Below are 111338 nucleotides of genomic sequence, written 5' to 3'. Positions count from 1 at the left end.
AATCTGGATCCATGGATTTGTTAAAGATTTCTGTATCATTGTGAGATAGCGGCATGGCATCACTGTAACCATAACAACAAGTGAACACTGATGATCACATGATTGCGATCCTACTACAAATCCACCGCTGCAGACTTATCGGGACTTATCTGTCAGGAATGAGACAAGGAACAATTGATTAAATTATGGGGGTGTTTCTGAGTCCCATCAATTCCCGCCGCCTGCTACATGTTTAGGTCACGCAATTCGGTACCCGAACATAACGTACTCATGCATAACACACACCTGTGCTCAGCACAAGGTCATTGTGTTTGTGGGTACATCTATATTAAATGGACACATTCTATGTTATTGTGATTTCTGATCATCAGTAACTACAAAACAAATGCTGCATTTCTACACAAAGCTGCATTTTTCTGACAATGCCAAATGGGGGAATGAGCAGTCTTGGTGCAGTACTGCGCTGTCTGAGTGCTTTTCTTGTTATTTTGGGGAAAAATATGTAATCTATGACTGATGATGTAGTTTTTTTTAAAAAGCTTTTCTTTTCAATTAATTTGCGCAACTTACCATAGTTCTAAAATATCAGCTAAATTATCATATTCGAAGTGATTAAATGTTAATTAAATAACTGCACTGTACTTAACGTAATTTCAATCACCAGTCTCGTTGCTAATACTGTAGATAACAGTTCGGTACTCGCTTCAAAGTTGTCAAAGGCGTGCGATTTATTTTGAAATCACATTCCCAGAGCTTCCGGCGCTTCCTTCTTCGCGGCCGCTAGCTTGACGGCGCCATGTTGCAGAGGAGGGTGAGTTTAGGGAAAGACGGAGCCACCCTGTCAATCACAATTAAGGAACCATGGGAGTAAACTGGTAGGGGAAGCTCGGCGAAACCACCGTGTTTATGGTTTTTTTTTAAAATTTGCGCACAGACGACAACTATGCACCGGTTCCCTGTGGGACGTTTACCTCCGAGCTCGCTTTACGGTTGGGAATCGCTCCACTTTGACGGGAATTAGCATGAGACGTTACATGTAACAACAAAAACTTAGCGACTTTCAGTTGCCTGTTTTTTTTTTTTCTTTTTTTTCTTTTGCCCCCACAGAAGCTCCAACTTTGAACAAAAAAAAAATTTTAAAATACACAATTCACGGTTGATATTTGTTCCAACAGCTGACTTCAGGCTCAGGATACTGTGGTTTGTTTTTGACTCCAACTCGTGGAAATCTGGTCACACAGAGCTGCCTGGTCGGTGAGTCGACTTTCGAAAGAGGGACGGTGTCTGTCGCTGTCTGCAACAACACATTTGAACTTTTTCTATCACCGTCTGAGGTTCGTGTTTTTTTCTATTTTTAATTTTTTTTATTCAGGTAGAAGAAGAAGAAGACACTCCCAAAAGAGAGAGCAAGGAAAGCAGCAGAGATGAGTGGGGGAGAGGTGGTGTGTTCAGGGTGGCTCAGAAAGTCTCCTCCTGAAAAAAAGTTGAGACGTTACGTAAGTGCACTTTATAATCTTTGTTGCGTCGTAATAAAGTCACCTGTCGGTCAGAATGTGCCAGTTTCCTCCCTGCATGTGTGTAGGCCTCATCTTGTACCACCTTTGTCATTTTTTCTGTTATGTGAACCTGAAAGTTCACTTTGCCTTTTCGACCCTTAAGATAAGAGTAACTCAGCCAGAAGTTAGCAGGTAGGAAGCCATTGTTGTGCTCAAAGGCGCCTCAGTGGACACACGTTTGTTGTTTTGGAGTCAATCATGACACCTCTGAGGCCAATAACACACTACATTGATTTCCTTTGGAAGTAGTGCATCCGCATCTACTACTCCCAGTGTCAAAGGTGATCGACGGTCAGGTCGGGGGTTGAATGATTTACAAAACAACCGCCGAACTATAAGTGTTCATACATTTTTTAAAATACATTGTTTATATAAAGTCATACACTACCGTTACAAAAGTTTGGGGTAACTTAGAAATGTCCTTATTTTTGAAAGAAAATCAATCAAGATAGCATTAAATGAATCAGAAATTCAGTCTAGACGTTGTTAATGTGGTGAATGACTATTCTAGCTGGAAACAGCTGATTTTTAATGGAATATCACCATAGGGGTACAGAGGAACATTTCCAGCAACCATCACTCCTGTGTTCTAATGCTACATTGTGTTAGCTAATGGTGTTGAAAGGCTAATTGATGATTAGAAAACCCTTGTGCAATTATGTTAGCACATGAATAAAAGTGTGAGTTTTCATGGAAAACATGAAATTGTCTGGGTGACCCCAAACTTTTAAACACTATTAATATTATTTTTTTGTGAAGACACTTTGTAGATTTTTCACACAAGCAGTTTAACTGTACAATCTGCTCTCTCTTGGAAAAAAACATTTCCTAGCAAGCGAATAGCTTCAGATGCACATGTTCGCTCTTTCATACTTGAATTACAAGGGTGAAGTTTTTAAATGGCTGGCTCACATTCATACCACAATACTGTCTGATTTGATGAGAAGGAAATCAGAGTCCCTGTTCATGACCTAATTGTGAGCATTTTCTTTCGGTTGCGTACTCATTTATTAGTGGTAATCACTGACAGCTTCATAAGGCAGACCAGTGATGACACTTTTGCCATTTACCATTAACCATTAGTCTCACTTCGAGTGTAATGTACACATGATGTAAATACATTTGTTTCTCACCAGAGAAACAAATGCTGGTGGGCTTTTTAAGTAGAGATGGTAGCTGGCTTGCTTTTTTAACTGGTTTCTAGACACAGTAGTATGTTTTGAGGACCCTGCTACTCCCCTGATGCTGAATTTCTGAAGTACAGTGTTAGCTGTTTACAGACACTAAACAAGAAAAGCACTCAGAGCACAGTACTCCACCAAGGCTGCTCAGTCTTCATATGATTTCCGATGGATAAGTCCAAAGCGGTCAGTTTGTAGTCCCTTCGTCCATTTTTTAGTAATGTTAACAGACAGACAGACAGACGGCGATCGTCACATAACTCATTCCTTGGTGGAGTAATAATCGCTGTCCAGACAAGGATTTTAGCACCATTCCAAAAATAATCTGCTTTCATTGGAGCCTCGTCTACCAGCATTGATGTTTTCTGCAGGAAAAGGGTCATGATCATGATCAATCAAGAAAAGGACATGTATTAGCTGATAATTCCCAATTAACTATCAAACATGGACGTTTCTGTCATTATTTCCAAAAGTCTTAATTTCTTTCCCATGGATTAAAATGAAAATGGGGTCAGTAACGTTTCCAGAAGTCCACTGTAACGGTCCTAAAACACTTAGTATTGTCAACATTAGGCATGAAATTAGCAGAAATGACACACTTCAAAACCAAACTGTGTATGTGTGGATGAAGGCTAACTTTTTAGGGCAAGATATTCTGTATATTATATGTTTTGTATAATGGACCCAGGTAACTATCTTTTTCTTTTTTTAATGAAATCTGCGGCTATATTCTGTGTGTCACGATCGTACCGTTTAGCCATATAAATACTTATCATTTGTCTATTTTGCTATTGTGTATTTTAAGCAGTAGTTATAAGTTGGTCACGTGAGGCTGTGTTACTGCTGACTAATCGGTCAAATGTTACCAGTCTGGTAACCCACCTCCAGCTGCTTGCGTTGATGTCCAAAAAATAAAAAGAGAAGTTGATTTTTGTCTAAAATAGAAACCCTTTGACTGGAAGTGAACCCTGGAAGTTTTAGATGGGTGAGGACTAGTAGAAAAACTTTAAGGCTGAACCCTGGGATTGTTTTAGTGTTTGAATAATTGGTAGTTTTTTTCTTGTTGTTGTTAGATGAATCTATTTTCCTAGTTTTCATTAAAAAGAACACTATGAAGAGGAAATAGTAGCTGTAAGACAACTTATTTTAACTTTACTTCCTTGGATGACGCAGCATGTTGTGTAATTAGCACAATGGTCAGCACGCATCGTAGCGGTCCTGCTAATAGCACACAGCTAAAGTCCATCCATCCATTATCTACACTCCGCTTAACCTTCAATAGGATCGTGGGGTTGCTGGAGTCTATCCCAGCTGACTTAGGATGAAGGAAGGTGACACTCTGGACAGGTCACCAGTCTATCACAGGACTACATATAGAGACAAACAATCACACTCGCATTCACACCTACGGACAATTTAGAATCACCAATTAACCTCAGCATGTTTTTGGACTGTGGGAGGAAGCCGGAGAACCCAGAGAGAAAACCCATGTATGCACGAGGAGAACATGCAAACTCCATGCAGAAAGATCCCGGGAAGCGAACCGGGGATCTTCTAGCTGCAAGACGACAGTTATTTATGCTACAGTGATAACAGTAGTTTAAGTAATGCTGAAATATGGATGTTGTTACTTGTCCCGTATACCTGCAGATTTAATTCTCCAAATGAGTGTGCATAATCCATTTCAAATTGAAATTGCAATCTGAAATATTGCAATTAACAAATCGCTTCACTTTAAGACAGAGGTGTCAAATATGTGCACCACCAGCCAAAATCGGCCCGCCAGAGCATCCAATCTGGCCCGCAGGATGACTTTGCAAAGTGTAAAAATTACAGAGAAGACATTAAGTGCAAATTGTAAATATGTGAAACTACAAGAGTTCTAGATACACTGACACACTAAGTTGTAATGTTTAAACGATAAAATGAGGCATGATGTTGTTGAAATTTGACTTATTTTTCTTCAGAAATTTCAGGTTGTTCACAATGTTTTGTAAGAAGATAATTCCTTAAATGTGAACATTTTCAGAATGTACTTTTTTGCACTAAAACAAAGGGGTAATTTGGAGTGGTTTGTTTTATTTTTAGGTTTTTATGCTTTGATTTTACTGGTCCGGCCCACTTGAGATCAAATTGGGCTGTATGTGGCCCTTGAACTAAAACGAGTTTGACACCACTGCTTTCGGATATATTAGGTGCGGCTTTTACATAGTGAGACTGATGCTGTAGTTCAGTTTTATTTAATGTAAGGAGATTGAAACTTTCAGTCATTGCTTTTGCCCATTGATTAGTGTGTTGTATGTGATTCAGGCATGCACCCTGTGGTTCGACTGATCTAAGACCAAAACCATCACTTAAAGGCCACACCTTGTAGGTTTTGCAGTAGAATGGGTTGGTGAACTCTTGTGCCAGCGCTGTTACGGATTCCTGGCATCCTTGCTGTGTGACAGCCGTGCTTTTGATGATGATGTCATGCGGTAATGCTCCATCACATTTTGTTTTTATTTTACAGTAAATACTGAATTGAAGTGTGACTGTAAAAATTAATAGCACAAAAGCTTCACCAATATCTGTCAGAGAAAGTGCAAGTGTTTTCCCCAAAATGCTCAGCCTTAATGTGAAGTTGGGTTTAAATGTGTGAGTGTTGTGTTTGGTCATAATCATATGATGTGGTCTTCTTGAATATTTTAGAATGGCTTGTGACTACAACTCTGAATGTTATGCATCAGAAGCTCTTGTGGTTCTGTCAGATGATGTTGTAATTATTCACAGTTTTGTAGATTAAATCAGTGGCTCACAGCAATGCTCCTTGAGACCAAAATCACATTAGTTTTCTATCCTACAAGTTCCTTAACTGCATTAATCCGGTATCATATAGAGTTTTGTGCAAAATAGAGCCTGAAGCATTACGATAAAATAAATACAAACCCTTAAGCTTTGTCTTTCTCAGGGAGGAGAATGTAGAGATCGCAAGTTTCTGTTACACAGGGACACTGTCACTCTTTTTTCGCCACCATTAGAGTGAATTTTAGAGAAATGTCGTGCAAGTTAAAACTAAACTAATTTCACGATTTGCCAGCAAAAGAGAGGGTGAATTTAATTCAGTCAGATTACCAGGTGTTCCGATATTTCCATTGCTGGTTCTTTGTCTCAACCAGTTGCTCCACTTTCCTTTTAAAAGAAATGCAAGGAACATTTTGTTAGTAATGTTGAACATAACTGATTTATTGTAAAAATTAGCGCATGTAGCACAATCCGTAGGTCAATGACATCGTAAACTGAGGACCCCCTGTAACTTGAAATATATTTCGTTAATCTTGGGAAAAGGATGTCTCAAATCAGGCCAAATAATAAATGTATGACATGGTGTAGATATTAGTTGAAGTCAGTTCCCTTTTGTTATAATGTTATCTTGAATTTTTATAGTAAAAGATGGAGTCACTCAGACAATTTCATGTTTTCCATGAAAACTCTCACTTTTATTCATGTGCTAACATAATTGCACAATGGTTTTCTAATCATCAATTAGCCTTTCAATACCATTAGCTAACACAATGTAGCATTAGAACACAGGAGTGATGGTTGCTAGAAATGTTCCTCTGTACCCCTATGGAGATATTCCATTAAAAATCAATCATTTCCAGCTAGAATAGTCATTTAGCACATTAACAATGTCTAGACTGTATTTCTGATTCATCTGATCTTGTCTTCATTGAAAAAAAAATGATTTTCTTTCAAAAATAAGGACATTTCTAAGTGACCCCACACTTTTGAAATGTAGTGTATATGTGTGTGTGTGTGTGTGTGTGTGTGTGTGTGTGTAGGTGTGTGTGTGTGTGTGTGTGTACATATGTACATATTTATGTGTATATATGTGTGTGTGTGTGTATATATGTGTATATATATATATATATATATATATATATGTGTGTGTGTGTGTATATATGTATATATATATATATATATATATATATATATCTATATCGCATAGGCTGTGCTCTGTTATATGTTTTTAGAAGCTGATGTCAAATAGTTTTGTGTTGTAGATTATGCTCCATATCCAAGTCAGTTCACACACTTGTGAGTGGACGTAAAAAATTTTGGGCTTACGTGATACGACACGCAACGATTACAACATTTTGCATGCAAAGATGTCAACAAGTAAGCAGTGCTGATTCAAAGTCATCATTCGCTGAAGAGAAATAACCATCAACTCCACTTGAGTATTGCACAGCAAACGTAATCATTTCAGACAAGGAAAACCCGTATTTGTGAAATAAGCAAAAACATTTTGATACAAAGATACTGACTGTTGTTTTTGTTTTCTTATTCCTGGGACTTGCATTACTATGCAAGAGGGCCACCATGACATACAAAAGCTGTCAAAGACAACCACACAGACATAATGTTAGGAGGAAGATGCAATGGTTTAAAACACAGAACATTTGCAACATTGACGTGCTTGGGTTCTGTGATTTTATTGTGCATGGGTGGTTGTTGATGTAATATTGCTTGTATTCTATATTCTAAGATCATACCTTGATGTTCAAATAAATTTCCTAAATATTGAGACACCACGTTTTGTGGGGGTGCAAAAAAGTACAGTAAATAAAATCTGCACACCTCCTCATCCTAGCGGAAACACTGTATTTACTGAAACAAGCTGTAGAACCTCAGAATAGGATGGGAGAACAGGATTGAAATGGAAGGCTGTATTTTTTTTAAAGCATTTGTTTTGAGAGAAACAGCCGTAAAAAGGATTTTTGTTCTGTTCTACGTTCTTTCCGATTTAATCAGGTAATTTGCTTTTTTGTCTGAAATAACTTGGTTAGTATTTAATAAATACAAAATAGGCAGTGTATTCAGTGCAACCTTAGGGTTGGATTAATTTTTGCAGACAGCATTGGATAAGAAAGAGTCAACACTTCATGTCCATTAATGGCTTATTCACGGACAGCAAGAAGGTATCCAACCACAATTGCTTTTGTAGGTCTTTTCCCAGCCAGAGTTTGTCATAACTGTATCCTCTGTGGTTTTCCATTTCATTGACACTGCATTTTCCATCTGGTTCTTCTTTTTCTCTTTCATTTCTCTTACCTTTCAGTCTGTATTTTTCTGTCGAGGTCCTCTAGTAAAACCGTCTTCGAACAAATTGTTTGACAAGTAGCGTCTTCAGGACCTCTGCAGTGTGTTATCACAGGGACCTGAGGAGATGCAAGGATGGAGTTGTTTTCAGCACCACTTTGTTAAAAGACAACATGCTTGTGACAACACATTGTCTCATCATATCATGAGATAAAAAGGGACAATATGCCATTTACACTATCATTCAAAAGTTTGGGGTCATTTAGAAATGTCCTTATTTTTTAAAGAAATGCAGTTTTTTTTTCAATGGAGATAACATTAAATGAATCAGAAATCCAGTCTAGACATTGTTAATGTGGTAAATGACTATTCTAGCTGGAAACGGCTGATTTTTAATGGAATATCTACATAGGGGTACAGAGGAACATTTCCAGCAACCATCACTCCTATGTTCTAATCCTACATTGTGTTAGCTAATGGTGTTGAAAGGCTAATTGCTGATAGGAAAACCCTTGTGCAATTTTGTTAGCACATGCATAAAAGTGAGAGTTTTCAAGAAAAACATGAAATTGTCTGGGTGACCCCAAACTTTTGAATGGTAGTATATATGAAAACTGTAAGGCAATGAACATTTGCTGCGGTCATGACTATGTTTAAACAGATTAATGTGTATTCATGAAAATTTCCTGCTTCATTAAAAACACATAGGTGCTACTGTTCATATTACAGTAATATACCTGGTTATGAACTGCACATTTTCTGATGTTGATATTCAAGTTGGTTGCTTTGAAACACTGCAGCCGTCAGTTGTTTCAGGGTCACATGCTTTGAAATTGTCGTACATTAATTCTCTATATTTATTCATCGGTAAATGTAAAAATCTGATTAGGAAGCCTCCATTTTATTTCAGCTTATAGAATTGGCAGCAAATCGATCACTATGTAAAATTAGGGATTCATTTTTATTTGATTGTATCGTCCAGTCCTATTTTTGTCAGTTATTTCCTTCTACTGCACATAGCTACACAGACCATTGTAATCCTTGCAGTTCATTGGCATGTACCCACTGGAAACAGATTAGGATTTTGCTCTATGCTTTGTCCAGCCCTTAAAAGGGCCTCAGTGCTGGAGCACAAGGCTACAGGGTAGACCGGATGAAGGAAAATATTGAACCCTGAAGGTCCCCCTCTGATGGCTGTAAAGGGAGACTGAGAACATGCTCCATACTGGTCTCGAGGCCTCTCAGCTGGGAGAAAATGCATTTGCAGCATACACCAGTGTCCATTAGCCATTCCTTCTATCTGTATCTGGCTTGAAACATTTGTCATGTACAGGCTGTTGAAGAGAAATATGTACAACAAATGTGACAGCACGGTCAAACGAAAACAAAGGCACAGCTCTTCGATTAAGCAGAGAATTCATTAAATCTGCTTAGCAAGTGGAACAGAGAACAAACACTCACTTTCTGTCAAGCCCCCCCCCCACCACACACACACACACACACACACACACACACACATACATACACATGCTTGACGAAACAAACAAACAAGCAACCCAACCAGGATGCAACAGAGGGGTGCTTGTGCAGCATTAGCCTCTTAGGCTAACAAAGAGAAATTACTGGACCATGTCCTCACCATCGTAGTAGCACAGCGCTCCATTTCAAGTAAGCAGGCTACTGTTGTGTGATCTGCCACAGCTTGAAAATGGATTGAATATGCCATTAATTATTTAATGTCCATTTCAAACAAATAACCATTAAATATTAATATCTGGGCTACTACAATAGTTATCCTTACCGGCCCACTTTTATCCCCGAGACAGACTGTTGTCATTGTGTTATACATAGGCATATCAGTTTCATCATGGTAACCATAGAGCTTCAAATGTTTACACTGTAAGAATACAACAGATAAAACAGTAAAAATCATCATCTGTGCAACTGTTGATCCTCAAAGTAATCATTATAACATCAGGATTGGCTGTGTGAGAGTCAACACATTTTTTAAAATTTCTCAGTTGAAGTCTTTTGTGTTCAGAACTGGTGTTTGTGTCTTTGTTGCAAAACACAATAGAAGCAAACATGACTGTGGTCCATCTCCATTTTCTTCTGGGTATTTATAGAGAGTAGTAAGCCTGAAGTCACTGCCTCACAAAGAAAAACACAGCCATGAAAACAAAACATTCAGTTAGAACAGACCCATCTGAAAGGTGGCAGCACAGAGCATTTTTGTGGCGGATTGTAAATTTCTCATCAGTCTTTTGCCGAACTACAAATGTAATAATTTAAGAATGTGTATTGAACCTTGTCTGATTTTTACACTGCACTCTCATTACGTACAGTTGCAAGAAAAATTATGTATACCTTTTGGAATTTCCTGTTTTTTTTGCAGTAATTTGTCATAAAAGGTGACATGATCTTCATCTAAGTCAAAGGTATAGACAAATATGATGTTCCTAAAATAATAACACTAAAGAAATTCTGATCTTTCACATTATCCTGAAGAATTTTTTGATACACTTGGGAATTTATGTTCCCCTCATGATGTTTTCTCCACCACACTTTATGGTTGGGATGATGTTTTTATGCAGTGCCCTTTTTATACCAGCTGTAGTGTAGTGCTATGTGTTCTTTCCAAATAGTCAGTCCACAAAACTTTTTGCCAATGATTCAGGTGTGCAGCAATGTTCTTTTTAGTAAGCAGTGGCTTCCTTCGTGGTGTCCTGCCATAGACATCCTGCTTGTTCAATGTTTTACGTACTGTAGACTCACAAACACAGATGTTAGCCAGTTCCAGTGACGCCTTCAAATCTTTGGCTGCCACTCAGTGTTGTTTCTCTACCTCACTGACGAGTCTTTGTTCTGCTCTTGGGGTCATTTGGACTCGGCACCCACTTCTTGATACCCGCAGTCCCAAGGTGTCTCCATTTGTAGAACATTTGCCTAACTGTAGACTGGTGAATTTCTAAAGTCTTTGAAATCACTTTGTAACCCTTTACAGCTTTGTGTAAATGAGCAATTCTTGATGGTAGCTCTAGTCCACACCTCCAAACTGATTTTCTTAACAAGACTCCAGGTATGATGACACCTGACTCCAATTAGCTTTTTGGAGTTCATTAACTCAGAACTCAGACTTTATTCAGAATTTATTTTGTGTTATTATTTTACGCACATTAGATTTGTCAGTACCCTTGACTTTGATGAGGATCAGATCACCTTTTATGACAAATCAATGGACATGCATTGTATGCTGTCCATCAGTGTTTTCTGTGTCAGAGTTTTGAAAATCTGGAAAACCCGACAGTGCACACACTGGTCTTTTTTCACCGAAGCATGTTCAGCTCTGCGTAACAATTAGATCTATTTCTGATGTTGCATCGTCTCAAGCCAGAACAGCAGCATTTTGTGCTGTTGATCTTGAACATTTAAATTTGATCTTGACATAGTAAGGCTCTCATCTCTTCTAGGCGGGCATTTGCAAATAGCATCAGGTATCATCAGAACACACCTGATGCTTTGAAAGCAACAAAAGTACCTGAACTAACCTCAAGTCAGTTGTCTTAACTTTCACTCATGTATGCAGTTTATTTCTCAGTAAATCATGTCTTGTTATGTAAACTACACACTTGCATGCATAACCTTCCAATCAGATTCTTGAACAATACAATCTACTTTTCAAAGTGTGTTTTAAGTGGTAAGCTTTAGTTATATTATTGGCTGAAAATGCAGTAATTTTTAGAAGGTAAAAATGCTGTTTCAGTACAACAAGGGAATCAACTGATGTGCTGTTATAAGTCTATGTTTAGGTACTGTTATGCCCATAGGTGGCGCTGTCTGCAGATTATGCATAATTCAGTCCAAAATGTATGTTATTGTGATACTTGCATTCTGCTATTTTGTCTTTAAAGTGTTACCTAAGTGGAGCTTGGACGTTGTTGATAAAATTGGTAGGTTAAGGCTAACATGGAGCTTTTTGTAAACAAACATCTTTCCCTTTGCCTGGTGCAGCTGTTTACTGTCCTTTGTGCCAAGTCCACAAAGCAGCTCATGGACTGACTGTCAAGAAGTGGTTTTCATGCACAGTTGGTGTTTGATTCTTGGAAATGGATTCTGACTTTGGATTTCTGTGGAATTCAGTTCAGTTGTAAAATGATTCTTTTGTGCTATTTGTCACCATGCCAGGTTGAACAGTTTAAAGTGCAGCTATTATTAAATGCAGATGACGGAACCCTTAGAACTATAATGCAAGACTAATCACACACATCATCACGTTGTTTCATTTTGTGTGATTGATCAGGACAGTTCTCACACATACAGCAAAGTGACCTAGATTGGATTTAAAGAAAGTATTTTCTCAGATCAAAAGTCTCATTCTTGGTTTACATTGTTTCAAGTTTCAGCTTGTCAGCATGACACCAGGCAGTAAAAATAGTACATGTCATAGGGCTGCTTTCTATTTCCAGAGTGTAGTTGTAGTCTGGTGTGGACATTGAACAGGACTAGCAGGAGAACACAGATGGCCAAAATGGTTTACATTAAACAGAGAAAAAGGCTGTAGGGGTCCCTGTTCCCACCAGATTGGTGTTCATGTCATTTTTTTAGGGGGTGTGGGGAAGAAAAAATAGTAGTTGGGCCAAATTTATGATTATGTGCATTCCCTGAATTCTTACAAGGCAAAGGAAATGTCTTCAGGACTAATGGTAAAGGGCTATAAATATGTATGCAGGGAAGTACAGGCTGAAATATACCACAATGGCAATCAATAACGTTGTCATCATTGTTGAGGGGAGCGAAGAGAAAGCAATCAGGATAAAAAGGATGGAGTGCCTCTCAAAGCAGCACCATTAGGCAGCCTCCAATGAGAGCAGCTCTCTGTTCTCTCCCTCTTTCTTTCTGTTCCCAGTGCTTCTTGGCAGGCTCAGACAGCAGGAATGTGAGGTTGCTCCTCTTTGCTGGTGTGCTGGGGTGTGAGTGCCTGGTCCCTTGCTGCTGCTGGCTGTTGAGCTCAGGCTAGGATGGGCTGGACTGCACTGCACTGTTCTGCAATGCAATGCACTGGCCGACTGTTGTTCCTCCAACACCAAGAGGGAAGAGGAGCCGCTCCCTGGCGCCCCAGAAAGGCATGGCCGCCCCTTCCTGTGTGAGGCGCTGATGGCTACCAGATGGCGGGTGAAGAGAGAGGAGGAGGGGTCCTGTACTCTCTCGTTATTCTTTCTGCCTTTGTATTATTATTTCTCTGCTTGTGATTTGTCTCTCCTTCATTTTGATCTTTCGTAGCCAATTTTGCTCCAACACCCTGTCATTCTGTTTATAACATACCCTGTATCCCCAAGAGATACATTCCCTAAGACACGAAAGATGCCGCTATGACTCACCTGTGACCTGTGAGTCATTGAACATTCGTATACTTTGAAAACCTTTCCCTGACACTGTTTCAAAGCCCCTGCGTAACATTTTCACATTAAGCTTTATTATTACTGTAGGTGCACTCAGCACTGCAGTTTGCACCTGTTAAGCAGCGGCTGTGGTGTACTTATGGTCACTCAGGAGAGCTGAGTCCCTGCAGTCAGTTCACCTAGAAAGTCTGTATCTCACCAACAGGAGGCTCTCTGAGCTACAGCATCTTCAGCAAAGCCTCGAGATCAGGAGTGTCAAACTCATTTTAGTTCAGGGGCCACACTCAATCCAATTTTATCTCCAGTGACCAGTAAAATCAGAGTATAATAACCCATAAATAATCACAACTCCAAATTTTTGTTTTGTTTTATTGCATAAAGTACATTCTGAAAATATTTACATTTAATGAACTATGTTTTTACAAAACATTATGAACAAACTGAAATTTCTTAAGAAAATAAATTCAATTTCAACAACATTATGCCTCAGTTTATCATTTACACATTACAACTTACAGAACACAGAGTGTCTCTAAAGGCACAAAACATAGAGTCACAGGTATCTGGAACTAAATGATATATTTTACTTTAAAAACAACAACAAGACAAAATATTACAAAAATGAGACACAAACCAATAACAATGAGAAACAAAATGCCAAAAAATGAGACAAACAACACAAAACAAAATGAAAGAAAAAATTTGACAAAAAAGTTACAAAGGACAAAAAAATGACAAAAGCATGAAACAAAACGACAATGAATAAAGCCAAATGCAAAATGACAGACATGAGATAAAAAAAACACAAGCGAGACAAAAAGGAAAGACAAAATGACAAAAATGGGAGACAAACGACAAAAGTCAGACAAAAAAACAACAAATACAAGACAAAATATTACAAAAACGAGGCACAAAAAAGAATGAGCAATCTAGTAGTTTACTTCATGCTCAGAACATCTTGTCATGGTCTAGAAATTATTAGAAATTTATAGTTTTACAGATGTACAATTTGCAATTAATGTCTTCTCTGTAATTTTTACACTTTATCGTATTGTCACAAGGGCCGGATTGGACCCTCTGGAGGGCTGGTTTTTGCCCACGGGCCGCACGTTTGACACCCCTGCTCACAAATATTTTAAGACAACTGCTTAGTGAAATTATCTCCCACACCCTTGTCTGAAAGTTGACCAGTAAAAATTGCAATTTTCTTGAAATGTGGAGATGAAAAAATTATAATTAATGGGATTGCTGTGTATAATAAGCTGGACTTATTTCCATGTAAATTTTCTCAGATTTTATTGACTGTGGTGACAAAGACGTCAGAAAAGAATGTCCCACGTCGGACGTTACCCTAGTGTCTTGGTGGTTAGTACTGTTGCCTTGCAGCTAAAAGATCCCCGGTTCGCGTCCCGGCCTTCCTGGGATCTTTCTGCATGGAGTTTGCATGTTCTCACTGTACATGCATGGGTTTTCTCCGGGTTCTCCGGCTTCCTCCCACAGTCCAAAAACATTTTGAGGTTAATTGATAATTCTAAATTGTCCATAGGTGTGAATGTGAGTGTGATTGTTTGTCTGTATATGTAGCCCTGTGATAGACTGCTACCTGTCCAGGTGTCCCCTGCCTTCACCCTAAGTCAGCTGGGATAGACTCCAGCCTATGACATAATAAGTAGTAAGCGGTGTATAGATGATGGATGGACGTTGATCATATTTTGCGCAAATGCCAATGTGACATTGTTAACTGTCCTGTTCCAGTCCCAAACAAAAGATAAATGCTTTATTATCTTACATATGAATATCAAGAAATGCATTTAGGGCCAAAATAGAAGCTGTTGCCAACGGAAGTAGGGCATTTTATTTAAAAATGATTGGAGCGTCCTGTTAATTGACTACTTGATTAATTAAGTGGTGGTTTTAGAAATACAGGTAGCTTCATGCAGTGTCAGTCAGTTTGAAAGTGATAGCAAGTTCTGAATCTGGTGTTTTGAGATTTGCTGGTTGTTCTTACCCCACAACCCTAATGAGGATTAAGTGGTGTATAGATTATGGATGGATGGATGGATGCATGGATGGTTGTACTTAGGTTACATGTGGTTTACTGACTGCATCTGTAAATCCTTTTTGATTTGTTAAGAATTTTAAATCAGTTAAAGTTCACATTGGCAGCTATCTGTGCAACCTTGGCTGAGGGTCACAAATATACAGGAAACAATATCTGCTAATGTGATGTTTATGATGAAGTTAGTCTAAGAAAGAGAAGCTGTTGCCGCTAGAGTCTTGTGACCTATGCCTTTAAAAAAAACTTCCTCTTTGTGGAGTGGTTGGTTTTTAGAATGGGATTGCTCAAAATTTCAACATATGTTCTGTTCCATTAAAGCTTTCCGTTGTGCACCTAATAATGCAATAGTTTGTGTAAGTTGAAGAATAATTCCCAGAGGTTAGCACAGATAAGTGGTCATGTGTTGCTTATTTGTAGAGATGTTTTTAAAGGACTTTTCCTAGGGAGTATTTGTTGTATTTCTCTGCTCAATTTGATCCTTTGGATGAGTTGACAATGTTGGATGATTTGAGTGATGAGGTTTGCGGGTGGCTTTTGAAGGTAGAAATATGTGTGACTGTATCTGTTCACATTTAATGGTTCACCTGTCATTTCACACACACACACACACACACACACACACACACACACACACACACACACACACACACACACACACACACACACACACACACACACACACACACACACACACACACACACACACACACACACACACACACACACACACACACACACACACACAGCTGGCACTCTAGTTATGTGGTGCTCTGTGATCTGACTAGCCGCTGTGTCTGCAGCCCCTTAATATAGCCCACTGCTGTCATAGTACTTTTTGCCGCCCTTTTGCTGCTCTGTGCTATGAGCACCAATACGTGTGCATGTTTGTCCCAGCCTGAGTTAGACAGGGGGGTGCTGGGGTGTCAGCCTTGAGACTAGATGTGAAATATTGCTACTGACCTGTGTAATTTCCCAAGGTACTGTGACTCAGACAGGCCTTCGATAAAACGAATGTTATGTCTATGTAGTGAACATTCATTTTTGGCTTCATATGGGTTTCAAACGTCTGCTCAATTCAGTTTTTAAATCACATCAATTTTGTCGGTGTGTTTTATAATAGGATTTTGTAGAAACAGAAATGGACATGTAAAGTGAAGGCTCTTTGCTGTTCACCACTGGTCCCATTTTGGCCACTGTCCCTGATTGCATTAGAGTTACTATGGTGCTGCCCGATATCTTTGGCCTGGCCTCAAGCCAGAGGACATGGTTAAACTTACACACACACACACACACACACACACACACACACACACACACACTGAGACAGAGAGATGCAGCAGAGACCCTCACTCTCAGAGAGGATTCATTTGTAGACTGACTGGAAGCAGAGTTTGAAGGACCTACTCCTCTGTTCTACCTACTTTCTTGGCATTCTGAGCACTTTCTCCTGGCAGTCCGCTCTCCTTTTTACGCTTGTTGTTGGCGGGTTTTAGTAACCTGTGGAATACCTTGACCCCGTTTCTGTCTCGGCTCTGAACCAATGGCCTTTGGATTACCCGCTATTGTTTAAAATTCAAGGTTGGTAATTTTATTTTTTTTGGTACTCGACATTGAATAAGATGGAAATTTCCTGCTTTTGGTTTGAAATGCAGCCTGCTGGGAAATGTCAAAGGCAAGTGAAAATGACAATGTTAAAATCCATAACTACAGAAAGCTTTATGCCCCGTTGCTGCTCTACTTTAAACTGTGTGAAGTTGCAAAGGGCGTTTTCCAGCACAAGCCTTTTAGGATCAGCAGGTTGAGTTACAGGTGTTAAGTGTAACAGGCATATTTGTAGATCTTGACATTTAAATGACAGTTTTGCTGTAGGGTTAAAGCCTCCTCATCTTTGTTGCAAATGCTAACTTACTAATCACTTCTCAGCAGTGTTGCTGAAACGCTTAAATGTGCTTCTATGTCAAGTCTTTTGAGTCTTTGAAATGTTATAAATCAGATTTCTTGGCCAGTCTATATGATAATGACTTGGGGTTTGTTGTATACTTAATATTTGCCTCAGTTTGTGCTCTACTGTAACTGTTTTTGTCTTACCTGTTATATACACGTTTGGCTGTTTGTCTTGAAGCCAACAGTGGCTGAAAGGAGAATTGTTTGAGCCTGTCTCCTCAGCGGTCAAAGAACGGCGTGATCATGTGAACCAAGTCTGCCATGCCAAAGGAATGTGTTGAATTCTAACGATGCAGCTTTGACAAGTGCATGTGACTCTGCACAGGAGCTCAGATTGGCTAGGTTTGGACAAGCAAAGGCAGATAGGATGAAAACGGGAGCTGAGGGTACGCAGGTAATCAAAAGAAAGAATGCCGTGGATAGAAGTGTCACAGTTGTGGAGTAGCCAAACATGCATCCTTTTAACCTTCGGCTTATCTAGAAAAAAATATAATAACTGAAAAAACTCACAAGGACATACTGTGAGAATGTGATAAACTTGTGTTTTGTTTTCCTTAAGTCAGATGAGCTAGTCTTTATCTCTAGTACAGCTTTAGTTCTCATGACTGAGAGTAGGCAGCCATCTGCGCTCACAAGCCATCCTCAGAGTATTCAGATTGAATAGAACACTGTATGAACATCGGTAATTGAGACCGTGGAGTCTGGGAAACATTTTCAGCAATGATTCCCTTTGGTTATAGAAAGTGGCAATAGTAATTGTGGTGTTAATGTATTAGTCAGGGAGTTGCGCAGATTTTTTTTTATTAGAGGAACAATCAAACAGAAAGACAATCAGATACTCCTTGCCCTAAGCAGCTGATGGCTTTTGATGAAGAAATCGATAAAATCATTGTGAGTGTTTTGTCATTTTCTGGCTGCAGAGTGACAGGCATTTCCTTCGGTCCAACTGCAGAGTGAGGAAGAAAACAGTTTTAAATGTACTGGTAATGAAACATAAATGCTCTCTGTTACTGTCAGTCACATTTCTTTTACAAAATTAACAAAAAAAAAATCAGGCCAGAGGGTTTAAACACAGGGAACATAATGGATGTACAATCTCTGTTTCTCCATGTCCTAAGTTTAATGTTGTTTCCTACTCAGTGGGGTAATAGGTATTGATTGCTGACCTGAATTTTGCCCTTGCCACCACAAGCCACTGTGAGTGCATTTTAACATGCTGGAGGAGCAATACTATTACAAGAAAGTGAGAAGGATACTTAAGTAATAGAGCAAATGTTGGTGATCTCATTCCACATGCACCGACATGCACCTACTGCTGGCTTTATTAGATGTACAAGGTGGTGACCAATCAAAGGAAAAACCTGAAGCTTTGAATCTTACAGTGAGGGGACCTTATGTTGTGGACATTTTGCTGGAATGATTAGGGTCCCTGTAGAGTGAAGGGTCACTGCAGATCAATGCAGATTTGTTTTGGAGAATCACCTTTATGCAGCGGTAAAACAGTTCTATCCTTATGAAAGTGGTCTCTTCCAGGATGACAATGACCTTATCCATAGAGCACAAGAGCTCATTGAATGGTCTTAATACAGTTGAATACCTATGACAGATTTTAGACTGATGTGTTAGACAGATGTGTTAGACAGCGGTCTCCACCACCATCATAGTAGCATCAAATGAGGGAATATCTTTTCGAATAAGGAAGTTGTTTCTTTACTGCGAAAACAAGTGTGCCATTTTAGGATGACCCAAACCTTTGAGTCTGTTTTACTGCAAGAACTACACTACCGTTCAAAAGTTTGGGGTCACCAGGCAATTTCTTGTTTTCCATGAAAACTCACACTTTTATTCATGTGCTAACATAATTGCACAGGGATTTTCTAATCATCAGTTAGCCTTTCAACACCATTAGCTAACACAATGTAGCATTAGAACACAGGAGTGATGGTTGCAGGAAATGTTCCTCTGTACCTCTATGTAGATATTCCATTAAAAATCAGCTGTTTCCAGCTAGAACAGTCATTTACCACATTAACAATGTCTAGACTGAATTACTGATTCATTTAATGTTATCTCTATTGAAAAATACTGCTTTTCTTTCAAAAGTAAGGACATTTCTGAGTGACCCCAAACTTTTGAACGTTAATGTACATCTGTAGAACTTCTTTCAAGGCTGTCTTTGGGGAAGAGAAAAATGTACACCACTTCTCTCTTCGATGTGCAGCCCTGGAAAAGCTTGTGTGTGTGGGGCCCGACCGTGATTGGTTAAACTTGGCACGGCCAACAAGTGCCATATTTCCTGTCTTCTTCTCTTAAACATTGACAACTTAAAATTCACCATGCAAGCTACAATAATAAGTTCTTTGCTGTCCTGTTTCTTATATGTGAATTGAGCCGGAACTTGTTCTTTGATGCACTCATGAATTAATGTCAGGGTCGAAGCTGTCAGGCCCTTTATTGCAGTGGAAATGGAAAAGCTGGTAGAGCCAATTTGGGGTCATTTCTGTAAAGGATTGCGCCACTGAGCTCCTATAGTGGAATGCTGCCAATAGATCTCCATCTCTTGTAGGGACTTGTAGGATCAATGCCAAAGTACAATCAAGCTGTTGTGGCTGCATATGGTGGCCCAACACCTTACTAAGACTCCTTATGTTGGTTTTCCATTTATTCTGCCACCCATCTGTATATTAACTGTGTATTTTCAGTTCTTATAATTAGCATAAGATTAATAGGGAATAATATGGTGAGATTAAAAGCTAAATCAGAACTGGACTACATCATGACTATTGTGTAGGAAGGGGAAAAACTTTTTTTCAGCTGACTAAAGTTTTAAGATTGTATAGTCTCTCTTTGCATGATTGCACCCTTTGGCTACACTGGGCACTACCTTTTTAGGACCATGTGCTTTTTACCACAAGTTGCTGCTTAGTGGCGTATCTTGTTTGAGGGATGTGTTGTATTGTCATAGTTTTGCTAACCATGGAACCTTCTACCATGCTATTCAGCAGAAGTAGAATTTTCTAGTAAAAACACAGCAGTAAACCAATACTGTCGGTCCTCGGTTTACGATGTCCTTGACCTACGGCGTTTCGTGGTTACGTTGCCATCTTCCATAAACTTACTGAGAAAATCTTGTTCCATCATTCCAGCGTATGACGTTTGCAATGTTAAAACAAATTTCGCATGTGAACTAGTTGGTGAGTGGAGTATACAAATACGTTATCGCATGATGCTATACGAAGAGGACAGTTTTGTTTACATTTGCCGGTTGTATGTCACATATGTAAATTTCGACTTACAGTGAAAATTGAGTTATGTTGCGCTGTAGGAACAGAATTCTGATGAAAGTGGAGGACCCCCTGTACTAGTGTTCATTGCAGGTTATTTTTTATAGATGTGGTGTTTAAAAAGAAACAAAAAAACTTGCCAATATAAGAGTCTGACTTTCTGATTGCATACTTGGAAACCTGTGAACAGAGCACCTTATCTAACCATTTTGAAGGATAATTTAGTCATATCACCAGGTGGATTAATATACTGTATTTCGAATACTATGGCCCAACTGTGGTTGCACATGGTTACAATTTTTTTATCCCACAGTACATGATTTTATTTTTGTCCTATTGAGAAAATGTGAATGAACCAGTCTAGCAATAGCTTCAATGCCATTTTGTCTTCATCACCAAAAATTTTGCTATAGCTCCAATTTTTGGGATTGTTGTTGTTTGGAAAGCTTTGCGAGTACATGCTCAGTCAAGTGGCTTTAATGATATAAAACTAGGGGAACTCTGTGGTCTGGACTAAGTACTTTAGGTGGATGAACAATTGTGGTCAAATAGATCAGGAAATTTTTTTTAGTGGAAATGGATTTTTAAAAGCACTTAATTGTAGTGTTCATGGTGGGTCAAAACTTGTCTTTTTGGCCTTTCTGCAAGTAGCAGTGCAGGCATTAGATTACTGTTAATGTCTTGAGTGTACAAAAAGTTGTGTGCAAGTGATGGTGAGCGCAGGTGACCTGAGTATGAATAAACGCAAGCAGTTAGAGCAAACCTACAGGCATACAAGCACACACCCACAGAAGTCAACTCACAGCTAAAAAGAGGATTTTTTTTAAAAGGAGAAAACGCTGACATAGTTTAGGGCCGTTTTCGTAATAGTTAGCTGGAAAAATACTTAGCATTGTTACCTTTGCTGCCAACAATGTGGACAAGAAATTCCACGCATTCTTGACTAAATGTGAATCAGTGTACGGGAAACACGAGTGCACATGCAGCACACAACCGCCGAGGTATGCATTCACACTATGCACTTTCGCTTGAGGTGAAATAGTATCATCTGAATGTGACAACAGAGTGGAGGTGTGTACCAGTTTCAGGGGACTGGCTGAGAAAGGAGGTGTGTCCTGAACTGGCTGAGAAACAAGCCAAGGCGTGCTCATTACACAGGGTTAATGCAAGCACTAAGAAGCAGCATTTTGCATTTCTGATTTGTGAAAGACAGCTTATTGAAGTATAATTTGAAGCAGTACATGGATAGATAATTTGAGTTTCATGGTAATTAAATAATTTAACATTTTCATAGGCTCGTATAACTGAATTATACTAAATTATACTTGAATCTCATTTCATCTTATGTTCTGCTAAGTCAGCAGGCACCACTTTTTTGAATGCAACACCACTAGCCACACCGAAGTATATATCAGAGTCCATTTCCTTATCTCTGTGTTCGGCATCTCAAGCCATTTCCTCGTGGACAGACTAGCCAGAGAGTGGCTAATTAGATCATGTCTAAGGCAACCTCTCACTAGCCGCTAAATGTGATTAGGAATAATTTTCATTGGGCTGATTGGATTAGACTGCTGCTGCTCACTGCATGGATAAGGATTGGGTTAGATGACACGCAGTGGACTAACAGCCTTAAAAAGGTACCTGTTATCCAGCTTTTTTATAATATTGAACAGGAATAAAACAAAAAGCCCTAACATATGAATACACTTCCTGTGAATTCACTGGCGTGTACTACTATATGACAAAAAAATATTAACATGTAATAAATAAGCCAAACTCTTACACATACATCCACCCACTCACTCACCCACAGATGCTTTTTAGGCCTGACTGTGGAAAAGTCATCCATCTCACCATGCACCAGTCCCCATGCAATGCAAAAAGCAGTGGGACCACCAAGAGTCTGCCACTCAACCCACAGCCTGCTGTAGTGTGAAATTACTGTAGCACATAGTCCTTCGCTGTGAACTTCAAGGCTTTTGAAACAAATACAAAAATAAATGTCCATGATACTCATCCATAAAATTATAAAGGGACTTCTTTGTACGGTCTTGATCATGTGCAGTGAATAAAAAGCCATGCCGGGGATTCAAAGTGGGACAGTGCACTTTCTGGCATGTGGGCACAGCTTGTTGAGTAGTGGCTGATATTTTTGGTGCTACCCACCTATCTTGAGCCGGCCTGTTGTAGGTAGGTGTTCTGTAACGTAGAAGCGGTGTGCAGTAGGGGTTGTGGTGGGCAGTCGCTGCCAGGGGAGGTGGTGTGTTATTTTCAGTCCATTGTGTCTACTTCCTGTGGGTCAGGGGTTATTGGAGCAGGGTGTTGCAGACTTTACGGAGTAAGAGGAGGGGAGGGAAGTCAGCAGGGTAGGCAGGAAAGTGGCCAGACTCACTCGACAACAGAGGCTGGTCAGCAGCTCGCTTACCTTGCGTCTTTTGCACTGTTGCTATCCGAGCTAAGCTTGGAACTCTTCAGAACCAGGTAAAGAGACACAAATTGCATTTTGCTAACCAATCAGCTTCTCATTCAGGACTTTGCTTTTCTTCTGGCAATCATAATTCTGCTGTTTCCCTCATTTGATGAATATTGTTGACTTTGTAATTCTTATTGGAAGGCCACAGATGGAGTTAAGTGCCAATCAGACGTCTGTATGAAGATGCTTTTTTTTGGGGCGATAGCAAACCAAAAACATGGAAAAAGTGAACGGAAGTTTGATGAGTCTTACATAACCTCATGAGAACTCTATTAGTGTTGTTATTTGGAGTGTCGGTTTGCTACAACATGCTTTTATTCATTGATATTGCAGAATACAGACAGACAGATGTATGTATATTTTTTATAGGTAGCGCCCAAAGTTTTAAAAATGGCCACAGTTTTGTAGGAAATCCTTTAAAAATAAATGAGAGCCTTGCCAAAGGAAATGGCCATCATGACTGCATTCCCTTCCAGCGAGTGTTGTGACAGCACTTGTGTAAGAGGAGACTTTGTCTTTAGGAGCAATTTTGCATTTCAACAAAACTCTACGGGCCACAGAAACCTGCAAGGAAAGTGAGGAATCCCCACCTTGTTTCAACACAACACATATCTTTAACTACAAAACTAGTGATCTCTCTAATTATTTCCTTGTTTCTTTTACTTCCTTCGATAAAAGCTACAAACAAGACATTTTGATGGTTGTAGTAGTTGAGTTGGAGTATTGCCGGTTTATGCATACTGAATACATGCAGTAGGGTTCTTGGTATCATTTCACATCAAAGAGGATAAATCCAAATCCAAAAAGTAAAAAAAAAACCTGCAAAATGTCTGCAGAACAATTTGCAGTATTATGAGAACAAACCTTGGTTATTGAGCTTCCAGTGCAGATGCAATTTCTTCCCTGCTTTCTCATCTCATCTCAGCACAGATGGTAACAGTATTTCAGCACAGCATTTCAGCATGTGTATGAGTCCCTTAAGCAAGTCATAAACTTCCAAAGAAAAGACAGACATTGTCTCGTCAAACCAATTGGGTGTTTAAATCCAATCCTCAGTTTTCTAGACCACCTACGAGACATTAGCCGTTACAGTGTTGGGTAAAAGTTAATACAGAAAAGGTTCTATAGTTAGCACTGTACAAACCCCCAAATACAACCACAGTGACAAAAGGAGGCAAAACAGGAAATCTTTTTGCCCAGAGTGTGTGTTGGGAACAGATGACCAGGAAGATAAAAAGCGCTAACAAAGTGGAAACTTCCACTAAAGGGATGTTATTTTGCTTTGTGTGTGTTTTTCTCTCCTTTTCACCGCTTCACAAAGCTTCTCGGAAAACTTAATAAGAGGTACTTGGTTTAGTTTCGATGAAAAAGCTAATATTCCAAGCATTTCCTACATTGAACAGTTTCCTGACGCTTCTGTGCTCCCTCAGTCATACATGATGTGAAGCTTTGTTAATGTTTAAACCTGCTCAAATGGAGTTAATGCTTTACCTTGTGAGTATGAAGTAAGTCTGAGCCTGTCTGAAAGCTGTGTTGTGAGGTTGGGGTGACCCACCACCCTTAGCTGCAGCACAAAACCACTGATCAGTCCCTTATTTACTCGGGCTCTCCTCTGTTACATCTTCCCCACCTTCTCCTCCTCAGTCGCTCTCTTTCCCTCCCTCTGTCTGTGAATGCTAATGAATGACATGGAATGATTACTTGACTGAGAGTTCCTGTCCCCGCCCTGCAAGAAAGAGGTAGTGCAGCAACAACAGCAATTACATAGTTGCCTATCCAAGCCAATGGAGTAACAGCGGCATCGTGGTCCTGAGCTAGGTGCCACACAGTTGGTTGAGGACCCTACCACAACAAAACTTCAGAAGATATAGTACCTGCGGTTGAAAAGCTTGGTAAGCGTCACTATTGCATTTGCAGATATTGTTTTGTTAGTTTTGTGGATACAGCTGAAGCTAACAGTGACAGTTTTAGGTTAACATGTTGTTCACTTGTTCAAGAATATGTCCATGTGTATTAGACCTAACAGCCATATGGTTGTCAGACACAATATTTAGTTTTTAATGTAAAACAGAATCATGCCATTGTCTTGTTATTAGGTCACCTGTGAAAGCCTTTAAATTCAGAACACCTGTTTGCCCTTCAGACGCTCTTTCATGAGAATGTTGCTCTTTGTGTGCGCTGTTTGCAAAGATAGCAGTGTGTCTACTAGCGTCTGTGTTCTTTGGACGGTTACTGTAGATTGTTGGGGCTGAGGTCAGATGACGCCTGGCTGGGTGAGAATTTCACAGCTGCACATGAAAGCAGAGTGACCGTGGGATGGTAGAATGAGGGAGGGAATGACTGATTGTGCAGACGATGAAGGAAGCAAACTGTGTTGTTTTGCTCATACAGCAGGTGCTCTTACGGATCAATACGCTGTTGATGAGCATGCATATAGGATTCTGTTTAACTGATTATCATGCACTCACAAGAAGAGCTGTTTACTTAGATGCAGCTGCTAAAAGTGGGGTCTGAAGCGTTTAGTAACTTCTGTCAACAGAAGTGGGCACAAACACATGGCTGCTGTCTTTACATTACGCAGCAGATGTCGGATAGCCAGTTTATTCCTGGCGAAGTAGGAATGCACAAATGTTACCTCCATAGTATATGCCCAGCTGCATAAAACAACTGCCCTGTTTTATTTTTTCTCTTTTGGTACGGAGCCAGCTTCTTTGGCCTTATAACCTGCACAGAGGCTGCTGCTGGCTCTGATCACTGCACTAGTTTCTACACAGAGGCCCATTAACTTGCTATCTGGTTATACAATAATGTAATGTTGTTATTTGTAATTCAGTAAGATAAAACTGTATCTTGAGGAAATTCTGACATTGATTGTTGTGGTTCACAACTGTTGTGGCTAAATGAATAATAACAAGTGGAGTGTGTGCACAGTCTGTTCCGGTATGAAATCCTAAGTACTTCTTGGTCTGTTTTTGAAAAAAAACAAAACCATAGAATAATTTTCTTGTACAGGACAGAAACCCATGGCTGAACATGATATAATCTGATGTCTGAATCAAGATACCGCTGTTAATTTTCTCTATATTTATTGTGCCATGTTGTACAGGCCTATTCTGGTCTTTTATTCAAGTGATGTGTCATACTTTGACCATTGTAATTTACATTTTGCAGGACAGAAATTTCCAGACTGTCACAATGTGCAGCCACAGAATGAGCAAGCATCGAAATCATCTGAATGACCTTTCAATATTGTTAGTTATGTGTTTGCCGTTACTCATCATAAAACCTTGTTACAATGCATTGCAAGAAATAAATAAGAGTACACGGAGAATGTAAGGCTTTTATTTTGTTCTGCAAGGTTAGTCCATTAACAGTGGACGGCTATTTTCCGAAGAATTCTTCTTCTTCTTGTGCTTTGGTTCTTCTGGAAGAATTGAGACTTGAGATTCACACTGTTGTGTTTCTGACCTGTGTGGGAAGACGGGGCACTCGCATACAAAGAAATGATGTGATGTTTCAGTTTAACAAAGATTTGTTCTTGTTTTCTCTTGGAGAGGAGAGAAATGAAGAGGTTGATTCTGCGATGGGAGCGCTGCTACGGCGTGGACAGGGATCAGATTTGACAAGTTGGGAGTTACAATTTTTTGTTGTGGGTGTTTCCAAGATGGACATGCAAGAGTTCAGTAGGACACACAGGCACACATAAGCTAGTGTTGTGGTTACTTCAGTTTGTTAGCCTGGGTGGTCCTATCTTTAGCTCTGTTCTCACTCTATTTCTCCCTGCCTGTTAATTTCCTCTCTGTCTTTGGCTTCACCAGTATATTGCGGTTGTTAGGAAAAGGTTTTATTTATATGTCCTATGGAATAGTTTATGTGGACAGTTTATCTCCAACATTATTTTCCTAAATTTAGTATATTCAGTTCAGTTCAATTCAGTTTTATTTATATAGCGCCAATTACAATTCAGATTATCTCAAGACTCTTTACAGAACCCATATGCCTGAACTCACAGAGCAAGCCCTAAGGTGACAGTGGCAAGAAAAAACTCCCTTTGAACATGAAGAAACCTTGAGCAGAACCTGGCTCATATGGAGGGACCCATCTGCTGCTGGCCTGCGGGTTGAGAGGGACAGAAGAGGTAGAGGACGTGGGGGACAAGGAAATGTATGACACACAATGGGATACATTTGGGATACATGCATGATAAGAGTAACATAGATGATACATACAAAGTACAAGCTAACATTGAAACTGATTCATAAGTTTACTGTTATGGTGTACGGCTCTGGCATTAAATATACTACATGTATAGCTGGTAGTAAGATGCAAACAGTGTGCAGATGAGCATATCATGAGCACATCATATAGTGAGGCTGATGCAGAGTAGATTGGTGGAAATGGGCAGCTGGAAGCAGTGGGCTGGAGGAAAGACAGCAGCAGCATCCCACAGTGGACATGATGGAGACTAGGCCAGTCAGTGGGTGATATATGAGGTAATATATTTAAATTGGATGTTCAAAGAAATGTGGTTGTTTCAATTATTTTGCTAATTATTGATTTTTTTTCCATACCAAAACAGTCAAACATTCTCTGGTTTGCTGCTTTTCAACTGTTGCGTGCTTGTCTTGACATTATGTGATGGAAAATTACATAGGATTCAGGGCTGCTGCTGGATATTTTTATTTTATTTTTTTGCTTGGAGAAATTTTTGGAGCCCACCAATGAATGAAAATGATAAGATATGAGAATAGAGAAAGAGCTCAATTTGTTTTAGCCAGTTTTGTTAGTTGGAATTTTGTTTACTCAAGCATGTATACTGCTGTTCAAAAGTTTGTGGTCACTTAGAAATGTCCTTATTTTTTGAAAGAAAAGCATTTTTTTCAATGAAGATAACATTAAATGAATGATAAATACAGCCTAGACATTGTTAATGTGGTAAATGACTATTCTAGCTGGAAACAGCTGATTTTTAATGGAATATCTACATAGGGGTACAGAGGAACATTTCCAGTAACCATCACTCCTGTGTTCTAATGCTACATTGTGTTAGCTAATGGTGTTGAAAGGCTAATTAATGATTAGAAAACCCTTGTGCAACGATGTTAGCACATGAATCAAAGTGTGAGTTTTCACGGAAAACATGAAATTGTCTGGGTGACCCCAAACTTTTGGATGGTAGTGTAATAGACATTAATAATCGTTCTTCTGTTGCTACAGTCTTAACAAAATGATAAAACTGCAGTGGTTAATGGAGCTGACCGATTTAAGAAAACTATACAATTACAATTTTTCTGACAGATATTGTCGCTGTGATTTGATTTGCAGTATAAATGTTTAAATACTCTTTCAGTTCAGTATTCAACATGAAAATAGGTTTTAGGACTTGCGATAGAGTATTGCTACTTAAGATGCCTTACAGAGTGACTGTTTTACATGCCGGATGGCATGAATTTATAAAACCACTAACGCAGCGGTTAAAACCCCGGGTAAGATGCATTGCATAGCATGTATCCATAATTGCAGCCTATGCAATTTGCTAACTGCATTGCTTAAAATTTTGATTTGAAATCAGGTGTTTGTTCAACCCCAGTGGGTAGTTTTGTGCAGAGAATTACTTTGGTGGTTGTGTAAATAGTCTGCAAAGCTCTCGTGCATGAATGAGCTTCTTTATGACTGTATAACGGGGTGCCAAACTCATTTCAGTTCAGGGGCACATACAGCCCAATTTGATCTCAAGTAGGCCAAATCAGTAAAATCGGAGTATAATAACCTATAAATAAAGACATCTCCAAATATTTCCCTTTATTTTAGAGCAGAAAAATGCATTATGAAAATGTTAATAAGCTATCTTTTTGCAAAACATTATCAACAAGCTGAAATGTTTTAAGAAAAATAAGCTAAATTTCAACACTATTATGCCTCAGTTTATCATTTACACATTAAAACTTCCAGATCACAGTGTCTACAAAGGCACAACACATTTAGTCCAGGTATCTGGAACTGAACAATCTAGTATTTTACTATATGATCAAAACAACTTGTCAAGATGTAGAAATTATTTTAAATTCCCATTCACTTCCACATCTGTGTAGTAATCCTGAGCACCACACCACACAAACTAAAGTGGGAACTATAAAGAAAGAAGGTTAATTTATCTCTCTGCCTTATAAATTCACTAAATTTATACATAAAAAATACATAAAAGTTGTGGCAGTACAGCTGACGAATTTAAAATAGCAGTTACTTTTATTAAAAAATTGCAGTTATTGTCGTCTCTGTTATTTTTACACTTTACAAAGTCACCTTGCGGGCCGGATTTCACCCTCTGGCAGGCTGGTTCTGGCTCATGGGCCGCATGTTTGACACCCCTGCTGTATGGCATCACATTGTGCTCAAGTTTGTTATTACAGCACAACAGAAGAAGAAGCACATTACCTCAGACATCTAGTTCACATGTTTGTAAAAATGTTTATTACATCACAGCAACCAGCTAAGTAGAATACCAAGTGGAGGACTAAACTGCAAATCAATGAGGTTAACAACAGACGTCCACAAGGTGGTAAATTATGCAGCATTTCATCAAGCATTCCTCTCTTGTTAACTTCTGTCCCCATCTTCACTCTCACTGCAGCCAAACAGCTTCACTTCTTCTCTGCTGCTTGTATGATTGTGCTGTGAATTTCAAAAACAAGAACAGAAACAGAAAAGAATTGGAGATTGTTCACCACCTCCTCTCAAACAGCTGGACAATTTTTGCATTTTGAAATTCAGTCCGACACAAATATGTGCTGTAATTCGAGAACATGTGTATTGACTCTGAGTTTGGGTCTGACTGCACCATAAGAGCTTTGTAACTTTTTAACACACCCCTTATTATCTCTTGACTTTAAAGGATCTCCAGTCTCTGACGAGGCATGTTTGTAGCCCTGGGAGAAGTGTTTGAGGTCAGTGCTCTGATGAGGTAGAGCTTTTGTGAAAGAGGCGAGCAGAGGAAGCTGTCCATGCTGTGGCATCTCTGACCTCTTTTTACTGAGAGTGCAAATGGGAAACAGAATCATAAAGTCTCCACAGGAAGCAGATGAAGGCTCGAATGCAGGGAAGAGGATGCAGCCTTCAGATTCTGCTCTAAAAAGACAAATGCAAAGAAGACAATTTGGCTATAATTATCAGCCATGCACAGACGTTTGATTAGCAATGGAAATGAAGAAATTAATATTTCACTGCTGTAATCTGAGGACTGATTCCATTTGGAAGAGTAACCTAAGTAGTGAGACAAGGCATGTTTTAAAGCCCCATAAAATGCTGCCTTTGCTTCTTTAATGTATTTCCTCTTCCAGCAGGATGCTGGTTATGACACACCATAGTGAAACATCATTCTAAATCAACGTCGTATATGCAGAGGAGTACAGTGAGACAGTCTGGCCTAATCATTTATGTTTACCTTCATTTTCACTTCTATGTAAATTTCTCTGCTTTCTCTGTAAAAGCAGTGCAATATCAGGATCTGCACAGCAGTGAAGCTACAAAATATAATTTAACAGAGCAACAATTAGTAGCAGTGATAGCCAAAATGAATTTAAAACTATCTTAAATTGTGTTAACTGTCCATTAAACTGTACTTTCTCCTTAAAAAACAGTTTTCAGCTGGAATGAAGATTTCTATAACTACGAGGCTTTTGAAACAAACAAACACACAAAAAAACAACAAAAATAGTCACATTTTGCAGTAATACAGTATGAAACCCTTCAAATCAAATTACCTTCTTCTTTTGTTCCTCACACAGCTTTAAATTCTGCATGTACGGCACTGTGAAGTCCGAGATCCAGTGTCAATGCATCTATTTTATCAATTAATAATAAATTATTTAGCTTAAAATGCCAATCAGAATCTTTTTTTGGCTCCAAAGCGATGCTCAAACTAATTTCTTGGTCAGATCATCAATTTAAAACCATAAGCTGCACCTAAGAAATACAGCAAATCATCACATCTGATGAGAAAAATGAGACAGAGTTTGGCAATTTGCTTGATAAATTAGTTAAACTATCCAAAATGGCTGATCAGAAGTCTCTCTGGGTCTAATTTAAGCAATAATTAATAGCAGTGATGGCCAAAATTAGAAAAAACAAAGGTCCAAATCATGACAAAGGTGGAATATACCCCACCGCTATCTGTTGAGGTCTGCTTCCACTTAACTTTTGTTAGTGCACACTCTGTCCCACCCCATCTGATTTAGCAGTGGCAGTTAAGATGGTCTGGGACAACCTGATTACACAGACCAGGAAGTCAGAGGAGGGAGGGGTTTCAAACTGCAGACACCTCCAGACCACACTGCAGCACATGATAAAGTCAGAAGACGCAAACAACAACAAAACACACTTTTCTACTCCCCATCAACAACGGCTACTACAAAATGAAAACCGCTACTATGGATGTGCAGATTGTGAGGTAGGCACGCTGTTTTCCACTCGGGTTATAAAAAAATAAATGGTTGTAATGTTAAACAGCTCCTTTTTTTTGTCATCTGGAGCTTTATGGTGCATTCTCCGGGCTTGCTGATGAAGGGTGGTGTTTACCTTCATAGATCGTACTGCTGGATCAAATCAAAGCTTTTATTAGAGGCATAAAAAAATCTCACAACAATAACCTTAGTCTGAGTGTTTTCATTTTTAATTCATGCCAAGTGTGTGAATGAATAACTGAAATGCTTTACTTAGAGATTATTATTGGTATCACTGGGATTTAACGAGTCCTGAAACAGACAGCAGGTGTTGCTATCAAATAGCTTTAAATGATAAAACAGTTCTGAAAATAGTTCCATATGTTCTTTGTTGGCCTCCTTTGTGCTCATGATGGTCATTCAATCTACAACAGCAGAAAAGGTTTTAAAATCTGGCAGTGATGCAGCTCTGACGGCAAACGGTCTTCTTAGTTTCATTAAAGACTTTTTTTTGACTCCTCACTTTTTCAGTTAAGAAACATTGTTACAGTGTCTCTGACTTAAACAAAGCAGTTATTTTAACAGATTGATGAAGTCTGGTCAGCTTTATCAGGTCAAAGCTGGAGTATTTAGAGGTATCATCGTTATATTCTTATGTCCTCTTCAATAATCTCTGACTCGAGGCTTCCTTTAATCCACTACATACTAGACCCCAGGTCACCCAGACTTCATCCTATACGGACCCAGACCTATAATCAGTAAATTATGAGGGGATTTTAAATTTGACAGGATGCTTCTATTTTAACCGGCGCAGCTTTTCTAGTGTTTATGGCGTTTAGCAGATCAGACGACTGAACTATGAAGCCAGTTTGACATCGTCAGACTTTCTTTGTGTGAGTCGACAAAAACTAAAACCCCAGTCAGAGTTAACAGGTGTCAAGGTGGTTTTTCAACTTTTTTTTGTTAACTCGGACTTTCTGCTTCAAACTCGTCCACACAAAAAGGGCATTTAACGCATCATTTGAGTCGTTTTCTGCAGTAAATGAACCGATGGTGTTCAGCTGCTTCAGTCAACAGGTTGTTTTAATGGAGAACAATGAGGAACATAAAAATTTCTGATTGTTAAACACTGCGACAGGAATGCTGGTAGAAAACTGTTACACGTGCATTAATGTATTTTATCGATCAACACAGCTGAATATGGATAACAGACAACTGCACAGTAAAACTATCAGATTTCATATATTCAAACATGATACTGTATTGAAGTGCATGTAGGTCTGACACTGTCTCATAATGAAGGAAATCACTTTAACTTGCGGCCAAAAACAAAGTGGAACTAAAGTTACTGACTGAATATTCTCTGCAGTAAATACTAATAAACTGATCAGCTTTGTGTTCTATCAGCTGCAGTAGCAGCAGTTTAAAAAAACCAAACATAAAAACATATTTATGGGATTTCTGCATCACCAACTAACTACATGAGGGGTTTCCATGGCTTTGAGTTTTAGTTGAATACCTCTGTACTATGCTATATATGTACTATACCCCTGTACTGTACTATATATGCATTATACCCCTGTACTATACTATATATGTACAATACCCCTGTACTATATATGTACAACACACCTGTACTATACTATTTATGTACAGTACACTACAGATGTCCGTCCGTGTTCCACCAGGACAGTTATTTCTGTTGCACAGCACGCTCACTTCCACTTTTGATGCTGTAACACCAAGCACGGAATCCAGTTGCTCGATTAATCGTCAGAATAGTCGATTACTAAACTCATCAATAGCTGCAGCCCTAAATTTTAGCATTGCTGTCGAAGACGTAACCTTTCTGCTTAGTACAGGAATTGTTTTTTTAAAGCACAGAAATACTTTATAGAAGGTTTTCTCCTTTTTGAGTGGTAATCAAAGCTGTGTGGGCCTTCTTTACACTCTCGCCACAGGTAAACGTGAAACATCTTGAATTGTCAATATGTGCACAAACAGTTCTTTACTTTGTTCAGTAGGACCAGGAAATTGCGCTTCCTACATGTTCTGGCAGCTGTAGTTCAATTCAGGTCGAGTGTGCGTTGGATTTATCTTACAAGACCTCCATTGTGTACGACTGTGATCTCACGAGAACAATCACCAGTGTGTACCTTGAGGAAATAGACTAGAGGTAGCATGGCTGGCTATTAACCATTATGCAGTGATGCTGGACCACAGGCATGCACATCTTTCATGGAAGTCCCCTCTTCTTCCAGCAGGCAGAGAGCTGATGACGTTGACTGAACAGTAAGCCAAAGGCCATGCACTCTTACTTGTACGTTAACTGCCCTCTCTGGCGCTTGAGGATGTAAAAATAGCTGTTTAGCAAGAATCCCAGTCATGTCTCGCTAACAAAGACCAATTTATACAAGTTGCAGCACTAAGCATAGAGAAGCTTTTGTCCCTCCCCTCCTTCTCCCTCTGCAGACCTCGTCACCAAGGCTATGAGTGCCAAAATCTGTGACTCCTCTCTTAGAACGGCCTTTGTTCGGAAGAGCCTTAAGGACCTGATAGTGGGCTAAGGGAAGCACTGTGGTCTCCAAAATTGCGTATTTGTTTACTGCATTTGAGTCAGATCGCAGCGTCATGGTAATATTTAGTAGGGTTCTGTGGCATTTTTGCGTCAGCATGTGTAATTTTTTAACATTCAGGTATGTCACATGCACTCTTTAAACAACTCTTTATCTGGCAAAGTCATACAAAATCCACAGTGCATATTTTGAAAGCACAAATTAACAACAGAAAGGGAACATTTTGTATTCTTTTGGTGTTACTGTAGGGTACACTTTAGCTGACTCATCCCATACTAATCGTGAGACATTTCCAAATCCTTTTTCCATATTGACAGTAGAAGAACTGCTTGCTAAGATATATGAGAAACGTAAACGTTTACACCAGAAGTCTATTTAATATCATGGACTAAAGCTGTTGCAAGAAACCCAGTTAGATTAAAATGTACTCTAATATTGAATGAATTTCAAGTACATTTCTCCACACAAACACTGAGTAAGATTACAGCACCTGATGTATTTAAAAAAAAAAAAAAACATTTCTCACCTCCCTCCAGTTATCCTTTTTCCCTTCAATGAGACTGCTCTGAAGAGTGCACAGATCAATACTGACACACTGGTTGTTGCTGTATGTTTAATTTCCTGCTTGCAAAATACACTATTGTTCAAAAGTTTGGGGTCAGCCAGGCAACTTCATGTTTTCCATGAAAACTCACACTTCTATTCATAATTGCACAAGGGTTTTCTAATCATCAATCAGCCTTTCAGCACCATTAGCTAACACAATGTAGCATTAGAACACAGGAGTGATGGTTGCTGGAAATGTTCCTCTGTACCCCTATATAGATATTCCATTAAAAATCAATCATTTCCAGCTAGAATAGTCATTTACCACATTAACAATGTCTAGACTGGATTTCAGATTGATTTAATGTTATCTTCATTGGAAAAAAACACTGCTTTTCTTTGAAAAATAAGGACATTTCTAAGTGACCCTAAAGTTTTGAACAGTAGTGTATGTACTGTGTGAATGTAAAACTAATACAAGAGAGGATATTTTTTATGTCATGTAAAATGACCATAAAGGGTGTGTTTTCTGTGTGGCCATAAAATGGAGTTTGGTGTAACTATTTCTCTTTGCCCCTGTCATCACTCAAATCCCAAATCTTGACCTTTTCTCTCGACTTTGCCCCATGCTCATCTTGCGCCCCTTCTCTTCTTTGCTCCGTCCTTTGCACTGTGTTTTTCTGAGGAACAAACAGAGAAGCTGTCCTAGTCGGGATGAGTCAGTGCAGCTGGGGTGCAGGTCATTTACCCACAGCCCACTCAGAAGGGACAGATGGCTCAGACACTCACATGCTGTTATGTGCTAACTATGCATCCAGAGCTAAGCTAATGCTAATGTTTGTAGTTTAAGCTCAGCTAATCACAAGTCCATGTAAAGGTGAATAATGCACAAACGGTGCAAAATAAGTTAAATCAGTGAGATCAACATCCACCCAGAGAGTGGGATGCTTGGCTTCTGTAATTTTTAGGTGTGTATACTGTGTATACACTTGGCTCATTTAAAAAAAAAAGTTTAAAATAAGAAATAGGACAGAAAATGATCTGTTCTATTCTCACACAACAGATCACAGCTGTCCTCACTGTACACCAATCTTCAGTGGTTTACAAGTGTCATTGCTGGGAATGAACAATAATAATAATACTTGACGGTTGTTTAAACATTTTGTTTGCTGTGACTGTAAGTACTTACGGCTTTTTAGATAAATAACCAAAAAAATAAAGCACGTACTAACACTGATAGTTAACTGTGACTTACACAGAGTCACTCTACTTATGGTTATGTGATCATGAGATAGTGATTCTTCATCAACTCAGCTTGCTTTTATTTCAGGAACAAGATGAGTATTATTGATACTGGGATGTATCGGGGATATTGAATAAAATTCTGATATTACTAGCACATGTAGACTATTTTCAGCTGTATTTGTCTTGTTTTTTTTTGTTTATTTAATTGGCTGTGTCCTCTCTGGTGTGATTTTGACAGTGTGATGAAAGTCAAAGTTTCAGCTTTGTTTCGTGATGTTGGAGGTTAAAGGATAATTTGAGTTTATTTCGACAGTGAACTTGGTCCGCACAAACCTCTCTCCGGTCAGTAGAGTGGTATTCATGTAAGACCATTCCTTGCAACAAAACACAAATAATGACATCACCATTGACAAATAAATTCTAATGCTAATTTGTTCATCAATTTTTTGTCGACAATGTGAGTTATTTGTTGCACCACTAATGCAGATGTCTTGACTGTGTGTATATGCATCACATATACAGAACTTTGGTAATCTTTGAATTTCGAGGTAACTGTTCTCATGTAACAAAGCTGAAACACTAAAGCTTTTCTGTTTCACAGTGAGACTGATCTGAGAGTGTGACCCTCAACACAGAGTGCTGGTGATCTATTCCGCGTTCTTATTACCACCCCACAGTTATCTTGGGTCCATTGAATTTAATGTGCAAAGGAGGAACAGGTTGTGCCTCCATTAACACTGGTTGGCACACATGAAGCAGTTGAAACAGGAATCACTTTGATGTCACGTTTCACATATTGTCCAACAGAAGTGTTGTAAAGACAGCACACCTGTCCGTGTCCTGGAGAAACAGTCTTTTGTGATGTCCCAAATTTGGCAGAAATACAAAAATATGTCTCAGAAGTATGGCCTGTCTCATTATCATTAGAGACATGGAGGATGAGTTTAAGTATGCAGTTTAACAGCCTGTGATGACAATACGTTCGCATTTGCAACAAGAAAAACACTCAGAGAGCGCGCTCCCCGTGATCCTCATTCGGGTCGCAGGGAGTGCTGGAGCCTATCCCAGCTGACTTGGGGTGAAGGCAGGGAACACCCTGGAGATGTCACCAGTCTGTCACAGGGCTACATATGGAGACAAACAATCACACTCACACCTACAGGCAATTTAGTGTTACCACTTAACCTCAGCATATTTTTGGACTGTGGGAGGAAGCCGGAGTACCCGGAGAAAACCCACGCATGCACAGGGAGAACATGCAAACTCCATGCAGAAAGATCCCGGGAAAGCTGGGACGCGAACCGGGAATCTTCTAGCTGCAATGCGAAAGTGCTAACCACTACAGCCCGTCCAAAATGCAGCATTTGTTTATTAGTTATTGATGATCAGAGATCATGGCAACCTCCAATGTGCCACTATCTCTCAATGATGCAGAAATCTTTAACAAATCCATGGATCCAGACTATAAGCTGCATCACTGCCAAAATCTAATCACTTGGTCCTTGTGTCATTTCTGACCTTCCCTGAAAATTTCATCCAAATCAGTTTGTTTGTTTTTGAGTGATGTTGCTCACATAACTCCGCCGCGTTCCTTGGCAGAGTAATTGGTACACTTAAAGCGCTTTTAGGAAGCATTATGCTATGTAAACCATGAAGGCCAATTAGCCCTTGAAGCACAGTAAAAGTGGAGTTGGTGGAGCTTGAGTGTCACATTGCCAGGATGGTTCCCTTGCAACTAGTTTCACATATTCAGACTAATAAATTAGATCATTAACTGATTTGGCCACACAGTCACTTCATTTTAAGCAGCTGCTGGCTCAAAAACAGAGTTCAATAGCAGTGTCTATTTATTTAAATTATACTGCATTTGGGAGTCTTGACATGTCTTGAGTCAACACACTCTTGCATCATATTGTCTTCGTTAATTCTTTATTGTACTTACTGTGGACTTTGGCATGGTAACTAGCAGTACTGTCCCCAAGTCACACATGGGAGCATTAGAGCTTATTTCATGCTCTCTGGCTGGTAAAGGATTATGATGTTGAAAGGTTGCACGAGCCTAAACTAAGGAGCTGTAATAAGGGGCTAATGTCTCTAGTGATGCCAGTCAATGTCTAACAGGAGTAGTTTGTCACATACTGCTTCACAACACTTCTTTTCTTTCTTGGCTGAGAGCCAGAGAAGACTGATACAACAGCAACTGACAAAACTGACTGTTTTCTTGGGGGTTGGTTGAAGGACTATTTCATGGCTGGCTACTGGCTTAAACTTCATATTTGTGGCAGAAACCAGGGTTTTCCCTAGGTTTCTGGAGGGCTTAGGTGCTGTGATGGCATTTGCAAAAGAGAAACTGTAATAAAACTCCTTGGCTACTTACCAGAAATTCAGTTTGGTCGAATGCCTGCAGGCAGTTCTCTTTCTCACTGGATTAAGCTACTGTCTGACAGTTAACATTTCCTTAAAGTTGTTATTGAAAACATTTGCCAACCTTGTAACAATAAGGCTACAGCGAACGTATAATGTAAGACAATCTTTAAAGTGCTGTAGTTACACTCTCCACTCAGAATATCTCATGAATTGAGAGAACTCTGAGCATATTTTTTTTTTTCATTCACTCAACTTCAGTGCTGTACTAAAATCTTTTAATGATAGAAAAATCCCTCCAGATTCAGTAGTGGCATCACTTTGCTCATTAAACTTTTATCAAGACAGAGAGTAAGCACATTTACCAAGAAGTCAAACTATACCTCTCAGAGATGTTTTGAAGTTGCTATTCTTTCCTGTCATCCTCTGTTGTAATAAAAGCTTGCGTGGCTGACTTGACCTTAAAAGTCCTTTTTTCCCCATTACCCTGCAGATTGGTAGTGCCATTAGGGACTAGTGTTCCGCACTGGGACTTCTGGCACACTCTTGTATAAGGAGTCTGGGCCTACTGGATTGTTATCAGTAATATTATAAGTTTTTGTTTTCAATTTTCTATTAAGGGAGCTTGAATTATCTAAATCATCTGGTTAAAGTTATAACATAAAATGAAGCCAGCTAATATGAGACGTCATCCAATTAAACGAGTAGAATTCCACTACAACTGGACAACTGACTAAAGCAAGCAGGAGCAGAATTTGAAGCCCAAATACTAGAAACTTGAGCAAAAGCAAGTACATGTAACAAAGATCACTGTCCCCAAGTGGTTGGACTTGACAAATACACTGCATGTCCAAAAAAAAAGTCACCAGTTGGATTTAACTAAGTAAATAGATAAGAGCCTTCCATTGGATAATTACTGCAGTGATGAATACGTTTCAGCTGCAACAACTTATTTAACCCTAGCTGATGCAGTGAGGAGCTTCTCATTTGTCTGTCTTCTGACAACCATGTCAGAAGACATATCCTGTGGTCGTAGAAAAAATGTCAGTCTGTCTCAGAAGGGTCAAATTAGTGGCCTGCATCAAGAAAAGAAAATAACTAAGGAGACTGCTAAAACTACTGAAATCGGGTTAAGAACCACTCCAAGGATTGGGACTAAGCCGTGTAGCTCTAAGAAAACCACTGATCAGTGAGACTAATCAGAAAAAAAGGCTTCAACTTGCTACAGAGCACAAAGATTGGACTCTGTAGCAATGAAAGAAGGTCATGTGGTCTGACGAGTCCAGATTTACACTGTTCCAAAGTGATGGGCAAAATCTTGGTAGAAAATTAATGCAACTCTGAACAGAAATAAATGCTGTGACATTGCAGATGCTTATGGAAACAATGCCACAGTGGGTGTGTGCCATACTCAAAGCTAAAGGCAGTCCAACAAAGTATTAGAGTGTGCGACTTTTTTTTTGGATGAGCAGTCTATTTAGCACATATTGAATATCATACTATCCAATACAACGTCTCTTACTACAAAACTAAAATTACCACGAGTTCAATCAACACCCCTCCAGCAGTATCCAAACAAATTTCCCACAATAAAGTTCTTGTTTACTGCAGGGATTTTCTGTTGGATTGCATTAGATTGTGCACTGTTTCGTAATATTGTGTTTCCCTCCTGTAGAGGTTGGTGCTGATCTCTCTTCTCTGTCTTTCCCTCTTGCTGTTTTTCTCTCTTGGGGCATCGTACTCTCCCTTCTGCATATCTTCTCCCTCTTTACCTACTTCTGCCCCCACTGTTGCCTTTGTCATGCTCCAGTGATGTTGGGTCAGGAGGCTTCTGACGGCAGCGTGACTCCACTCACTTGGCATCTCCTCTCTGGCATCAGCATCTCTTTTTTCCCCTCCCACCCTCCCCTTCCTCTGTCATCATCTTAGTGAGCCCCTCAATGCCCTCTCTGTCTGCCCCCATAGGCTGTAGGACCTGGGTGGGCAAATCGAGGGTGCCTTCCTGTGTCTCATCCTATCAGAAGACATGCTTAGAGAGGAGGGGGTGGTGGATAAAGAGGGGTTGGCAGCCCTCCCCATCCCAGTCCAGTATCGTCCCATGCCGTCCCATTCCCAGCCCTGGGGCTGCAAACACTGGGCTCGTACAAACTGAAGTGGAGTCTGTGGTTGTTGAGTGAACTGAGTCTGTATTAAGGAGCGCTGGAATAGACATGTATGTATCCTGCAGTCACTGATCACTGCGATATGCTGTTGATTCAACACAACACTGACTACAATGGAATTTGCAAAAAACACAACAGGACTACAAAAATCATCATATTCTTCATGAAAATTGACAAAAGGTATGTAATGATGAGCAATGACTTAGAGTTTGGCCAAAATGCTCTGGTCATACTCCTTTGCATTGTGTTGTGGTATGGGGTTCAAAGCATGTGATTTGGGTTCTGACATGTTGTCTCTTCATGTTTACTTGCTTTTAAAGCAACTATGTGGAGAATTTTTATGTGATTCTAACAAATGTCATATTTGGTTTGGAAACGTTTTTAGTCGTAGACCTAGACAGTTCTGGTGAAAATTGATGCAGTTGATTCTCTCAGCCCAGTTGTTAGAGAGTTGTGTGACAATCAGTGTTGGTTTGTCTGTCTGTTCGCACCATTACTCAAAAACGGCATAACAGATTTGGATGAGATTTTCAGGGAAGGTCAGAAATGACAAAAGGACCAAGTGATTAGATTTTGGCAGTGATGCAGCTTATAGTCTGGATCCACAGATTTGTTAAAGATTTCTGTATCATTGTGAGATAGCAGCAAGTGAACGCTACATCAGCTGCCTGCTGATGATCACATTATTGCGATCCTTCTACAAATCCACCACTGCGGACTTATCGGGACTTATCCATCGGAAATGGTACAAGGAACAATTGATTAAATTGTGGGGGTTTTCCGAGTCCCATCAATTCCAGCCGGCCGCTACATAGTTAGGTCATGCGATTTGGTATTCGTACATAATGTACACATGCAGAACACACGCCTGTGCTCAACGCAACGTCATTTTGTTTGTGGGTACATCTATATTAAATGGTCACATTCTATGTTGCCATGATATCTGATCACCAATAACTAATGAACAAATGCTGCATTTCTAAACAATATGCTGCATATCTGACAGTGTCATATGGGGGAATGAACAACCTTGGTGGAGTACTGTGCCCTTTGAGTGCTTTTCTTGTTTTTAATAATTTTGGGATCTTATTTAGCTATGTAAACAAATAACTTCGATTACTTAATGTAGGTAAGAGACATCTTGGTATTTTCTGCTTTAGAAACCTAGTTTCAGAGAGCATGTTCATATCATGTGCAAGAGTACTTGACAAATTCTTCAGATTGAAAGTATTGCTGCAGGAATTTAGATAGAGGAAAGTTGAAGTGAATCATTATATCCATTTTTAGTTAATAAGAAATTTTAGTACAAGTGAAAGACATGCTAAAAGAAATGAGTCTATATATATATGTCAGTTTTCTTGACTGTGGTGTGAACTCAGTCATACATTGTGAAAAAACCTGCATTGTGTCTGTTCTCCCACAGCACTGTCGGTCAGAATGCATTCATAGAAATAAAAAAAAATCTCTAATATACTTAATTTTCCTGCATTGGTTAAAAATGTGGCAGGACATAGAGGAAAAAATCTGATTACTGACCACAACTGAGTTTTAACTGCGATATTGTAGTGCATGCAAATGTGTTCTCCAATGTCTCGCCATGATCTGATTTCTACAGCTTTTATGGTGTCTTTTGTGCATATAAATACAGTTAATGTATGTATCCATGGCAATGAAACACACCACTTCTGCCAAGTAAGAGTGGCTCTCTGTGCATTTAGCTGTGTGAGGGCCACCAGGGAGAAAAAGAACTGTTGTGCTGCTTCTTACCTTTCATGTTTGTTTGTAACTGCATGCCTGGTGCTGAATGGGTGCTGCAAATCACTGGTAAAAGACAGCACAATAATTGTGCATGAGAAGAAGTGTGTGAAAGCCCACAGATGGAGGAGAGATGCTCCAGTTACCATACAGCTTGTCATCCCGGAACCACTGCAGCCTCTAACCATGCTAATGTGGCAGTGCAAAAACACTGGGTGGAGGTTCTCTCTCCACTGCTTTTAACTGTGATTGTCATTCAACACAGCAGTACATGTAGGTTTCAAATTCAAATTTGACCTTGAAGCTTATTTGTCTTTTACAATGGTTACATTTACATGTTTATGTACGCTTTTTGTTTGTAGTGCTGTCTCTGATGCATGCTTCCTATTGGAAAATGAGTGAGTACTTGACTACACTGTTGTGATTGACTGGACTGAGTGTGTCTGTCATAGACTTTTTTTCCTGTAAAACCACAGTTGGGCAATTTAGCCAAAAAATATCACATGACACATCGAATCTCAATCCATAATCTAAATCACGTCTCCTCACAGAAACACAGATCGACATATTTGTTGTGCGTATGGCTGCCTGGATACAAAGCTTGTCACTTCAACTCAAAGCTGAATTCCGAAAAAGCAAATGTTTTCACTCTGATTTTATTTAAGTTTGGACTAGAAGCATGTGAGAAGTGTTTTTTATCTCCACTTCTTGCATTCTCACCCTATAAAGCTCTCTTAGTAACCAATAATGAACACTACACAACTCCTATCACAGAGCACAGTCACCAAAGGGGACATTAACACGACTCCAGATAGTCGTTTGGTGCACTGATTAGTATTATTTGCTTCTGAAATTAAAACACACAAAAAGGAAACATTAGAATTGCCTCCTCTTAAGTTGCAGCATACACTACCGTTCAAAAGTTTAGGGGCACTTAGAAATGTCCTTATTTTTGAAAGAAAATCGTTTTTTTTTTCAATGAAGATAACATTAAACTGACATGACACCAGAGACGGCGCTTTCATTTTTACCTTTCACAGCTGGCATAAACAGTATCTACCTACATTCACAGTCGGCACAATGCCTTATAAAAATTCACAACAGCTCGTCTCTTAGGGTTATGGTCTGCTCAGCCCTATTACTTGTCCACCATGCTGTATTCTCTTTAAAAAAAAACAAAAAACAAGCTATACTTCAAAGTTACAGTGTGCCTCCAATGAGCGTCTTCATTACTGTGTCACAGTCCATCACACCTTTGCTTAGTTTTGGTGGAGTAGGAAAGTTTGGACAGCATGCTATTTTTTTAGTGATACAGTCTGGACCATTCCTCTCAAAAGCAGATCATTAGATTGCCCAGACTTAGTTACAGCCTCTTTTGATGATTTTTTTGTCATCTTAAGGTGTCCATGACATCACGTGCTGTTTTTTTTTTTTTTTTATATTCAGTAAAATTTTTAATTGAAAAGAAATTGCAGATGATTGCCACCCATGTGATGTTTTTGTTTATGAATACAGCATATATGAGCGGGTCTGCACTTTGATATTAACCCTTTAACACTGATGGTTGTGAATTCACATTATACCGCTTGCGTTCAGACTGCAGCCGAGACAGTGTATGCATTCCCCCAGTGCCAGTTTGTTCATATTCAATACGTACCTTGGAGCCTTTTGCTGTCACTGGTTTGTCTTAGGACCGATCGGAGTGGGACCTACATTATTATATACCGGTATCTGTTATTATATATCTGTTCTATGTGCTATAGACAAATTAAGAATCTCCACTTAGTTTAGCATCAGCTTGAAAGCAAAAACACAAATAATAAATTCTTTATATAATTGTAAATAAATTCAGGCATCACAGGGCTAAAGTGGCAAAATCTAATGAAGATTAACCGTGATATTACGTTTATTTGATTCAGCAGCTGTAAAAGTTTGTATTTAATAGTTACTCTCTGCTCTCTATAACTACTTATGTGACAATTGACATACGTTTGTCTGTCTGTCTGTTAGCAGCATTACTCAAAAACAGACTAATGGATTTGGATTAAATTTTCAGGGAAGGTCAGAAATTACACAAGTGATTAGATTTTGGCAGTGGTGCAGCTTATAGTCTGGATCCACAGATTTGTTAAAGATTTCTGTATCATTGTGAGATAGCGGCACAGCGTCACTGTAACTATGACAACTAAACACTACGTCAGCTGCCTGCTGATGATCACATGATTGCGATCCTACTACAAATCCACCTCTGTGGACTTATCGTGATTTAACCGTTGGAAATGATACATGGAAGAATTGATTCAATTGTGGGGGTGTTTCTGAGTCCCATCAATTCCCGCTGCCCGCTACGTATTTAGGTCACCCGATTCGGTATTCGAACATAACATACACATGCATAACACACTTCTCTACTCAGCGCAAGGTCCTTTTGTTTTTGGGTACATCTATATCGAATGAAAACATTCTATGGTGCCGTGATTTCTGATCTTCAATAACTAATAAATGCTGCGTTTCTAAAAAAAAAATAATGCTGCATTTCTGACAATGCTATATAGGGGAATGAACAGCCTTGGTGGAGTGCTGCGCTCTGAGTGCTTTTCTAATCTTTTAACTGTAACTGACCTATTGGTTTCTCTTGAATTTTAAAAAGAACTTCAATACAGTAAAGCAAATTTGTAGAGCAGGTCTCACTTGTCTCCCTCTTGAATGCGAATGACTTACCCAGTTGCCAACAGTCTTCACATTCGGCGGGCCTGGCCTCGCTGTAACCCAAGCTCTCGGTCCTTCTGTTCCCCACAGGGTAACTTGACCCAAGATTACTTTGTCATAAGCAGGAGAGAGAGGTTCCCTCTCCACACCCACCATCTTTGTCCAAACAACACAACGCAGACACATCAGTGTTGTTTTTGCACATTCTCTTCAGCTTTGGCAGTTAAATCTGATATTTAAGTGGGCCTGCTGTAAAGAAAGTAGGTTTAATAGGTTTAAGCCTCATTTGGACTCTGTGGGTGTGCTGGAGTTATATAATGCAGGCCTTTTGAAATAGAGTCTGTGAAACGTGCTGCATGTGTGATGTCACTGTAATGTCAATCTTCTTTTGATGTTTCTTGTATGTTTATTAAATGTTTTAGTGTTTCTATCAATGCGATGGCTGGTGCAGTTAAAAATCTAAGAACTTTGCAGGTCTGCTTATTTCCCCATCCTGTTTGTGGAGGGAAGGGTCTGGTGCTCTTCATGGTCTCAGTGTGGGGCTTGGCCCTCTAACAAAGGACACCCTGTGGATGGAAAAACAGCTGAAGAATTAAAAAAAAAAAACCAAAGCCAGAGCATTGTTAATACGGTCAAGATCTTACCCCAAAACAACAACAAGCTTTAGTTTGCATTCCTCCCACTCTGGTGTTATGTTTCCTGATCTGTCTGATCCCAGTGGTAGTTGTTTGTCTACTGGATCTTGTCTATCATTTCAAAACAGCACTTAGAAAGTTTCTGGTATTCAGTTGACCGTCTCATTCTGGTGCTCACGTTCTGTTACACAGTTCAGGTGATGAATCTTCTGCAAAGTTTCCATTCTTGCTCTGCTTTAAGCAGCAAAAGGAGATGAAACATTTCTGGATAAGTCCCCTATCTTTTGCCAAGATCCTCTCTTCCCTCTTAGACAGCTCTTGATAGCATGTTGTGGAGCACTTATTTTGAGCTGTAAAACAGCGCTGTCAGCCCAACTGCCATGACTCAACAAAATCAAGAGTTCATGACCTCTTTGTGTCTGCATTTAAGTGAATTCCTATTGGATGCATTTTCTAAGTAAAACTACAAACAGGAATGAATCTTGCCGAGGCTTTGTGTTTTAAAAGCTTGAAGTTGCCTTTCACTCTTAGCAGCATTTATCTTTTTAAGAATTCATGATTTGACAACTATGCTTGATATGTAAACAAGTTCTCAAGCTGTGTAGTTGGAAGGTGATGATGATGATAAATAAAACTGAATTGTAAGTAGAATTACAGTGGCACAGGGGGATATTCATCATATTTTTTTTTTCAATAATCTATTACTAATTGTGTTCAGTTATACCAGATAGGAATGAATGCACGTCACTGTCTCATTAATGCTCTTAATGCAGTTAAGGATAAGGATTGTATTACTAAACTGTCTTCTAGTGCTTTTATTTACGTCCAGAAAACAAAATAACAGACCTAATCTGCTTCCATTTCTTTTTCCTCTGTCTGCCATGTGGTGCCATTTTCTCACAGACAATAAATTGGATTTGAAAGAAAGGACTTAATTGCCTGTTTCTCTTTATAGATTTGGTTATTCACTCCAGTCAGGGTGCTAGACCAGACTATGTGGCTTTTGTTCTGGTTATCCCAGACACATATTTCTGGTTGCGGGCCTCTTCCCTCTGGCTCTCACCATTCTTTAGTGAGGGCAGTGCAGCTGGTGGAGAATGTACACAGAGACACAAGCTAAGCTAGGACACACTGGCTAAACTGGAAAAATAAAGCATTTGGCCAGGCTGTGGTCATCTGGGAATGGAGCAGTCATTGTGAGAACACACATATAACCTTTGGCCTCATTTCTGTGCTCACCCTGCAGGCATGGAAGAAGCGGTGGTTTGTTCTTCGCAGTGGCCGTCTGACAGGCGACCCAGACGTGTTGGAGTACTACAAGAATGACCATACCAAGAAGCCCATTCGTGTGATTGATCTCAACTTGTGTGAGCAGGTATGGTTCCTTGTTGATACCTGCCTGCAAACTGAAGAACCTAGTTCCCGATTTCTGTTTAAATAATGAATTCTTGAATAAGTTAAATTTTAAGCTGTGTGTCCTACAAATTTAAATGAAATGAATTCTTTAACTCATTATTTCAACTCTTACGCCAATACATGAATTCATAAATGAGTTCATCTCACAGCTTGTCAGTAGTCAGTCATTGTTTTTTCCTTGGCTGATGCCATATTAACCCTTGTGTTGTCTTAGGGTCAAAAATGACCCAGCCACTATGTTTAATAGCAGAGAAAAACCCCTAAATGACCTCTTTTCAACTTGAAATTTGATGACTTTTCCTAAAGTGACCCCAACATTAGAAAAAGTGGAACGTTTTCTACACAGATGGTACCACCACTTCTCTCTCAGCTGAAGCCATGAGTGCAGTTTTTAGTTTTCAGTGACCAGTAGGTCATAGATCAGATTTTTTCGGACATCCAGGAGGTAAAATTGCAAAACAAATACTTGTGCTGCACACACACTTGCATACTGTCCTACATGTACTAATTAAATTTTAATATGTTCTTCATATTTTTGCTTGGCATCTATTATTTTATTCTTATTATTGTTGTAGGTTATACACCTCATGGGTGGGAGCAATGATTCAAACGATGTGAGAAGACTAGTATTTTGTAATTGAATTCCATTGTACAGTATACAGTACTCTGTTGTTTCCCTTCAAAAATGCATTTAAAGCCACTTTCTGCACATTTCTAGTACTTTCTTAGGATATACAAGTACTATCTCTTGCTAAATAAATAATGTTTACACCTTTACAGTACCTTTAGCAGCAATAATAGTGATAATAAACCTCTACTCTAGTAAAGAAAACAGTTATAATGTGTGATGTAATAAAATGAGTGGCGTCCACTGATTAAATACAGTCTTTCTGCCCTCTGTAAAGGGAAAACCCAGACATTTACACAATGTGTAATGCATGACAGGTTGGTTCTTCATGTAAAATAGATTTTGGGTTGACAATTCCATGAAGCTGCTTTATTTTAGAGGCTCAATGAAGGCGGGTCATTTCTGACCCTTAGGACGAGGGGAGTGTTCAGGATGTTAAGACCACACAAGGGTTAAACTAAGCCCTGCTGGTTGCTTCCTTAAGGTGGATGCTGGACTGACATTCAGCAAGAAAGAGTTGGAGCACAGCTTCATATTCGACATCAAGACCATTGATCGTGTCTTCTACCTGGTGGCTGATTCTGAGGACGAGATGAACAAGTGGGTTCGCCACATCTGCGACATATGTGGTTTTAACCCCACTGAAGAAGGTAAGGATTGCCGTTGCATAGTTCACCACACATCAGTGCTGTTGATCATTTGATTTGGACTTCACTATGTCAGGTTTCACACAAAGTGAAAGTTAAAAACACATGTCACAGTTTTCTCTGTCTTATTTGATCAGCAATCTGAAGTCTGTTCTGAATTGCTTCATAGCATATTTTAAAAGTGATGTCCAACTTTGAAATGTTTTTCTCTTTGCTTAGTCTCCTGGTCTGTGATTGCATTTCTAAGAACGCTATAGCTAAATCAAGACCAGCAGAATATTTTGTAGGTTGACAAATGTAATGTTAAAGGAAAAGTTTAGCTGTGTAACTTGACTCTGAAGTTAACAACCACAACACTGGCATACACTGATGCAGAAGGAGGTGATGTCCATCCTCTGATTATCTGAAGTCTGTACACAGATACTATACAGTTATACTATGTTTTGGACAATAGATGAATGGATGGAAACTTGATTTACAGCTGACCATGCTTGTCTTTCTAAAGTGTCAGTGCACAGACACCAGCAGTAAAAACTTGTTTAGTAGCTTTAGTGATAAATGGTAAAGAGAATGTTAGCTTGTTGGCAGAGTACATTTGATTGGTCTCTCTTTTGATGTCACTGTTGTGCCTCTCAAATTCTGCGTCATTCTCTGTGAAGGAGTTTGGCAGACCAGCCGAATGTGCCAGAAAGCCTCTATTCAGCATAGTTCTCAGCCAAGGACTAATGATCCATGTGTTGATCCATGTGTTGTATTGAGGCTCACGTTACCCTTGTTCCCAGCACTGGATAATCAAAGCATTGTGTGCCTGTCTGTCTCACTGCCCTTCTTTCGTTCTTTGCCTCTTATCTGCTTTTCGTTCCCTCTTGTTTGCATACTCTTGTTTCCCTCTCTGTCTCTGTCTTTGAGTCTAGTTGCAACCAAAGCTATTTGCACCTCAGTCTCAGTCTTCTAGAGTTTCTTTTCCTCTTCCTAAGCTACACATGTAAATGTTTTAGTGTAAAAAGAATTGGCATTGAAGTCACACTAGTTCAATGTCTGACTTATCATGCCACTATGATTCTTTCTGGAGAAGGTACTTTTCAAAGTTGGCAACTGAGTCACTGATTATGCTGCTCCAAGGTCGTCCTTTCCACTGTATTGTGACTGTGCCTTCACCTCTGTTACATAGCTAGTGTTACAGGGTAACCCTGGTAACAACATTCATGACATCTCTTCAGCAGAATTATTGTAACTGGCTCTTAAAACTCTGATGTGCAAACTTCACGGTAAGACTGTTCAAAAAGAGGCTAGGCATACAGAGAGATATCCTTGCAGATAGCCTTTCTTGCAGTTCTTATTACAAAATAATGTCCTTCGCTCTGTGTTTTGTGCTCGCTTGCACTTCTCTGCGTGTGGGGTACAACTCCCACTCCACTGTTGTGCATGGCCACACTAGAGTGCTTTATAGCTGGATAGATATTAGAGTAAGGAGCATGAGGAGGCCTGGGCATTGAGGGCTCTCACAGACCATGTAGGAGGTAGGAAGTGTCCTGTGCTAGAGTAGTACATGCAGAGGGGATTTTCCCTTTTCCTGTATGAATCAGCACTTAAAGCTTTAACTAAGAAATGGCAAAATGACGACCAGGTAGAGAGGAGTGATGTACTTTATAAGAGAGGAACTGACTTTTACAAGAAGAAAACTCAAGAACCTTACTTGAACCACATCAGTAATAGAAAAGAGTAGAAGGAGAACTGTGAAAAGGGTAGAGGACTGTGGGATGAAAACAGATTTCACCCAACGTACACATCAGCCATCTTGGCTCTCAATGCAGTACAGTAATCAGGGCAAGCTGAAGGGTTTGAAAAGCATTCTGACATTCAATAAATCACAGTGTGGCAAAGAAGAGACCTTAATCTCTAAGAAGACAATTTTTAAAAAAAAAAAAGTATTCAGACTGTTCATGGGCAAATAAAGCTTTTAATTGGGCTTTCTATATATTGGACATAAAATGGTGGGGATTTTGTCTTTGAATTCAGAGTAATGACTGCAGTGTCTTTCCTTTTGATACCAGCTGTTTGTACCAGTGTTCCTCACCTCAGGCAGGACAATGTTCTGTATTCCACACACATTTATTTCCTGCAGGATTTCTGCTTAAAAAGGAAGCTAGGTTATAGGTCATTGTGGCTTGCTGGATCAGTTAAGAGTGTTTCAGCTGGAGGCAACACGGCTTTGATTTGGGGTTGATTTCTTGCTTTGTATGGAGACACGACATCATATCCGAGAGCTGTCCTCAAGCTGCTCTTTCATTAGAGTGAGCTGACATGCAGCAGTCGCTCAAGTTTGCACATTAGAGATCTAAAGTTGTTGTAGTGTTGCTCAAGCTGCTGCAAGACATGGTAGACCGTTACATTGGAATTGGGTTGCTAGGAAACAGCCTGGGTTTACGTTTACTCTGCCAGAGTTGATGTTGTCAAACACAGCTTAGTGTTTACTTTGTGCCTAATGTCATCAGCCACCAGTATCACCTGTACTGTCTCAGTGGGCTTTACTGGTCCACTGTAGGAGCAGTGCCTGGTCTACCTTCAGTGACTTCAAGAAGGCATTGGTTACCAAACATTTGGAACAGTTAGAGATACTAAAATACAACAGGGTGGTTATAATCCAAAATGAAATAGGCCCAGCGTGATGAGTTCATTATATCTACTTGATCCAATGGACCTGGGACCTGGCAGATCTCAATTGCATTTGAGTTTACGTGACCAATTTAGTCACTAGATTTGTCTAAAAAATGAACTTCACTCATTCACTGTATTGCCTGTGTTGAGCAGAATGACATCTGCTTTTTCATACAAAAGCTAAAACTTTATTACAGTGTATTGTTTTGTTTCTCTGTTAGTGAATGTGACAGTGGCCCACCTCCTCCATGGTCAGCTAAGAAAAATCCTCTATCCTAATTTATTCTTTTGTGTTTCGAAGCACACATAACTGCATATAGTAAATGAGATCACGCATACTTCCATTCAAAATTTTGGGGTCACCCCGCCAATTTCATGTTTTCCATGAAAGCTCACACTTTTATTCATGTGCTAGCATAACTGCACAAGGGTTTTCTAATCATCAATTAGCCTTTCAACACCATTAGCTAACACAATGTAGCATTAGAACACAGGAGTGATGGTTGCTGGAAATGTTCCTCTGTACCTCTATGTAGATATTCCATTAAAAAACAGCTTTTTCCAGCTAGAACAGTCATTTACCACATTAACAATGTCTAGACTGTATTTCTGATTCATTTATTGTAATCTTCACTGAAAAAAGCTGCTTTTCTTTCAGATATAAGCACATTTCTAAGTGACTCCAACCTTTTGAACTGTAGTGTATACACATGACATTTTTGCCAGGAGTCAGCACCAGTGCTCTTATTTTCCTCCTCAGACCCAGCAAAAGCAGCTCACCAGGCAGCCACCACGGGGCTGGTGGTGGATACGCCCCCACACCCGGCTCTGGGTAATATTGTTGGTCCAGCAGCCGCAGTGTTGTCCACCGTGCCACCTCCATACCAGCCGGTCAGTGTGCGACACCTGGACTCTCAGTCCAGTTCAGAAGAGCCCCAGGATTACCTGTGGTTGGCAAACTGTGAGAGCAAAAAGCCTGAACCCAACAGGTGAGACTGTGTGAATGTGTGCTTTTGCTGTATGTATGACTCTTTATTCACTGTGTTGGAATGTGGCACTGTGATGTCAGCTTGTCTCTGTACAGTTTTCAGACCATTTATTCTTTTTGTACATTTCAACTGTGCTGCCACTCTTGTCCTTGTCTCTGCTGTATGCTGTGTATAGCTCAGTTGAGCTTCACTCTCTATTGGAGGGGGACCAGGAGTATTTGCTCCTGGAGGAGTGTGAGAGCAAGACACTTCCTCCACAGGCTAGTCTGTGAGTGGCCAGCCATCCAGCTGGAACTGCCTGCTTGTGTGGAGTGCTACACTTGTATACAAGACAGACCAACAGAGAGATACAAATACTTACTGCACCGCTCTGCTGTACATGTACATGACTGTTAATAATGATTATTAATGCTGGATTTAAGGTGTTTGAATCTTTAACAACTATCCACCTTCTAGATCAAAAAAGACTTAGATGTGCTTTACCTAATCCTGTATTGATTTGTTTTTAGCTGCATGTTTAAAAATGACCCAACAGCAACAAAGTGCCTCAGTCCTAATCCTTATGCACAAGGAACTGCTAATATGGCAAGAGTTGCCAAAGATTACTGATAAGAGGTGTCTGAGTTGTTACTATGGTTTGCAGACAGTGGTTTGAAGGCTAACTGTGACTTGTTCTTTAAGCCAGCATGTTTGTTGTTGGTGTTAATTCTCTGGTTTGTATGTGTGTCGTGTCCTTAGAGCCCATGCTGAGTGTTCCAAGTCTACCTCTTCAGAGACAGACCTGAATGACAACCTCCCATCTCACCGGACGCCCACCTCCTCCACTTCCTCCGCTAAACACACCTCGCACAATGGCTTCTTCCCGCAGCACTCGACTCCCACCTCCGCCCCTTCCACTATCTATGACTCGCCTCCGTCACGTGGTGCCTCACTCTCAACTGACAGCGGCCTTTATCACCTCCCTCGGAGCTACTCCCAGGACACTGTGCTGCTCCCCAAGTCAGCTTCCTCCCCTCCGGCTCATCCAGACGGCGGGGACGGCGACCTTTATGTCTTTAACACGCCGTCACGGAAGCCCTCAATGGAGACACAGATGCGCAACCTTTCTATCAGTTATGACATCCCACCCACACCTGGTGCAAACTGTACCTACCAGGTGCCCCGTACGTTGTCATCATCGACAGGGGTGGGGGGATCGGAGGGTGGGGGAGATGTAGTACCCCCACCCAGACCACCCAAGCCTTCACTCAGTTCCACCTCAGGACCCCCGCCACCCCCTGCTGAGCGCTCACCTACGGACACCTATTGTGTGCCTCGCTCAGCCTCAGAGACAGATGGAAACTACTGTGTGCCTACTAGCGCTGGGAGTAAGGCTTTGCGCAGCAACACTATTGGCACTGTGGACTGTTCACGACTCCGCAAAGGTTTGTGTTGGAGAAATTTTTGTTTTCTTTTTACTTTCTTTTGACAGATGCTTTCTTCCAGATGCAGTTTCTGTTTTCACCTTTACTCATCTGTTCACAATCCATTCAGTGTGTCAAGGCTTATACTCAGCTACAGCGTCACTAACTTCAGGAGCATCCTTTAAATCTTACAACACATGACGCCTGAGTAGTATCTTATCAAGAGGAGGTTCTACTAAAATCAGACAAAAGCACAAGAAGATGTTTTGAATTGACAAGAGATGCCTTTCATAATAACAGTTCTTGAATGTATTATCCTTTTTTTTTTTTACAAGGGCTTAAAATAGACAGAACACAGCTGTCAAGAAAAGAGAAATTTGTGGAATAAGAATGAACAGCATAATTAGTCTTCCACTTACTCCTCTCTCCCTCTGGTGGTGACAGATGTCATTGCAGAAGCTTCAGTGGCAAGATCATTTTTCAGTGTCTTGGGTCTTTGAAACAGCTCACTTGTCGGTCTTCACTGTGCTATCCGCTTGTGACAGCTGTCAAACAAGCACTCACTGTGAAAACAGAGACTATACCAGGTTCACCTGATAATTTGTATATATTGAAATTGAATGTATTTGGGGATTTTGTCAATATTTAGCCCTACAAGAGACTAGAGAGGGCTAAAGATTTGCTTTGCATCTTGTTGACAGAGCAGGTCAGTGGACCCATAGATGTAAGTGAGAAACAAAATAAAGAGATACTGTGCAGAATCACTAAACAAAAATATCTTGGCTCAAGCGACTGATATGTACTGTAAAAAAATGGGGGGATTTTATCTGACCCATTTAAAATGTATCTATTAATTTGAATGTAGTCACAATATTTTAGAGAAAGGACGTGCCCCATTATAATTCTGTCCTCCCTACTTAGTCTTCCCCAGCTGACGCTCTCGTTTGTCTTCTGAGCTTTTTCTTGCACGGTTGTGGTTCTTGTGGTCGTAAATGAAATGCATTAGCAACTGCATCATTACCTACTGACAATGCAAAAAAAACAGTAATTATATGCGCTACTCAGTAGAGCATCTTACATAGAGCTGCTGAGCACTGTCCTGCTGAATAGCTAAATACGCACAGTCATGAAAACTCATATTTTATTTAGACCTCTGTAGTGTATATTACTTGGATTGTGCTATAGCATAAATGGGCCTTAGTAAGGAACATAATGGGGAGTGAAAATTGCTACTATGTGCTGTGCACATCATTTACGGGTAATGATTTAAGGAAATAAAGGAATTGAGTGTTTTCCCAGTACAGTTACAGTATTTGTGTATTGCAATTATGTGTTTGTTTTTTGCAGATTTTGGATCCCAGGACTGCTATGACATTCCTAGATCATTCCCCTCTGACAAAAGCTGCTCGTTTGACTTCAATGAAAGCATGAACAGCTACTTTGTAAGTGTTGTTTTAAAGGTCACTGGTGTATAATAATATTAAAGAGCTGTTAAGTAGTGTGTGACAGCATTTTCAGAGAAATGTTTTCTACTATGATGGTGATGCTTTGACAAATGGTGTTAATATTAGAAACAACGTTTTTCAAAAAAACCCAAATTGGCAAAAAAAATGCTGTTGTTTCACAGCAAAGCTCTAAATATACATGCAGTACCAAGTGTTCACTGAAAATGTATTTCGAGTAGAGGTAAAAATATTTAAAGGATGACAGGGAAAGCCATCTTTGTATATAAAGGTATTCTATTTTGCTTTAATGCTACCAGAAGGATATTGCACATAAACAGGCCTTCTGCATGCAACGTTTCTGAGTCACTCTTCATAATGACAGTCAGCATTCACACATTACTTGTAGCATGCTAATTTTTTTAAATGAGCACAATATTTCGTACTTTCAAGCTCTTTAAGTTTTCAGTCTGAACAATTAATCAATGTAAAACTTAAATCAACAGAGGCATTTCAAAGAAGTTCTGTGTTGGAGTTGACAAGCTTTTTACTATTACTGTAAATCTGTATCTGTTTCAATTATAAGTGTCCTTGGTTACTCATAATGAGTCTGAAAAACTTTAACTCACGTTTTATTACTTTTTGATGCTTATTTTATACATTTTGACTGAAAAATGTTAACATGATTTTTCAGAGCTGTTTTGTCCAACCAACAGTCCAACAGTGGGAACAGTCAGAAAAATTTTGATTTCATTTCACTAATCATGTTTCACATTAACCCTTTGATGCGTAGACACATCAGGAGATACCCATTTTCCATTGGATTTGGGTCACTTTTGACCCCAGTTATGCATCAAAGGGTTAAGCTAGTAGTGCTGCTGGTTCATTGCTAGCCAATGTTACCTTCTGATGCTCAGAGTCTGTCTGCAATTTTCCATTTTCTTGGTGGTGAAATGTATTGTGGCTAGTATCAAAAACTGCCTATCTGTATGTGTTAGTATTGGCAGTGTATTGGCAGTTGGTACTTTGTCTTTCCTCTGTTCTTTTGCCAAAAACAACATCCCAAAAATTGATTGAAAATAAGTGTTGGCCATCAACTATTTCACAAAGACACCATTGAAAATGAATTCTGTACTCCTGTGAGGCTATCTTGTACCTGCTGTGTCTCTAATTAACAGTACCTTTGAATGCCTTGTCACCCTCAGAAAAACAAAGGAATGATGCCAGTGGGTAGTCAGTCAATGGAAGAGGTCGACCAGAACTACGTACCTATGAGTGCCAACTCCCCGTCACATCACCACTCAGGCAGTTTGTCAGAGCCCATGCACGAACCCAACTATGTGCCCATGACCCCAAGCACTGAGTTCTCCTCCCTTGGAAAACAGGTTCCCCCACCCGCCCACATGGGATTTCGCTCAAGCCCAAAGACCCCTCCTCGCAGGCCACTGCTCAGTGACTGCCAGCCCCCACCTGTTGACCGAAATCTTAAACCTGATCGCAAAGGTGAGAGGACAATAGATGTCTCTGCATGTATAGCTGTGACTTGGTTCATAACTGTTCAGTGTGTTTGTGGAGTTCCTGCTTCGGGGTTGATCTGTGCTGGATTTTATTGTCGCTCTTAACTTTCGTCAGTATGCTCACTAATGCAACAACTGACCATGCTGTGTCTCACACCGAGCTGCTATTCCCACAGTGCTGGCTCATGGTCATAAAGCCATCTGTAGAAAATTTCGTTTGAAAGCAGTGCCATTTTTCATTCTACTTTAGTTGTCAGTATTAATGTGGAAAAATGCTTGTCTCAGTTTGTCTCCCTTGGTTTGTCTGGTGTATTAAATACCACCGTCTTCCTCTGCGCCTGTCCTTGACCAGCTTATTTTACCTTGTGATAAATTAGTTTAGTGCCTGCTACATCGTCTGACATCCAACACATTTAGCTCCTTGTCAGAAGCATGTTTGCCTCGAGCTCCTGTGAGGCTCTGTCGACTGTTTTGGTCCCTGTGCCATGGAGCGACTGAAGCCCGGAGTGGTCACCTCCATCCCCTTTGTTCCATCATCTGAATGGAGCCCTTTGATAAAAGACTTAACAGGGGGATTTACAATTTGGGTAGACCGAAAAATTGAGTAATGAACAGAAAGAGAGTTGAAGAATGACAGGGAATCATCACAAACCAAAAGCCAGAGCTGTTTTTGTCATTGTAGAAAATAAGGCAGTTTTACGTTTCCCAGTTGGGAGTTCTCCTTTTCTCGTGACCTTTGTACCAATTGGCTCCAAATTTGGCATGGATCATTGCTGGACTACCATGAGTAGAAGTTATTAAAACTATTATTATTTCTTCAGATCATCTGGCTATTGAACAACAGTCCAACCCCTTTTAGCACAGTATTGTATTTCACAAAATGAGCCATAACTTAGTGTCTCCAGTGCTCATGAAACTTGGAATTACAGTTTGGCAATGGAAACTTGTTAAATAGTTAGTGGTAATAAATGCATTGGGCAAAGTCCCCATCAGGACTTAGAAATGCACATTTAGCACTATTGTGTATGCCCAATGCTACTTATTGGTACATCATATGTAAGCCTATTACTCTTAATCCATTGGATACAAGCTTGTTTTACCACATTTAACAAAAAATTCAGGACTGCTGTTGTTTTGGCCCTTAACTTCCTTTTTCTCACTGATGTTGTCGAGCAACTCAGAATTCCGCTTTTTTTTTAGTCGCTTCAAGTCTACTTTATCACAGCATCTTATTTGAATGTCTTTTAATGTTTTTCGAGGATGCTTCATAAGAAGTCTCTTAGCTGTTTGTTAGAACCAAGAAAAGGTGCCTCGTCTTTCTCTCTTGGTGGCATTTTGTTGCAATGTTTTTGTTTTAAGTTACGATTGGAAAAGTGCTGTGCAAATATGATATTATCGTAGCCTATCTCTAACCCTCCACCGCTCCTGGCACATAATTTGCTCTACTTGGATCTGCTTGTAGCTGCATTTTCTATTAGAAATGGCACCTAGACCGGTATGAAACATTTCAGAATATGGCTAAAAATCGGTTTGGCTGACGTCCTTGAATATTTTCAGTCTGATATTCAGTGAATCTGAAGAAAAGTGAACATTAGTGAGTGGCATATCTATTCAGCAGCATTGATATGAGGTATTGATTCTTTGAAAAGTACTTTTTTTAAAATAGAGAGAGTGAGTGAGTTCATTCACACTACCATTCAAAAGTTTGGTGTACACTTAGAAATGTCCTTATTTTTGAAAGAAAAGCATTTTTTAAATGAGGATAACATTAAATGAATCAGAAAAACAATCCAGACATTGTGAATGTGGTAAATGACTATTCTAGCTGGAAACGGCTGATTTTTAATAGAATATCTCCTTAGGGGTACAGAGGAACATTTCCAGCAACCATCACTCCTGTGTTCTAATGCTACATTGTGTTAGCTAATGGTGTTGAAAGACTAACTGATGATTAGAAAACCCTTGTGCAATTATGTTAGCACATGAATAAAAGTGTGAGTTTTCATGGAAAACATGAAATTGTCTGGGTGACCCCAAACTTTTGACTGGTAGTGTATAAAAATAAATTAAATATCACATGACCCTTGGAGTTTCCCCTGGATGTTCTTCATGTCTTTTTTTTTTTATACCATGAGCCATGCAATATTCTTCTGTTCTCTGAACTAATATGAATTTCTACCAGCCATGTTCATCTTCTGTGTTCTTTTCTTTCTGCTTTGGATATCTCAGCTGCATGTTGTGAAGTCTTTGACATGTGTATTCAAGGCCAGCATCATTTTACTTACACAAAAGGTGATTCTCTCGAAATAAAGTGTCTCAGCTTGGAACTGTGGTACATATAGGTTTGCTGCTCTTGCCAGCACTGCGGCAAAATGTTGTCATCACAGTGTTAATGTGGAAGAAGCAATGTGTCTCGTCAACAAGTTCACTCGGCAGATTGATATGTGCGCTTCTCAACGTGATTTCTCAGCGTACTCTGGGTGCTTATACACAGCTCGTCATGCATGCACAGCTGTGATGTCAGTCTTTGTGTGGGAAGCCGTGGTGCATGGAGTGAGGTGCATGTTGGGTAGTATGGGTCTGCTGTTGTCATGACAATCATTCTCTTGAAGTGTGCTGCACAAAAAAAGGTTGATTGGGTGGACGTGAGGGTGTAGTTTTGCTGTTCAGCACAGTCTCGTCTTTCGCTTTGCATGGCGGAGCAATTGTTACAATAGGGCTTAACTGTTGTGATCACCAGAAATTTTATAATAAGCAAAGTCTTCTTTCACCAATCAGGTCAGAGTCCTAAAATAATAAGAGCAAAAGGTGTCTGTTTAGAGCGAACCGACTCTCAAACCGTAGGTGAATTCCCGAGGCGACGCAAGGGTAGGTACACCACACCGAACTGCTACTGTGTATCTGAATATTTGCCATTCTTTGACCTCTGCACTTTATTTTGATTGTTTGCATGTTGTAAGTAATCTACAGAGGGATTTCTCTTGTTTCTCAGGGCTGTGGGTTCTAAAAATATGAAATGGATGTGAGAGCTATTGCATTAATCCAGTCTAATCATTTTAAATCCCAGCAGGAGGTGGATGACCTGACACTTCATGCATGCACAATTGCACTCACAGTTTTGAAGCTCATGAACAGTCATAACATGTCTTTCAAAATAAACCGTTACTACCACCTTACCTAAATACCCTCCACACTTTAATGTGATTTCTTACATGCCGTCAAACCAAATACCTGACTAACATTTCTTTTTCCAAACATTTCTTTTTGTGTTTGCACTTCCCCGTATTGTGCTTCTAAAACCCACAGTAAGATGTAGCAGCCACAGCAGGGTTGTTGTCACTTAAACACTCACAAGGCTCAGGGAAGCAGTAGATGGCTCCTCAGTAGGAAATTGAACATCGATATCATCTAATAAAAGAGAACCTCGCATAAACAACCATATCCGATCTCCTGTCTGTGCACATATATACTGGCTGCCTTCTCCTGAAAGTATGTATTCCAGCTTCCCTTAACAGAGGCTGTGGGTGATGATCCCTCCATGGTGTCCAGACTGTATATGGGTCATTAGAGTTTTTGAAGAATAGACCTTCTCTTTTACAATTTTCTGCTCCATATTCATCAGTAATAGGTAATAAACTATCAAGGCTTGATTGGCTCAGCTTAGACATTAATGGTACTATTTTTATTCCATGTTTTATTTGTTGTTTGCTAACCCTACTCTGATCACAGTAACAGGGTTGCTAATCCATGCTAATGTTAGCTTTTTCTCAGCAGTAGAAGCTAGATATTTAGCTGTTACTGCTGACCAAGAGGACAAACTGACTGATGGAAAACAGTCCAAAAAAATTAGTCTGATCCTGATAATATGAGGTAGAGTGAAACATTCAATCAAGGCTGAGAATGTTATGAAAATCTGAAAAATAAGAGAAGACATAGCTTTGCTCTATCCATTCTTTTTGGAAAACAGTTTGATGATGTTAATTCCAGCGTTTCATGTGATTCACTGTTTTCTTCTTCTGCCAGCTAAAAAGGTTATGCTAACAGGGTTGTTGTGGGACACATGCATAACAATTGTTATTTAAAATATTGTGTTGATTAAAAAATTGCAAGAGACATCAATGAAAAAATATTACAGAAAAAAAGAAGATTTAAATTTCATTTTAACTGTTTTATTTTAGATTCAGTTTGGTCATCAGGGGGGTGGGACAAGAGAAAAATGGCATTTTAGGGGGAACTCCAGACTTATTTCTCATTTTTAAAAATATTTTCAAACATTCATTTCTCCTAGTTTTTTTAGATCTGGTCTCAGGACAAGTACATTTACACGACAACTGCATGTTTTAGTATTTTGTGCATGGATTATTTGAAATTTGAGAGGTAAAATGTCCTCCAATTCTGGAATGACCCTGTTATTGAGTGACCATATTAGACTTATGTTCCACACAGATTTGCATGAAACATAGGGCTCAGCTTTTCTCTGTTTTTTCCAAACCTTATATGAAAGAAGATTGATCACTCATATTATACATCCCCACAAATCCATAGCTGTTGTATGTTTCATTTAAACAAGACCAGCAGATGAGGGATAAGGACTTTGAAAACATCTAGTATTAGAGGTTTAAGGGCAAAAGTACAGCAACTTACCTATATTTTGTCATTTTTATATATAACATTTCCTAAATATACAAAAGAAGCACTGTTGCATTAATCATTATCATTTTTTGTTGTTGGCCTTGTGATTTATTACCCAACATGAATACACACTAGAATATAAACGCACAGGTCGATCATCTCTGCAGTATACCATTTTTATGCTTATGACAGCCTAAAAACAATTTTTCTCAAGCAGTGACTGACTAGTATGTGTACCTTACTTCAGGAAAACCTGCTCCACTGGAGATCAAACCTCTGCCAGAATGGGAGGAGCCCTGTACACCTGTACGCTCACCTGTCACACGGTCATTTGCTCGGGAGTAAGTATCTAAAATCTTCTACAGCATTTTTCGTAGTCCTACATTTTGCTCACAACCAAGGTCGTGTTTGCACAGTCTGCTTTCCTGTGAACCTTATTTTTATTTTTAGGTTAAAATCAGATGCTCTGTTTTATTACTTGTTAACCTTTAGATGCATAAGTGGGTCAAAAATGGCCCAGTGAGGTCGTTTTCTTGCAATATCTTTGTAATGAATAGTTATTATCATTTCATTTTTCAACTATTGATATCATTCCATTTAGATTTTTAAGTTACCTTTTATTGTTTTTAAAGAAATTGTAATATTTGTATTACTACCCAAAGCTCTTTATCACTGATAATGTCATACAAGAGGTGATGAAGTGCACAAACTTGGAGGGACAGAGTGGAAAAATGGCAACAAAATGGATGTTGACATTCTTCTATTGCTGCTCTGTGTAATAATCTTCTTTTTCAATTATCAAAATGTTTAAAATCTGTTATAAAGTGAAAAATAAACATATTTCAAACATGAAATCATTCCTGTGTTGGTGAAAATGTAATGCAAACAATAATACAAATGATTATTCTTAAACAAAATGACAAAAATGAAAAAGAAACAAACCCACGCTGATTCTCATACGGGTCATTTTTGACCCACTTGTGGCAGAGTGTAGGGTCCAATCACTCGTGCATCTAAAGGTCAAGAAGAATAGAAATGACAAAATGTTACTTTATAAAGAAAAATATGCCATGCACTACCTTCTGGTTGAACTACATACAGTGGAGATTTTCTTTTTTTGTCTGGAAAAGAGGACTTTGGTGTGAACATGACCTTCTGTAGAGGATGCAATTAACTGAAGAAGTAGGAACTAACATTTCATGCATTACTGTAGCCTCTGAGCGACCAAAGTAGCACTGCTCATACAAACAGGTCTGGGATCTGCCTAACACTGAAGGCAGCTTGTTGGCTAATCTGAGATGAGGTCTATTTCTGTGCTTAGCGCTGCCGGGACTCTTCCGGCTGCAGTGGTTTATAGCTGTGGCTGTTATGTCTGTATTATATTTTGTGCTCACCAGAGACTGCAATTTCTTGGAAGTTGGTGTGTAAACATTATGAATGCTGCTCAGTTTCTCTAGGTTCCCAATGCCAGCGAGACCCCCGTCAGTGCATAGCACGGCCTCCAGCACTGACTCCGAGGACTCTGCTGAGAATTATGTAGCGATGGTCTCTAATATGCCCACAGATGAACCAGTATGTAACACACAACTATCCTCTGATAAAAAGAAGTCACACAATTACTTCCTTCTTTACTTCTCAAATCGCAGCTAATCAAAACTACAGAGAAAAATGTGCCAAATGTCTGATTGACTTGTGCCTTTTTGTGGTTTCATTAATCTTTTTCATCTTATTTAAATGGAATCTAAAAGGACAGTTTTCAGAACATATGCATCATAAATACAGCAAAAGATTTAGCATGAGGCAGAAAAAGTTTTTTCAGGATTGAACACCATGTACAACACTTGGAATGTTAAGCCGTAGCTGTTTACAGAAGCTATTAGGAATTCCCGTGTCCAGTCTGTGCTGTTCTTCATATGTTAGTGTGCACTAGTTAGTGGTTGCTGCAGATGGACTCCTCCCCACTTCAGTTCTTTTCTTTGCAGTTTCCTCTTGCCCTGCTACTCACCTTTCTTTATTCTCAGTTTTTGTTCATTTGATTTTCAGGTATTGTGTTCTTTTATCTGAGCCTTGGGTCATATGAAATGAAATCAAGTTGAGATTTGTTTTAGTCATTTAGAAATCACTGCTCAAACAGGAACTATTGGCTTACACTGCATTCTCCTTTCTGAAGAATAACACTGGATATATCAGCCAAAAACACTGAGGGATAATATTTCTATCCGCAGGGGTACTTTCTTCTACAGTTTGGTATTGGATTCACGATTTTCTTATTTTTCTTGCTGTTAACAGTTTGTTTACTTTTTCCCTAACATTTGCTTTCATATCATCTGCTGACTTCCTGTTCTTTCATCACAAATGTTAATTTCTTTCTCCTAAGTTTCTCATTTGTCTGGCTTCCTCAAGCTCTGCCTTCATCCATTTCCCTTTTCTTGCGTTTTGTTCATCTGCTGTTCTCTTGTTTTTCTTTTGCAACTGCTTCCTTCTCGCTCTGTTTAGAGAGGAGTCCTTCTACTGCACAGTCCCCATCACCCCTGTAAAGAGGGAGGTGGAGGAACTTGACACCATAGAGGAGGTGAGCAGGGTTGCTAGGTTAGACATGCATGGCCTTGCCCTGTCAGAACACCAGAGGTTGCTGTTTTCAGGTGCTATAATTAGATGAGAAATTACATAGAACAGCTTTGTTGTGCCAATATCAGTAGCCAGTACCACCTACAAGCCGGATGCACGGGTTGCAGTGATTCTTAGAAGTGACAAACCATCACTGTCCTTCCAGTTAGAGTGTCCTAGTCACCATTCTAGTTCTAATAACTTCACCTTATTTGTAGTTCACAATTAACACGTATAGGCCCTACATGTACCATAGTGTTGTCACAATATCAAAAATCTTCTAGACTACAAAAGATCTTTGATTTGATATTTAAATATCATGACAAAAGGAAAGTAAACCACAAAGCTATGTCTATGAGCTTCCTTTAATACAGATGTATGGAGAGCATTGTGAACTCAAAACAACCTGAATATTTAACTATGCAAACCAAAGTACCCAAAGCCTCTCATGAAAATCACTGTTGAGAGACATCTTTGTTGCAACATGTTGGTTTGGTGCCCACTTTTGTTGGCTGTATTAGCAGAGTAGTGCATTCACACTTCAGTAAATCCTGCCAGTCTTGTCTAGTGACTGTCAATAATGGGCCTAACTAAAAGAAAAGATGGGCATTGAAAATGAATATCTGAAAATGCAGCAATAATCCACTTCATCTAAATCAGGGGTGTCAAACTCATCTTAGTTCCTGGGCCAGCATAGTAACCTATAAATAACCACACCAAATATTTCCTTTGTTTTAGTGCAAAAAAGTTCACGTTTAAGGAATTATCTTTTTACAAAACATTATAAACAACTTGAAATTTGTTAAGAAAAATAAATTCAATTTCAACAACATTTTCCCTCAGTTTATCATTTACACATTATGACTCCCAGATCACAGAGTGTCTATAAAGGCACAGAACATTTAGTCACAGGAATCTGGAACTGGACAATTTAGTATTTTACACTATGATTAAAATGACAAAAGCCAGACAACAGAAGACAAAACACTACAAAAATAAGACAAGATATTACAAAAATGAGACAAAACGAAACAAACGACACATAACAAAACAAAAAAAAAAAACAGACAAATAAATTAGACAAAAAAGTTACAAAGCGACAAAAAAATTGACAGACAACAAAAACGAGACAAAAAATTGCACAAATGACACGAGACAAAAAATGACAAACCCGAGAAACAAAATGACAAAAAAATAGTCTAACAACACAAGAGAGACAAAAAAAACACAAAACAACAAATAGAGCAAAGCACAACATAACAAAAATAAGACAAAAAACACAAGCGAGACAAAATGGAAACACAAAATGACAAAAACGAGAAAAAAACGACAAAAAAATGAGAAAAAATGACAGAAGTCAGACAAAAAACTACAAAAACAAGATGAAATATTACAGAAATGAGACACAAAATGACAAAAAGAACGATGAACAATCTAGTATTTTCCTTTATGATAAAAACTTGCTATGGTCTAGGAATTATTTTAAATTTACAGTTTTACAAATTTACAATTTGCAGTTAATGTCTTCTCTTTAATTTTTACACTTTACAAAGTCGTCCCACCGGCCAGATTGGACCCTTCTGGCGGACCGATTTTGGCCCGTGGGCCGCAAGTTTGACACCCCTGATCTAAAAACTACTAGTACAATTAACTTTTTGGTCCAGGTTTGACAACCACTTTACATGGACTATGATTTCATTTAATTTCTCTACATGTGAATTTTGCATGAACTGTCAGTTGCAGTCATCTGTTAAATTTTCCAATCCACCAACTGTACCTGTAAGAACACACTCTACAGATGATGTTGATCGTTGATTATAGAACATGCTTTGTGAAACTACCAGTCTTGTGGTAAATCAGATCTCTTGCAATCTCTGCAAAGAAATGTTGGTTATTGTGACAACACACGAGCATATCTGAACATGAGCTGTGGGCAACTGCGCCGCTGCTATCGATAAAAGCGTCTTTTTCCGGCTCACGCAGATCATGAAGCTCGCTGCGCCCATGACTGCGGATGGTGGGAGTAGCCCTATGGTGAAGCCGAAGGGAGACAAACAGGTGGAGTACCTGGATTTGGATCTTGAATCCGGCAAGTCTACCCCACCTCGGAAGGTAGGAGTGCCACATTCTGAACCACATTTTCTCCTTTACAGGCAATTTTAAAGAATTTTTAGACCAATGTTGTGTTTCTTTAGATGAAAAGCAATGGAACTGGCATCACAGCATCAGATGAGCGTGTAGACTATGTGGTTGTGGACCAGCAACGGACACAGGCCCTTAAGAGCACCCGGGAGGCCTGGAGCGACGGCCGCCAATCCACAGAGACAGATACCCCCACCAAAGGACCCAAGTGACCCTGTTGTCCCAACCACCAACCCACTTTCCAAGCCCCCAAACTACCAGAACTTTTACACCAGTGCAGGTTCTGGTTTGTGCTTTGGGACGGTCCAACTATCACGTTCCACCTCAACAATATCCTTAGTGTCTAAGAGCCAGTGGAGCAACTCAACTGTCTTTAGTTTACACTGCTGTCGGGCCTAGCAGAGCACTGTCGTACAGAGGGGTGTGGGCCAGGAATAAGCTTTATGCAGTATGAAAGCAGGTGGAATGACTGGACTAGTCTTTGGGGTTTGACTTATGCAGATTCATGAACTTTGAACATTCACTGCCTCCGAAAAGGATTAGAGGTTTCTTGATCAACTTTCAACGGCCTGCGGGCTGATCCAGAATTAACATTTCCTTAAATTGTAATGCCGTTTGATGTTGTTTTGGAGTGAAATCACTTGATAATATGATCACAGTAGCTTGTCAGTGCAGCACTACTAGTTAGCATAGCAGGTTAACACTTCAGTTTGGAGCGCGGTGAAGTTTCATTGGACACAGTTCACAGGTTGTTTCTTCCTCAAGTTATGGTGGGTGGTTTTAACTGACCCTGATCTGTATCCAAGGCAAACTTCAAACCCAAATCCCAGTACAACAGAATTTCAGAGATGTTAGTTTTCCTTTCAAAACAAAGGCAGTTGAACTTGTTCATTTTTTAATGTAACCAAGTGCTAAATTCAAGCTTCTGATTCACTCAAGGTTTAATCCACTGAACATGATTTGATTTCCATTTATTTTCTAAGTGGTGATGCTTCGATTTGTTACAGTGGAAGTGCAAAGACTGTACAAAAGTGTTATGTATATATACAGGAAGCGTCCTTTATTTGTATGGAATATCCAACGTGTTTGACTCGACGGTATACGGATTCTGCAGGGTAGAATCCTGTACCTGTATTAGATGGTATCAGGACTTGTGATTAATGAATGAATTACTGTGAGTTTTTAAACGAACGTGACAGGTTTTCTATAAGTTATGCAAAGGTATCAAACTTAGGCTAGAGAGAGAGAAAATCAGGTACTCTTTATAAATGCATACTAATACAGCTTTCCATTTCTAATTTATTTCTCAAGCTATTTCATCAGGTGGATGTCATGTCCATTTTTAGCTCAGTATTCTTGATTCATATGGAGGAACATTTGCTAGAGTCTGTTTAAATGGTCAGTTAGTTTCACAAGTTCATTCCCCCTTTCCCTTCCTCATTTCTCTCTCCTTTAGGTTTAATTTATTTTAAATTGAACTGGCATACAGTTTTGGGTAATTGGCTGCCTCATGTAGTCAACTTGATGCATCTTTTTTAGACAGTTAAAAAGTCTTTGTCTACATAGATTTGTGCTTTTACTAACCTGTCTACTCTCTTGCAGAAATCCCAAGCATGTGCTACCACAAGACAAAAACCATTGCTGTACATATTTTGCCATCGATTAGATTAACATGTATCTTTTAAAAGACGTGCCTACTAAGTCATCTTCACTCTACTTTGCTCTTTCCTTATTGCAGTCTCTTCGTGATACGGACTGCAAAGCTGATGATGCTTTATCTTTTTTAATGAATCTCAACAGAAAATGTAAATTTTAAAAAATGGACTAAATAAAATCCAGCATCTTATGCAGGCATTGTCTTTATTCAGCATAATGTTCTTATTTTTTTAACAAAATCAAGATGAAAGAGGAGAATCAAGGATGGAAAGTAAAAAAAAAAATAAGTAAAACTCCAATAACAAGTGATATGTTCATTTTCTAGAGATTTAATGGAGGATTCTGTGCTGTGTACAGTGAGAGTTATTTGTTTTTTAAATACCTTCTTTTCACCTATATACAAATTGGAAAATTAAAAAAAAACAGTGATAAGAGTGTGACCAGAACACAGACACTCCTTCGACTAGTGTCTATAAAAGTCCACCTTTAAATGCAACTTTATTAAAATGACACAGGGCCACAGATGACAAGAGAAAGATTAAAACAGACTATAGGCATGCTGGATGCTTGTGTTTCAGTTGACCACAACTCCACAATTTGTCGTCTAAGAAGTCATTTCAAACAGCACAATATGGCAGAGAACCTGCTGTAAATACTACAAATACACTAGCTGTCCAAAAAAAGGCGCACTCTAATATTTCATTGGACGGCCTTTAGCTCTGAGAACGACACACATTCACTGTGGCATCGCTTCGATAAGCTTCTGCAATGTCACAGCATTTATTTCTGTCCAGAGTTGCATTAATTTTCTACCATGACTTTATATTGATGATGGGAGAGTCGGATCGCTGCTCAAAGTCTTCTCCGGTACATCCCAAAGATTCTCAATGGGGCTGAGGTCTGGACTTCTGGGCTTGAACGAACGACCTGAAAAAACAGAGACACAAGTATATGTCACATTGTGGCAAAAGCATAAATGTGTTGGTTAAGATTTCGAAGATAAAAACATCCCTGTGAAGCCTCCTGGATTATAGAAAGGCCTTACTGTCTGCTGCAGCTATACCCTGATCCTTCCAGCATGACAGGCCGTCTTTAACACTTCATGGTTTGTGTGTGGAAAAAGAAGCAGCAAACATTAGTTAATAAACTGCACTTAAAATCCTTTCTGCTCTTATGCTTAGAACAGGCTCCTCACTGCATCAGCTAGAGTTAAATAAGTTGTTGCAGCTGAAACGTATTTATCACTGCAGTAATTATCCAATGGAAGGCTCTTACCTATTTGCTTTTTTAAATATAAGTGACGACTTTTTTTTTTTTTTTTTTTTTTTTGGACAGGCAGTGTAGTTTTGAAAGTTTCCTAGATATTTTCTGCAATTGTGCTTTTACAGTAAGATCTAATCATCAGTGTGGCTGATGAAGGAAACAATCCTACTTGTCCTTTCAGCACGGCAAAGTTAATATCAATCGTCTAATTTCCTTCAATTAAAATCCAAGTTTGTACACTTTTGGTTTTCTGTTAACTTTTCTATCCAGGAGCAACAAAAAATGAAATGAATAAATAAACTGTAAGCTATGCAGTGAAGGCATTTTAAAAGTTATTGAACGCTGACAGGTGGAAATGACACTGTGAACAATTACATTAGATAGGTTATAAATGTAATAGATATAATGATCCCTATAGATCTTTCATACCTTATGTATGGGTTTCTCCATCTCTAATTCACGAGGTTCATCAATACTTATTTTTAATGTAATAAAATTTCACGTAAATCAGAGATGGTCCAGCTCAACTCGTCCTGCAGCTTCCAGATGGTACGACCCACCTGACCTCACTTGTCACCTCGGGCGGCCATGTTGGACTGATGAGCAATTAAGACGCAGCTACAGGTGGTTTTTGACACGTCAAATTCTCGCGGGTTTTTGGAATATTTGGACAATTTTGCATTCCACGTCCATAGACAAGGCATTGAAGAATGGAGAAATCTCTTCAAAACACTGGTAAGTTTTATAAAACATTTTAACCTGCATGTTTTGGCCACAGGTGGGAAAAACTACCTTGCAGATGGCAACCATGTAGTGCAGCTCAAAAAGTGTATAATGTAAAAGCCTGGACCTCCAGCATTCTGTTGTTTTGTTTAATAACCAGTTTGCAATTCCTGTGAAGTCATACATTGCATCTTTCTTCTACCCTCAAAGTCATTTTATTTTTTTGTTTTGTTAAACTTAAGATTTTAAACTGTGTCAAAGAACTATCGCCCTTGTTTTGATCCACTTTTTGTTTGTTAAATCTGCTTTATTTTAATTAGCTCAGTGTATTTTCACCCCAACCCTTGTTATGTTGATTTTTTTTTTTTTTGTTATAGTTTTAACTATTGATGCTTCCGTTTATTAGAAAAAAGTCCCGACACAAAGGGGGAAATTGCAATTTAAAATCATACACTGAAGTCAACATTAAGTTCTTTTCTGTACGTGTACTGGCCACTAGATGGAGCTGTTGTTTGAAGGACTACATGGCACTTCTTTACCTATATGCTTTCACTCCTACAGTGCAGTGTCTTCTTCTGAAGTGCTCTGCAGTAACACAGCAGTCCAAATTACATTCACAGTGTCATGCTGCTCTTCTGTGTTACTACACAAAGCTCTGAGTCCACCAGCTTTTGATATGGATTTTTCTTTTGTTTTTGAAAAATCAGATGCTCATATGTGGCTGAATAAATTCACTGCTGTTTTCTTGAAGTACAGCACCTTTAGGAGGCGGTCGTCCCCTTTTGCAGGGTGTTTTATGTTTTTTTTTTTTGGGAGGGGGGTATTAGGTTTATTTAGATATGTACACTACCATTCAAAAGTTTGTGGTCACTTAGAAATGTCCGTTTTTGTTTTGTTTTTGTTTTTTTAAAGAAAAAAATTTTTTTCAATGAAGATAACAGAGGGTACAGAGGAACATTTCCAGCAACCATCACTCCTGTGTTCTAATGCTACATTGTGTTAGCTAATGGTGTTGAAAGGCTAACTGATGATTAGAAAACCCTTGTGCAATTATGTTAGGTCATGAATAAAAAGATGAGTTTTCATGGAAAACATTAAAACTGTCTGGGAGACCCCAAACTTTTGAACGATAGTGTATATATGTGGATGTACCAATATTTCCTACAACAACAACAGTCTTCCTTTAACATTTCACAAACTTTTGAGGGCACTGATGTTCGTAGAATTTAATGTGTGACAAATATCGCCAGCCAAACAGAGTTTTTTGATATATTCACATGGCAAAATGTGGATTTAATTGTAATAACAGAAAAACCGGTGTGCATACGGGTTTATATATGATCGTTTTTTTACACAAGGTTGCTTCCATGTTGTCTTCATGTCACACTTGAACCACAAATGAGGCTTATTTTACCTTAATAAATGTTCCCATTCAGTGCTGTAATGTTAGCTAATGGCATTGAAAGGCTAACTGACATTTAGAAAACTCTTGTGTAATTATGTTAGCACAAGAACAAAAGTATGACTTTTCATAGAAGACATGAAATTGTCTGGGTGACCCCAAACTTTTGAACAGTAGTGTAATAACTAAGGCTCAAAGCACTTTAAAGGCATTTCTACAAATCTGTGTGCTGCAGTCCTTCAGATAATTTAAAGGAATGGTTAGCCTTCGATGCTTGGATTGTTATTGAGATTTCAGCTTTTATTCACTTTGTTCGGAAACAAAATCAACAGCAGTTCAATCATGAATTCCATAAAAACATATTGAGGATAAGAAGCTCTGTGAATCAGAACCTGTTCAAGTGTTCGTGAGCTTGCATGCATTAATAGTCTGCAGTGCCATCTCTACTTGATCAGCACTGCTTTAACTTTGACATTGATGATATATGTCTGTTTTCTCTTTCTACTTGATGAGATTTGTAACAGCACTGACATATAACTCCATCAGTTGGCTAATGATTATAGATTTATGGATTCAGTCCAGGCTCAGTTCATTGAAATCCAGCATATGTTTGATTGGCTTCGCCGTCACATCTAATCCCATAAATCTGTAGTAACAGACATCACGAGATATACTCCGTCCTGTATAAGTCTGTCCTTCATTGCACTGGTCGTATGTAACCTTGAATCACTGTGCAAACAACCCAATTAAAGGAAATGTCATAGTGTTCTAATTACTACTATGACGTACAGCAGATTGTAAAATGCTGCCTTCAGGTAGCTTCATGTGTCGTCAAAGTGAAAGTTTGAAAAGCTGTCAGATGTAGTGAAAAGGATGACAGGTTAACTTATAACATTTGACAGGTTTTGACTCCCTTTCTCCTTAAATTTCTACTTGTTCAGCCTTCGTATGAGTGACTGGTTTGCATGCTTGATGTGTGAGAACTAGATTACTGATAGTGTCATCATCTAGGCCCATGCCGGAGTTATTTTCACCTTTACACTCAACCACAGGGACCTGAAGAACACCCCACCCCTGTATTTATTACCATTTTATCAAGATTCCTACAAGGACATTACTCCTTATATAAAATTGTACTTTGTCTTACTGCTTCTTCAGCTATACAATAATGTCTTTGTAATTCACACACTCACGCAGTAAAAAGCCTACTCACCCTGTAAGAATTTCCAAGAAACCACAAGCTATTAAAGCCATATTAACTCTTGTGTTTAGATCTGGTAAAGACAAATGCAGATGGGTCAGTCTGTGGATTTTTCAGATAGAGGTGTTGTTCTACAGTGTCAGATTTTGTTCACAATTTATGTATTTGTTATTTGGAAAACTGAGTTCATTCAAATATTGTTTCTTCATATGAATTTCATATGTTTTTAGACTTTTTTTTGTAATTTCACCCTGAACCGGCCATTTTAAGGGTTCAATACCTCCAGAAATCTAACTCCCACAGCCATGAAATTTGTTGAGGACACAGACATTAATAGTTTCCAGTAGATGCACATCATTGAATGGCTCCAGCAGAATCTGAATTTTTAATGATTGGCACCTGAAAAGTGCTAATCAAGCCAGGGTAGTATTAGGCCCTCAGGAGGTGCCTTTAAGTGTGTTTAAACGACTGTGTCCAGATTTCCTACAAAAAAAAAAAGTCTTTTGTCGACATTTCAACAGCTTTTGAGGCCTTGGTAGAATTTGAAGTGTGTCAAGCATTATACACCAAAAGATCCATTTATACAAATGTTTTTTTTAATTTCTATTTTCAATATGCCAAAAATGTTGACATGGGCTCATTTGCTGAACCTCAAAAACTGGTGTGTGTAGAGGTCTATATATGATCATTATGTGCAAAGTTCCAAGTTGTTTTTAAGCAGAATGCACGACACAGCTGACCTACTTGGGTGCCTAATCTTTCCCCTCACATCTTGGTCATCTTTATCCTTGTCAGTGGTGAATACCAGCCACTACTTACTATCATAGACTCGGGCTGCATCGTTAAAGTAGCCTCCATCTGATGACATCTGTTGGTGCCAATAGTGCATGTTCTGTCTCCCACCCAAGCTCCAACCACTAGGAGGAGGAGAAGATAGCACAAACCCAACATTAATACCAACAGACATTGAAATGGCTTTAGAGACTTTCCTTTACTTCATTTCAAGTATGTGTATGGGAACATTTAGTAAGGTTAAAAAAAAAAAAAGCCTCATTTGTGGTTAAATTGTGACATGAAGACAACATGGAAGCAACCTTGTGTAAAAAAAAATGATCATATATAGACCCATATGCATGCCAATTTTTCTGGTATTATGACTAAATCCACATTTTGCCATGTGAATATAGCAAAAAAACTCTAAGTCTGGCTTGCGATACTTGTCACACATCAAATTGTACTAACATTAGAGGCCTCAAAAGTTTGTGAAATGTTAATGGAAGACTGTAATTGTAGGAAATATTGGTACATCCATATATATATATACTACCATTCAAAAGTTTGGGGTCTCCCAGGCAATTTCCTGTTTTCCATGAAAACTCACACTTTTATTCATGCGCTAACATAACTGCACAAGGGTTTTCTAATCATCAATTAGCCTTTCAACAGCATTAGCTAACACAATGTAGCATTAGAACACAGGAGTGATGGTTGCTGGAAATGTTCCTCTGTACCTCTATGGAGATATTCCATTAAAAATCAGCCTTTTCCAGCTAGAATAGTCATTTACCACATTTAAAATGTCTAGACTGGATTTATGATTCATTTAATGTTATCTTTTTTATTAGAAAAAAAAAAGACATTTCTAAGTGACCGCAAACTAGTAGTGTACATATATATATATGCTTACAGGAACTTTATGGGCCCCCTAATACAAACCTGGTTTGAACATGTTGCACTTTTTTCCACTATCGAGGGCCAGTAATGAAATATGTGGCCTCTGCTGGAGCCATTCAATCATTTGGATTTGCTGGAAACAATTTTGTCTGTGTTCATGGCTGCGGGAGTTATATTTCTGCAGATATCGAACCCTGAAAATGTCTTACCAGATATGACTTCATTTAAAGGTGAAATTACAAAAATTCCGCAAGTCTGAAAACATATGGAATTCTCAAAATTCAGCCACAAATATTTTTAGAGAACCCAGTTTTCAGTCCCACATAAGTCAACAAAATCTAAGACGGTGCAGCAACATATTTCCTGGATTCTGTCCGGTTTGACAGAAACTGACCTAGATGCCATTTATCCGTGAACGCATCAGGCCTTTTATTCTTTATTTAGTTAAAAATATCAAGTTGTTTTGTCGAGAGAATACTGTCTTAATCAAGTGTCACAATAAGGGAATTTATAACATTAAAATGTAACTTGAGCCTGCTCTGTTTGTTTACTTGCAAGCCTCTATGTACACAGTAGCGCTGGTGTGATGGTGCAGCCTGGAGAGCCTCTATGCAGCATCTTTGGCACCGTGTGAGTAATGGGGCAGGGAGAGAGTTTCTGGCTTCTTAACAGGGCCAGCAGAATAATTATGAGGCTGGTCCTAGGCAGCAGGGAGTCTGTGAGTTATACTGGGTCTCGTCTGTCCTCTTGGACCTCTTCCTGGACTGATGGGAGCAGACTCTAAGGTGGCCTGAGGTGCTGTCTTATGGGGCTAGTTACAGAGAAACACATGTCTAAGGGCAGCTCTGGTGTGTTTTGACCTAAATGTGGGTGAGACCAGTGACAGAGTAAACAGAAATTTTCAGGCCGATGCGGGGAGCTGTGTAGTTGATTGTGAACATGCTGTAAGGGTGGGGATTTTAATGAGGAATTGCAATCGAGCACTTGTCAACAAAATCCTAACAGCATGCCTGGTTAATTAACACCATTAGTGTGAGTGGCAAGTCAGCACTATGGACTTTAATAAATTATGCAGATGCATGTCATATTAATGGGGAACACACTTCAAGTGTTGAAAATGAACATTCCACAAGGGACATGTTTGACCTAGTGGCCATTATTAGGCTGGCAGTGCAGTTAATTGATGGGGTAGTGGCAGCTGCATGTGTTCTCTGCTGCTTACTCTTGCAGCTAGAGTGCAACCAAATCAAGTATTTATGTATTTATCAGTGTACAAGATATAACAATAGCTTTGATGTTTTATAATGCATAACAAAACACACATCCATCCATCATCTATATACCACTTAATCCTCATTAGGGTCACGGGGGGGCTGGAGTCTATCCCAGCTGACTTAGGGTGAAGGCAGGGGACACCCTGGACAGGTCATCAGTTTATCACAGGGCTATATATAGAGACAAACAATCACACTCACACTCACAGCTACGAGCAATTTAGAATATATCAATTAACCTCAGCATGTTTTTGGACTCTGAGAGGAAGCTGGAGAACCTGAAGAACACCCACGCATGTACAGGGTCATGGCCAACATGCCCTTTATGGAGCACAGTGACTTCAACCCATCAGTGACTTCATTTAGCAGTAGCAAAAAAGTCAGAGTGCCAAAATGGATAAGACAAAATGCAGGGAAGCTGTGGAGAAATTGCAGACCAGAATAAGATGGGCCCTTTAGGCAGACACTGCCAAATGTGCAAAAATCCCTGACATATTTGCTGCAGGACCTTCTTCAGCTGCCATGGACATTGATGGTGGTGTCGGCACAGTGAGGAGAGGGAGAGAGATGAGGAGAGGGAGGAGGGAGAAGAAGTTGCAGTAAGCGAAGAGGTGATGATGATTAGCGTTAGGATAATCTGGAGTCAAGGAAGCCGTTAATGTCTCGTTGATAAAACAGAGCAAACAAGAAGAGCACTCAGAAAGCACAGTACTCCGCCAAGGCTGTTCATTCCCCCATATGGCATTGTCAGAAATGCAGCATTTGTTTGTTTGTTACTGATAATCAGAAATCACAGCAACACAGAATGTGGTGATTTAATACAGATGTACCCACAAACAAAATGACCTTGCGCTGAGCACAGGTGTGTGTTACGCATGTGTACGTTATGTACGGATACCGAATCACGTGACCTGAATATGTAGCTGGTGGCTCGAATTGATGGGACTCGAAAACACCCCTACAATTTAATCAATTGTTCCTTCTTTCATTTCTGATGGAAAAGTCCCAATAAGTCTGCAGTGGTGGATTTGTAGTAGGATCACAATCATGTGATCGTCAGCAGGCAGCTGATGTAGTGTTCACTTGTTGTCATAGTTACAGTGACACTGTGCTGCTATCTCACAATGATACAGAAATCTTTAACAAATCCGTTGATCCAGACTATAAGCCACATCACTGCCAAAATCTAATCACTTGGTCCTTTTGTCATTTCTGACCTTCTCTGAAAATTTCATTCAAATCCATTTGGCTGTTTTTTGAGTAATGTTGCAAACAGACAGACGCGCAAACCAACACCGATTGTCACATAACTCTGCCGCATTCCTTGGCGGAGTAAAAAAATGTAATGACTGAATTAGCTGCTGTTTGCAAACTTACCTGCAAGACACTGATCATCTGAGCAAACATTTATCATGTCTGCTGTCTCTCTCTTGCACAAAAGGCTCATTTTAAGATTCATCACGGTATACGAGTATACAAGTTTTCGACACCACTTTTTGAAGGCATTTATTCTATTTCCTTTCTTCTAATCCCTCTTGATTCCATCTTAGTCATTCCACAGCTTTGCAGGGAGTGGCAGGGTTGTTAGACATATTCAGGAGAGTGCAAAGACGGACGGTTTGTGATTGATTGTGGCGGGCTGCTCTGGGCCAGCATGTCGTTTCTTTAGTCTCAGTCCAGCTCTGCTTCGAGGTGCTTTGATAAGTTTGACATTTTCACTTCTTTTGTGTAAAATGCTCTGTGGCACTATGTGCTGACTGTCTAACTTGTCCCTTGTCATCTTACTCAAATTCAAAATGTCTCAATACAAGACTCTCGGTGTGTTTCTTCCACAGCCCCCAGCAGACCTGTTGCTACACATGTTGTGTAACCATTAAAAACACACCGACTTGGTCGACTTGAAACAGTGGCTCTTGGCACATACCTACCTAACAAAATGAGTGAGCGTACATGCCAACAGCCTCTTTCTTATAGTGATACCGAGGTGGTTGTTTACTATATAAACTCCCACAATGCTCATGGAGGAGGGAGTGTGATGATATGGGGCTGCATGAGTGCAAAAGGTGTTGATGACATTTCTAGATGTAGCAAGAATGTCTGAGGATAAACCAAAATACTGGCTGACAAGAGGCTGGAAGACAAGGAATAATCCAGCAGGAAAATGTTCAAAGAACAACATCACACAAGAGCTTCTACAAGAGAACAAAATGACTCAAAATTTGTCCATAACAGGCTAGAAAAAGGTCCAAAACAAGTTAAAAAATGGCCAGAATGGTATGAAACTTGTATAAAAACGCTCAGTTTGTCCTGAATAATTCAAAACTCCTCCAAAATTACCCAAATTTTTCCCAAAAGGATTAAAATTTGCCCAAATTGTCCAAAATTATTTAATTTCCCCCTCAAAATTACTTCTTTTTCCTCAAAAGTGCTTCAAAATTTGACCAAAATTTGTCTGTGTAAATTTTCCCCCAAATTACTCAAACTTTGTCAAAAGTTTGTTAAAATTTTTCAAAAAATTACTCAAAAATATTGATGCAAAACTTGTAGTTAAAAGTTGCTTAAAATGACTGTTTCACTAGAATTAGATCAATGTAGTGTTTTTCAGTGTTATTTTTATTGCTTGCATTATTTTAGGTTCTGTAAAGAGTTTTGAGACAATCTGAACTGTAATTGGTGCTATATAAATAAAACTGAATTGAACACTAATATTTGCGATGGTTTTAAGTTTTCATTCAGGCTTTACTTGCAAACACATGGATGTAACTGGAAGAACTGATTTCACTGTTCTGGGTCATTAAGTCTCATCACCAGATGCCTATTTTTGTCACAAAAAGGCCACACAAGCCCACAGACAACTAGTAGTAACTATAATCATGTCATCTGTATGGGTTTTATTTCTTTGGTAAATGCTTCACAGTTGGCCAATATATATATTTTTTTACTTCACTTTTTATTCTGCCAATATTTCTCTCTGACTGTTGGTTGAACTCCTTTCCAACTTGCCTGTCTCTCCGAATGAATATCCTGAATCTTGGATGCACTTCTAATCAAATGCATCTCATTACAGTACTTCCTGGCAGGCCCATATTGAGCCATCTATAGTTCTGTTTACCTCATCTGTCGCGCTCCCTCATCTTCCAATCCTGGCAGCCTATCTGCCATTGACTTAACCCACAAGCCACCCAGTTAACTTCCCATCTTATCCACATGTCATCTATCTGTCCATGTTTCTTTTGTCTTGTTGCCTCTCGGGCTTCTTCTCTTTCATCTCTGCTTCAAATCTCTAATCACATTACGGGTGAGCCAATGCTGGAGTGAATCTAAAACAACGCACAACATACCACCACTGAGTCCAGGTACACTATTCTTTTTTGTTCTGCCCAGACAAAATCAATTTCTTCTCCTTGTCCAACTCTTGAATCAGCCATCCAGCAATATTCTCTTGACACTTGCCTTCCCAAAGCACCATTGTAGAATAAATAGAGGTGCTAGAAAACACCTATGGTTTAATAAAGAAAAGAGCAAGTTAGAGCTTGTTTGTCCTTGTAGCAAGGATTCAATTTAAAAATCTCAGGTGCAGAGTTATTTCGTGTACAGCTGCTTAACTCTTGCACCATTGTTGATGCTTAAATGCTGTTCTTTCTTTATGTACTGTATATAAAGAAATAACTATGTTTTCTAGTAATATTCTTTATACAGGGGGACCTCGACATATGTCCGGCGAAAACATAGACAAAGCCGTTATGTGCATCACGATATCGATCAGTTCTTCGGAAAAGTCATGTATACCAATGACTTTCATGCATGTATGAGTCATTTTACAAGAAGATAACAGAATATGTTGCACTGTTTTTAAAACTTGAGCTTTTTATTACATCTAATTTCACTTACATGGAGATGGTTTTCCTTTTCTTTGAAGCACTGCCATCAGAAGAGTCTGGCTTATACTCGGGAGCCATAATGAAGGGCAACAAGTTAGTGAATGTACCACAATCCAAGGTGGTGTACAACTGGCGAAACAAAGCCGTCTTATAGCTCCGTGTGACGATGTATTCATCCGCTCTGCTCGCCAGCTAGTTCCACGTAACCAGTTGTGACGTAATGACAAAACGCCGTAGGTCGAGGACGTCGTAAACCGAGGACCTCCTGTATATTTCAGGCTCAAAGCCAGCCTCTTCTCCCCTGTCCTGCCTCTATCACTAAACAGCAACCTGCCCACTTGTGCCCTGTCTTTGACATTATACCCTGGATCCTATTTGCTGGCACCAGGCCAGAGGAGAAAAAATGATTTTGAAACCCTCTCTCTTTCCTCTCTCTTTCTCACTTTCACCAAAGCTGCCTCTAATCAGATTTAGCGAAGGCTTGAGGATTGAGTTTTTGTGTGCGACTGCAATGTCATCAGCAGAGATTTGGAGCAGTAAAACCATTACAGTATTGGAAAGAGTGGTAATTGTATTTAGAAAGCAGGATTCAATGGGGAATCGTAATTCAGCTTATGATTTGCATCATTTTCCACTCCACAGTTTCTCTGCATTTATTGCACATTGGCACAGGTCCATTAACTAAGCTGATGATTATTATATTACCAAGGACATAACTGCACAATTCAATTGCTCCAGATACTAACTTTGCACTGCATAATGAGGTACTATCAATTTTTAATAGCTTAAGGAGTTTGCCTGAAGATAATACTAAATTTATCCCCTCTGATAATGCACTATTATGCTTAGGCCAACATCAGTCACTGTGCACCACAGGACTAGATGTTACACAACAATTCACTGATTTATGGAAAAGACTTTCTTTTCCCCCCCAACACGTCCCCAGACAAAGGGACCTTAGTTGTGCAGACGAAGGCATCAGTCTTTGATTACGCAGCTGCTTGATGATGAGATGGTATTTCTGCCTCCAGAGAACTTACTGTTGGAGTCCGCTGCCTCAAATATAGATTGGGGACCTTGATTCTGGGCTTGGATATATCTGGATATGTTTCTGCCTCTGTCTTCACTTTTTTGTTTTGTGGTGTGTCAGCTGTTCGTCTGTGGAGTCTTACACAGCATCTTGGAGTGTCAGCAGGGCTCGTGTCACATTATTGTCAGGAAATATCGAAGTCGGAGAATATATTAAGTTATTGAAAATGCCGTGTCTCAGAGACACGTTAAGGACAAGCACTTCAGAATCTTTCAGTTAAGGGCAAAATACTCCAGTTTTAACCTTGATGTTCCTGAATATTCTCCTTGGTTTTATAATATAGCACTTATCACCATCGCATGGTCTTGAGGACAGTTTGTTATAGAAATGCTATTATGTTAAATGCTAGTTATGCAGATTATTGAAAATACGAGCTAAAGTGAAAACGATGTTAGAGGACAATGAGCCTGCATCCTTAAACATCTCTTGTAAGATGCTGCTGCACCTTGTTACGTGTTGGTATTCATTATAGACGGTCAGTGCTGTGATTAGGAAACATGGCGATTCCTGTTGGAAAGCAGGCACCTTATCAGATATGAGCTGCCTGAAGTGTTTTCAACAGAGCTTTTCTGTTGAGGGACACTTGACAGGAAACACAGCTCAGCGTGGCTGCCCTCTGTTTTCCCAGTGAAAACAGCTATCCATCTGTGTAATAGGCCTTGTCAAAAGTTTACGGAGAATCAGCAGTTCAGTTTTAGACTAGGCTGCGTTTGCCATCTAAAAGGACTGTGATAAGCTGTAAAAGCCTATTGAAGCAGTGAGCGGGCTTTGATGAATAGTGATATCTCGACAGCGGCTGTCCCCTTCTCATTCGGTTTCCACTGTCAAGACTTTAAATCCTTCTTTGCATGGTACCTGCACACGTTCTTCCTCCTCAGTGCCTTTTTTTGAGGATATTTAAGTCAAAGGTGCAGAAATAACTTAATTATTACCTTTCTTCTATTCAGAATCAAGAAATAACTTGCTATATCATTGAATAGAGTCATGAATTAACAGTTTCAACTCATTATCTGCTGCTCTCAGCTCACATATAGATCATGGTTACAGCTGAGATGCCAAGATATTCTACATAAAAGCCCTCGCTTTACTAAAAGCCTGCTTGTATAAAAAAGTTTTCATCTGCTTTTTAAAAGAATCACCGGAGTCTAGGCATCTTTAGGACTTAGTGATCAGAGATCAGCTTGTTAATTATGAAAAAGATCAGACATGTTGATATTTCTTCTATGTTTTCCACAGTTAAAAGCCTGGGGTCAAATTGACCCCAAAGAACTCTTATGCATTCAACGTGTACAGGACACTGAAAACACATTCATTTTATATTTACCCAGTTGTCCCCATTAAAAAAGGAAAAGTCATTAGATATGAAGAAAAAAATGTCAGTCATTTATTTTGAGACGATAAACATCGAATGGGGTCAAATTGACCCTAAAGATAATAGGAGGGTTCAAGAATACATTCATATAAATTACTCTCTCCCTGTAAAGGAAAAAGATTGTAATTGTTTCCACTACAGTCACACAAAAAGCTGGTAGAAATAGCGAGAACCCTACAAGTCTTTGACTCAGTGATCCATTTCCATCCCAGCACTCCAAATGAACGTTGCTCTGTCCTGTTGTGTGAATGTTGTCAACTTTTTTTTGGTGTGACTTGCATCTTTACATCTTCTTTGAAATGCCACTTGAAGACCAATGTGATGCTCTCGGTGCATAAATTGAGGCTTGGTAATCGTTGGACTTAAAAGCAAGGATCCCAATTGTATGTCATCATTCTTCGTCCTTGGGTGGCCATCTCTCCTTGTATGACTCGCACAACAAATCTTTGGTGGAAAGTAAGAAACTACTGAATTGGATGCTTTAGCACAAAGACTGGTGTCAGAAGCTCGTGAGAGAGCACTTTGGAAATCTCTTTTGGAAGTTATCAAGGTGAAAGCATATAATTCTGATTGTGTTCTCATGCTTGCTTGTATGCGTGCTTTTATGCAGGTCCATTTAAATGAGCGCTTTATTCAGGCTTCCATCCAGCCATTCGAGGTTATGAGAATAAAGAGGTGGCAGAAAGAACAGGCTGCATTAGTTTATAGTGTGCAAATAAATTATACCATACAGTATTGGGTGCATTCTGAAGTTATAGGCTCCCACAACAAAAGCAGTTTAACACTCGGCCAATATGAATAGCAGTGAAGCATCAAGACAAGAATATGTTTAGGGAGAGATTTTATGTGCCCCTGGATTGGCATGCTGAAATGGCTTTTTAAAACTGGAGTCTGTCCAGTTGTCAGTGACAATGATGCTGATTTATTCGAGCGGAGAAAGAGCAGAGGCTATGTTTATCTCGAAAGCTTTCCATTTGATAAATGATGCTTAGGTTTTCAGTATTCTCCGTTGACATGAGCCTGCAGCACAGTGGCATCTGCACTAATGCGAGTGGATAACACACATACAGATAATGTAACACTCTTTGGCTTTACTGTGTAATTATACAGCTCTGAACAAATCTGTGATCCAATGGTTGTTTATGTTAGGAATGTAGCCGACAGAAAACAAGTAATAAATGAGCAGATTATGATCAGATTTTAGCCAGTGATATATTATTAACTATCTTCTCAATTTACATTCGGTAGTTGTTTTTCTGCTGCGTTAAATTTGGTCAAATTAATTTTTAGGACTTTAGTGGTAAAATAATTGACCGCAGCTAGCTTTATAATTCTATTTACCTCTTGTTCAAATGTCTCGGCCAAGGCAAGGAAAGCATTTTTATTTGTTTTGAAGAGTAGCTCAATGTGCTTTACATAGAAACAAAACAAAAAAAAAATCCCAAGAATTGAAACATACAATTTAAAATAAAATAAAATCTGATTATGAATACAATAAAAACAAAAAACTGCAAAATATGAATGCAGCAAAAAAGAACTAGAAAAGTCTGTACTTTTAATAGAGTAAATCTGGACTTCTAATTGTTAAATTTGACAAAAGAACAAACGCCTAATTATTCTACTTAGACGTAATGCAATTATTTCAGAGGTGATACAATTTTGAACAAGAAAAGCACCCAGAGAGTGCAGTACTCCGCCAAGACTGTTCATTCCTCAATTTGTGTATTCAGAAATCACAGCAACATAGAATCTGACCATTTAATATAGATCCACCCACAAACTAACTAAATAAATAAAAAAATTACCTTGCATGAGCACAGGCATGTGTTGTGCATGCGTACATTATGTACAGATACCAAATTACATGACCGAAATATGTAGCTGGCCTAATGAACTGATGCAGGTAACTCACACAGTGTTCACTTGTTGTCATGGTTACAGCGATGTCGTGCCGGCCGCTATATCTCGCTATGGGAAATCCTAAACAAATCTGTGGATCCAGACTATAAGCTGCATCACTGCCAAAATTTAATGAGGTGGTCCTTGTGTCATTTCTGACCTTCCCTGAAAATTTCATCCAAATCCGTTAGTCCGTTTTTGAGTAATGTTGCACACAGACAGACAGACAGATTCACAGACAAACATACGCCGATTGTCACATAGCTCCGCCGAGTAATAATTTGATATTTAAGTATTTAAGAGCATTTACTTCTGTCGTGTATACTGTGTGTAATATACATGAGTAAAACTTTAGTTTCACTTCGGTGTAATCAAACTTGGCATGAGCATGTACTTCCTCTATAAATTATCCATAATTTGGCAGAATGATGCGCTTGATGCCGAGCGAGGATGCTCTGTACTTATGTGACATTGATTTTTATAGTCTTTCAAGCAGAGTTTTAAATAATACTGCATGTTATGAGATGCTAATGTGAGATTGCAGTGATTTACAGATGTTTGGCAGCACAGCAGAAACACAATGTATAATAAATTTGAGTAACGTGTTGTCACCTTAATGGCACTCTACTGCTGCACTGATTCATGCTTGTTATTTGGTAAAGTATGTCATGCACTATAAATGCATGCAGATGACATTTAGAGATGGTTGGTTAGTATTTTAATCTTTTATTTAACTGTTATCTTTTTGTCTTTTTATATTGAGAAATCTAACTTTTTTAAGTTGACAGTGCGTTATTGATAAGTACAAATTTAAATTTAATTTTTAATTTTTTTGCAAAAAGCAAGACAGAGTTTTAAGTTTTTTTATGTGTTCAGATTATATGATTTGTTTGACCAACCACACAGTTTGTATAATGTGTCTTTATGTTTATTTTTGGTGTAGCTCTTCAGACTTAAACATTAAAAACTATCTATACTGCCATTTTCATTGCTGAGATAATAAAAGATAAACACAGTGCCATAATGACCACTAGTATTCTGTAATTAGCCATATTTAGTGATTAAACAATCAAACTCATCATTTGTGTTTTAAATTTAACAGGCATTTTGCGAACAACAGACTTCAATTAAAAGCCATCAACATTTATAGCCATGAACAACTACAAATAGAGGGGGGATCGCCAAATGGAGCCGACAGCTATTAAAAATCCTAGACCAACGGGTAAAAATTCACGTGTACAATTTCTGGTTTGTCTTTTTAATTTCCCCTCCAGCCCTATGAGAAATAATAACAATAGCAAGATACACTGATGTACTTATACTAAGAACTGGTGTTGCTCGTGGCTAAAGTAGAAAAGCAATTAGACATTGTGATGTTTGTGTTGTGAGCCACTGAAACAGCAGATGAAAAACATTTAATATGAAACAAACAAAGTCTACCTTCTTCTTAATGGAGGATTTCTCCATGAAATATGGCAGCAAAATAATTTTAAAAACCTAATTAAGAAAAAAACATACAAATTCACCACCCTAGAAACCAAAGACCAAGTCCGAAACCTTGGTGTACTGATAGACGTGGATCTGACCTTCAGTGGTCATATCAAGTCTGTAACCAAAACAGTCTTCGATCAGCTAATGAACAGATCCAGACTTCAGGGTTGCACATTCACAGAAGACCAGGAGAAGTTTATTCATGCTTTCATCTCCAGTAGACTCGACTAATGTGACGGCCTTCTGACTGGACTCCTCCAAAGGAGCATTTAACAGCTGCAGCTTAAGTGTTGACCAGAACAAAGAGATCCGAACACATCGGTCCAGTTCTAAAGACGTCACACTGGCTCCCAGTCAGCCATAGAATAGATTTAAAATTTCTGCTACTGGTCTGTAAGTTACTGAATGGTTTAAGTCCAGAATACATTAATGACATGTTACTGGAACATAAACCCAGTAGGGTTCTGAGATCTACAGACTCAGGTCAGATAGTAGAGCCCAGAATTCAAACCAAACATAGTGAAGCAGCATTTAGCTGTTATGCTGCACACAAATGGAACAAACTACCAAGGGGACCAGCACCAAACATTCATATTTTCAAATCCAGGTTAAAAACTTTCCTTTTTTCATGAGCTCATGGGTGAGCTCTTTTAAATCACAGATATTTTAATCTTTTATCTGCACTGTTTGTTCTCTTTATAATTTAATGCAAATTATTACTCCACCAAGGAGTTGGTTTGTTGGTCTGTTTGTCCGTTAGCAACATTACTCAAAAACAGATTTGGATGAAATTTTCAGGGAAGGTCAGAAATGACACAAGGACCAATTGATTACATTTTGGCAGTGATGCAGCTTATAGTCTGGATCCACGGATTTGTTAAAGATTTCTCTATCATTGTGAGATAGCGGCACGGCATCACTGTAACTATGACAATAAGTGAACACTACATCAGCTGCCTGCTGACGATCACATGATTGCAATCCCACTACAAATGCACCGCTGTAGACTTATCAGGACTTATCCATTGGAAACGATACAAGGAACAATTGATTAAATTGTGGGGGTGTTTCTAAGTCCCATCAATTCCCATCACCCGTTACATATTTAGGTCACGAAATTCGGTATCTGTACATAACGTACACATGCATAACACACGCCTGTGCTCAGCGCAAGGTCATTTTGTTTGTGGGTACATCTATATTAAATGGAACCATTCTATGTTGCCGTGATTTCTGATCACCAATAACTAATAAACAAATGCTGCATTTTTAAAAAATAAAATACTGCATTTCTGACAATGCCCTATGGGGAAATGAACAGCCTTGGCAGAGTGCTGTGCTCTTTAAGTGCTTTTCTAGGTTGACATTTATTGCACAGTGGTTTACTCACTTTGTATTGTACACACGTGCGCAAAATTGTTGGTAGCCCTCGGTTAATGAAAGAAAAACCCACAATGGTCACAGAAATAATTTAAATCTGACAAAAGTAATAATAAATAAAAATTCTATGAAAATTAACCAATGAAAATCAGACATTGCTTTTGAACCATAGTTCAACAGAATTATTTTAAAAAATAAAGTCATGGAACAGGCCTGGACAAAAATGATGGTACCCCTAGAAAAGACTGAAAATAATGTGGCCATAGGGACATGTTCAATCAAGGTGTGTCCTCTAATTAACATCACAGATGTCCACAAACTTGTAATTTGTCAGATTCAAATTATTCCAGTGACCATTGTAGGTTTTTCTTTCATTAACCGAGGGGTACCAACAATTTTTGTCCACGTGTATGTCGTATATACAAAGATGGTAATCCAGCCAGATCTTACTACATATCTTTGCATAATCCGTTTGGTTTCTCTGTACAACCCGGACAATAGCCACAATCAGGCTTGCTTATTTTGTGGAGCCTTTTATACTGCAGTATCGTGACTTTGGTAGTCTTGTCTGGTCTCGACAGTGCCCTCCGGGACCTTCCCAGGAGTTTTACAGCCTGCTTGACCAGCCCTGGCAACTGCTTCTCACAGCTCAGACAATTTAAACTGCCTCATTTGCTGCATCGTGCTGTACAGCCACAGTTCCCTGCTTTCGCCTTCACTTGACTGGCCTTTTCTAGAGCTTTGTTCCTCCAGGTGTAAGGCAGGGAGGGTGGTTCAAGCTGCTCTGCTGCATCAACTGCAACTCTTTGCAGAATCTCTTGCTGAAGCTCAGTAAACAAAACAGAGAGGCTGCACAGAAGCTTTTCCAGAGCTGTTGTTGACTGTGCTGCTGCTGTCTCTTCATGTCTGTCTTCTTTTCTTCCTTCTCTGTGTAGACAAATGCTGAGGGTGGACTAAGATGCAGACAGACTGAGTAATGCTTCATCTGACGTTTTTTTTTTTTTTTTTTTAAATAAAAGGTAAGACATAGTACGGACAATTATTGCTGAATCAGTTGAATGCAGTTGCAGCTTTTGTTTGTCCATATTGTGTAGTCTATTAACCATGTGATAATTTTTATTTGCAAAGACACATAGAAATATATTTAAACAGGTATTGATGGTTAGAATCCAATTGAAACAACCCCATGGAAGCACTTTTGAGAGGCATTTTTTAGTTTATCATGTAGATGTCCACTGCATTAGGTCACTAATTTAGCAAAAGACAGGTTACTTGTATATCCATATTGTGAAAATGTCTTATTGTTGAGAAATTTTAAATAAAAAGTGAATAAATGTAAACATAATAAACAACAACCACAATAAATATACATTTTCCCTCATTCTCGGTTTGTAGAAACACTGACAATTGTGAGATGAGTGAGTCTGAAGCTTCGTGAGCACATCTGTACATTTACTGAAGCTCACTGATAAATGTGTGTTCATATGCTCGTGACCATCTGTCCTGATGTAGGTGTGTAATCCTTGTGTGTATTTAACAGATGAAAGCTATGTTTAAGAATAGTTCTTGGCTAATCACAAGCTGCGGTACACAACACAAAGCTGCACATTTCAAGTATATTAAATGCAATCTGTTGTAGTTTCAGAGCTTGTGCTCTGCAAACAGATGAGTGATTTGTTTTGCCAGTTTCGCCAATATGTTCTCACTGTCAACCTGCTTTCGCACTGAACATCTCTTTTTCACCGAATAGCTTTCCAGAAAAACAAAATTGCAGTTATTATTCCGATCATACTTACGTAAAATTACATACACCGATCCTCCACAATGTTAAAGTCACTCCTAGGTGAGGTGGAATACACTGATGATCACCTGTAAAGGGTTTGGTAATATTAGGAAGAAAGTGACTTATCCGGATTTGGATGACATTTACGAGAGCCAAACTCTGATGGTTTTTGATGGCTACTGACCTAAAGTGGTCCAAAGAAAGGACAACCAATGAATGAGCGACAGGGTCATGGGGAGTGAAGGCTTATAGAAGAGCAACTTTAGCAGAAATGGCTGAAAATCTTTATGCTTGCTATGACAGAAGACTCAGTGCATTACAGCTTGCAGCAAATGGGGCTTCTCTGCTGAGGACCAGTAATAGTAGCATCTACAGTGGGCAGGGAAGCATCAGAACTGGACCATGGGGCAATGGAAGAAGGTGGATGGTCAGATGAATCACGTTTTCTTTTACATAATATGGATAGTCGGATGTGTGTCCATTGTTTACCAGGGGAAGTGATGGGAACTGGAAGAAGTATAGGAAGAAGGCAAGCCGGCAGGTACAGTGGAATGCTCTGGACAAATCTCTGCTGGGAAACTTTTTGTTCTGACATTACAACATGGATGTTACGTTGACATGTACCACCGCCAGAAACATTGCTGCAGGCCACATACAGTCCTTTATGGTAGTAATGTTCCCTGATGGTATTATTCAGCAGCATAAAGCTCCCACTGCAAAAATTGTTCAGGAATGCCTTGCAGTTTGAACAGAACCAAGAGCTGAAGGTGTTTACTTGGCCTCTAAATTTCTCAGATTTTAGTCCAATCGAGAATCTGTGGGATGTGCTGGAAAGACGAGCCAGATCCATTGAGCCCCAAGTTGCAACTTACTTGACTTCTGCTAAAATCTCAGTTCCTGATACCAAGGGACGTTTTCAGAGGTCTGATGAGTTTATGCCTTGATGAGCTGCTTTGATGGCATAAAGGGGACCAGGCCTCCATGCAGTCTCTGTACACTACCAGCTATGTCTATTAAATACTGTGAACACCAAAACAAATTGCACATGAACCAAATATGGCTACAAGAAGCTCTTCTTCTGGTGCTATGACAATCAGCAGGGAAAGACTTCTTTCGTAGTGTTTAACTACAGTTTGTCTTCTTAATGAAATGACTGGAAATGAATTAAAAGACCAAAAATGTTTTTTTGAAATGTTTGTGGTTTTGTGTCTGGGAGAGCGTATCGCAGTGTCAGAACCATAATACTGATGGGGAAGTGTTGTTTGCTAACCTCATTTTGGACTGTGGGAGGAAGTCGGAGTACCTGGAGAAAACCCAGGTACACACAGAGGAGAACATGCAAACTCCATGCAGAAAAGTTCCAGGAAGGGACATGAACCAGGGATTTTCTGACTGCAAGGCAACAGTGCTAACCATCAAGCCACTGTGCAGCTCGTGAAAGGGGACTTGGACAATATTATTTGGGTAGTTTTATTGGTGTGGCTGATCGCCATTTGTCTACATGCCTTCTTGGACACACACTTGCACACAAGTTCCACTCACCCACCCAGATATACACAACTGTATTTTTTTTAAACTACAGTCTGTTGAAGTAAATGAGGTCATGTCACCTTAGCTGAAGTTCATGCAGCATGGTGCTGAGGGTCAGGTCACCACTGACATGAAGTGCAGAGGAGGCTATCTGAGGTGGGTAAACCCAAAGCATTTGTGCAGTTGCACAATTGCTATCCAATTTAGAGGCCTGCTTTTTAGGTCTAATGCGTCCAAACGGCTGTCCGCCCAAGATGAACTGCTCCTTCTAGATGAGATAAAGCACACTCAGTGTTCCCCAGTAAGAAAGATGGGCACATTTGCATGCCAGGCTGTCAGTTTCACCGCTGCCAGGCCTCTTTCTTCCTTAATTTCTTTTTAGGCTGTCTTTCTTTTTTGCCTTTCCCAAAAGAGAGTTCTTCATAAATTACTAGCAGTTAGGGGAAAGGCACGATATTGGTGTATTATTCACTGTTGACTGAAGTGGTCCTCAGTTGTTGTTTTTTCTCCTTTAAATGGGTACAGAGGACAAGTAGTCCAGGCTAATATAAAAATGGATTGTAGCTAATGAATAGAGTATGTTTTCCAGACAGAGGTTCATTCTGAAATTACATATGCAGCATTTAATAGTTATCATCTTCATAGTGTACTGGGCTGGAAATTAAATGTATAATCATGGGTGTTTTAATAGAAGAGTTGTTAGTGGTGTGTATTGTTATGTGAACATTTGAGGGTTATTGTTGGCAAATATATGCACATGTATTTACTGTTTAATCATTTTATACTGAGTAAGATCAGGTGCAGAATCACAGTCAAAAAACTTCACTAGGATACTTCAAGAAATCTTAGCAAAATTGAGCCACATAGCCTCAAATATTTGGTAGAGATGTCCTGTTTGTATGTTATTTGTTATTGTTTCACTGCTGGTCTCAGTCGTAGTGTTTATAACGTTCAAAATGTTTTTGACATGGAAATGGATAATTGCATTTCAAGTGGTGCTTCTTCTTTTTTTTTTTGCACATATAGCCATATTTACTGGTAACCAATGAAGAAAAGAGTGCCTTACTCCATCTATATTAAATCTATATTTCAGCAGAATGGTGAACAATACTCTATAGTGTATGACCCTTCATAGATGAAGTAAAAAGCTGGTTATCTTGCAGCATTGGTGTGTGTCAAAGTTTGGGTTTTTATCATGCTATAAGTAAACAGTGGATTCTTGTTGTCAACACAATGAGCAAAAACATGTTCCATCTTATACCTTTATTCTTCTCTGATTGTGTTGTGCGGTGAATAAGCTGCAATCAATAGTTATTATTAAGTCTTATACTATAAATTATCAGTGCCAGTGTAAACAAACTACTTTCACTGTAACAGTAGTTCTACATTTTAATTTTTTTCCTTGAAAACTTTTCATGCTTTCATAAGTAAATGGAGCACTGTATGTCACATTTATATAAGCAGAAAAATGTGATTTAGAGTGTGTTAAAATATCCATTGTCAATTAGGTCTATCAAAGTGCAAAGTGTTCTTCAAATACAGTATAGTGTGTTGAGTTCACACAAAAACTGTTGATTAATGATTCGTGTATATTCTTGCCATATAACAGGAAGTTAAGACAACATGAAGCGTGTTAAGAGTCCTGATGGATGGAATTTTGATTTGAGTTTGCAGCATGGTGTATAAGTAGTGCTGCTCCTCCAGGGAGAGATGGGGCATGGGAAAATGTTAAGCGATTAGCCTTATGCTGCAAGACCTGCAAAACCTTTCATTATTCATTCTTCCTCCTGTCAGTGTGAAGTATTGCTGTCTCTTCCAGTCTTGACACGCTCTTACCAAATCCACAAGGGGCCTTTCGTTTAACTGCTTTTCCCTTCACAGTGATGTTAAATGGCTCATTAGTACGGCTAAGGTGTCGTGTACTGAAGGACAAATGTATTGGCTCTGCAGCTTTACCTGCGCTTTCATATACATAAATTGTGGACAGTGGAGATGTACACGTAAAGGTTGCACACCCACACTTTATTCTATGAATTATTAAATAATACTCTATATAAGGTGCTGCATTGCAAATATGTTAATTGCAAAGCACTTGGTGACAAATTGTCAGCTGCCTCTCCAGCGAGTTTCTCATCCTGCCAAGAGATTCCAACTCCGGTGACAGTAGTTCTTCAACTGCTGCTGGTTCTGGCTAGGGGAAACTCCCAGCTCATAGCAAAACTCCAGGATGGCAGAACAAGAACTTCCCATCACACGAACTGCTGTCTGGTAGCTTTGAGTTTGTCTGAGACTGAGAAACTGGAGAAACAGCTGAATGACATTGATGACCCCAACAAAGAAACCCAGCGAGCCTGCAGATAGAAAAGCATGAGATGGGATGGAAATACTGGCATATGGGGCTAATGTTAAACACTTTTCAGAACACACAATGAAACTACATGATGTTTTCTATGGATTTAGCCTGTATAGAAATAGTTGCCGTTTGGATAATCTGGTAGATTGTTGTTCATGAATAGATTGTATTTATGAGTACAGGATCTACAAGGATGTCATGCAGCTTTCAAGAGGCAAAACTGAAACCCAGATAGGAGAGAGGAATCCAACACAAAGAAGGACAGAGAGACAAGGACAACATGCATACAAGGGAGAGAGAGAAATGAGGAGAGGCTGAATTTCCTGGAGGATTTTTTATTCTATTTTAATTTGTTTATTTGACAAGGACCATGTACAGAAAAACATTAAATACTAGCGTACTCCCTAGTTTCCATCTGCTGTCCCTGGAGCAGGCAAGAAAGAAACCAGAAAAGGCAGAAAAAAATAGTTAATCACATTTAAAAAGATCTCACATTCATCTGGTCAAAAAGTCATTGCAAGGACCGTCAGTGCTGACAGGCTTGGTTTCTCCAGATTCATTTTTTTTTGTCTCTATAGAAATGTCTTAAAAATCTGTTATAGTCTTTAGTTCAGAGGGGAGCTTATTCCAGTGTGTTATTGCTTTGTAGGAAAAAACGATTGTCCAAAGGCAGTTTTACATAAAGGGATGCCACCTAGAAGAGGTCCTTGTTGTCCTTGCAGTATGTCCAGAAGTACAATGAATACAAAACTTGATGGGTGAGGGTGCATAACCATGAACAACCTTGAAAACCAATCGTACATTTGCATACACAGTCATGTTTTCAAAATTTAGCATCCCATGCTTATCCAATATATGACAGTGGTGACACTGTTGTGTTTTCTTATCCAGGATTTTAACGGCTTGTTTATATAAGGATTCGAGAGGTTTCAAAGTTGTTCTGTTGCCTTTTGGCCAACATGAGATACAATATGTGAAATGTGACATAATCAAGCATTGAGTCTAATATCACACCAAGATATTTATAACGTGACATTATTTCTGGCTTCTCCATTCACCATTATGCTAGGACAGTCCATTTGTTTTTGTTTATGAAAAAACATACATACATCTGGACTTTTATATCCTCTTCACAAGGTGATGGGAGGTCATTTATATACAAAACAAAAAGCAGAGGGCCCAAAACTAAACCCTGTGGCACTCCCATGGAGCAGACCATTGTTTGAGATACGGTATTGTTAATGCCCACACATTGGGAGTGACCAAAGAGATAAGATTTTAGCCAGCTAAGGGTACTCATGGACAGTTTGTATCTTGTTAACTTTGAGAGGAGGACTGAATGATTGACTGTATCTGTCATGGCGCAGAGGATTGAGAAGGCCAGCACTAGGCTGGGTCGAGGTCTTATTTCAGGCACAGATGGGGCAAGCTGAGATGTACTCACGTTCATTGCATTCCATAGAGGGCCACCAGAATCGGCGGCGGAGCACTGAGAGTGTCCGAGAAACCTCTGGGTGGCAGGTCAGCTGGCTGGAGTGGGCCCACTGGAGCACAGTAGAGCAGGCGGTGTCTGGGATGAATATGGTGTTTGGAGGACCTCCTCCATGGTCCGGTTGCTGTTCCTGGGCCTGGCGGACCACAGATTCAACCTCCCACATCAAGCCAGCAAGGTATTTGGTTGGGAGGATGGGTTCTGGATCCTCAGAAATACCCTCTTTGGTGTGCAGCCGGAAAGGGTGTCTGGCTTCAGATTCCTAGAACCGGGGCGATAGGACAGGGAAAAATTAAACCGACTAAAGAAGAGGGCCCACCTGGCTCAACAGGAGTTGAGTCTCTTGGTGGTCTGGATGTACTGGAGGTTCTTGCTCCCCCCAGCCAGTGACGCCACTCCTCCAATGCCAACTTGACTGCCAGGAGCTCCCGATTGCCGATGTCATAATTCCTCTCGGCTGCTGACAGTTTCTTTGAGAAGAATGCACAGGGGTGGAGTTTGTTGTTGATGGGGGAACGTTGGGATAAGACTGCCTCTGCTCCGGTGTCCGACGTGTCCACCTCAACCATGAACTGGAGGCTGGGATCAGGCTGGGTGAGAGTGGGGGCCGAGGTGAGCCGGGACTTGAGCTCCTGGAATGCCGCCTCTGCTTCTGGTTTCCAGGAGAATTTTCTGAGGGTGGATGTGAGCACTGTGAGAGGGGCAGCGATGCTGCTATAGTCTTTGATGAAGCCATGGTAGAAGTTGGCGAACCCGAGGAACCGCTGGAGCTGTTTCCGGTCCTCAGGCCTCGGCCATTCTTCCACTGATGCAACCTTGGCAGGGTCCATCCTGATCTCACCTGCAGAAATAATGTACCCCAGGAAGGAGACCGTCTGAGCATAAAACTTGCATTTTCCCACCTTGACGTACAGACGGTTCCGGAGGAGACGTTCAAGGACCTGACGAACGTGCAGATGGTGCTCCGCCTGGCTGCGGGAGAAGATCAGGATGTCATCAAGGTAAACGAAGACACAGTGGTTCAGGAAATCTCAGAGGACGTCATTCACCAGGTTCTAGAAGACGGCGGGGGCGTTAGTCAGGGGGGTGTTGAACGCTGTCTTCCACTCGTCTCCCTCTCTGATGCGGACCAGATGGTAGGCATTTCGGAGGTCTAGTTTTGTGAACACTGTCGCTCCGTGGAGGGGAGCAAAGGCCGAGCTGATCAGAGGAAGTGGGTACTTGTTATTCACAGTGATATTATTCAGGCCACAGTAATCGATGCAGGGACAGAGGGATTTGTCTTTTTTCCCACAAAGAAAAAGCCCGTGCCAACTGAGGAAGAGGATGGGTGCCAACTGGGGAAGAGGATGGGCGGATCAGATCAGCTGCGAGGGAATCCCTAATGTGGGCCACCATTGCTGCATGTTCGGGCTTGGACAGGTTGTATAGGCGTCCACTGGGCAGGGTGGCTCTGGACAGCAGCTCGATGACCCAGTCATATGGGCAATGAGGGAGCAGGTAAAGGGCCTAAATCCTTATCAAATACCTGGGCTAGGTCATGGTATTCCCGGGGGACTCCAGACAGGTCCACTGGCATGGGTGGAGGAGCAGGGACAGGATTGGCAAGAGCAAGAGCAGAGCACAGGCAGGTGACATGACAACCTATGCTCCAGGTCAGGATCCTTCCCTGGGCCCAGTCGATGTAGGGGTTATGTTGTTGTAGCCAGGGGAAGCCAAGAACCAGGGGGTGTTTAAAGTGGAGGACACAGAAGAACAGGCTCTCTTGATGGTTACCGGAGAGGAGGATGATTACTGGGGTGGTTTTGAGGCGGACCTGGGCTAGGTGTTGTCCGTTGAGCACCCGTGCATACTGTGGAGCAGGTAGGGGCTCCATGGGGATCCCCAGCTGGATCGACAGGGCCTCATCAATAAAACTCCCCTCCGCCCCAGAGTCGATTAGAGTAGAGATGGTGAGGTGGTGTTCTCCCCAGATCGGGGTGGCTGGGACTTGGAGCTGCTGCAGGGGGAAGAGACTGAATTGCGGCTCACCAGGATTCCCCCAGTCACTAGCGAGCCAGGTCTTTTCCCCACTTGGATGGGCAGGCAACAGCGTAATACCCCATCTCACCACAATACTGGCATGCGTTGGTTGGGTGTCGGCGCTACTTCTCCTCTGATAGGCAGGCCCGCCGGAGCTGCATCGGCTCATCCTCCAAGGTGGAAGCAGTAAGCAGGATGCGAGGCGGTGGATTGGGGCTTGGAACACGGTGGCAGGAACTGGGCTGCGGGAACCGGGCTCCCCTCTCTTGGAGGTGCTCCTGCAGGTGGTTATCCAGCCGGATGGCCAGAGCGATGAGCTCATCGAGGGAGGAGGATTCATCTCGTGTGGCCAGTTCATCCTTCACAGCCTCGCTCAGTCTCCACTGGAAGGCTCCCTGTAGCGCCACGTTGCTGCATTTTTCCACCTTGACGTACGCAATGTTGCTGGGAATTATTTTTTTTTGGAGTGTATGATGCAATAATTAAAAGTTCATTCCATTATTCATTTCTTAGTAAATAGGCTTCACACTTATACCTGTGAAAAGTAACTCATGCTGTCACATTACAAATAGTAAGAATAAGAAAGTAAATAAAGACTTTTCCCCAAAGTAAATAAATAAACTCAGTGCATATGCTTTGTGTTTTGGTGCAGTTTTATCAACTGGAAAGTGTGGGAATGTGTTTATGATTGAAATTCTGTCAGGTACATCCTGTCGCCGAATGGATCTGCAATGCAAAACACTTTCTTTGGCACGTTTGTCTTTGAAAATGGGAAGTTAGTGCAAATTTTCACACCATCCATTCTCTCACTTCTAATTTCCTACCCCATTATTTCTATCTTCCCACTCTCTTCCACTATCTTCCCTTCTCTCTCTCAGTCTATGTACAGCTCACCTTCCCCATCCTGTTCCTCTTCTGCTATCAGTTTAGAAAAAGAAATAGATTGTCTCCTCACTCTTGTAATCAATTTGTGTCAGCACACTAGTTTTCTCTCTTGAAGTGCCATTGCTGGGGCACTCGGTGTTCACAAAATGAAATAATAGGCCACCATAAATTCTGTAGAATGCGCTGTCTGTTTCGCTTATGTTTAGGGAGATCACCGCTAGATAAGTTGCGATAGCAATCTTCTAAACTGGCAGTAGTGCTCCTGTGTCACTTCATTCCTCTTACACTCTTACAGGTCTCTGTTGGTCTGTCAACAGCGAACTTTCTAATACAATAGCACTGTTTACCTCATATTTTTTCCCATATATTTTGTCCTTACTAGTTGATGTTGTTCTCATCTATAATTTTACCTGCGGTTCAGTAAGCATTTCCTTCTCAGCAGTGAACTACCACAGCGTCCCATGATATTCCCTCAGATTGTAGCAAACTGCCACATGCTGTGATGTTTCTGAGCGCTCTAAATAAAGCAGTTTTTCATTTTTATCCTCAGGCAGAAAACAGCATCCAGGTAGACACATAGCCGTACATTCACTTAGTCATTGAAATTCATGAGGAGAGCAGTAAAAAAAACAAGGCTAATTTTTCAAAAGCAGCTTCACAAGCAACCAGGCCATTTGTAACACCTGTTCAGATGAATACACATGAAATAAATGTTAACTGTGCTGACAGGTTATTAATAAAAGGCCTCGGCATTTGATTTAGAGGCAAGGTGAGGATATGTGCCAGGGGAGTTAGGGATGCTATAAGTGGGCACATTGAGGAGAAGCCTTATCTCAGGTTAACGGATGTCTTTTGGGCTCCTCGTCTCCCTCAGGTTGATTTGAACTTCTCTTTATTATGAGTGGTACACGGCAGGCAGATTAGCGGGCCAATACCAGATCAGTGAAACAGCGTTGAGCTGGTGACACTTAGATCGATTGTATCCTCAAATCACTTATTAAGTTTAGACCAGATCTGGCTGGCTGGGAACTAAATTAGGTGAAAGTAAAACCAAGTGGTCAGATTAGGTGAGGTGGTTGTTCTTGCCACCGCACAATCTTACGTTCCAGGAAGAGACATTGAAATTGTTGGGTAGTTTAAATAAATGGGTTGGAATTGGAGGACATTTTACATCCCAGCCATCAACATTTCAAATAATCCATGTACAAAATACTGAAACATGCAGTTGTTGTGCAAATTTACTTGTTGTGAGACCAAATCTAAAAAAGCGGGGAGAAAAGAATGTTTGAAAATATTTTTTAACTACCAAAATGTTCCCCTAAAATGTCATTTTTCACTTGTCGAACCCTGATGACCAAATTGAATCTCAAATAAAACTGTTAAAATAAAATTTAAATCTGTCTTTTTTTTGGTATTTTTTCATTGATGTCTCTTGTAATCATGGGGAAAAAATGTATCAACATAATATTTTACATTTTTTCTCAATTGATAAGACACTGTTCCTGAAAAATAGCACACATTTCCCAACACCCTGCACACAATTTTTTTATTTGAACACAATTCACAAAGCACTGCACACTTGTGTCAAAAGCGCACTTTATTGTCAAAATCTAAACTTTGTTTTCAAAATTAAGACACACAAAACAAAAGTAGGACTCTGCACTGCTAAATACAAAACACTCTTCTCTCACTGTGTTTTCAAATGAAGTGTAAAAAAATGATACAGTCCTCAAAAATGACAACTTAAACACAAATGCATCCTATAAATAAATCAGAGGGGCCACTGCAGTGCTTGACTGTACATTATAAAATAGAAATAATGTTAGACAAAAATACAGCACTGTATTGTACACAATACAGTATGCAGATATTTACACCACGTCTGCATCAATTCTTTCAGCCTGGTCAGGACACAGGACCTCATCAGCATCACAAGCTGTGTTTTCTCTGGAAAGAAAGACCTAATGTGTCTGACATGCATCAACAGAAACATCACCACATGCCAAGACCACTGATTGAAGAGATTTTCCCAAAGTATGGCTGCTGCTCATATACCTTCCACCTCCATGTAGAGAAGAATTCTTCTATAGGATTCAGAAAGGGGGAATATGGTGGCAGAAAAACCACAATAACTTGAGGTTCATATTGAACTGTTACTGAATCAATAGTCGTCTACGAAAACTAACATTGTCCCAGACAACAACAAAAACCGTGTCTTCTTGCCAAACGCCCTGCTGTCAGTCGGCCCTCTAAGTCCATCTAGGAAAGTCAACAAATGCTGAGTGTTCTATGGGTCCAGAACTGCATGATGGTTAATTACTCCAAGATTGCTTATTGCAGCACAGAAGTTTACGTTGCTCCACACTGACCTGGGATGTTGACTATAGCCCATTGTCCAATGATGTTTCTCCCTCTTCTCCTCCTCTTGGCCAGGTTGAAACCAGCCTCATCCACTTAGATGTATTCATGTCTATCATCAGAATTCACCTGAAAAACTCTCTGGAAAAATGCGCACCAAACAGAGAAAAAGTCAGTCATGTACACTTTCTGTAATTTTACCAGCACTTGTGAAGCATAATTATGCATCAGATTTTTTTTACAGTATTCTCAGAACATTTCTGACTACTTGTATTGTTCCAGTATGGACATGTCACTGAAGTGACAAACAACATTTACATACATGTAAAGTGGTCCAGGATCAGGTCCATGGGGAGATCCAGGTTCTGGTTCTGGTTCTGGCTGTGGTCTGGGTCGTCCACGTCCTCTTCTTCCAACATAACCTCTTGCCCCTCTGACATCCATTCTGAACAGCTAATGCTGTTTCCCAGCAGGTTTTATAGTGTGCAGTTCATTGGCAAAAGTGTTTTCAGTTTTGACCTGTTGTGTCTTAAAGAATTGCTAATCCAACAGGTTCACGTATTTTTGCCACTCTGTGTAGTATAAAATTAATGACCAAGTATCACATTTTTTTGCCTAATTTTTGTGTACTTGATTTCTTGTTATCTGCCTTTAATACTTGTGCTAAAAAATCTGATGTTTTAGGTCATATTTATTTAGAAATCTAGAAAATTCTCAAGGATTCACAAGCTTTCAAGCATTGCTGTATTTGTAATCACATAGATTTGTCAATGAAAGACAAAGTTTGCATCCACAGTTTTGGTTTGTGTCAGCTTACCTATGGCCAATCTCTTTCCTAGTATTCTTTGTTGTCATATTTTGCTATATTAATGTACATAAAATACATTTCAGAGGGAATTTTCAGCTCTAGGTTTTCATTTACAGTGTGTGACACTTAAAAACTTCTGAAGGCTGAAAGCAAAAGTAATCAAGAAGAAGGAAAAAAAAAAGAATCTTCATTGTGAAAAACCTGTGGTGGTGCCTGCAATCAGCAGGTCTCAAACATGGGCTATTGAGGCGGTGTTGATGCTCGGAGCTGTTAGTTAACGAAGCAGAGAAAAAAGGCTGATGTTTACCTTTTGCTAGCTTCAAACACTGCTCTGTGTAACCTGCTGCGTCTACTGTTTCCCCACCAACCTGCAAAACCCATACGCAGAACTGCCCATCTGCTGGCGTGCAGTGCAGCCCAGGATATGAGATTAGGAGATCAAGGGAGCACATGTCTTTCTTCACCCTGCCCCCAAGCTCGGGTTGCGTTTGCATCTTGAGCGTACTCGGTCACTGCAGACACGTTTAATAATTTGCCATGAGGTCCGCGAGAGGAAATGTGCCACATAATGAGTGAAACACAACATATTCTTGAATTGAAATAAAGCATACTTTGCAAGAGCTATGCCACAATTTATATGATAATCATCCCATTTTTACTGTGTTATTTCAGGGTAAACATCATTTAAATAGCAGACCATGAAATTAATCTTTAACATTACTGTATATAGCCTGAAGGAATAAGCAATGGGGATGTAGTAATGTAAAGAGCCGCATTTCCATTCAGAGCGAGGTGGGAGGCAATGAAGAATTTGCTTGTTGGGGGGGGGATAAAGATAAGTTCAAAGCCACGTGGAATGTGCACAGCGCAGTGAATTACACTGTCATGTTGGGGAGAGAGACTGCAGGCCCATTCTCACCAGGGGAATGTGCCAATTATTAGATAATGTTCAGAACAAGCCGTGGATTAAAGCTTTGCGCAAGTCAGGATGCTGTTCAAATGAAGATGGTTTGATTAGCATACACTCAGCTTTTCCAACTATCACAGGAAGTTCGAGGCTGAACGAAGGATTTCAGCCCTCTTCTCAGCTTTGTTTGCAAATCCTGCACAAGAAGTACACTGTCAAAGTCAGAATTTCTGTATCTCCTCAAAGTTTAACAGTGCCAACAACTTTGTCCTGCATTTGAAGGAAACTACGCTGGGTGTAGAGTAACAGCAGTTTTAAAGCAGCTGAAATTTGCATGTTTGAATTTTGATGACACCAAGAATAGAATTGCAGTCAAGTCAAAAATATCTTGGTGGGACTGAGGAATGCTGTGCCTTGGTAACTATTTCATGTCATGTAGATGATTAATAACTACACATACATTCAACAAAGTAAAAGTAACAAGAAAAGCACTCAGAGCGCAGTACTCTGTCAAGGCTGCTCAGTTGTATCATTTCTGACGGCTAAAATCTTGAAAGAATTTGTGGCAGAAATCACGGCAACATAGAATGTGGCCATTTAATATGGATGAACCCACACACAAAATTACCTTGCAGTGAGCACAGGTGTGTGTTATGCATGTGTACGTTATGTACGGATACCGAATCGCATGACCTAAATATGTAGCGGGCGACGGGAGTTGATGGAACTCAGAAACACCTCCACAATTTAATCAATTGTTCCTTGTATCATTTCCGATGGATAAGTCCTGATAAATCCGCAGCGGTGGATTTGTAGTCGGATCACAATCATGTGATCGTCAGCAGGCAGCTGACGTAGTGTTCACTTGTTGTCATAGTTACAGTGGCGCCATGTCTCTATCTCACAATGATGCAGAAATCTTTAACAAATCCATGGATCCAGACTATAAGCCGGATCACTGCCAAAATCTAATCACTTGGTCCTTGTGTCATTTCTGACCTTCTCTGAAAATTTCGTCCAAACTGCACTCTCATAGTGCTTTTCTTGTTTATTGTTGGTTACAGCCCTTCAGATTAATTTAATAGAGTTTTCCTGAATTTGCATCATGAGTAGCATGGTTAAAGTTGTCTCTCCTAGGGCCAGGCAATATGTGAGTTGTCATACATATCGTATATGTTGTCACACAGCAGCCAGATCTCAATTTGACTGACGAAATTCTGATCGCAGTACAGCCCTACTTTTGTCTCCGTGTTTCTTCAGTATCACAGCATAATGTTTGTAATGACATCAGTCATTTTTGGCTCCAGTCATTGATCACCTGCATTCAGTGGTACAGTTTTAGACAATGGCGACAGCAGCAGAGTCTGACTCAGTCCAGTGTTAAAGCTTCCTAAGACCTCAAGGCTATGAAACTATGGATGTACTTCAGGTGATCACAGACACAAAGATTGGTTTGTATACTGTGCAGAGTTTTTAGCGCAGACCACCGCGGCTTATAGTCTGGATCCACAGATTTGTTAAAGATTTCTGTATCATTGCAAGATAGCGGCATGGTGTCACTGTAACTATGACAAGTGAACACTATGTGAGCTGCCTGCTGACGATCACATGATTGTGATCCTACTACAAATCCACCGCTGTGGACTTATCAGGACTTATCTGTTGGAAATGATACAAGGAACAACTGAATAAATTGTGGGGGTGTTTCTGAGTCCCATCAATTCCCGCCGCCCGCTACATATTTAGGTCATGTGATTCGGTATCCTTACATAATGTACACATGCATAACACAGGCCTGTGCTCAGCACAAGGTAATTTTGTTTGTGGGTTCATCTATATTAAATGGATACATTCTATGTTGCTTTGATTTCTGATCTTCAATAGCTAAGAAACAAATGTTGCATTTATAAAAAAAATGAAATGCTGCATTTCTGACAATACCGTATGGGGGAATGAACAGCCTTGGTGGAGTAATGCGCTCTATGAGTACTTTTCTAGTTCAACACTGTCCTGGCGGACACCGACACAGCTATTCAGGGAGACTGTTCTGCATGAGGAGGGTACCTGGTTTTGGGATAGTGACAAGTTTTTTTGAAAAATTTCAATTTGGATTTCATGAAAATGGAATCAAAAAGGACCAATGTATTCTGAATCCTGGGCTGATGTTTATCGGTCTTGATGATTGTTAATCTGTTGCCACAGGTTCTCTCCCGTTGCTACGATGTCGTCAGGCTCCCATAAATGCCGTTCTGCTAAATGAGGTGCATTAGCCTTGTGGGGAACATAGTCCTCAACAGCTCTCTCTTATACAGGAGTGATTAACACATCTTCTTTAATAGAGCTTAGAGTGTGTGTGTGTGTGTGTGTGTGTGTGTGTGTGTGTGTGTGTGTGTGTGTGTGTGTGTGTGTGTGTGTGTGTGTGTGTGTGTGTGTGTGGTGGTGGTGGTGGTGCTGCTCTCACTTTGGCCTGCGGTCAATTACTCTCTTGAGAAACAATTCATCATTATCTTAAAGCAGTAAATGATGCCCATAATGGCAATGCTATTCTTAATTCGTAGGAAAACATTTTTGACTTTTGATGAGGCCTTTGTGCTCTTTAAAATGCTGTAGTACCAAGATTAGTATTGTCTCTTTTAACAGGCTTTTATGCCTGTCCATCCAGCAGTTGTCCAGATCTTAAATTGACAGACAGAAATGTCAACCTCATTGTAACATTATAAAAGTCCTGACCAAAGACATTCTCTGTGGACAAGGACTGTTTATTTTAAATTTTATAAGCCTGACAGATTTATAACCACTGCCACACCAATCCAGTACCTTAACTAAAATGATCACTCCAGAGGATTATTGCATGATATCTTAGAACAAGTTAGTATTTTTCAAAATTTTACTTGGAAACTTAATTCTAAAAACTGCAGTGTAAAACTTTTGTCACTTCTGATCATGAGATTAAATGCACAAACACTGTTGATGTGATTGTGATGTACAGCATGCCTGCAGTGTTTTTCCAAGCTACGGATCACTTTCTTTTCTAGACTGTAACCCTTTCGTCTGTAGTTTCTCTGTTATAAAGAGCATCAGAAGCTTTTCTTGGATACTTTTCTGCAATAGTCTCCACCACACTCCCTTGTCACCGCATCATTTCCGCTGTGTATGACCTTGAAGAAACCTGGCAATGATGGGCTTTATTGGCATTGTGTTCAGTTGTTTGTTGAGGGCTTGGATATAACCTGTGTGTGTGTGTGTGTGTGTGTGTGTGTGTGTGTGTGTGTGTGTGTGTGTGTGTGTGTGTGTGTGTGTGTGTGTGTGTGTGTGTGTGTGTGTGTGTGTGTGTGTATACACACATACATACACTCACCAGCCACTTTATTAGGTACACCTGTTAGGTTTCTTGTTAACACAAATAGCTAATCAGCCAATCACATGGCCCCAGCTCACTGCATTTATTCATGTAGACGTGGTCAAGACAACTTGCTGAAGTTGAAACTGCACATCAAAATAGGGAAGAAAGAGGATTTAAATGACTTTGAACATGGCATGGTTGTTGGTAGCAGACAAGCTGGTTTGAGTAGTTCAGAAACTGCTGATCTACTGGGATTTTCACGCACAACCATCTCTAGGATTTACAGAGAACGATTTGAAAAAGAGAAAATATCCAGTGAGCAGCAGTTGTGTGGACCAAAATGATTTGAGAGGTCAGAGGTGAGAGAATTGGCAGACTGGTTGGTGATGATAGAAAGGCAACAGTAACTCAAATAACCACTGGTTACAACCAAGGAATGAAGAATACCATCCCTGAATGCACAACATGTCCAACTTTGAAGATGTTCTACAGCAGCAGAAGACCACACTGGGTGCCACTCCTGTCAGCTAAGAACAGGAAATTGAGGCTAGAAGTTACACAGGCTCACCAAAACTGGATAATAGAAGACTGGAAAAACGTTGCCTGGTCTTATGAGTCTCCATTTTAGCTACAACATTCAAATGGTCAGAATTTGGCATAAACACCATGAAAGCATGGATCCATCCTGCCTTGTATCAACAGTTCAGGCTGCTGCTGGTGTAATGTGTGGGGGATGTTTTCTTAACACACTTTGGGCCCCTGAGTACCAACTGAGCATCGTTTAAACGCCACAGCCTACCTGAGTATTGTTGCTAACCATGTCCATCCCTTTATGACCACCGTGTACCATCTTCTGAAGCTACTTCCAGCAGGATAATGCACCATGTCATAAAGCTCACATCGTCTCAAACTGGTTTCTTGAACATGATAATGAGTTCATTGTGCTCCAACAGCCTCCACAGTCACCAGATCTCAATCCAATAGAACCTTTGGGATGTGGTGGAACAGGAGATTGTCATCTTGGATGTGCAGCTGACAAATCTGCAGCAACTGCATGATGCTATCATGTCATTCAGGACCAAAATCTCTGAGGAATGTTTCCAACACCTTGTTGAAAGTATGCCATGAAGAATTAAGGCAGTTCTGAAGGCAAAATGGGGCCCAACCTTATACTAGCAAGGTGTACCTAATAAAGTGGCCAGTGAGTGTATAATGTCTTGTATATACTGGACAAACACGTAATTTTGAACTCACTGAAGCTCTCGTAAAATGCCTTTTGTTGTGCCACTGCAGAATGTGTGTGACATGCCGTGGCCTTGATTATTCTCCCTTGTGAACACACACAAGAACAGCTACAAACACAACGGAGGCTGTTGTCAAGTGGACTGTCCTTGCAGACACAAGCCAGACAATCTACCTTTAATTTAAACCCTATTATTGTAAAAAAACATAAATGTGTTGCAGGATCATTTATAACAACAAATGCTTATAGGATTTGGCAGAAGAAACTGCTCTTGAGAACGCTTTCCAAGGAAATTAAGAAAGGATTGAAAACATTTTGTGACAGCCGTAAAAAAAATGTTCAAAATAAATGTGATGCAAATACAGTAGGAATCCCCAAAAGCTGGAGAAAACCACCAGACGGCTGTCCTTGCAGCATACATGAACCCAGCTTATGTGGTGAGATAAACATGCTCTCATGATGCGATTTTAACACCTTTGTAGTCTATCTTGGAATTATCCTACCACAGGAGTGTGAAGCAACAAGGGTGCAGAATTTTCTCTTGAAAACTGCAGGATATTTTATTTAAGGCATCTTTTTAAAGCATGGCGCTTTAAGAAATGAGTGGCCAGATGGTCCGTGTACGGATCTGGTAATTGGATTTTCCGTTCTGAAACGGCTATTGAAAAACAAAAAACGAGTGGTGATTTGATTTTCGTTTTAAAATTCAAAAATTTAAATTGAAATACAAGGCGTTTTTCCTTTTCATGATCAAAAAGGTATATACGATTTTTTAAAAAATGCTTTGATGTTCGTTTTATATTTAGAATAACAAGAAAGTAAAATCAGTAAGAGACAGAAACGAAAAAAAGGTCTGTTTTTTCATTTTCTGAGACCGGAAGTGGTCATCAGCAAGTGTGGAGCCAAACAGAGTACGGTGCATAGACTGTACATACATTTTTTTTCGTGAGTTTTCATGGTCAAAATGAGAGATCAGGTGGCCGATCTTAAAATAAATCAATATTGATTTTTTTATAGCGCGTTAAAATTTTACGAAGCCAGGGGGCGGGACTACTTGATTGACAGTCCGGTCTGGACTGATTGACAGGTCCTATGGAGGAGGCAGCAGAGACTCTGTTCTCCTCGTTTGGATTAATTCTGATATAATAACTGTTGGTTTATTTATCGGTGGAGCAGCAGAACATTTGCCACAGACAGTTTTCCTGCCCGTTGGCTTGTTTTAACCAGTTTTCTACCTTCGGCTGATTCTACCAGCAGACACTGAAAGGACTCTGATAGTTCGGTAAGTAAATGTTTATTTTTCGTATCGGTGCCGCTTTTAATGCACTTTATATGCAGCTTTAGTGTCAGATGTAATGTGTGCCATGCACTCCAGATGTTGGTGGAGTTTGTTTCAGTGTGTGTTGACCAGAGAAGAAAGTTAGCATAGTAAATATTAGTTTTAATGTTAGCGATGCTAATGAGCTAGCTGCTCAGTCATAGCCTGATTAAAGCTAACGTAGCATCAAGCTAATGTGTTGAGTTTCATGTAAACAGCTGAAGTGTGTTGTGTTCATGTAATGCGGTTCATTAGGTTCCTAAAACTGTGGCTGGTTGATATTAATGTAACGTTCAGTAAACTTAAATGTGATTAAAACAGTAACATTAATGTTCTAGTTGTCAGTAATCAGCTTTAATTTGACACTAAAACAGACTCGGATAGTTTTAAATGACATCAGTTTCATTAATCTGTTGAAAATTGTCTCATTTGTTGTTGTGATGTTGCTGCTGATTCATTAAAAGCAGATGATCTGTGTTGAAGATACGTTTAGTTCTAGTATCAGAAGTACAAGAAGGAAAATGGAAGTTTAGTTCTGCTACATCAATGATTTCAGGATTAAAATAACTAAATCAGTCTTTATACCTCAAACTTTATTTTTACAATAAAGGAATAATGAAATAATCACAGATAATAAAAATATAAATAGCAGAGAAAACCTGAGAGAATAATTTCCTGAAAGTCTGTGAAGGAAAAGCAGCTTTTTATCTTGAAAGATCAGAATCAGCTCCAACATCTGCATCTGACAGCATCAAGTCAACCAGAAAGAAAATAAAAAGAAAATGACTTCTTTCTGATCACATCTGTTCCGCTGCTCACAGTCTGCTGTTAGGGCTGACTGGGTGACCCTGACGGGGTGAGCTGGTGTTTTCATTTGCACAACTGACTTCCCCTCTTGACGTCCCTTTAGTTTGCCCCTAGTTATGCTGCTATAGGCCTAGGCTGCTGGGGAACCTCTCTGGATGCACTGAGCCCTTCTCTAACTACCTATGTATTTACTATATATACCATTATTGCATTACATTCACTCTGTTTCTTTCTGTGTCCTTTCTCCGAGTGTCCCTGGTCCCAGAGCTGGATGCTGGATGCTTCAGATGTGTGGCTGTGTTTTATGGTCCTTGTGTCCCACCCCCCCACCTCTCTATCTCTACCCCTCTATCTGTATCCCTCTATCTCTACCTCTACCCCTCTATCTCTACCTCTCTACTTCTTCTGTCCCTCTCAACCCGCCCGGCCAGCAGGCAGATGGGTCCCCCCACATTAGAGCCGGGTTCTGCTCGAGGTTTTTTTCCCTGTTAAAAGGGTGTTTTCCTTGCCACTGTCGCCTTTTGGCTTGCTCTGGGGGTCAGGCATATGGGTTCTGTAAAGCGTCTCGAGACAATTTGACTGTAATTGGCGCTATATAAATAAAATTGAATTGAACTGAATTTTAAAAGTTCAGCAGACAGGTGCTCTGCTTTGGAGTGTGACGATGTCGTCGGTGATGTGGAGAGTGAAGTTTCCGTTTCACCCACAGCGTGCCTTAGGGCAGCCGGGTCAGACTTGATGTTTGAAATACTGACCGACAGCTCAGATTGAACTGTCTGTAGTTTTGTTTTGATGGGTATTAAACTTTCTTTCAAAGCCGCCAGCAGCTGGGTCTTTAAAATAACCGCTGTCTCATTACAGTGACAGCAGCAGTTCCTCCTTAAGGTCAGAGATTGCAGCATCTGAGGGCCTCTTCAAAAGAAGACGTAGTTGATGAAGGTGTTCTGGAGCAGGACCAGAAACACCACGACCAAGCAGCCTTGAGATCTTAGGCAGCGTCTCCCTCGGGTGGGTGTCAACGGTGTTCACGGTCAGGTCTGTGGTAATCCTGTCAAAAAACAAAACAGAAAAAAATCTAGATTATAAATCAACATGTAACCAAAGCACTCTGTGTATAACGTCATAGTATAGGATGTAGTTCAGAAAATGTCAAAGTATAGTATACTTTTCAAGAATAACATAGTATTGCCTGTAGTTCATAGTATAGCACGTCGCTCTAAAAACGTCATAGTATAGCATGTAGCTCTAAAAAAGTCATAGTATAGCATGTCGCTCTAAAAACGTCATAGTATAGCATGTCGCTCTAAAAACGTCATACTACAGCATGTCGCTCTTAAAAACGTCATAGTATAGCATGTCGTCCAAAGAACATCATACTATAGCATGTCGCTCTAAAAACGTCATTTTATAGCATGTTGCTCTAAACACGTCATAGTATAGCATGTCACTCTAAAAACGTCATATTATAGCATGTCGCTCTAACAACATCATAGTATAGCATGTTGTTCTTAAAAACGTCATAGTATAGCATGTCGCTCAAAAAACGTCATCGTATCGCATGTTGCTCTAAAAATTTCCTAGTATAGCATGTCATCGAAAAAACATCGTATAGCATGTCTCTCTAAAAATGTCATATTATAGCAAGGCGATCCAAAAACATCTTAGTATAGCATGTTGCTCTAAACACGTCATAGTATAGCATGTCACTCTAAAAACATCATCGTATAGCATGTCGCCCAACAAACGTCATAGTATAGCATGTCGCTCTAAGAACATTATAGTATAGCATGTTGCTCTAAAAACGTCATAGTATAGCAGGTCACTCTAAAAACATCATCATAGAAAAGCCTTTGGTCCACAAAACGTTGTTTTGTCCTGGATGTCTGAAGTAAACACTCCAGAAAGGTGTGATGAATTATTGTAAAGGAGGCCGTGAAAAACACGATGGTAAGATTTTCTTTGAAAAAAAAGTCATCATGAATTTTGGCGCAAAAAAAACGCCATAGTATACTATGTCGAAAAATGGCATTTTTCAACATGTGAAAACATGCCATATGATGAAATAGTGTAAAGCAGGCTGTGAAAAACACTCCAGAAAGGTTTTCTTTGAAAAAAAAATCATGAATTTTGGCGCAAAAAAAGCCATAGTATACTATGTCGAAAAAAAATGTGTTTTTTCAACATGTTGTAAAAACATGCCATATGATGAAATAATGTAAAGGAGGCTATGAAAAACACTCCAGAAAGGTTTTCTATGAAAAAAAAATCATCATGAATTTTGGCGCAAAAAAAACGCCTTACTATACTATGTCGAAAAAAACTGAGATTTTTCAAACATGTTGTAAAAACGTGCCATATGATGAAATAATGTAAAGGAGGCCGTGAAAAACACTCCAGAAAGGTTTTCTATGAAAAAAAAATCATCATGAATTTTGGCGCAAAAAAAACGCCTTACTATACTATGTCGAAAAAAAATGAGATTTTTCAAACATGTTGTAAAAATGTGCCATATGATGAAATAATATAAAGTAGGCCATGAAAAACACTCCAGAAAGGTTTTCTATGAAAAAAAAATCATCATGAATTTTGGCGCAAAAAAAACGCCTTACTATACTATGTCGAAAAAAAATGAGATTTTTCAAACATGTTGTAAAAACGTGCCATATGATGAAATAATGTAAAGGAGGCTATGAAAAACACTCCAGAAAGGTTTTCTATGAAAAAAAAATCATCATGAATTTTGGCGCAAAAAAAAACGCCTTACTATACTATGTCGAAAAAAACTGAGATTTTTCAAACATGTTGTAAAAACGTGCCATATGATGAAATAATGTAAAGGAGGCCGTGAAAAACACTCCAGAAAGGTTTTCTATGAAAAAAAAATCATCATGAATTTTGGCGCAAAAAAAACGCCTTACTATACTATGTCGAAAAAAAATGAGATTTTTCAAACATGTTGTAAAAACGTGCCATATGATGAAATAATGTAAAGGAGGCTATGAAAAACACTCCAGAAAGGTTTTCTATGAAAAAAAAATCATCATGAATTTTGGCGCAAAAAAAAACGCCTTACTATACTATGTCGAAAAAAACTGAGATTTTTCAAACATGTTGTAAAAACGTGCCATATGATGAAATAATGTAAAGGAGGCTATGAAAAACACTCCAGAAAGGTTTTCTATGAAAAAAAAATCATCATGAATTTTGGCGCAAAAAAAAACGCCTTACTATACTATGTCGAAAAAAACTGAGATTTTTCAAACATGTTGTAAAAACGTGCCATATGATGAAATAATGTAAAGGAGGCCGTGAAAAACACTCCAGAAAGGTTTTCTATGAAAAAAAAATCATCATGAATTTTGGCGCAAAAAAAACGCCTTACTATACTATGTCGAAAAAAAATGAGATTTTTCAAACATGTTGTAAAAACGTGCCATATGATGAAATAATGTAAAGGAGGCTATGAAAAACACTCCAGAAAGGTTTTCTATGAAAAAAAAATCATCATGAATTTTGGCGCAAAAAAAAACGCCTTACTATACTATGTCGAAAAAAACTGAGATTTTTCAAACATGTTGTAAAAACGTGCCATATGATGAAATAATGTAAAGGAGGCCGTGAAAAACACTCCAGAAAGGTTTTCTATGAAAAAAAAATCATCATGAATTTTGGCGCAAAAAAAACGCCTTACTATACTATGTCGAAAAAAAATGAGATTTTTCAAACATGTTGTAGAAACGTGCCATAGGATGAAATAATGTAAAGTAGGCCATGAAAAACACTCCAGAAAGGTTTTCTATGAAAAAAAAATCATCATGAATTTTGGCGCAAAAAAAACGCCTTACTATACTATGTCGAAAAAAAATGAGATTTTTCAAACATGTTGTAAAAATGTGCCATATGACGAAATAATATAAAGTAGGCCATGAAAAACACTCCAGAAAGGTTTTCTATGAAAAAAAATCATCATGAATTTTGGCGCAAAAAAAACGCCTTACTATACTATGTCGAAAAAAACTGAGATTTTTCAAACATGTTGTAAAAACGTGCCATATGATGAAATAATGTAAAGGAGGCCGTGAAAAACACTCCAGAAAGGTTTTCTATGAAAAAAAAATCATCATGAATTTTGGCGCAAAAAAAACGCCTTACTATACTATGTCGAAAAAAAATGAGATTTTTCAAACATGTTGTAGAAACGTGCCATAGGATGAAATAATGTAAAGTAGGCCATGAAAAACACTCCAGAAAGGTTTTCTATGAAAAAAAAATCATCATGAATTTTGGCGCAAAAAAAACGCCTTACTATACTATGTCGAAAAAAAATGTGATTTTTCAACATGTTGTAAAAACGTGCCATATGATGAAATAATGTAAAGGAGGCCTATGAAAAACACTCCAGAAAGGTTTTCTATGAAAAAAAAAATCATCATGAATTTTGGCGCAAAAAAAAACGCCTTACTATACTATGTCGAAAAAAAACTGAGATTTTTCAAACATGTTGTAAAAACGTGCCATATGATGAAATAATGTAAAGGAGGCCGTGAAAAACACTCCAGAAAGGTTTTCTATGAAAAAAAAATCATCATGAATTTTGGCGCAAAAAAAACGCCATACTATACTATGTCGAAAAAAAATGAGATTTTTCAAACATGTTGTAAAAACGTGCCATATGATGAAATAATGTAAAG

At 39.5% G+C, this 111338-nt stretch overlaps 1 protein-coding gene and 1 long non-coding RNA gene across 16 annotated transcripts; one reads left to right on the top strand and one right to left on the bottom strand.

Moving 5' to 3' along the window:
• The first annotated feature begins 822 nt into the window (after positions 1-822).
• gab1 (GRB2-associated binding protein 1) lies at positions 823-67338 on the top strand. Of its 15 annotated transcripts, XM_055009854.1 has the most exons (14): positions 823-1254; positions 1373-1496; positions 46658-46786; positions 47940-48105; positions 51521-51749; positions 51925-52017; positions 52488-53173; positions 54500-54594; positions 55800-56097; positions 58890-58979; positions 60991-61084; positions 62192-62315; positions 65334-65462; positions 65546-67338. In XM_055009854.1, exons 2-14 carry the CDS (start codon positions 1425-1427, stop codon positions 65702-65704), a joined length of 2364 nt encoding a protein of 787 aa, XP_054865829.1. In that variant the 5' UTR covers positions 823-1254; positions 1373-1424; the 3' UTR covers positions 65705-67338. The 15 variants fall into 15 exon arrangements, with proteins under 15 accessions (XP_054865829.1, XP_023144798.2, XP_023144800.2 ...); XM_023289030.3 differs by lacking the exon at positions 51925-52017 and having other exon boundaries at positions 825-1254; XM_055009857.1 differs by lacking the exons at positions 823-1254; positions 1373-1496 and adding an exon at positions 16647-16858.
• Positions 29430-31185, bottom strand: LOC118471543 (uncharacterized). The gene is made up of 2 exons (XR_008601418.1): positions 30742-31185; positions 29430-30106 (listed from the first exon to the last, which is right to left on the bottom strand). It is a non-coding gene; the product is annotated as an uncharacterized LOC118471543 (long non-coding RNA).
• Positions 67339-111338: the final 44000 nt, after the last annotated feature.

The sequence above is a fragment of the Amphiprion ocellaris genome, chromosome 4, assembly GCF_022539595.1.
Source record: "Amphiprion ocellaris isolate individual 3 ecotype Okinawa chromosome 4, ASM2253959v1, whole genome shotgun sequence".
Classification (NCBI taxonomy): domain Eukaryota; kingdom Metazoa; phylum Chordata; class Actinopteri; family Pomacentridae; genus Amphiprion; species Amphiprion ocellaris.
The sequence above is the reverse complement of the archived record's forward strand: the minus strand, read 5'-3'. Positions and strand labels throughout refer to the sequence as shown.

Coding starts and splice junctions, on each gene's coding strand:
- gab1 (XM_055009851.1), top strand. CDS start 31,230: ATGGTCTGGGACAACCTGATTACACAGACCAGGAAGTCAGAGGAGGGA. Junction 51,750..51,924: donor AAAAAGCCTGAACCCAACAG/GTGAGACTGTGT, acceptor TGCTGTGTATAG/CTCAGTTGAGCTTCACTCTC. Junction 62,316..65,333: donor ATATGCCCACAGATGAACCA/GTATGTAACACA, acceptor CGGCTCACGCAG/ATCATGAAGCTCGCTGCGCC.